At 62.9% G+C, this 130,828-nt stretch overlaps 12 protein-coding genes across 21 annotated transcripts in view; 8 read left to right on the top strand and 4 right to left on the bottom strand.

Annotated features, from left to right (window-relative positions):
- The window catches only part of THRA (thyroid hormone receptor alpha), a 15,749-nt gene extending 11,541 nt beyond the window's left edge, over positions 1-4,208 (top strand). For both annotated transcript variants that reach the window (XM_053965551.1, XM_053965550.1), the window contains exons 9-10: positions 1-252; positions 1,250-4,208. The exon at positions 1-252 is cut by the window's left edge and continues 7 nt beyond it. In XM_053965551.1, the coding sequence (XP_053821526.1) occupies positions 1-252; positions 1,250-1,500 (503 nt within the window). In that variant the 3' untranslated portion in view covers positions 1,501-4,208. The remainder of the gene's footprint in view (positions 253-1,249) is intronic.
- A 77-nt stretch (positions 4,209-4,285) lies between these two features.
- NR1D1 (nuclear receptor subfamily 1 group D member 1) lies at positions 4,286-10,946 on the bottom strand. The gene is made up of 8 exons (XM_053965549.1): positions 10,841-10,946; positions 7,935-8,276; positions 7,750-7,838; positions 7,521-7,665; positions 6,458-6,921; positions 6,097-6,282; positions 5,062-5,272; positions 4,286-4,820 (listed from the first exon to the last, which is right to left on the bottom strand). Exons 1-8 carry the CDS (start codon positions 10,866-10,868, stop codon positions 4,621-4,623), a joined length of 1,665 nt encoding a protein of 554 aa, XP_053821524.1. The 5' UTR covers positions 10,869-10,946; the 3' UTR covers positions 4,286-4,620.
- Positions 10,947-17,938: 6,992 nt separating this feature from the next.
- On the top strand, positions 17,939-24,999 carry MSL1 (MSL complex subunit 1). 3 transcript variants are annotated; one of them, XM_053965552.1, is made up of 8 exons: positions 17,939-18,137; positions 21,002-21,225; positions 21,559-21,935; positions 22,588-22,652; positions 22,829-22,896; positions 23,117-23,241; positions 23,321-23,393; positions 23,528-24,999. In XM_053965552.1, the coding sequence occupies exons 1-8, from the start codon at positions 17,994-17,996 to the stop codon at positions 23,616-23,618; spliced, it is 1,167 nt and encodes a 388-aa protein (XP_053821527.1). In that variant the 5' UTR covers positions 17,939-17,993; the 3' UTR covers positions 23,619-24,999. The 3 variants fall into 3 exon arrangements, with proteins under 3 accessions (XP_053821527.1, XP_053821529.1, XP_053821528.1); XM_053965554.1 differs by lacking the exon at positions 17,939-18,137 and adding an exon at positions 19,595-19,653; XM_053965553.1 differs by lacking the exon at positions 17,939-18,137 and adding an exon at positions 19,601-19,691.
- A 154-nt stretch (positions 25,000-25,153) lies between these two features.
- Positions 25,154-36,562, top strand: CASC3 (CASC3 exon junction complex subunit). 6 transcript variants are annotated; one of them, XM_053965546.1, is made up of 14 exons: positions 25,154-25,453; positions 27,215-27,242; positions 27,537-27,574; positions 28,981-29,139; positions 29,216-29,367; positions 29,760-29,936; positions 30,139-30,824; positions 32,302-32,366; positions 32,567-32,681; positions 33,233-33,331; positions 33,967-34,121; positions 35,210-35,332; positions 35,498-35,561; positions 36,133-36,562. In XM_053965546.1, the coding sequence occupies exons 1-13, from the start codon at positions 25,181-25,183 to the stop codon at positions 35,540-35,542; spliced, it is 2,115 nt and encodes a 704-aa protein (XP_053821521.1). In that variant the 5' UTR covers positions 25,154-25,180; the 3' UTR covers positions 35,543-35,561; positions 36,133-36,562. The 6 variants fall into 6 exon arrangements, with proteins under 6 accessions (XP_053821521.1, XP_053821517.1, XP_053821520.1 ...); XM_053965542.1 differs by having other exon boundaries at positions 33,907-34,121; XM_053965545.1 differs by having other exon boundaries at positions 33,907-34,121; positions 35,485-35,500.
- A 4,112-nt stretch (positions 36,563-40,674) lies between these two features.
- Positions 40,675-48,956, top strand: RAPGEFL1 (Rap guanine nucleotide exchange factor like 1). The gene is made up of 15 exons (XM_053965080.1): positions 40,675-41,203; positions 43,082-43,160; positions 43,615-43,765; positions 43,837-43,934; positions 44,492-44,604; positions 44,786-44,953; positions 45,044-45,141; positions 45,285-45,407; positions 45,497-45,675; positions 45,766-45,856; positions 46,520-46,570; positions 46,815-46,902; positions 46,993-47,057; positions 47,338-47,392; positions 47,934-48,956. Exons 1-15 carry the CDS (start codon positions 40,774-40,776, stop codon positions 48,056-48,058), a joined length of 1,914 nt encoding a protein of 637 aa, XP_053821055.1. The 5' UTR covers positions 40,675-40,773; the 3' UTR covers positions 48,059-48,956.
- Positions 48,957-49,001: 45 nt separating this feature from the next.
- WIPF2 (WAS/WASL interacting protein family member 2) lies at positions 49,002-60,323 on the top strand. Of its 2 annotated transcripts, XM_053965081.1 has the most exons (9): positions 49,035-49,069; positions 54,450-54,519; positions 55,174-55,286; positions 55,473-55,605; positions 55,740-55,865; positions 56,286-56,936; positions 58,011-58,220; positions 58,328-58,429; positions 59,120-60,323. In XM_053965081.1, exons 3-9 carry the CDS (start codon positions 55,224-55,226, stop codon positions 59,158-59,160), a joined length of 1,326 nt encoding a protein of 441 aa, XP_053821056.1. In that variant the 5' UTR covers positions 49,035-49,069; positions 54,450-54,519; positions 55,174-55,223; the 3' UTR covers positions 59,161-60,323. The 2 variants fall into 2 exon arrangements, with proteins under 2 accessions (XP_053821057.1, XP_053821056.1); XM_053965082.1 differs by lacking the exon at positions 54,450-54,519 and having other exon boundaries at positions 49,002-49,069.
- Positions 60,324-60,920: 597 nt separating this feature from the next.
- On the top strand, positions 60,921-64,906 carry CDC6 (cell division cycle 6). The gene is made up of 12 exons (XM_053965160.1): positions 60,921-60,949; positions 61,152-61,445; positions 61,667-61,876; positions 62,206-62,405; positions 62,493-62,656; positions 62,792-62,898; positions 63,038-63,177; positions 63,263-63,363; positions 63,512-63,576; positions 63,722-63,921; positions 64,035-64,175; positions 64,289-64,906. Exons 2-12 carry the CDS (start codon positions 61,160-61,162, stop codon positions 64,376-64,378), a joined length of 1,704 nt encoding a protein of 567 aa, XP_053821135.1. The 5' UTR covers positions 60,921-60,949; positions 61,152-61,159; the 3' UTR covers positions 64,379-64,906.
- Positions 64,907-68,469: 3,563 nt separating this feature from the next.
- Positions 68,470-90,096, top strand: RARA (retinoic acid receptor alpha). The gene is given in 10 exon segments (XM_053965481.1): positions 68,470-68,588; positions 75,238-75,533; positions 86,590-86,738; positions 86,843-86,984; positions 87,871-88,031; positions 88,117-88,293; positions 88,370-88,574; positions 88,754-88,912; positions 89,544-89,690; positions 89,693-90,096. Coding segments are annotated over 9 exon segments (1,701 nt in total). The 5' UTR covers positions 68,470-68,588; positions 75,238-75,355; the 3' UTR covers positions 90,076-90,096.
- Positions 90,097-91,043: 947 nt separating this feature from the next.
- On the bottom strand, positions 91,044-91,754 carry GJD3 (gap junction protein delta 3). The gene has a single exon (XM_053965447.1). It carries the CDS (start codon positions 91,752-91,754, stop codon positions 91,044-91,046), a length of 711 nt encoding a protein of 236 aa, XP_053821422.1.
- Positions 91,755-93,475: 1,721 nt separating this feature from the next.
- TOP2A (DNA topoisomerase II alpha) lies at positions 93,476-111,571 on the bottom strand. The gene is made up of 35 exons (XM_053965316.1): positions 111,465-111,571; positions 110,985-111,128; positions 110,710-110,800; positions 110,238-110,301; positions 109,654-109,799; positions 108,953-109,050; positions 108,453-108,665; positions 108,072-108,245; positions 107,778-107,879; positions 107,210-107,347; positions 106,960-107,098; positions 106,522-106,679; positions 105,999-106,124; positions 105,451-105,561; positions 105,254-105,359; positions 104,763-104,872; positions 103,938-104,030; positions 103,356-103,470; positions 102,931-103,052; positions 102,211-102,359; positions 101,670-101,901; positions 101,407-101,541; positions 101,109-101,309; positions 100,358-100,553; positions 99,003-99,094; positions 98,677-98,820; positions 98,485-98,568; positions 98,186-98,383; positions 97,163-97,268; positions 96,734-96,874; positions 96,152-96,296; positions 95,958-96,019; positions 95,715-95,840; positions 94,537-94,736; positions 93,476-94,121 (listed from the first exon to the last, which is right to left on the bottom strand). The coding sequence occupies exons 1-35, from the start codon at positions 111,495-111,497 to the stop codon at positions 93,984-93,986; spliced, it is 4,632 nt and encodes a 1,543-aa protein (XP_053821291.1). The 5' UTR covers positions 111,498-111,571; the 3' UTR covers positions 93,476-93,983.
- Positions 111,572-112,801: 1,230 nt separating this feature from the next.
- Positions 112,802-121,536, bottom strand: LOC128800006 (collagen alpha-1(XVIII) chain-like). Its single transcript, XM_053964892.1, has 24 exons — positions 121,194-121,536; positions 119,142-119,513; positions 118,783-118,922; positions 118,373-118,441; positions 118,137-118,199; positions 117,985-118,050; positions 117,542-117,757; positions 116,986-117,348; positions 116,672-116,791; positions 116,542-116,595; positions 116,319-116,345; positions 115,947-116,048; positions 115,731-115,775; positions 115,479-115,559; positions 115,334-115,375; positions 115,192-115,219; positions 114,926-114,975; positions 114,707-114,841; positions 114,515-114,577; positions 114,320-114,388; positions 114,073-114,141; positions 113,718-113,912; positions 113,408-113,520; positions 112,802-113,256 (listed from the first exon to the last, which is right to left on the bottom strand). The coding sequence occupies exons 1-24, from the start codon at positions 121,534-121,536 to the stop codon at positions 113,046-113,048; spliced, it is 3,036 nt and encodes a 1,011-aa protein (XP_053820867.1). The 3' UTR covers positions 112,802-113,045.
- Positions 121,537-121,613: 77 nt separating this feature from the next.
- Positions 121,614-130,441, top strand: IGFBP4 (insulin like growth factor binding protein 4). Its single transcript, XM_053965474.1, has 4 exons — positions 121,614-121,989; positions 127,796-127,950; positions 128,066-128,200; positions 128,489-130,441. The coding sequence occupies exons 1-4, from the start codon at positions 121,617-121,619 to the stop codon at positions 128,615-128,617; spliced, it is 792 nt and encodes a 263-aa protein (XP_053821449.1). The 5' UTR covers positions 121,614-121,616; the 3' UTR covers positions 128,618-130,441.
- Positions 130,442-130,828: the final 387 nt, after the last annotated feature.

The following is a 130,828-nucleotide window of genomic DNA, read 5'->3' as shown; positions in this document are numbered from 1 at the left end:
GCGAGGACCAGATCATCCTGCTGAAGGGGTGCTGCATGGAGATCATGTCGCTGCGGGCGGCCGTGCGCTACGACCCCGAGAGCGAGACGCTGACGCTGAGCGGGGAGATGGCAGTGAAACGTGAGCAGCTCAAGAACGGCGGCCTCGGCGTCGTCTCCGATGCCATCTTCGACCTGGGCAAGTCCCTCTCTGCCTTCAACCTGGATGACACCGAGGTGGCCCTGCTCCAGGCTGTGCTGCTCATGTCCTCAGGTAACGGGCGATGGGCGGAATGGGGTGGGCAGCCCAGTGCCCGGGGAATCAGAGGGTATGTTGTGTGGGCACCCCAATGCTCAGAGTTCTCACTGTCCTGGGGAGGTGGTGGGCGGGCACCCTGATGGCAGAGATCCCCAGCAGCTTCAGGGGGAATTGGGTGGGCACCCCCATGCCCAGAGGCTGTGCATGGGGATTGTTGTGTTGGCACCCCCTTGCCCACAAGCCCCAGCATTGGGAGATGCTGGGCACCCCAGTGCCCAAAGTCCTCACTGTCCTGGGGGTGTGTTGGGTGGGCAGCCCAATGCCAGAGCCCCCAGCATTTGGGGATGCATCAGGTGGGCACCCACCCCGATGGCCAAAGTCCTCACTATCCAGGGGGGTGCTGGGTGGGCACTCTGATGCCAGAGCCCCCCAGCATCTTCGGGGTGTGTTGGGTGGGAAATCATGTCGCTCTGGACTTTGGGTGGATTTGGGGTGGGCAATCCCAATTCCCAGAGCTTCAGGCAGCTGTGCCAGGCTGGGAGGGGTCCCAGGAGCATGAGGTGGGCGCCCCAGTCCCTGGTACCCAGGAGCACAGGCTGAGCCTCTCGGTCCCCTGGGGACCCCTGCCAGGCTGACGTGGGTCTGTGGGGTGGACACCCCAACAGCCAGGGGGGTGCGTGGGACACTCAGCCCTGTGGGAGGGAGAATCCCTGCAGATGCTGGACTGGGAGAGGGCCTCTTCCATGGGCAGAGAAAGCCCGGACAACAAGGAGGGGTTTAAACTAAAAAGGGGAGATCGTGATGGGGTATTGGGAAAAAAATTCCTCTCTGTGAGGGTGGTGAGGCCCTGGCACAGGGAAGCGTCCAAGGCCAGGCTGGATGGGGTTTGCAGCACCCTGGGACAGAGGAAGGTGTCTCTGCCACGGCAGGGACTGGATGAGCTTTAACATCCCTTCCGGCACAAAGCATTCTGTGATTCCACGACCCCCTGACGGTTCCCTGGTTCCCGCAGACCGGACGGGGCTGATCTGCGTGGAGAAGATCGAGAAGTGCCAGGAGACGTATCTGCTGGCCTTTGAACACTACATCAACTACCGCAAACACAACATTCCCCACTTCTGGCCCAAGCTGCTGATGAAGGTGACGGATCTGCGGATGATCGGCGCCTGCCACGCCAGCCGCTTCCTGCACATGAAGGTGGAGTGTCCCACCGAGCTCTTCCCCCCCCTCTTCCTCGAGGTCTTCGAGGACCAGGAGGTGTAGGGCCGACACCCCCCCACCCTGTGCCCCCCCCCCCCAACCCCACTCTGGCCCCCGCCCCAAATCTTTCTCGTCCCCCTGTAAGGACAAGGGGATGCTGCGCCCAGGGTGGGGGTCCTGCTGTGCCCCCCAACAGCCACCCCCCCCCGCCCCAGGACTTGACGAATTTTGTTTGTTTGCACAGGGAAGGGCCCCGACAGTCGAGCGTTCCCTTTATTGTCCTTCTCTTCGTAGATTATTATTTTTTAAGCATTTATTTCCCTCCCTGAGAGGCTAAAATATTAAACTAACTGCACTTTGGAAGGAGGAGGAGGAGGAGGAGGAGGAAGAGCAGGGAGGAGAGGAGGGGGCTCTGGGCTGCACAGGGAGAGGCTGCCCCGGCTGGGGGGCCGTGGCCATATGCACTTTTGGCCGGGCAGCAATTTGGGGGGCTGGGGTGGGGGCCAGGACTCCCCTCCATAGCAGGGCAGGGGCTGGGACCCCCATCCCCCATAGAGGGGTGAGGGCCAGGACCCCCCCATAGCAAGGTGGGGGCCAGGACGCCCCCCCCCCACACAGCAGGGCGGGGGGCATGGGGGGGGCACAGCGGTGGGGACGGGGACCCCAGCCCGTCGGGGTGCAGGGCTGGTGGGCCCCCCCCAGCCCACTGGGTCTGCCCCGGCTGGGGTGACCCCCCTGTGTCCCCCCCTTATCCCCACATTTGGGGCCAGAATTGGGGTTTTGGGGGTTCTCTTGTCTTTTTTGGGCTGAGATGAGACAATTTTGTGCCAAGCGCCGCGGATGGTGGGCGCTGCAGGACACTGGGGGGGGCCACTCACCCCCAAACCCCCCCAACTTTTCCGTTGTCCTTTTTTTGTTGTTTTTTCCCCTTGTCCTCGTCGGTTTTGTCGTGTCCGTCAGGAGTTGCAAAGGCCCCGGAGGTGCTGGCGGGGGGGCCGTGGGTGCCCCCCCAGGACCCCCCACTGCACTACTGCCCCAGCCCCCCGGCAGCAGCACTTTGGGGGGGCTGCACCCCCCAACCGCCCCCCCAATGCTCCCGGGGGGACCGGGCTGAGGCGGGGGCTGGCAGGGGGAATCCCACAGGGGGCTTGAGGGGGGGGGGGGGGGCACAGCTGCAAGGGGGCACCCGGGAATGGTTTTATCACCTTTTTACCCCCGCCCCAAATTTAGGTTTGTGAATTTTTTCTTACCTCAGGCGGAGGCCGAGGGGGGGTGCGGGCCGGGGGGGGGCCGGCAAGGCAGGCCGGGCCCACCTAAGCTAATATATATATATATATATATATATAAATATATATAAAATATATAATTTTTGTAATTAAAAAAAAAATCTTTTTACGGGTCGTTTAAAAGCAGAAAATCCCAACACCAGACACGTCCCCCCACAGGCACAGGGGGCCGGGCTGGGCTCCCCCCACACCCCAGACTCCCCTCAGCCATGGGGGTCGTGTCGGGGGGCCCCGCCAGACCCCTTGCAGCTGGGTTGGGGGGGCACAGCGGGGCTGTGGCACCCCGGGGTGCCCTGGGTGGGGGCGCCTGCCCCCAGCCCCAAGTACCAGCGCCGGATTTGACCTTGGTGCAAAATGTCTTAAACCCCCACCCGGGGGCCCGGCTCGGGGGTCCCCGGTTCGGGGGTCCCCGGTTTGGGGGTCCCAGCAGCACTGGCTGCGGGCGGTGCAATAGGAGCTGAACACTAACGCCCGCACGGGGGGGGGGGGCACAGGCTTGGGGGGTTCGCCCCCCACCCCCGGCAGCACCGGTCCCAACACGTGCCTTGGGGCCACGGGCGGGGCCGCGGCACCCCGGTGATGCCCCCCACGCCCGGTGGTGCCGTGGCCGTGCCGTGTTGCTGCCGCGGCCACGCGCGCCGGTATTGCCGCCAGCGCCGTGGCCGCGCCACGTCGGTGCCGGAGCAAGGCACGTTGGCGCAATGCCGGTGCCACGGCCACGCGTGTCGGTGCCGTGGCCGTGCCGTGTCAGTGCCAGGGCAACTCCTGTTGCGTGCCGGTGCCGTGGCCGTGTCCCCGCGCTGCCCGTGTGTTCCCACGCGCGCTCCTGTCGCGACACGGCAGCGCCGTCGCGGGACGTGTCTTAATCAGCCCCCGTGACCCCCCCCCCCCCCCCCCGAGCGGCCACACGGGGCCCTGGGGCAGCTGGTCCCGGGGTGGGGGGCTCAGCCCGGCCCCCCCCCCACCCGCTGCCCCCCGCACGCCCCCCACCCTGTACTTCCCCCCACACCCCCCCCCCCCCCCGGGCCGTCCCCGCGTCTCCGTCTCGCGTCGCCATCGCACGTCCAGCATCCAGCGTCGGTCCCGGGGGGCCACACCGGTGCCCCCCACCCCCTGCGCCACCTCCCCCGGGCCACCCCCGCCCCGCGTCCCCCCGTCCCCGCGCCCCCCGTCCCCCCCCCCCCCCCCCCCCAAGCACATACCTCATGGCTCCCGGAGCTGCCCCTGCCCGCGGGCATCGAGCCCGGCCAGTGCCTGGCCCAGCACAGCCCCGGCACGGCCCGGCTCGGCTCGGCGCGCCCCACGCGGGGTCCCCCACTATGCAGGGTGCCGGGGGGGGGGGGCGGCCGCGGCCGGCGTCGCTGAATGTAGGGGCGCGGGCCGGGGGGGCCGTGGAGCCCCCGTGACAATCACAGTCTGTGACGTGCGATTTTAAACCCTTTTGTGTTTTGGTCAGGATTTTAAAGAAAGATATTTTTATGGTAATTGTTGCTGGTCTATTTTACTATATATTTATGTAATAAATATATGATGAAAAAAAAACCAACCAACCAAACCCCCCCCCCCCCCCCCCCCCCCCCACAAGACCCACCGCCCCAGCACGGCTGGATCCGGCCTCTGCGTCCCACCCCCGGCCGCCAGAACGGGGGTGTCGGGGCGAGGGGACCCCCCGGCGCTGCCAGCGGTGCCGTGGGGGCGGTGCCCGATTTGGGGTGGGGGGGGGGGGGGTCCCAGCATCCTGGCGCCCACCTTGGGGTGAATCCCTGCGAGTCCGACGGGCGCCACGGGGTCGGTGCTGCCCCGGGGGAGGGGGAAGTCTGTGTGTCCCCCCGCTGTGGTGTATGTACAGGGGTGCGCGGGGCGGTGGGGGGGGGTCCCCGGGGGGGTCCTGGGGGCACTACTGGGCGTCGATGCGGAAGGAGAGCAGCTTCTCGGAGTGGAGGTTGTTGAGGGTGCGCAAGTCCGGCAGCTTCAGCAGCAGCTTGGTGAAGCGCGAGGTCTCGGCCGGGCGCGTCTTCAGCACGAGGGCGCGCAGGGCCCGCAGCAGCGTCTCCTGCAGCTGCTCCACTGATGCCGTGTCCTCCATGCCCGAGCGGTCTGTGGAGGACAGGGGGTCAGAGGCAGGGGAGGAGACACCCCAGCTCAACCCCCAAAACCCCCTAATCCCACCCCAGTGTCACCCCGATCCCAGCGCTGAACCCCCTGATACTCCCCTGGTATTACCTCAATGCCACCCCGATCCCATCCCTGAAAGCCCCGAATACCCCACTAACCCCCTGATCCCAGCCCCAAACTCCTCAATCTCCCCCCAGAACTCCCCAAATCCTCCCACGCCCACCTGCCGAGACGAGGACGACGGCGGTGAAGAGCCCCAGCTCCTCATCACTGAGCTCAAGGGCGCTGAGCTTCTCGCTGAAGTCGAACATGGCCCCGAGCAGGTCTCCCATGCCCATGGCCCAGAGCTCCTCCAGCCCGTACCGCGTGCGGCTCATGAACGTCACCGTCTGCTCCTTCACGTCGAACAGCGACGCGAAGCGAACCATCAGCACCTGCGGGCAGGGGGCAGGATATGGGACGGGGCACCAGGCAGAGCCAAGGGCACCACGCTTCATGCCAGGGGCACTGCGCCGTGCCATGGGCTCCGTGACCCATATTGTGACCACCAAATGTGGGGTACCGGGGCACTGTGCCGTGCCATGGGCTCCGTGATCCGTATTTTGACTACCAAATGTGGGGTACCAGGGCACTGTGCCGTGCCATGGGCTCTGTGATCCATATTGTGACCACCAAATGTGGGGTACTATGCCGTGGGTGCTGTGCGATGCCAGGGGCACTGTGTTTCATGCTACAGCTCCCAAATGTGGGGCTTTACAATGCCATGGGGCACGGGGCTTCATGTTAGTCCATGGGGCTTCGTGTTAATCCGTGGCCCCCAGTTGTGGGGTATCATGCCATGCCTGGGGCGTCGTGCTCCATGCCACAGCTCCCAGAAGTGTGGCACTGCAGTGCCATGGGGCACTGTATAATGCCAAGAGCACTGTGCTGCATGCCACAACTCCTGTTTGTGAAGCACTGCAGTGCTGCAGGGCTCCGTGCCAGTCCACAGGGCACTGTGCCATGACAGGGACACCGTGCTCTGTGCCACACATCCCAAATGTGGGGCACTGCAGTGCTGCGAGGCAGCAGGCAATGCCATGGGCGCCCACGGCTCTCAAATGTGGGGCACTGCAATGCCACGGGGTTCCTGCTGTCTTCTGGTCCACAGTTCCCATGCTTTGGGGCTCCCTGCCAGTCCATGGAGCACCGTGCAATGCCATGGGGCACCCTGCCAGTCTATGGGGCACCATCGAGCCCTCCCCATTCCGGGACGTACCTCAAAGGTGCCAGCCTTGAGCAGGGTGACCTGGTCATGCTGGGAGAGCGCCTGGAAGCCGGGAATGTGCTTGGCGAACTCAACGACCTCGCGGACGGCGGGGGTGAAGCTGAGGGAGAAATCCTCCCAGATCTCCTGCACGGAGCGCCCGCTGCGGCCGGGCACGTGGCTGTTCATGGGGCACGCCTGCGGGTGACCGGGGGTCAGCGGGCACCGGGGGCTCCCCCGGGCTCTGCGGGGCTCCCCTGGCCCTGCCGCCACGGGAGGGAGGGGGCACCGACAAGGGGATTAATGCGATTAGCGGCTAAAAATAGCCGGGGCGGGGGGGGGGGGGGGGGAGCGGGAGCCCCCGGGCGCTCACCGGCAGCACGTCCTTGGGGCCGCGGGGCCAGGGGCACCCCCGCGGGGCCGGGGGCTCGGGGTAGGCGGCGGGGCACAGCCGGGGCTCGGGGGGGCCGGGGGCCCAGGCGGGGGGCGCGTCCCAGCGCAGAAGCCCGCTGTCGCAGGCGGGAGGGGGTCCCAGCTTGTCGTGCGCGTAGATGAAGATCTCCTTGTGGGCCTTGGCCACCTGCGCGATGACGTCCTCGGTGGCCCCCCCGGGGCTGGGCGAGCGGGGCGGCGTCAGCTGCTGGGGGAACTGGGAGAAGCAGGCCGGGGGGGCGAGCGGCGGGGGTCCGGGGGGTGGTGCGTGGCCCCCGCCCGCGGCGGGACCCTCGCCGGGCCCCGGCATCGGCGGCGGGGCGCTGGCCATGCCGCCCATGGCGCTCTGCATCTCCGCCAGCATCCGCTGCTTCTCCCGCTTGGGGATGCGCCCGAAGCGCACGGCTGAGGGGGGACACCGGTGTTAGGGGGACATCAGCGGCGGGCGGTGACCCCCCCCCGCCTGCCCTCCCCGACCCGCACCACGAGGGGCTGATGGGAGCAGGGCTGCATCCCTCCCCCGGGCTTGGAGGGGACACGCAGCCTTAAAAATGGGCAGAGCCGGTCCTGGAGGGGACATAGAGCCCTGAACATAGGGGAACCCATCTTGGGAGGGGATGTAGAGACCTGAGCATGAGGAGGATGCATCCAAGGAAGGGACATAAAGCCTCGATGTTGGGGGACCCTGTGTGGGAGGGGAAACACAGCGCTGGCCATGAGGGACCCATCCCGGGAGGGGATATGCAGCTCTGGGCACGGGGCAGCCGTGGAGGGGAGTCTTGGAGGGGACACGCAGCCCCACATATGGCGGGGGGTCCCAGGAAGGGGGGGACACATCCCGTGGGACAGGCACAGCACCCAGCACAGGCAGGAGGGGCCGGCTCCAGAGGGGAGGTACAGCCCTGGATACATCCCGGGAAGGGACCAGCCGCCTGGGCACGGGGAATCCCACCCCCAGAGGGAATCCCCGGCTCGGGACGTCACGAGGGTCCCTCCGAGCTCACCATCACGGGACATGCCGACCAGCAGGCACTTCTTGAAGCGGCATTGCTGGCAGCGGTTGCGGTTGATGCGGACGATAGAGCAGTTCTCGTTCTTGAGGCACTTCTTGTACTGGATGTTCTGCTGGATGCTGCGGCGGAAGAAGCCCTGCGGGGCGAGCGGGGACAATCACTGGGGGTCCCCGCAGTGTGACAGGGGCTCCGTGCCCCATCCCCGGCCCCATCCCAGTACCTTGCAGCCCTCGCAGGCGTGGACGCCGTAGTGGAAGCCGGAGGCGACGTCCCCGCAGACCTTGCAGAGCAGCACCATCCCGTTGAGCTCTGCGGGAGGACGGGGGGTCAGCGGGGTCCAGGGGTGCGTGCCGCTGGGTGGGGAGACCCCCCGCCACCCCCCCCTCCCCCGCGAGCCCCACTCACTCGTGACGGTGCTGCCGCCTTTGCTCGGCGAGCTGCGGCGCCGCTCGTCTGCGGGGACCGGCTGCACCCCGGGGAAATTCACCGAGGAGCTGTACGAGGAAGAGGAGGTGGAGGAGGAGGATGACGAGGAGGAGGAAGGGGAGCCGTCTTCATGGGGGGCCAGCGTGGCTCCGCCATAGGCGCGGGAATCCTGGAGGGAGCCGGTGGGCGACGGTGGGAAGTACGTGGGGAAGGGCTGCGAGCCCGACTGGGAGCTGCCGTTGGAGCTGTCGCTGCAGAGGGACACGGGGCTGGTGCGGGTGGGAGAGGCGCCGCTGGAGCCCACGTAGCTGATCACCCCACCTGCAGAGAGAAGGAGCCACTCATGCACCGAGCTGTGCCGGGCTCAGCCTCCCCCGACTCATGGAAGGTGGGAACCTCCGGAGGTGGGTGGGATGCCCAGGGAAGCACCCCGAATCCATCGGCAATCAGGATCCGTGGGCATCCCGCGGAGCCACACATGCACCGAGCTGTGCCAGGCTCAGCCTCTCCCAGCTGGGGAGGGGGAAACCCCTCGGAGGGGGATTGCAGCCCCAGGTGGGGTGGGATCCATAGGGAAGCATCCCAGATCCGTGGGCATCCCGATGGGTCACTTATGTACTGAGCTACACCAGGCTCAGCCTCCCCCCCCCGGCGGTGGGGGGGCGGCGGGGCGGGGGAAGCCCCCCAGAGGAGAATCGCAGCCCCACGCGGGGTGGGGTCTCCAGGGAAGCACCCCGGATGCATCGCGGATCCATGGATATCCCGCTGCGCCGCACGTGTGCCGCCCACCCTGAGTCAGGCACCGCACCCACCGGCTGCCACGGGCGACGGCGCCACGTGGGACGGGGACAGCCGGGTTTATCCGGGTACGTGCCGGCTGGGGACACGGGCAGGGCACCCCGGAATTGCCTGAAGGAGGAATGTGGGCTGGGAACCCTCTGGAGAGGTGAAATCAGGAGGTCACAGGAGTTACTGCTGCCGTTCCTGGCTCTGTGCCCGCAGCACAGCCGGGCTCCCGCCCCACACCTCCCGGGACAGTCCCACGGCGCAGCCACCCATGACGGAGCCCCCCACGGCACTGGGGTGCCCCCAGCGCAGCCCCCCCCCCACGGCACCGGGATGCTCCCAGCGCAGCCCCCCCCCCCACCAACTGGGGGGGGTAAGTCCCCACTGCAGGACTGAGGAGTTGTGTGAAGACCCCCGAAAGTGGGGAGCAGTATGGGGGGGGGGACACACGCGTGGCCCCTGGCTGAAGTCACAGTCGTTGTCACCCCACTCACGGGGCAGGGACAGCAGCACCGGGACACGGCTCCGGGCTGGGACACGTGGATGGTGATGTCGGGGACACACGGGATCACCAGGGCCATGTGTCTCCTGCCGCACACGGTGCTGCTGGCACAGATGCCACGCGCCAGAGCCAGCTTGTCACCATCCCCCCTCAGTGAACCACCTCCAAAGGGGGTCACCGAATTGGGGACAGTGGGTCCCACTTCCAGGGCAGCTGATCCTGGGGACCCCCCCGCTGCTAAGACGCCAAAATAATTGGGGGATCCCCGCACCCCAAAGCCTCGGGACACCCATTGTAGGGTTTGGGGTGCGGGGATTCCCCATCAAGGCTTGTCCCAGAGAGAGGGAAACTCTCTTGACCCCAAAACAGAGGGAACCCCCCCCCCCAAACAGCCTCCCCGCAGCCCCCCCCAAGCTCAGGCGGCCTCACGCCGCCGCCCCACGTGCTCCAGCCGCACGTGGCCCCCCCGAAACCCCGCCCCTTCACGCTTTACCACGCCCATCTGCCTTTCATTGGCCAAGCTCCGCCCCGCCCCTTCTCGTTGCCCCGGAGACAGGGCTGCCCCCCCCAATGAACGGCGGCGTCCCCAGTTCCGTGTGTGACGTCATCGCTGATGTCATGTGCCGACCAATGGGAGGGGGCGGGGCGGGGCTGAGGGGAAAACAAACTCCGCACGTGGCAGCGGCGGGGAGGGGGACACGTGCGGGGGGGAGCACGGGGGCACCGCCTCCGGTCCCCCCTCCGTCCCTCCCGGTGCGCAGGGAGCCCCGACACGCGCGGCGCCGCCTCGGCCGTCCACGGGCTGCCCGGTCCCCGTGGCCGCTGATAGAGACACCCCCCCCCCGTCCCGCCGCGGTCCCCTCCGGTCACCCTGATCGGTCCCGCCGCCCGGTACAGACGGACTCCTGTGCGCTGCGCTGCGGTCCCGGTTCCTGGGACACCCCGGTGCCGCTGCCCCGGACCCACTTCACTCCCCTCCGGTTCCGCTGCCCAGGAGACAACAATCCCTGCTCTCACCCTTCCTACCCCTGCGTTCAGCCCTCTCCGGCGTTCGGGATTCCTCGGTCCCGGTCTCCGGGACACCCGGGTCCCGCCGCGCTCCCCTGCGGTCCCGCTGCCCGGGACGCCCCGGAGCACAGATCCCTGTTCTCAGCCTTCCTAACCCCGCGTCCAGCACGCTCCGGCGTTTGGGACACCCCAGTCCGGTTTCCATTCCTTCTGCCCCAATCACCGGAGCACGCCGGTGCCGGTGTTCACATCGCCCCGGTGTGCAAGACGCCCGGTACCGGCGCGCAGCCCTCCCTTACCCTCCTCCCGGGGACACCCCGGCCCCGCTGTCCGAGCCTTACCCCGTTCTGCAGGACCCCCCGGTCCCGGTAGGACGGAGCCCCGTTCCGGGACGCGGTCCCGGTGCGCGTCCTGCCCGGTCGGGCGTGCGGGACCCCTCGGTCCCGGTGTCCGGACCCCTCCAACTCTCGTCTCAGCGCGCAGCCCCTCGCCGCGGTCCCGGGGCGCTGCCCCCCGATCCGCTCCGGTGCTGGGGACCGGTGCCCGCACGGTGGTCCCGGGGGTGGGGGGGCTCCGGCGGGGCACTGACCTGTGCTGCCGGCCTCGGGGGCCGCCATCCTGTCCCGGCCCCGTGAGCCTCCCGGAGCGGAGCCGCGCCGAGCCGTGCCGCGCCGCCGCCCGGTGCGGGCTGTTGTGCGCCCGCCGCCCGCCCCGCCGCCCCCCGCACCGGCCGCGGCTGCGCACTGGGCCGCACGCGGCGCCGCCGCCTCCCCCATGTGATTCCCGGGGACAGCCTCGTGCCCCAGTGACACACTTTCCGCCGGCGGCCCCGGCCCCGCGCCGCCGCTGGGGAGCCCGGGCTCGGCGGGGACCCCCGCACCGGGGCCGCCTGACGGACCGCGGGGACCGGTGCCTGCACCGGGGACACGGGGTGCCCCGTCAGGCGGCACAGCACGGTCCCTGCACCGGGAGCCCCCGGGCGCAGCAGTGTCCCCTGCACTGCGGACACTTGGGTGCAGCACTTGACACATCTGTCACCCGGCAGGACGCTATCCCCCGCACTGGGGACCCCCAGTCACGGCACTTGGCAGCTCTGTCACCTTGCACAGCGCTGTCACCTGCACTGGGGACACCTGACCGTGGCACTGGCTGTCCCCTGCAGCGGGGATATCCAGGCACAGCACTGTCACTCTGCGTGGCACCTTCCCCTGGGGATACCTGGGCACCGATGCCACCCCGCACAACACTGGGGACACCCAGGTACTTCTGTCACCCCTTAAAGCACTGCCCATTGTCCTAGGGACACCCAGGTACCCCTGTAACCCCGCGTGGCACTGTCCCCTGCACTGGGGGATACCAGTCACCCTGTCACCCCACACGGCACCGTCTGCTGTGCCCACCTGTTCGGCTCCAGCACCGCAGCCTCCCCGCTCCAGGGGCGCCTGTGCCCCCGGCACAGCTGCCCCCCTGCCCGCTGCCCCCTCCCGATGTTGCCCTGCCCAGCCCCTGCTGTCCCCACGGGTGCCCGCTGTGGCACGTGCCTGGCATCCACGTCCCAGCCTGGCCCCACTCCTGGCTGCCGCGGAGGCTGCGGCAACCAGCGGTGCCAGGGCAGAGTGGGTGGCAGATCTGGGTCGCGGCGCCGGCCGGGGCTGGCCCGGCCCGGTGGCACCGGGGGCTTCGTGGGTGCTCCTGCTCGCCCCGCGGGGAAGGTTTTGGGGGTGCCAGCACCCTCTCCCGTGTGCCGGGCGCTGCCCTGGCCCCCAGCCAGGAGGAGAAGGAGCAGAGCACGGATGTGCCAGCGCCGGGAAATCCTCCGAGCTAATCCCACAGGAGGGGAGGCCCCCGGTGCCCCGGCTGTGCGGAGTACCCGGGGAGGGGCACCAGAGCTCTGCACCCCAAAGACCCCCTGGAACCCCGTGGGCGATGAGGCCACCCTCAGCTGGGGGTGTCCGGGGCTTGCTGGGGGTGGTCCGGGATTTCGGGGCTCCTCAAGGCACTGGGGCACTGGGAACACCCCGACACCCCACAGGACGTGCCCTTGCCCTGAGTCACGGGGCGGTTGCGCGGTGCCGTGGCACCTCCGGCCGGGAGAACCGCGGCAGCTCCCGGAAGGATGTGTGGGGCCGGGCTGGCACGGGAACGGGGGACCCGGGGGGGGGACACCAGTCCTTGGGTGAAGGGACCCGCCTGCCCGCAGGGCCGTGCCCGGACCGTGCAGGTGCCCACGGCCCCCGCAGCTCCTCGTTCCACTCCCGGCACGTTCCCGGTGATTATCCGTGACTCAGCTGCACGTCTGGACTGGGAAAACATCCCCGCGCACGGCGCTGCGGCACACGGCGCTGTGATGCTCGCCTGAAATCCTGATCCCTCAGGAATCCCCGGGACCGGAGTGGGGCTGGGAGGGACGGGACAAATCTCTTGGAGTCTCTCTGTGGGGTCCCGCCGTGAGGCTGGGAACCCGGCACGGGGGGGTCCTGGTGAAGGTGCTGTGAGCAGGGACCCCAGGCTGGGCACAGCTGGGATATGACTGCGATATCCCGACTCTGGGACCACCCATGGGGAGCAGAGTGAGGGAGAGGGGCCACCAAAGCCACCGGGACAGGGGGGTACTGCAGCTGACGTGAGCCGGGAACGCCCCCAGAGGCCGGGTCTGTGCCTCGGGGGGCTCTCCGTGCACCCCGTCACGGCACTGCCCGTGCCAAACAAGTCCATGGCACGGAGGGGGCATCTGAACGCCCCTCAAGGTTGTCACATGCCACCAGATTCACCCCAAACCCTGCACCCCCTGTATCCTGCACCTCCCAGGGTCTCTACCTCTCAATCCAGATCTGCCCCATCCCGTCGTGCGTGGACCCCCGTGGGGTACCCCCACCGGCCGTGGGGTGCCCGGAGTGTCGGGGGGACACACACGTCACCCCGTCCGTGCCATCGGCTGTGCCCCTGCCCTTCCCATGCCGTATCCCCCCAGATGCACCCCCTGCACCCCCCCCCCCCACTTCAACAGCCGCACGGGGGATGCAGTCTGCATTTCCCTCCCCTGCTCCCGGGGGCAGGAGGCAGCGGAGGGCCGGTGGGGCCGGTGCCGGTGCCGGTGCCGGTGCCGGTGCCGGTGCCCGGTGCCGGTGTCGGTGCCGTGGCCGTGCCGCGTGACGCTCGCCCCGCTTCCCGCCCGGCGCCTGCGTGCCGAGGGTTTATTTTTACTCGGGGCTGGAGCCTTGTTTACCTTGTTGAACCTTTTCCAGGAAAAGGGGGGGGGGCGCGTCTCCGCCGGGAGCGGGGGGGTCGTTCTTGCATGTCACCCCCGCTGCCCCCAGGCTGGACACCGGGGGCTGCCACGGGACAGGGCCCCCAACCCTGCACCCCCAGCCCCACTTGAGCACCCCCAGACCCACCGTGGGGCTGCAGCTGTCCTGTGGGTTTGGGGACACTGGGTCCAGCTGTGTCCCCGTGTCACCCTACACACATCGAACCTCAGTTTCTCCACCCGTAACTGTACTTCGGGGGGCAACCAGAGGTACTGGGTGCCACCCAGTTTGGGGGTCCTGCACCCCTGACCCCCCTTTCATCCATCCCCAATGACGGCACTGTGGGGGAAGGGTGGGGCAGCCCCCCCCCAGTGCTGCTGTGGGGGCCAGGAGAGTGCTTGGAGGGTTGGGGTTTTGGGTGGTTTGGGGGTGTTTTCCTGCAGGGAGCAGCCCTGGCTCGGCCCCTGGCTCTTGGCTGGAGCAGCAGCTCTCGCTGCCAGAATCGTCCTCCCTCCCCGGGAACGGGAAAAATCGGGTAAACAAGGCATTCCTGGCCCCGGGCGGGGCACCCCACGGCAGGTGGGGGCACCCCAAGACAGGCGGGGACACCCCATGGTGTCCTGGCGCTGCGGAACGGGGCAGACCGGTGTTGGGGTGCAGAGAGACCCCGGGAAGTGCAGGGTCTGGGGGTGCAGGGTGCAGGACTGCAGGAGTGCAGGGGATACAGGGACCACCCCCCCCAGGAGGGTGCAGGAGTGCAGGTCTGCAGGGAGCACGAGTGCACAGATTCGTGGACGTGCGGGATTTAGGGATGAATGCACCCCGGGAGGTTGCAGGGACCCCCAAAAAGGAACGCAGGGTCAGGGGGTGTAGGAACCCCACGAGGATTCAGGGGTGCAGGGCCACAGGAGAGGTGCACTGAGATAGGGGTCGGGAGTGTCAGGACCCCAAGAAGATTCAGGGGCCCAGAAATTGGGGTGATACTGTGACATGGGGGTGCAAAATGGGTGCAGGACCCCTGGGGGAGGCAGGACCCCCGTGTATTCATCATGTAGGGTGGTCTGGGGAGGACCCCCAAGGGGAGTAGCCATGGCAGGTGGGGATCCCTCTCACCTGCCCCCATCCCCCAAGATCTCACCTGCGGATGTTTGTGTTCCCTCTGCAGCCTTGGGACCCCACGGGGGGGGCGAAGGGGGGTAGGGGGCGGGACAGCACCGGGAACTCCTTCGGCCTCCAGATCCCCCACCTCAGACCCACCGCCTGGGACCCCTCCTCCCCTTTCCCGCTCCGCTGTAACCCCATGTTTGACCTTCCCAAAAGTCAAACGTGTGAGGAAGTGGGGAGGGGGCGACCCCATTAGCCTCCCCCCCCCCTCAACCCACAGGTCACAGAGAGGCCACGGCGTCGTGCCCCGCGGCCGGGTTGGCATCTGTGCCAACCCATGTGAGCGGGCTCCCTCCTCCTCCTCCTCCTCTTCCTCCTCCTCCTCCTCCTCTCGCGGGGAGCCCTCTCCATGCGCGTCACGTGGCGCTGGCATGTGCGCCCTGCTCCATTTTTAGCCCCAGCAGCCTCCCTGCTGCAGAGCCATGTGCGGGCGGGCGCCGGCCGGCACGTGGGCCTGCCGCAGCGGGGCTGGCACCGGCCCCGGCACCGGCACCGGCACCGGCACCGGCACCGGCACCGGCACCGGCACCGGCACCGGCACCGGCCCGGGCAGGACGGGCACGGCGGGGACACGGCACCCCTGTGCGCGGAGACGGACGTGTGTGTGTGTGTGAGCATGGCCAGGCGTGCGTGTGAACACGGCTCTGTGTGTGTGTGTGTGTGTGTGTGTGTGTGTGTATGTGTGTGTGTGTGAGCATGGCTCTGTGTGTGTGTGAGCATGGCTCTGTGTGTGTGTGAACATGGATCTGTGTGTGTGTGAGCATGGCTCTGTGTGTGTGTGAGCATGGATCTGTGTGTTTGAGCACTGTCGTGTGTGAACATGGCTCTGTGTGTGTAACATGGCTCACGCGTGTGTGTGAACATGGATCTGTCAGCGTGGTCACACGTGTGTGAACATGGCTCTGTGTATCAACACAGCCGCATACGTGTGTGAGCACAGCCACACGTGTACAACCACAGCCGTGTACGTGTGTGAGCACAGCCACACGCGTGTGTACAACCACAGCCGTGTACGTGTGTGAGCACAGCCACACGTGTACAACCACAGCCGTGTATGTGTTAGCACAGCCACACGCGTGTGTACAACCACAGCCGTGTACGTGTGTGAGCACAGCCACACGTGTACAACCACAGCCGTGTATGTGTTAGCACAGCCACACGCGTGTGTACAACCACAGCCGTGTATGTGTGTGAGCACAGCCACACGTGTACAACCACAGCCGTGTATGTGTGAGCACAGCCACACGTGTACAACCACAGCCGTGTATGTGTGAGCACAGCCACACGCGTGTGCAGCCACCGTTATGGACATAAGAACAGCTGTGCATGCGTGTGCACGTGACCACGCGTGTGTACAGCCACGGCTCTGTGCGTGTGTGAGAATGGCTACACACGCGTGTAAACACAGCTGTGTGCGTGTGAGCACAGCCGTGCAGGGGGACGGGCACTGCCACCCCTGGAGGTGACCACAGCCACATGTGTGGATGTGCACAATCCCACGGGGGGGACAACCACAGCCCCCCCCCCCCCCCCCCCGCGTGTCTGAACAACACCCGTCCATGTGCACACGCTGCTGGGGACAGCTGCCGGCAGGGCTTGACGTGACCCGTGGCACGGCAGGAACCTCGGAGGGGCTTCCCCAGTGCCACACCGAGGGGGTGGCACCGCCGGTGTGACCCGGGCACCAGCACCAGGGTGCCCCGATGCTCGCAGGGGGCTGGGTGAAGGGGAATCTCCCCCACCCCGCGTGTGTTTGTGCGTCCCTGAACGCCAGCTCTGCGGAGAGGCACGTCCCCCACGTGTCCCCTGTGCGTCCCCAGCACGTGCCACGCGTGTCCCCTGTGTGTCCCCGGTGACACGGCCCCGTGTGCTGCGGGGGAAGGGGGGGGCGGAGTTTCAGCCGGGAGAGGGGGAAATGATCCTCCGTGTGTGTGTGTGTGTGTGTGTGTGTGTACGTGTACATACATGTCCGTGCGCGCCCGTACGCGTCCATGCGTGTGCCGTGAGGCTGCGGTCCGGGCTGTGCGTGTGCACACGCGTGTGCATGGGCGTGCACACCTGTGCTCTGGCGCTGCAGTCGGGGGTGCAGGGGCTGCAGCACCTGCGGGCTGCGGCGGTGCTGCAGCGGGGGGCTGCAGCCGCTCCCCGCAGGGGGACACGCGTGTGCGTGTGCGTGTACGCACGAGTGTGCTGGGGCTGCAGCCTCTGCAGAGGGGGTGCTGCGGACTTGTGCGTGCGTGTGTGTGCGTGTGTGCACGTTCTTGCACGCGTCCGAGAGCTCTGTGTGTGCGGGGAGGGGGGGGTTCAGTCCCCGTGGGGGGGTTCAGCCCCCGTGGTGGGGTGGGTGTGCGGCCGTGGTGAGTTGCGGACCCCCCAGAATCACAGCACAGCCGCCCGCTCTCGGCCCTCCCCGCGTGGGGGGGGGCTCGTAGCGGAGGGTCCCTTTGTGTCGTGTCCCATCCCCCCAGTCCGGAGGTCTCCCAGCCCCGCCGTGTCCCCTCCCGCCGCGGGACCGGCCCGTGACCCGAGACCCCCCCGCCGCCGCCGCCGCGGGGCGGGCGCGGAGAGCCGGTACCGCCACTCTCGGGGGGCCCCCGAGCGGCCGCCCCCGGTACTGCGGCGCGGGACCCCCGCCTCACGCGTGTCCGCGTGTCGCGACCACCCCCCCCGTCCCCCCGTCCCCCTCCCCGGCCCGGGGGAAGCGGCGCGGGTGGGCACCGCCCCGGGGGTCCCCGGGCGGGGACCGGCCCCGCTCCTCACCCCCGGGGATCCCACCGCCCCCACCGCCGCCGGCGCATGCGCGCCGAGCCCCGTCCGCCGGTACCCGGGGTCCCGTGCCCGGTACCGACCCCCGCCCCGCCGCCCCCCCGCGCGGCTCATCCCCGCGCGGGTCATCCCCGGGGCAGGGGCCGCTCCGCGCCGATGCCCCCGGCGGCCCCCGCGCCGCCGCCCCGCGGTGCCGGCGGGCGGTAACGGGGCCCGGCCATGCGGTCCACGGCGTTCCGGGGGGGCGGGCGGCGGCGGCCCGAGGGGGCGGGCGGGGAGGAGGAGGAGGAGGAGGGGGAGGAGGGGGAGGAAGGCCCCGCTCCGCCGGCCCGGCGGCCCCGGGCCCCGCCGCCGCTGGGGGCACACACGGGCCGCGGCTGCGGGGTGGCGGAGCGGGAGCGGAGCGGGGCCGCGGCGGGGCCGGCGGCCGGCGGGGGCAGGGCCGCGGCGGGGGATGCGGGCGGGCTGCCCGGGGAGGCGGCGGCGGCGGGGCCGGGAGCGGGGCCGGGGCCGGGAGCGGGGCCCGCGGAGCCGGGGAAGCGGCGGCCCGCGGCCCGCGCAGCGATGGGCGCCGGCGGAGGGTCGCCCGGGCAGGCCGCCTGCCTGCGGCAGATCCTGCTGCTCCAGCTGGACCTGATCGAGCAGCAGCAGCAGCAGCTGCAGGCCAAGGAGCGGCAGATCGAGGAGCTCCGGGCCGAGCGCGACACGGTACGGCGGGGGAATGGGGGGGGGTGGGGGGGGTACCGGCGGGACCGGGGAGGTGGGCGGGAATGCGGCGTGGAAGGGGTTAACTCCCGCCAAGGTTAACTCCTCCTTGGGTTTAACACCCCCCCCCCCCCATCCCCCAGATTTAACCCACTCCCCTCTGGGGTGACCACCCCCCCCTCAGGGTTAACTTCCCCCTTAGGTTTAACTTCCCTCATGTTTAACCCACCCCATCCCCCCCCCATACGGGGTGACCCCCACCCTAGGGTTAACCCCCTCTAGGTTTGACACCCTGCTAAGGGGTGACCCCCCCCCCCCCAATGGGGTGATCCCCACTAAATTTAACCACCCCTAGCTTTAACACCCCTCCCCTAGAGTGATGCCCCCCTCCCCTTAGGGTTAATGGCTCCCCAACACCACCCAGGGGTCCCTGGGATTTGTGGTGGGATTCTGCCCGCCAGCAGGAAAGTTCTCACTCCCCGTGACACCCACGGGGTTAATGCTCCCCCCCTTTTGGGGTGGGGGGGTTAATGCCCTTCTCTTTGAGGGTTGATTTCATTTCTCTTTGGGGGTTAATTCCATCCCCTCAATGCTTAATTTACCCCCCCCCTTCCTGGGGTAATACCTCTCTATTTGGGGGTTGTTTTCAGCTCTTTTTGGGGGGGTTAATTCAGTGCCCTGCTTGGGTGTTAATGTGCCCCCTTCTTTGGGGGTTAATTTCACCACCTCCTTGGGGGTTAATTCTGCACCCCATGGGACTTAATGCCCCCCCCACCTTTGAGGGTTAATTCTGTGCCCGCCTTTGGGGTTAATGCCCCCCCCCCCCACTTTGGGGGTTAATGTCCACTTCTCTTTGGGGGGTTAATTCTGCACCCCATGGGGGTTAATGCCCCCCTCTTTGAGGGTTAATTCTGCACCCCATGGGGGTTAATGCCCCCCTCTTTGAGGGTTAATTCTGCACCCCATGGGGGTTAATGCCCCCCTCTTTGAGGGTTAATTCTGCACCCCATGGGGGTTAATGCCCCCCTCTTTGAGGGTTAATTCTGCACCCCATGGGGGTTAATGCCCCCCTCTTTGAGGGTTAATTCTGCACCCCATGGGGGTTAATGCCCCCCTCTTTGAGGGTTAATTCTGCTCCCCTCGAGGGTTAATGCCCCCCTTTTTGGGGGGGTTTATGTCCCCCCCCCATAGGGGTTAACGTCCGTGTCACCCTAGGCCTTAGTGCACCCCCTGGGGGGGTTAATGTGCCCCTCCTGGCAGTTCACCTGCTGCCCCCGTGGCACCGCAGGGGTTAATCCGTCCCCTTGGCTGTTAATGCCCCACAGCGGGCCTGACGGTTCTCCCCTCGTGGTGGAGGCCCCTTGGGGGTTAACGGGGGCCCCTTGGGGGTTCACGTGCCTCCCTTTGGGGGTTCACGACCGCCGCTGGCACCGCAGGGGTTAATACCCCCCCTCCCCTTGGGTGTTGCTGTTCTCCCCCCGTGGCACTCCAGGAGTTAACACCCCCCCCTCTTTGAGAAGTAATTCCCTCAGTGGGGGCACCTGCCCCCTCCCCGAGGTACCCGGGGGGTACGGAACCCTCCGGGGGTGGGGGGGTGGGGGTGTTAATGCCCCCCCCTCCCCAAAGGGTTAAACACCCGCCGGGGGCAATTCTGCCCCCCCCCCCAGCCCCACCCCGGAGGTCTCTGCCAAGCGCAGGGCCGGGCTCCCCCCTCGGGGGTCGCGGGTGCCCCCGGGGGTCGCAGCCCCCCCCCCAGACAAAGCGGCGGGGGCACAAAGGGCGGGGGCGGGGCGGGGGTTAACGGGCCGCCGCCCGTCACCGTGGCGACGGTTCGGGGGGGGGGGGGGGCGGGCGGCTTAAAGGGGCCGCGCCACCGCGGGCAACCGGGCGGGACCACGGGGCCACCGGCGAGGTCGCCCTGCTGCTCGCCGCGGAGGGGCCGCGCCCCCCCACCTCGGGGATTTGGGGGCGCTCACAGCCGCGAGAGGCTGGCAGCTTTTTTTGGGGGGGGGGGACGCTGTGGGGTCCCCACGGCTGAGCTGTGCTGGTCCCCCCGCCCCCGACACGTGTGTCCTGTCTGTGTCACCCCAGAGATGCCATGTGTGACCCCACCATAGGTTGCCTACTTGTACGCCCCCCCCCCCCATTGCCCTACCTGCGTTGTCCCCCCCCATGGGTTTTGTGTCACCCCACAGCCGTGGGTCGCCCCCTTGCCAGCCCCACGGCCCCGTGGCCCAGTGCCATCCGCGGCGCTGGCCGTGCCCAGCTGCAGTGGCGGTGCCAGCCGTGGTGGCCCCGCTGGTGGCAGGAAGGACGGGGACACCCCACGTGATGTCACCGCAGGCAACGCCGCGTCCCCCAACATGGAGGAGCCACCGCGGCAAGGCTGTGGTGGCACTTCAGGGACTGCCCTGGGCACAGCCTCCCCGGGTGACACTGCTGGGGACATGGGACCGCCACACCCTGCGTGCACTGGGCTCTGCTCCCCAAAGCTGGGTCCCCCCCAAAGCCACTCCTTTTGGGGGTGCTGGGACCCCCCCTCTGCAATCCAAAGCAACCCTTCTAAACGGTGCACGCCCTGGCTGGGGGCAGGTGACTGTGGGCAGGGGCCACCATTGCAATCCCCCCTCACCATCCTGCATCCTTGGGGAGGATACACAGAGGGTGGGACCCCCAAATTCTCTGGTTGGTGCTGCATTCCGGGCCAGGTTGGACAGGATTTGGAGCAGCCTGGGATTCTCCTGCAGCAGGGGAAGCAGCCGGAGAGTGGCCATTTTGTGCCACTGGACACCCAGTGGCAGCTGCCCCCGGGGTGCCCACGGGGGTGACCCCACCCCGAGGTGAGCCCTCCCTCACCTGCCTTGCAGCTCCTGGCGCGGATCGAGCGCATGGAAAGGCGGGTGCAGCTGGTGAAGAAGGACAGCGAGCGGGAGAAGCACCGCATCTTCCAGGGCTTTGAGGTGGATGAGAAGCCGGAGGCAGAGGCATGTGAGAAGCTGCCTCTGGAGTGTCCCCAGGACCTGCTGGAGCCTCCCCCGACCCTGCAGCCCAAGCACTTCCCCTACGGCAGGAACGGGAAGGGGCATAAAAGGTACAGAGTGCACGGGGGGCTGTGTGGGGAGAAGGGGGGACACTCCCTATGGCTTCACCCTCTGTTTGTGGGGGCTGGCACTGCCCAGCGGCCTTTGAGGTGTTTGGAGAGGCCACCCAGCACCAGGAACACATCCCTGTGTCAAGGAGAACCTCAAGAAAGCCTGTGTGGGGAGTGCAGGGTCCCAAAATGGCTGGGGAGGCCCCTCTGTGGGCTGCTTAAGTCTGGCCCTGGTGCAGCAGCCCTGGTTTGGGGGTGCCAGGAGCCCCCCACAGCGTCCCTGGTGCAGGGCGAGGATCCGTGTGCCTGGCTCAGCTCTTCTTCCTCCTGCAGGAAGCCAGCGTTTGGGAGCACGGAGAGGAAGACGCCTGTTAAAAAACTAGTGTCAGAGTTCTCCAAAGTGAAGAGTAAAACTCCAAAACACTCCCCGGGGAAGGAGGAATCGGGCGGCTCCTTGGCTGAAACTGTTTGTAAACGAGAACTGCGGAGCCAAGAGACTCCGGAAAAACCCCGGTCGCTCCTGGAGACCCCACTCAGAGCATCAGCCCCGCCGAAGGGCCCCGGCACCCTCCCCAAGGAGAAAGGCTTTGCCAGCGAGGCCGACGACCTGCCCTATCTGTCCACCACAGAAATGTACTTGTGCCGCTGGCACCAGCCGCCCCCATCGCCGCTGCGGGAACCTTCTCCCAAAAAGGAGGAGACTGTAGCAAGTAAGGATGGAGAGAATGGTGGAGAAGCTGCTGGGGCTGAGCCAGCCTGGGAACAGGGCTCGGCACCCTCATTCTGAGTCTGGGAAAGGGCTCCCAGATTCCCATAGGGAGTGCCCGGGGCGCTGGGAAAGGTGCCGTGCTGCTGGCTCCTTCCAGTGCGGTGGGTGCCGGCTCTGGGCCCTCCCAGATCTCATCTCAGGCTCACCCTGCTCTGGGCAGGGCTCCTGGCTGGTGTCTGTTGCAGCAAGCGGTGAAGCAACTTCCTCTGGGTGGGTGGGAGACGCGTCTCTGGCTCGTGCCGTGGCGACACAGCACCGGGGTCACCTGCTGTCCCCAAATCCGCTGCTTGTCCTGCCTTGAGCCCAGCGAGGCTGGTGCCGGCGATGGGAGCTGGGCTGTGCCAGGTGGCCCAGCACGGACAGAGCCTGGCACGTCCCTGGGGTTGTGGCTCAGGTTTGCTCGTGTGCCAGGCCGAGGGACTGGAGATGAGCTCTGCTGTCCCGTGGCAGCTCCCACTGCTGGCTCAGGATGGGGGTTTGGGGCATGCCGTGCTCCGAGGGGAAGGACGGGCAGGAAGGGAGTGGGGAGGGGGTGGGATGGAGCAGGGGCTGTGGGGATTCTGGTGTGGGGTGACACCCTTCTTGCCCTGCAGTTCCGTCTTGGAGGGACCATGTCGTGGAGCCCCTGAGAGACCCCAACCCCTCGGACCTCCTGGAGGTACGTGAGCCATCGGAGCCTGTGGTGCCACAGGGGCTTTCCAGGCTGTCCCACACTCCCAGAGCTGGTGGCGTTTCGTCCCCTCGTCCAGCATAAACCCCATCTGTGGTAGGGAGGCTGAGGTGGGGGGTCTGGCCCCGGGATGATGCACTGATCCCTGCCCGGTGTCGTTGCAGAACCTGGATGACAGCGTCTTTTCCAAACGGCACGCAAAGCTGGAGCTGGATGAGAAACGAAGGAAAAGGTTGGAGCAAAGGGAGCAATGGGGGTCTGGAGTGCCAGTGTCAAGGGGGAGGGTCCCGGGGTGTCACCCAGAGCAGGGGGCAGCTGCGGTGGGCACCAGCAATGCTGCAAGAGGAGGGATGCTCTCACATCACTGGCAGCCAGCGCAGCCCCTGTGATCACCTTCGGGGAGTCTGGCACTGCCCGTGGCTCCTCACTTTCCCAGCCATCCTGTTTTCCAGGTGGGACATCCAGCGGATCAGGGAACAGAGAATCCTACAGCGGCTGCAGCTCCGAATGTACAAAAGGAAAGGGATTCAGGAGTCGGAACCTGAAGTTACCTCATTTTTCCCTGAGCCAGATGATGGTGAGGCTTGGGAAGGGGGCGTGGGGGGAGGGCGGGGGTGCAGATGAGGGGTCTCACACACTCTGGTGTCTCTCCACAGTGGAAAGTTTGCTCATCACCCCTTACCTGCCCGTTGTCGCCTTTGGCCGGCCCTTGCCCAAACTGGCCCCACAGTGAGTACCGGGGCCGGGAGGGGATGGGGCCGGGCCGGTGTCACTCCTGGCAAGGCCCCCTGCCCCATTTTGGGTGTGGATGGTGCCATTTTGGGACCGGGGCGGCGCTGCAGTGACACCAGCTGTGCCCGCAGGAACTTCGAGCTGCCGTGGCTGGACGAGCGCAGCCGCTGCCGGCTGGAGGTGCAGAAGAAGCAGACGCCACACCGGACCTGTCGGAAATGAGGGAGATGCTGGGAGCTCCAGACTCCTCCGGGAGCTCCAGACACCTCCAGGAGATCCAGACTCCTCCGGGAGCTCCAGACACCTCCAGGAGATCCAGACACCTCCGGGAGCTCCAGACACCTCCGGGAGCTCCAGACACCTCCAGGAGCTCCAGACACCTCCGGGAGCTCCAGACACCTCCGGGAGGCTCCGTATGTCCTCGGGGGCTCTGAGCACCCCTATGGCACCAGAAGCTCTGCCATGGCCGGGTCGCGGCCGGCTGCCGCCTGCTCCGTGCTGACGGGTGGTTTCGTTCTGCTGCGATCCCCGTTCCGTTCGTTTGGGTTTTGGAACGTTTCCCGGACTCGTCCCCCCCGTGCTGGCACCGGCTTCCCGGTGCCACCGGCCCAGCAGCTGCACCTCCACAGCCCGTGGCCTTGGGATCACCAGCACCGGATCCCGTGTCTGGGGATGCCTCACCCCCCGGGACTCGCCCGCTGCTGCCTTCACGTTGTGTTTAGGCAGAAAGCAGGATAAAGGGCGGATTGCGTCGGAGCCGGCTGGGAGCTGGGAAGCACCTGGGATTCTCTTTTGGGAGGTTTCCCCCCCCTCTTTCGTGGTTTTCCTCTCTGGAGCGGGGTTGGCAGGGGCAGAGGGGAAGAGTTAAAAAGCAAAAAAAAAATTTTTTTTTTTTTTCTTTTTTTTTTTTGTGAAATAGAAACCCTGTGCGCACAATTTGGGGGGTTTTAATGTTTTTTTTTAAAATGTAATTTAAATGTTTTGAGGCGGGCGAGGGGTTTGCTGTGAGGGGGGGCCATTATTGCCTGTCCGAGCCCCTGGGTGCTGCTGGACCCTCTTGGTGCTGGATGGGTGGGGAGGGGCTCCATGTGTCCCCCTTTTTCCTCTGTTTTATCCTCCCCATCTCCCTGTTTCTCCCTATCTCCCTATCTCTCCCGTTTTTCCACATTTTTTCCTCCTTTTTTCCCCCCCCTGCACTGAGCCTGTGCCCCCCCCAGTGTTATCCCCCCCTGCCCCCCTCTCTATAATTAACCCCGAGCTTATTGAACGCCGGAAAACTCGTTTACAAAAAAAAAAAAAAAAAAAAACCACAAAAAAAACACAAAACAAAAAAAACTTATAAAAAAAAACTTTAAGAAAAACAAACTTTAAAAAAAATTAAAAAACCCGGAAATTGTTAAAAAATCGATAAAGTTCTAAAACCACCGAGTTCTAAACAAACGTTGCGGGAGGGGGTGGGGTCACTCGCGGACACGCCCGCTCGCTGGTTTTATTTTATTATTTTTTACTGCTTTTCGTTGTTGTTGGTTGTTGTTTTTTTTTTTTTCCCCTTTGGTTTTTGTTTTTGGTTTGTTTTTTTTTTACAATAAACAAGGAAAAGGCCGCTGGCTGCTGGTGTTTCCCCTCCCCCCCCTCCCCATTTTACCCGCCCTGGGGCGCGGTGACGTCATTTCCGCGGAGCGCTGACGTCACCGGCGCGCGCGGGGCGCGCGCCCCCTGGCGGGCGGCGGCGGCGGTACCGGCGGGGGCCGCGCGCGCCGCTCCCGTGGTGCCCCGCGGCCAAGATGGCGGACCGGCGGCGGCAGCGCGCCTCGCAGGACAGCGAGGACAGCGAGGGCTCGGCGGCCTCGGACAGCGCCGCGTCCGCGCCCGGCTCGCCCCGCTCCGCCCGCTCCCGCTCGGGCTCCGGATCCCGCTCCCGCTCCCGCTCCGGCTCGCCCCGCCCGTCGCACCGCCCGCCGCGCGGCGCCGCGGGGGCCCTCGGCGCTGGGCCGCGGGGCCGCGGGGCCGAGAGCGCCGCTGGGGCCGGGGGGAAGAGCGCGGCCGAGTCGGAGTGTGTGAGTGAGGGGCTGGGCGCGGCGCGGGGACGGGGGGCTCTGGTGTCTGAAGGCGGGGGGGACCCTGAGGACCCAGGGCCGGGAGGGGGCTGAGGGGAGGCTGCTGCTGTCTGGGGGAATCAGGGCGAGGCTGCGGACCCTGGGGACACGAGGGAGGGGCTGAGGGATGTTCTGGTGTCCGGGGGCCCCGAGGGGAAGGCGGGGGGGACCCTGAGGACCCAGGGCGGGGAGGGGGCTGAGGGGAGCGTGCTGGTCTCTAAGGAGGGCCTTGGGGCGGAGTGCGAGGCCTGGGGGGCTCTGGTGTCGGGGGGCACTGGTATTAGGACCTGCGGGGCGCGGGGACACTGGGGACAAAGTGGGGGGCAGGGAGGTGAGGGAATACCAGTCTGGGGAACTGGGGGAATTGGGCTGAGCCCCCCCATAATGTGTGCGGGAGAGCTGGGCTGGGGCAGCCTCAGGTGGGGTGGGCACTGCAGCCCCCCAGGAGCAGGCGAGAGGCTTTGCTCTGGCTCCGTGTGTGCCCTGTGGCTGGATCTCCCCAGCCTGAGATCCTGTCCCTGCTCCTGGGGTCCCTGCAGCAAGGGCAGCTTGGGCTGGGTGCTGCTGTCTCCCTCCCCCCGTGCAGTTCTGCTCCTGCAGTTCAAATCCAGGTGCAGTTCCCTCCTGGTTTGGGTTCTAATGGTGGTTATTTCCAGCTCTTTCCTGTTTTAGGTTCCAGGGCTGGTTATTTCCAGCTCCCTCTGACTCTCTGGGTGTTTTGTTTTTTTTTTTTCCTGGGTTTATCTTGTCACCTTGGTCAGGTTGCTTGTGCTCTGGGGTTGTTTTTTCTGTACAGTTGGGCTGATCTTTGTCTTTATGCTGGAATCATGGAATGGTTTGGTTTGAAAGGAGCCTTAAAGCTCATCCAGTTCCACCTTCTACCGTGGGCAGGGACGCTTTCCACTATCCCAGTTTAATCCAAGCCCTGTCCAACCTGCCCTTGGACACTTCCAAGGACGGGGCAGCCACAGCTTCTCTGGGCAGCAGTTTTGCTGAGCACTTTTCCTGCTCTGAGCTGTTTGCTTCTTCCAGCCCCTTCCCTGAGCTGGGTCCTGCTCGGCCTCTCTTTGTTATTCCCTGTTCTTGCCCTTTCCCTGGCTCTTGTTTGGCAAGGGGGGGATCCTGGCTGTCCTGCCACTGTCACTTTGTTCCCTAGAGGCCCCCAGCACTGACAGGCCGTGCTTTGCTCTCCATATTGCCCCGCTGTAGCTGCTCTAGAAGGTTCTTGGAACCTTAGAAAGGCTCTGGGAGCCTGGAATGTGTTTCTTCTTGGTCACTGGAGCTGAACTCCCAAGGGTGGATGCAATAGGGTCAGGGCCAGATGTTGCTGTTATTGTGTGTGGGATCATGGGATGCTCTTTATTAGGACAAAAAAGCAGCTGTTAGGAAAAGGTGTTAGGGTTGTAGATACTAAGAAAGTATGTTCTGAGGGAATTTTTTTTTTCATGGAAGGGGTGGCCAGGCACTGGCCCAGGCTGCCCACAGAGTGGTGGAATCCCAATTCCCTGAAGTGTACAAAAAGTGTGGATGTGGCTTTTGGGGACATGGTTTACTGGTGACGTGGGGTTGGTGCTCGTTGAAGGTTGGACTTGATCTTAAAGATCTTTTCCAATCTAAACAATTGCATTATTCTGTGGTTTTATGAATCCATGATTCCATGTCGCTAGGACCTGGCTGCTGCCCTCCCCTCCTCTAACACCCCTCACTTTTCTCTCTCTGCAGGAAAGTGAGGATGGCATCGAAGGAGATGGTGAGTGATGGCTCTTGGGCAGGGTTGTTTGTGTGCAAAAAAAGTAAAAACCAGACAAAACAGCTTTTCCAACAATCCCGTGGTTGTTGCCACACCAAATGTTCACTTGTAGCAGCAGGCAAATGTGGGCTACAGGGATGGTGTCCCAAACTCTTCCCTGCTCCTCCTGAGCAGGCTGTGGCATTGATCCAGGGTGGTGCTGGTGTCCAGATTCCCTCTGGGAGGGGTTTGGTCCCATGGCAGAGGAGCCGTGTCCAGCCCTGCCCTGACCCCACCTCCTTTCCCTCCCCACAGCTGTGCTCTCTGACTATGAAAGCGCCGAGGACTCGGAGGTAAGGCTGCTCTCTGTCCTGCTGAGCCCCTGGTTCACGTGGAATTTCAGCACAAACCCAGTTTGTGTCCTTGGATCTCTTCCCCTGACCCTCTGTCTCCTGAGGAAGTGTCCTCCCCCAACTCCCAGCCCCTGGCACTGGGACCAGTGTCACTGTGCTGCTGGGGAGGGTGCAGGGCCAGGATGTGCAAGGGAAAACCCTCCTGGCTCCTCACACTGGGAACTGGATTTGCCGTGGCCAAGAAGGGCGTGGGAGGAATGTGGGATGCTTGTTGGGTTTTAATTAGTTGGAATTCAAAAGCAAAGTGGTGGTTGGGAGCATCCCAGGGGCTTCCCTCTGTTCTGAGGGAGCAGCTGGAGGGGGGATGCACTTTGGGAATTAGGAGGTGTTGAAGGAATCCCATCCCACCCCTGCCTGGGGGCTGCAGGTTCCCCTGGATTTTTAGTTCAGAGCTCTAAAGTTTGAGATTTACAAGGAGTTCAGGGAAGTTCTGGTGTCTAAGAATTATAGTGAAGGCTTTCTAAGGAAAATCCATCTGCGTTTTGGGAATCCTGAGGGAAACAGTGGCTAGAGAACATCCAAACCACCAGGCAGAGGAAATCCAAGCTGTTTATTTGGGAATTAATCTCAGTTTGGGAATTAATCCATGGTATTAACAAGGAAGGAGCACTGCAGGCTGCAGAGGTGTTGGGGCAGCTCCCAGAGCTCTTCCAGCCCGGAATCCCTCTTGGAGGCTCCCAGTGGCAGCGGGGTTGTTGCATCACTGCCGTGCCAGGATGACTCTGTTCCTGTACCTAAAAATAATGCCCAGCCTGGGCTTCCCCGGCGTAAACACCGGGAGCAGCCGATGTGCAAAGGCTGTGTTGAAAGAGGAAAATGGAGCAGGGTTTGGTTAATCACCCCGAGCTATTTTTAGTTCGGCTCCAGCCTCCGGAGGCTCCTGGGGGTGAAACCAGGTCATGCTCCTGAGCAGAGTGAGTCAGCTGAGGAACTCCAGGGAATTTGGAAACGTGGCCCTGGCTGGATCTGGGCCCTCAGTGTGGAAGGAAGGGCCTGAGATCACCAGTCTTCCCAGTCTGCAGGAGCCTTTTTGGAGTGGTGGGATGTCACATCTTTGTGGGGCAGCTGATCCCAGCTCTATTCCAGAAAGCCTGTTGGATCCTCCCGCTCTTGAGAGAGCTTGGGTTTAACTTTTGCTTTTCCTGTAAAAATACGGGGATAGGAAGAATTTTAGGAGCTAATCATCTGCTTTAGAAGAGTCATGTCTAACAGCTGGGACAGGGATCTAACTCCAGAACTGAGGGAATTTCTGGGCAATCTGTTTCTGGATCTGACTCCAGATTTGGGGAGATTTCTGGCAGATCTGTTGGTAACGGAGCACGTTTGAGTCATTGGGTGTCTCCCAGGCAGAGGAAGAGGATTACAGCGAGGAAGAAAGCTCCAAGGTGGAGCTGAAGCAGGACAGCAACGATTCCTGCGAGTCGGCGGCCAGAGGGGAGAAGGGGAATGAGAAGGTGGATGCCAAGGGAGCGGTGACGGGCGAGCGGCAGAGCGGGGACGGGCAGGTGGGTGTCCCACGGCTCCGGGCTGGGGGCTGGCAGCAGGACTGCTGCAGTGGTGAGAGCTCCCTGCTTCTGACAGGAGAGCACGGAGCCTGTGGAGAAGAAAGTTGGGAAGAAGGCTCCCAAGCACCTGGATGACGATGAGGATCGGAAGAACCCGGCGTACATTCCACGCAAGGGGCTCTTCTTTGAGCACGACCTCCGAGGGCAGACGCAGGAGGAGGAGGTCAGGTATGTGAGTGTCCCCCTGGGGCTCTGGGAGGGACAGGCCAGCTTCCAGGCCAGCAGGACTCCTTGCTTCAGTGGGATGCACTGGGAAGGTCTGCGCTTCCGTTACCTGCTCTGTGTCCTGCCAGGACACTTCAGCTCTTTGTTTTGAAGGAGAGATGCAAAAAAACCATAAAAAAAGCCTCGTGCCAGGCAGCAGTGACTCTTCCAGCTGCTTTTCCCAAATAGCAGTGGGTCACCAGCAGCTGCTGGGCAGGAGGAGTGGGAGGAAGGAGGGATGCTGCCTCCTGTGCATTCCCTGCCCCAGGAAAGCTCAGGCTCTGTCTGTGGAACTGCTCGAAACTGCCACATCTTGACCTGACAGCCCCTTGCTCCTCCCTGTGTCCCTTTCCCAGGCCAAAGGGTCGTCAGCGGAAGCTGTGGAAGGACGAGGGGCGCTGGGAACACGACAAGTTCCGTGAGGATGAGCAGGCCCCCAAGACCAGGCAGGAGCTGATCGCGCTCTACGGATACGACATCCGCTCAGCCCACAACCCCGACGACATCAAACCCCGCAGGATGCGCAAGCCACGGTGAGCCCCCGAGCCACACCAGGGCCTGGAGTGTCCTGGGGAGAAGGACCAGGTCTGGAGCTCCAAAGAGTGAAAGCTCTGTCACGTGGGACCATATGCCTGGGGTTTCTAGATGTGCATGCTGGGAAGCTGTTCCCTGACAAAGTGATTCTTCCCACCCAGGGGTTTCTTTCTAATGAACTGTTCTATTTTTCTCCCTCAGGTTTGGCAGTCCCCCTCAGCGAGACCCCAACTGGTCCAACGAGAGGCCCCCCAAGCCCCCGAGGCACCAGGGCGCCAAGAGCCCCTCGGCTCCCCCACGGTCATTCAACAGCCGCAGCTCTGCCAGCACTGGCAGGATGCCCCCTGCCAGGAACTACCCCAGGGTGGGGGGCTACAAGGAGACCCGTCCAGGCTACCGGGCTTCGGAGGCAACTGTCCTGCACCGGAATGGGGAACAAGCCAAGCAGGAGGGCGGCTACCGCGGGAAGCACGCAGAGCAGAGTCCATCAAGGGACACGTCCCCTGAGCTGGAGGTGGGACATGTCCACGGCAGCCCTGGGAAGGAGGAGGGGGCTCTGGAAAACCAAGCCACAGGTGCTGATGCTGTGCAGCCACCACCAGACAGACCAGTCGAGAAGAAATCTTATTCCCGGGCAAGAAGGACCAGAGTCAAGGCTGGGGAGGCAGGGAAGCCGGCTGAGGAAGTGCCTGCTTCTGAGGGGCTGGCTCCCGTGATTCCAAAACCCACGCCAGCCGAGACCTCCCCCCCACCAGCCAAGAGCAACTGGGAGTCACCCGTGGAATCCAGCGTGGATGGACTTGAGCAGGAGATGACCCAGATGAACCTGACAGAGCAGAACTGGAGCCCGGGGCAGTCCCAGTTCATCCCGCCCCGGGAGCTGAGGGGTAAGTTGGGAGCAGCCTCCTGGTTTTCCAGCAGCCCAGTGCCTCCTGATCTGTGCAGTTGGTCAGAGCTGAGCTGTCTTTGTCTGAGCCTTGTCCCAGGGTGGGTGCAGAGTGGTGGTTCTTGCTGAGAAAGTGCTGCAGCAGAGAAAAAGGGAAATTAAACATTTTTGTGTAGGTGAATGGAATTGGGGCTGGGAAGGACAGAAGGGATCCTTTCCCTGTGATGTGAATCACAGCACGACTGACCCCTGCTGCAGGAGAGCACGAGATAAGGATCAATAATTGGGCTCTGTGGTGTCCTGCTCAGGGCAGAAAGGAACTTCTTCCTGTTTATCAGCTCATTTCCTGTCACTGGGATTTGGTTGCCAATAGCCAAGGCCTGGCTAGGATTGGCAAATCCTTTTGTGCCTGGGAGGAGGGAGGGACATGGGACAGAGTTACTCTGGTGCCAGCTGAGGACAGCTCCAGTGCGCATCCACAGAGAGGTCATCCAGGTATAATTATCCCTTTGCAGAATTAAAGTCTGTTCTGGGAAGTGTTAGAATCTTTCCCGAGGGGAGTAAAACTGGAGCAAGGAGAAGGAACCGACTTGCTGCTTTCATAAGCGTCTGAGGTTGAGGTCGTGGAACCAGAAGTCATTTGGTACTGATGGGACTGTGAAGTCTGTGAGAACAGACCCCTGGACAGGCTGGAAACGTCACAGGGGGATGAGAGTTCAAAAGTGCTTAGATTGCCTGGTTTACGGTTTTTTTTAATGCACAAAAATGAAGCATCTTCCCAAATTTCCCACAGGCCAGCTCCTGGCTGCAGGTACACAATCATGTTCTGCTGTGAGAAGGCTGATGACTCTGCTGTCCTTTTTGTGTCCCTAGCAGAGGAGGGGAGGAGTTATTCTGGGAAGCATTTGGCTCCCATCTGTCCATTCTGCATCCCTCTGCCTGTATTTGCACTGTCAGTGATCCATGAGCACTTCCAGTGTTTGTTTTATCCATTTTCACTCCCCTGGAATCACCGTTGATCACCTTGGCACTGTGGTTTTTAGCCAAGGCTTAAAATTCACTTTGCTGTGAATTGACATGAATTCAGTTTGCGGTTAGAATCCAAAGGAGCCTGTGATAAAAGTGTTTACACCCTGCAGAGGGTTTAAACTGCAGCTTCAGATCCCACATGGATCCTTGATCCACCTGGAAGAGATCTGTGTCCCGGCAGACTCAGAGCTCAGAGCAGGACCTGAGTTTCAAGCTGGGGCTTTAGTTTTGAAGCAGGATTTAGGCGTTGCTGAGCACCTTGAATGAATGTGCAGCAACAAAACAGCCTCTAATTTGTCCCAAAATATTTAAAATCACTGGGGCGATGAAGTCCAAAGGTTCCATGTCATGGGAGCGAGAGCTGAGCCGCAGCCACGCCCCCGGGCGAGGCGGCTCCGGCCTGGGAACCAGCACAAACCACAGTAATAACCAGTCTGTTCCTTCCTCAGGTCTTCCCAACCATATGCACGTGGGAACTGGGCCACCACCGCAGTTCAACCGGATGGAGGAGATGGTAACGCGTGATCCCGGAGCGTGACTCGGGCTCCGCGGCGCGCGGGACACGGGCTCTAATTGTCTTGGGGTTGTGGTGATTTACAGGCTGCCTCAGCCTTTCCCTTTGTGGGGGTGTTTGGGGGTGACCCAGGGGAGGTTTGGTGGCTGGGGGTGTCGGGTGGGTGCCTCACAGCCCCCCTGATCCCTGGACTCTCGCAGGCGGTGCCGGGGGGCCGGGTGAAGCGCTACTCATCGCAGCGGCAGAGACCCCCCGTGCCGGAGCCCGCGCCCCCCATGCACATCAGCATCGTGGAAGGGCACTACTACGACCCACGTGAGTGTTTCCTTCCTGCTCCTGTGGCTCCGTGTGTGCTTGGAGCTGAGCAACTGGAGCAGGGATCCCCCCCCACTCCTCTTGGGGTTGGGACTTTGTCTTCTCTTTCGTTTGTTGTAGTGGCACTGTGTCCTCTCATACAGTGTCTAAAAGGCAGCTGGGAGCCTGCCTGGTTTGTGTTTAAACCCATGGAATTACCCTCAGTGTTATCCCCTCTCGATGCCAGGGCTCTTAGGACACCCCAATTCTTCCTGAGAACTGGGATTTAAATTGAACTTTAAATCAGGTCTTTGACATTTGAGCATGGGGAGAGCAGGACTGGGGATGGATTAGGAATTCCCTCCAGCATTTAAAGCGTTAGAGAAGAAATTCCCTGAGTATTTTCTAAAGGGAGTAGGAGGCTTTTCTTTAGGGAGCATGTCACATCTGTAAGCCCGGGAGCCTCTGTGTGCCGTGGGAGCCCTCGGGGCCTGCTGAGCTGTGTGTGCCCGGCTGCCAGGGAATGAAATTCCATGGAGCTTTTCCTCACAGCCTGTCATGTGTTGTTGCAGTACAATTCCAGGGACCAATCTACGCCCACGGTGAGAACCCAGCCCCGCTGCCGCCCCAAGGGATGATTGTGCAGCCGGAGATGCACCTCCCTCATCCAGGTGAGGAGCCAGTGGGACACCCCTGGACCTGGGAAACAGAGAACTTTGTTCTCCCACAGCCTCTGTCACAGGGGGAATCCATTTTCCTTAATTTCTATAACATGGAAGAGACCTGCTCCTTCCTGCAGTGAGGCTGAACCAGTATTAGTTTTAAGGAAAGAAAAAATAGGTGTTTCTGGAGCTTCCAGCCTGTGCAGGACAAGGGGAACTGAGCCTTTGGCAGCTCCCAGCTGGATGTTTGCAGGTCCCTGTGGGGCCTCAGCAGCTGGGCCGCTCCCTTCCGTGGGCACTGGGCTGGTTCCTCACTCCCTGGCCCTGTAGCTCAGGAAAAAGCAGAACTGGGAGCTGTCGAACACGTTCTCTGCTTGCCCACACAAATTGTTTCCTGCAGTGGAGTTGCCATGCCTGGTTCCGGTGAAGCCGGAACTGGGGAGGGGGCTGTGCTCTGCTGCTCTGTGTCCCTCCCCAGCGTGGGGCTGCAGGGAACCCTTGGAGCAGAGCGTGCTCCTTCCTGCTGCTACCCAGGGACGCTCTGGCTTTTTGGGTGACACCCGTGTGCTTCCCATCACCTCCAGGTTTACACCCCCACCAGACGCCCCCTGCCATGGCAAACCCCGGCCTCTACCCCCCACCAGTGTCCATGCCCCCGGGCCAGCCCCCGCCGCAGCAGCTGCTCACTCCGACTTACTTCTCCGCCCCTGGAGTGATGAATTTCGGGAATCCTGGCTACCCCTACCCCCCTGGAGCTCTGCCCCCTCCGCCCCCTCCTCATCTCTATTCCAACACGCAGGTAAGCCGGACGCGCCGCGGCTCCTTCCCAGGCAGGAGCAGGTGGGATGTTGTGGAGCGTGGGGTGTGTTCTGCGAGGTGTTCCTGGGAGAGGATGTGGAGCAGCACAGCTGCTCCATGGGGAAAGGCTGCTGTCATCCCAGAAAGGATGGCTCCTGGGCAGCTCCCTAAGCGTGGCAGGCAGTGGGTGAAATCCTGTCCAGGGGGGTATGGAATTGAGGTGTTCCCTTATGGAGCAGGGAAACAGCCTCTCCAGGGCTGAGCCAAGGATACCTTGGGAATGGCTTTGGAAGTCAGTTCTGTTTGAGATAGAGACTGGGAACTGGCTGGTGTGAGCAGCAGGGGGATGGGTTTTCGTGCTTCATGGCCCAACTTGGTATCTAAGGTTGCTGCTGGGCAGCGAGGAGGCAGCTTGGATTGGGTCCCTGAGGAGGCAGATCAGACCAAACCCTGTAGGGACATGGGTCAGATTCCTGTGAGGAGGCAGATTGGATTGGATCTCTCTGAGGATGAGACCAGATCTTATCCCTGTGAGGGGGCAGATAGACCTAATCCCTGAGGAGACAGATCAGACCTGATCCTTGAAAAGGCAGATGAGACCAGAGCAGACCAGATCCTGGTGCCGTGGCTGGAGCAGGGCTGACACGCTGTGACTGGAGCAGGGCTGACACGCCGTGGAAGGCTGGAGGAGCTGCATGTTCCCTGAGCTCCCAACCTTCCCTGCCCTTCCCACTGCTCCAGCTGATCCTGGCAGGACCTCACCCTGCTTTGAGGGCAGTTTCCCCCGAGGCTGCAGGGCTGGGTGTGCAGGGGAGCTGTGTCCAGGCAGAAAAGCTGCTGTTGAGAAGTTCAGGCATTCCATGGACTGCAGGGTGAGGGAATCCCATCTGCACAGGCTGTGTCCTGTCCTTGCCGGAGTGGGGGCACGTTGGTGAGGGGTGGAGACTCACAAGGGGCCTCGGGAGCTGATCTCTGGGGGGGCACAGCCCCTCTTGGCTCTGGCTGGGGGCAGCTGTCCAGCCCCAGTGGGTGCCAGGAGGGGCTCACAGGGCCCCCCAGCCCGGAGCTCTGATCCTGCTGCTCCTGCAGGCGCAGTCCCAGGTGTATGGGGGGGTCACCTACTACAACACTGTCCAGCAGCAGGTGCAGCCCAAGCCCTCCCCGCCCCGCCGGACGTCCCAGCCTGTGACCATCAAGCCGCCCCCTCCAGAGGTATCATCCCCTCCCCGCTGCTCCTTGTGTGTGTGTGATGTCACTGGTGTGTGTGAGGCTGCAGTTCCCCCTCCCATCCCAAAAAAATAACGTTGTTCTTTTGTAAGGGGAAATCTTAAACTGTCTCATCTCTGACCTGTCCCAACCCTCAGCTTCTCGTTGCAGGTGGTAAGCAGGGCTCCAGTTAATTTGAGTTACTTAAATCTTTAAAACTAAAACCACGTAAAAAGTAAGTCTGAAGTTGACTTTTTTTTTATTTTATTTGCTCAGGGTAGAAAACAGGACGATTTTGAGAGGGAAAAATCCAGCCCTGGCTGGAGGAGCTAGGAGGCAGGGAGTTCTCTGGAAGGATAAACGTTGAGAACTCAGCAGATAATTCAGGCAGTAGAGTTAAAGGTTTTTCAGGATGCGAGTGCATCCTGAAATGGTCTTCTTGCTCCAGTGCTGTGAGCTGTGCATGTGTGAGCGTGCTGGAATGCCATGTGTGTTTTTGGTTTCCCTTTCCATACCTTCTTCACGTATGGGAGCCAAGCAAGCCCAGGCCCGGGCAGGCATGTGCCGGTGGGTTCCTGTACATGGGGAGGGCTGAGAAGTAAATTGTCTCATGGAGGGGCTCTGGAAAGGCCTCGTGGTGGAAAAATCTGGAACCATGAGGAGAGGTTGGCACAGGGGGCTGGTTGTGCCCAGAGAGGCGGGTGGGGGCGTTGCCAACCAGGGTGGCTTCTTGCTGGCAAGACCCAGCCATAGCACTGTTCCGGGGCCCTAAACCTCTGCTGCTCTTCCCTCTTCCCCCCTCTCAGGACAGCAAAGGTGAAAAATCAAAGGAGAGGAGCAACACGTAGGGACACGGCCACAGGAATCCCAGCACCAGACTCGGCCCCTCGGCGAGGAGGAAGCTGCTCCTTGGAATGGCTCCTTCCCTGCGCGGAGGTGAGGCAGCGGGATGAGCCACCTGCACTGTGCTCAGGACCAGGCACTTCCCCCGTGGCCCGAGCGGTGCCTTCCCAAAATCCACCTCGCTGCTGCCCACCCCCCTTCTCCCTCGTGCTGGGGCCGCCAAAGAACCAACCCCCGAGTCGGTCCTTGGCCACACGTTCTCCCAACTTCTCCCCGTTACGAAATGTTCCCCGCTCCCTCCTGAGATGTCAAACTCCGCTGGCTTGATCGTGGTCTCTGTTTTTATTTAAGGAATGAAGCAGCTCCTTCAGTAAAGCTGATTTGTTTCTTTTGGGTGTTTCGTTTTATTTGTTTGGGTAAGCAGCAGTGACATCCCCTCCACCCCAGTTCATTCTTCATTTCAATTCTCTTTTTCAATTAGCAAGTTGATTTCTGCCACTTCTGGTGCAGGGGAAGGGCAATGGAGCCGTGGGAAGCTGTCAGGAATGCACTGCCTGGGCAGGAACCACTTAACTTAGGAGCTCCTCCTGATTTTTTTCTCAACAAACTGTTGGTAACTGTTGCGTGTGAGCTCTCAGAGGGGAATCCACAGGGTAACCCCCATCCCTGCCACCCCCGGCAGCGCAAGGGGATGTTTCCACCCTCCCTCTGCCAAATCCACAGAGAGAGAGGGGGGGAGGTTTGTGGGCACCCAGCACCCCGACGCTGCCTGAGCAGCCCAGCCAGCACCCAAACCAGCTCGGCAGGGCCAGGTTTGCTCCCAGCACTTGGGTGTTGCTGCTGGGGCTGTGGAGGATGTTGGAGCCCGCCCCAACGCACCGGGCTGGGCTCCGGCCCCACAAGGAAGCACCTCAGCCCTACACCAGCTCCTGCCTCAGTTCCCCACGGCAGCCTTGTGTCCCCTTTGGGATTCTTGACCCCGTGGGGTGACTTGTCACCTCAGCAGTGCCACGCTGGTCCTGGCTGGCTCTCGTGTGCCGCAGTGCTGCTGCTCTGCGTCCCACATCCCACCAGCCCCGCTCCGGCTCCGGCTTGGCCAAGTCCTCGCAGCCGTTTGCAAATTGCATTAGGAAACTTGGCAGGGCCGGCTGCTGATTCCTGCCCATTCCTGCCGGTTCCTGCTGCTCTCCTGAGCACGTGCCGGGACGCCGTGGGGACGCGCCGGCTGCCGGCGCAGGCGCTGGGTGAGGGGGACGTCACCGAGCGAGAGGTGGCTCGGCCACCCCGTCCCCATCTGTGGCCAGGACGGGGGACTGGCACCCACCTGCTCATTCTCTGTGTGGACCCTTCATCCATGCCTGGCTCTCCAGCAGGGATTCCTTCTTTCTTTGGTGTTTGTGACTCCGTGACCTTCTGTGTCTTGTTTCAGCCACCAAAGCCACGTAACCAAAGCAGAATGCCCTCATGTTTTAGATGTCACCGTGTGTCATTGATGCATCGGTCACATGACTGAAATCCTGGACCTTACACCCCCATGCTGGGGTTTTGGTGTCATTTGGATTCCTTTCCTGTGGGATGCACGTCCCTAACAGCTTTGTAGGAAGCAGACAGCTCTTGTGTGTCATTCCTGGGGCTGAGACCCACAGGGACAGTGTCCATCTGAGCTTCCCTAGCAGGACCAGTGCCACCTCTGCTGTCTCCCAGGAACTGCTCCCTCCCCAGGAGCCGTTCTCCCTTCCCAGGAGCCACTCTGCTCTTCCTAGGTACAGCTCTGCCCTTCTCAGGAGCTCACAGTGGGACTGAAATTACACCTCTGCTGTGCCTGGCGCCAGGCTGCCCTCACCCCCGCATCCCTGAAAGCAGCTGCCAGCCATCCCCAGCCCAGCTCTGCCCCAGCAGTGGGGCTGGAGGGAGCCCCTTGTCTCTCTGGGGGCTGATGTGAGCCCCCTCCTCTCCCCCAGCCTCACTGGCTCATGGGGAAGGACCAACTGTTGTGTTGGTGGTGCAGGAGCTGCCACCTGCACGTTTGTACCACGTAGGCAGCCGCAGCCTCCTGCCAGCCCCCCGCCCACCTGCCCCCGCCGAATGGAGGTGGGAGGCACGTACCCTGCTCCTGTTACACCCTGATCCTGTGGATGGAGCACCACGGTGAGCTCTGCCCTCCTGCAGCCACGTTTGGCAGGGACAGGATGCTGGTGGCCCTGCCAGTGCCAGGGTGGAAGGGTGGCTTTGAGGGGCAGGGGGGACCCCAACTTCCCACTTTGCATCCCACTCCCTTTTTCCCCTTCCCTTCAGGTCTCCCCAGTTTCTGCCCTCACTTCTGGCAGTAGGGTGCGGGTCCCAGAGCAGTTCCAACAGCAGCAGCAGCAGGAGGCATCACCTTCCTGCCCACCTTGCTGTACTACCCCATTCCTCCACAGTGCCACTGCCTCAGTTGCCCTCCTTGGCCGCAGGATCAGGTCTGCACATGGTCCAGGGCTTGCCTCAGCCCTTCACGGGCACCTTGTGGAGGAGCTGCCCCAGTCTCATGGTGGTTCTCCCCTTCCCCAAATGCCTGACTCCCTTCTCCCAGCGCTGCAGCTGGGAAGTGGGTTAAGGCGCTGGCTTGGGGAGGGATTTTTCCCGGGGTGTAATTTTTCCCTCCTACACACGGTCTGTTTTGAGCAGTGCCTGGAGGCTTCGCACCCCCGGCTCACTGCCGGGGCGGGGGAACGCGCTGGCTGCCAAGCGAGGGAAGCGCCCGCTCCAGATCCCAGCTCGTTAGGAGAAATAACAGCCGATTAATTAAGCCAATAGTTCACTCTACACCAGCCCCCATCCCTGCCGACGTGGGGAGAGGGAATGGGACAGGCCAGATCTGGAGCACCTTTCCCAGGGGGAGCATTGCCCTCAGCATGGCACAGTGCTCCAGGTCCCTCCTGCTCGGGTGGCCCAGTGCATCCCCATTCCCACCAGTTAGTGGGGTCTTAGGGGGGTGTCTCTCTGTGCCTCAGTTTCCCCTCCTGCTGTCAGGAGAAGCCCTTCTCTGCGTGGCTGAACCTGGCCAGCAGCACCATTTGCACCCGCATCCGAGAACCCTTGTCCAGATGCTGTGGGGAAAGGGGATGGAGGAGCTCGGCAGAGTGGGATTTTCTGGGGGTGCTGGATGAGGTGTGGGGGGTCTGAACGCTGGAGGCTGGAGGAACAGAGGAGGGACGTGCCGGGCCATGCCGTGCTGTGCCATCCCGACAGGACCTCATGCAGCCGGGGATGGGGATGTGGGGACGTGTTTTGCTGCTCTCCGGCAGCCGCATGGATGGAGTTGCCAGGCAACGGCCGGGTGGAGGCGAAGCGGGAACAAAGCGGGAACTGCCGGGACCCTCGTTCCTCCATCTCCACCCGAACCCCCTGGGCAGTGAGGCCCGGCAAAGGCCATGGGGTCACTTGCTGCGTCCCTCTGGCCGCTGTCACCATCCCACCCCGCAGTTGCCGCAGGGCCGTGGTTTTGCAGGGGGATGGACCCGGGAGAAGGGGACTGGCACCTGCTGGCCTGCCCAGAGGGTGCAAGGCGGGGCTGGGGGCAGCGGGCATGGGCAGGATGGGTGCTCAGCACCCCGCGGGAGCGGGGCAGGAGGATCAGCCCCAGGCAAGCGCCACATCTGGCACTGCCCTGCCCCAGAACCTGCCCCGGAACCTGCCCCGGCACCTGCCCCGGCACGCCGGGGCCCGTTCCAGCCTGGCAGGCGGCGGAAGTGGGGGGGTCTGGCAGCCACCCCGACCTGCCCACCCTGCCCGCGGGGGAACCCAGCACCCCAGGGGTGCCAGGGTGGGGGATCTCGCACCCACCCCCGGCCTTTTCCCACGCTGCGGCGGGTGCAGAGAGCCGGGCTGGGGGTCCGGGGGTGGCTCACCCCACAGCTGGGGGTGTGCCCCCCGTGCAGGGGACACTGGGGGAGGGCAGCATTAGTGGAGGGGCAGTGCCCCGTGCCCCTGGGCTGGCATGGGGGAGCTGCGTGGGTGTGCGGGGGGGAACCGGGAACGGGGGTGTGCCGGGGGTGTGCCGGGGCTGTGAGGCAGCACATGGCAAGGGGCTGTGGGGCTGTGCCCCCTGGTCGCGGTGTGTGACGGGGGGGGTGACAGGCTCTGGGCTGTGCCCCCCAGGCTGTACGGGGTGTGTGGTGGAGGGGCGCGTGGTGGTACCCCGGGGATGCGACCGGGGAATGCGGGGAGATGGGTGCGGGGGTGCGTCATGCATCACCTGCGCGGGGCTGCGGGGAAGCGGGGGGGGACCGTGTCCTGGTGCGAGCCGGTGTCACCGCAGCCCCGGGGCGGGTTCGGTACCGAGTGCGGTGGTGCGGGGAGGGGGCGGGCAGGTGCCGTTGGCGGGCCCGGGGGCGGCGGCGATGCGGGGAAAGGGGCGGGCAGGTGCCGGGGTCGGCGGCGGCGGGGCCGTAACGGGGCGGGGCGGCGCTGGCGGCGGGGCCGGTGTGGGGCGGGCGCGACGCGCAGCCGGTGCGGGGCGGGCGGGGAGCGGTGCCGCGGCCCGAGCCCGAGCGGAGCCGAACGGAGCCGCCACCGCCGCCGATGGGCCCCTGAGCCGCCGCCGCCGCCGCGCCCGGGCGGCCATGAAGCCGCTGGAGAAGTTGCTGAAGAAGCCGGGCTCGCACCTGCCCGTCCGCCCCGCCGCCCCCCCGGGGCAGGTACCGGGGCCGGGGTCGGTGCCGGCGCCGCGGCGGCAGAGCCTGTCGCGCCCGCCCGCCTCCCCCGAGGAGCCGGCGGGGCCCGCGGGGCCGGTACCGGGGAGCGAGGGCCGCTGGCTGGAGCTACGGCCGCCGGAGGCGCCGCTCCGCTCCCCCGAGGACCCGTCACCGGGCTGCGACCGCGATCGGGATCGGGACCGGGACCGGGAGCCACCGAGCCCGGAGCCGCCGCCCGCCGCCCGGTGCTGCTGCGGCTGCGGCTGCGCCCCCGCCGCGCCCGCGCCCCCCGAGCGGCTCCTGGCCGCGCTCCTCGACCGGCTGCCGGCGGCTGCACACGGGAGGGGCTGCGGGGCAGGTACGGGGCCGCGGGACCGCCGGGACGGGCTGCGGGGGTGCCCGGCGTGGGGAGCGCGTGGATCGCGGGCGATGCGGCGGAGCGGGGAGAGACCGGGGGCGGCCGCTGCTTGCGGGGGGGGATGCGCTGGTGGATGCTGGGGTGGGAGACAGCGGGGTGGGGGGACCCTCGTACCCGGTGAGGCGGGTGGCCCTGCACAGGGCACAGCGGCGCCCGGTTGGGGCGACGAGGTCACGGCTGGGTCCCGGCCGGGGCAGGGCGTCGGTGGCAGCGGGGTGGGCAGGGATCTGTGGGGTGGGCAGGGGGTCCCCGGGCAAGACAGCACGGCAGAGGGGCTGGCAAGGAGATTTGGGCTCAATGGCAGCGCCAGCTCGGTGGGGGCCGGGGTTGGCCGGGCACCGGCAGTCACTGCAGCATCCACCTCCCGGTTGGATGGTCCTTAACATCCTCCTGGTGCTAAAATTAGCCCGGACGGGAGCTGCAGTGGAGGGGGGGCCGGTTGGATGCCCCTTTCCTCTGGCACAGGCCTCCCGGTGCTGTCCCACCGTGGCTGCCCGTGCCCAGGTGTCGGGGTGGTTTCGGTGCCAGAGCTGGGCGGGAGCCAGGCTGGGTGCAGGCGGGTGGGAGCCTTCCCACACCAAGGGGATCCCTGTCCCGGACAATCCCACTCGGCTGCCGGGAACAGAGGCTGTTGGGGACCCCAGGCCACTGCCAGCCCCCTGCTCCAGTGATGCCAGGGCCGGGATTGGGTGCAACCACCAAGAGGAGCCCTCGGGTAGGGGCGAGCTGGGACTGGCAGTGCCAGGTCCTGCCTGCACAAGCACGCTGCCAGGCCTGGTGGTGCCCGAGCTGGCAGGGAGCAGGGGGGCAGGAGCCAGCATGGGGGTCCCGACACGGGGAAACATCCCTGTGAGTCTGGGGTACAGCGTGACTGCTGCAGAGGGATGGGGAAACTGAGGCAGGGCTGGAGGGGGCTGCAGCCTGAAGGGATGGGGGGAGTGTTCAACTCCTGGCCCACAGGCAGAACCTGGGAGGGGGCTGCGCTCAGAGCAGGGGGCCGGGAGAGCTGGGGGCTGTGTACCTGTGCTGCTGGTGCCCCTGCCTGTCCCTGTGCCCCAGACTGCGTGTCCTGCTTTCGGCAGCAGCTGATGCCCCGGGGGTGCTGTGCCCGGCGCGGGAGCGTCAGGGGATCCTCTGCCCTGCCTTGGCACTGGTCCGTGACCGGGTTAACGGTCTGGGGGTGTCTGGGGAGTGGCTGGGTGGCTGCTCTGCGTGGCCCCTCCGTGGGTCAGGTCCTTGGGCCTTGGAAGGGCTCCGGGGTCCCCCCACAGGATCCCCGGGGCACGGGGGCACGAGGGTTGTGCTGGTGCCGGGCGAGGGAGCAGCGCCTCGTCCGAAGGTCGCAGCGGTGACTGATGCCGGCTCTGATGGGCACAGACGCCGGGACCGGGCCCTCGGCTCACCTGGCCTCGCCAAAACACCTTCACAGGGCGGTGCCACCCGTGCTGCCCTAGAGAGCTCGGCTGCGGCACCCGCCCGGCGTGCCACAAGCTGCCTGCCTCAGTTTCCCTTTGCCGCGTCCTGCTGTGCCCGCTGCCGGGCTCTCACGGGGCTCCCGGGTGTGCCGGGGCGTCGCGGCCCCGGTCCCGCCCTGCCGGCGCCTCTGCCCCCACACCGGCTCGGCCGGGCCCGGCTGCCCCGGGGCTGGGAGCGGGCCCTGAGTCAGCGCCGGCGCGGGGGGGTTCGCGTGGGGCTCGGCCTCTCCCGGTGTCACCCTGCAAATTAACATCGCTCCCCTCACCCCTCCGCCCCGCCGGGCATGGGGGGTGTCGGGGGGCTCTAGGGGGGTGCCCACGCCTGTCCCCCTGTCCCCCCCAGAGTCGCTGCTGGATGACATCGTGCTCACCCACTCGCTGTTCCTGCCCACCGAGCGCTTCCTGCAGCAGCTGCACCAGCAATATCCTGGGGGGCCACGGGGGGCCACGGGGGTGGGCACCAGGCTGGGTGAGGAGGGGCCCGGGGCTGGGCGTGAGGAGGGCATTGGGGTGCAGTGAGGGCGGGCATAACAGGGCCGTGAAGGGGACATGGTGGTGGCACAAGAGCTGGCACCAGGGTGCCGTGAAGCTGGCACAAGGGTGGCCACGAGGGTGACAAAACGGTGGGCGTAGGGGTTGCAAGGAGGAGGGGGACATGGGGAGGGCAGCGGGGGTGCTATGGGGGGGCTCACAGGAGCAGCAAGAAGGGGATTGGGGTGCCACGAGGCCGGGCTGTGGGTTTGGGTGCAAGGTGGGCAGCGTGGTGCTACCAGGGAGGGCACAACGACCCTCAGCGAGGTCCCTCGGTGCAGCGGGTGCTGGGGGGTGGCCGAGGGTCGGTCCCTCCTTGCCGTGGCACCTCCTTGACAGTGCCACCTTCGTGCTGGCGGCGGGCAGCCCCCCGGCGCGCTGGGAGGAGGGGTCGGGGCTGCGGCGCAAGCGGGCGGTGCTGGCCGTGCTGCTGCACTTCCTCGAGACCTACAAGGGGCTGCTGCAGGAGGAGGAGAGCGCCGGGAAGGTCATCAAGGTGGGTGTCCCCTTCCCGTGTCCCCCCCTCAGCCTCCTGCCGTCCCGGCCCTGACCCCTCTCGCCCCGCAGGAGCTTTACCTGCTCATCATGAAGGACACGTCCCTCTACCACGAGCTGGAGGACGAGATCATCAAGCTGCACCAGCTCGTGGAGACTGTGGAGCTCAAGTGAGAAGAGGGTCAGGGGGTCCTGGGGGTGCCTGGGGTCAGGGGTCCCCGGGGGGACCGGGGGTCACCCACCCAGGGGTTCCCAGGGAGGGCAGGGAGTCCTATAGGGTCCGGGGTCACTGTGGGACAAAGGATCCCCAGGGAGGGCAGGGGGTCCTGAGGTTCCCTCTGAGTCAGGAGGTCCCTGGGGAGGGCAGAGGGTCCTGGGGGTCCCTGTGGGTCAGGGAGCCCCCAAGAAGGACACGGAGTTGTGGCCCTTGGGGGTGCCCAGGGGCTGGAGGGGTCAGTGGCAGCCCACCCTGGTGCCCTCCTGGTTGCACCTTCACATCCAACTTCGTGCCCCCCACCCTTCGTGCCCTCGCCATGTGCAGCCTCGGACCCCTCCCCACTGCACCCTCGTGCCCACCCTCGGTGTGCCTCAGTGCCCTCCCTGTGCCCTGCCTGCCGTCAGCAAGGCCCTGGGCGGGGGCTGCCGGGGGCACCCCGCGGGTCTCGGGGTGCAGCCCCGGGGTCCGGGGCCCTGTCTGAGCCCTGTCCTGTGCCCCCCCCCCCCCCAGGGTGGCCGACGAGACCCCCCCCCCGAACAAGCAGGTGAAGCCGCTCTTCCGGCATTTCCGACGCATCGACTCCTGCCTGCAGACCCGGGTGGCATTTCGGGGTTCTGACGAGAGTGAGTGACTGTGGGGGGAGCTGAGGGGGACTGGGGTCCCCTCCGTGACCCACCAGCCGCTCTACGGCGCCGTGCCCTCTCCGGGTCAGCTCAGGGCCCTCTCCGTGCCTCAGTTTCCCCGGTGGGCAGTGCCCGGGGTGGTGTGGGGGTGCCCGGCGCTGACCCCCCGCCCTCTCCCCAGTTTTCTGCCGCGTGTACATGCCCGACCACTCGTACGTCACCATCCGCAGCCGCCTCTCGGCCTCGGTGCAGGACATCCTGGCCTCGGTCACCGAGAAGCTCCAGTACTCGGAGGAGCAGAGCGCCCGCGGGGACGCCCTCATCCTCGTCACCATGGCCTCGTCCGGAGGTGCCCGGGGGGCCGGGGAGGGGGGCGGGGGGCTGCGTGCGGGGCCGGGGGGTCCGCCCGGCGCTGACCCCACCCTGTGCCCCGCGGCAGAGAAAGCGGTGCTGCAGCCCAGCGAGGAGTGCGTGTTCACCACCCTGGGCATCAACAGCCACCTCTTCGCCTGCACCAGGGACACTTTCGACTCCCTGGTGAGCCCCCGCGGTGGGGACACCCCGGCAGGGACCCCCCCAGCCCCCGGCCGGCCCTGGCACCGCCGTCGCTCCCTGCGCAGAGCGGGGGAGCCGGGGGGACCCTCCCGGCCCTGAGTGCCCCGGCCGGTGTCCCCTCGCAGGTGCCGCTGCCCGAGGAGATCCAGGTGGTGCCGGGAGACACCGAGATCCACCGCGCCGAGCCCGAGGACGTCGCCAACCACCTCACAGCCTTCCACTGGGAGCTCTTCCGCTGCATCCACGAGGTTCGGGGGTCCCGGGGGAGCTGCCGCGCTGCGGAGGTGTGCGGGGGTGGGCTCTGACGGAATCTGTGCGTCCCGTCCCCCCTCCCCAGCTGGAATTCGTGGATTACGTGTTCCACGGGGAGCGGGGCCGGCGGGAGACGGCGAACCTGGAGCTGCTGCTGCAGCGCTGCAGCGAAGTGCAGCACTGGGTGGGCACGGAGCTGCTGCTCTGCGAGGGGCTGGGCAAGCGCGCCCACCTGCTCAAGAAGCTCATCAAGATCGCTGCCATGTGAGTGTGGGGGGAGGGCACGGGGGGCGGGGGGGGCCGCCAGGGGGTCCCTGCGGCGCCCAGCCCGCCCCTCCCGCTGTCCCCCACCAGCTGCAAGCAGAACCAGGACATGCTCTCCTTCTACGCCATCGTCATCGGCCTCAACAACGCCGCCGTCAGCCGCCTGCGCCTCACCTGGGAGGTGAGGGCTGGAGGGCCCCTGCCCCCCCCCGCCCTGCCCCACATCTTCCCGTGCCTCTCTGAGCACCCCCAGGTGCTCCCTGACCCTTTCCTGCGTGATCCCAGACCAGCCCTGGGTGCTGCCTGACACCACCTGGGTCCTTGGGGTGCCCGTGCCCACACCTGGCTGCTCCTAGACCCCCCCCCCGGGCACTTCCAGACCCTCCTTGTGCATTCTTGGAAGCCCCCAGGAGCTCCCTTCCCCCTCAGTACTCCCAGAACTGCTCTGGGTGCTCCTGGACTGCCCCTGGATGCTCCCACCCTGCTCTCCAGGGTTCCCAGGATTCTCTGGATGCTCCCAGACCACCCCTGGGTGCTCCCAGGACCCTTGGCATGCTGATGCTCACACCTGGCTGCTCCCTGACCTTTCCTGGGTTCTTCCAGACCCCACTTTGAGTGCTCTTGGAACCCTCCAGGACCTCTCACCCCCACCTCAGTGCTCCAGGACTCCTCTGGGTGCTCCCAGACCACCCCTGGATGCTTCCAGGCCTTTCTGGACACCCTCAGATGCTCCCTGAGCCTCTCCTGGGCTCTCCCAGAACCTCCTGGGTGCTCCTGCCCTCCCCTTTGGTGCTCCCTGGTCCTGCTGGATGCTGCCTACCCTCTCCCCGGTTTTGTCTTCCAGAAGCTCCCAGGGAAATTCAAGAATCTGTTTCGGAAGTTCGAGAACCTGACGGTGGGTGAGAGGTGTGGGGGCTGTTGTGGGTGTTGGGGGGGGGACCCCAGACCTCCCCTGGGGGTGTTTGGGGTGCTGCTGAGCAGGGGACATCCCCAAGGCGTCCAGGATGTCCTGGGGTGTCCTTGCCCTTCTCCCCCAGGCCACCAGCCCCAGCCCCACGGCCACCAGCATGGGGGAGAATCCGGGGCACCCCTGGGGAGCCCCCCTAAAGCCTGACACCCCCCCCCCCATTTCCCCCCAGGACCCCTGCAGGAACCACAAGACCTACCGGGAGGTGCTGGCCAAGATGAAGCCCCCGCTCATCCCCTTCGTGCCGCTCATCCTCAAAGGTGAGGGGGGGTCTCAGGGGCTTCCCCCCGGTGGTTTTGGGTCCCTCTGACCCCCCACGGGACCCTCCCATCACCCCCTCTCTCCCCCAGATCTGACCTTCCTGCATGAAGGCAGCAAAACCCTCCTGGACGGGCTGGTCAACGTGGAGAAACTGGTGGGCTCTCGGGGGGAATGGGGCAGGTGGACCCCCAGGATGGGGGCAGGGGGGAGGGGACTCCCCTGAGGGGCTGGAGGACCCCAGGGGGAGGGTTTGGGGCTCCCCTCTCCGGGGTGTGGGTGGGTTCAGGCTCTCCTGGGAGCAGAACAGGACCCAGGGGGGGCGCCCAGGGTGGGGGGGGGGGTGAGCAGGGGGCTCCTGGGGGGGGTCTCCCCGGGGAGGTGGGGTGGGGTCTCGGGGGGCTGGGGCTGACTCTGGGGTCTCTCTGTGCCCCCAGCACTGCATCGCCGAGAAAGTGAGAACCGTGCGGAAGTACCGGAGCCGCCCCCTCTGTGAGTGGGGGCACGGGGAGGGGGCACTGCAGGGGAGGGGGGCACTGCTGGGGGTGAGGGGCACTGCCAGGGCAAGGGGGGCACTGCCAGGGGAGTCCCACATGGCCCTGAACCTGCAGTGCTGGCCCCGAGGGATGGGAATGTGGCCAGAGCATCCTCACGCCTCTTTGTCCACGTCCCTGCATCCCTAAATCCCTAAATCCCTGCATCCCTCACCCACGCCTCCACCTCTCATCCCTTCACCCTTGCATCCCTGCATCCCTTCACCCCTGTCCCCACATCCCCATTCCCGCGTGGCCAATCCATCCCCATCCCCATCCCTTCACCTGCATCCCCTGCATCTTTTCCGTCCTTCAATCCCCACTTTCATGTTGCCATCCCCATTTCCTTCCTCCATCCCCTCCATTCCCCTCCATCCCCACATCCCCTCCATCCCCTCCATCCCCTCCATCCCTTCCATCCCCTCATCCCCTCCATCCCCACATCCCCTTTCCCACCCCCATCCCCACATCCCTGCTCCCCGCTGCGGGGCCGTTCCCAGGCCTGGAGCTGGAGGCGTCCCCGGCCCAGCTGCAGACCAAGGCCTACGTGCGGCAGCTGCGCGTCATCGACAACCAGAACCTGCTCTTCGAGCTCTCCTACAAGCTGGAGCCTGGCAGCCAGTGAGGGGGGGCCCAGTCCGGGACCCCCAAACCCCGGCACCCCCCCGGGGGGCCCGGAGCCCCCCAGCACTGACGCACTTTGCCCAGCCCCGGCCCTTGGGTGCTGCCCCCACCCTTGGGGGGGGGAGGGGGTTGGTTTGGGGACCCCCCCCGGCGCATCCCCCTCTCCCCCTGCCCCCTCCCCTGGCTGGGGCACAGGGGCCCCTGGGGCGGCCATGTCCCCCCCCATCCCCTCTATTTTTGTATGTGTGGCCCGCCGCCCACCCCTCCCCCCCAGACGTGTATATTTTGTACCGCCGCTGTCCGGAATTGTACATTTATTTTTTAAGAAAAAGGAGGAAAAAAAAAAAAAAAAAAAAAAAAAAAAAAAAAAAATCAAGCTGGGGGTGGGGCGGGGAGCCCCAATAAAAGTCTGTCCCGGCACTTGTCTCTGATGTCATGCTAGGGATGGAGGTCATGGGGAGTGACGTCACAGCATCGCTGTCGGTGACGTCACAGCCGCGCTGACGGTGACGTCAACACGCAAGGACTGACAGGGTGGCGCTGACCTTCCCAAGATGGCGGCAGCGCGGAGCCGAACACTGACCTTCCAAACATGGCGGCCGCAAAAAGGTTTCCGCCAGCCCTCCCAATATGGCGGCTGCTGGCGGTCAGCTGACCTCCTCAATATGGCGGAAGGGGTGGGGGAGACAGGCGGCGTAGCCGCGCTCTGTCGCAGCACCACGGGCATTCACCAGCGTTTCGGCACACAGCGGGGAATTTCTTCCCGGTGGTGCCGCTCTGCCTTCGGTCACCGGGACACCGCGGCACCGGCTGCTCACGGAGCCGGCCTGACCTTCCCAAGAGGGCGATGACGGGCGCTTCCCTCACGGCCACCCGACCTCCTCATCATGGCGCCGCCGCCCCGCCGTGCCCCGCCCGCATCCGGTGCGGCCGCGCAGGCGCAAGGGGCCCGGGCCGCCATTTCGTTCGGCGGGGCTGGGGCCGGGGCCGGGAGCGGCGGGAGGAGCCGCGGGTGAGCGGGGGAGGGCCGGGGGGGATCGGCGGGCCGGGCCGGGGAGAGCGGGGCTCGGGGGGCCGGGACTGCGGCCGCGGGACGCCTGTGTGGGGTGCGGTGGCCTGGGGTGCGTGCGTGCGGCCTGTGCCGCGCCTGGGACCGTCGGGGCGGGGGGTGCGCTGAGGCCTGCGCGGGTCTTGGGGGTGCCCGGGGCCGGCTGAGGGTCCTCGGAGCCACCTGAGGGGTCCGCGGGGCCGGCTGTGGAGTGACAGGAGCCGGCGAGGCCCGGGGACCCCCTGGACCCTCCCACCCTGACCCCTGGGCCGCCCGTGAGATCTCCCACCTCCCTGACTCCTGGGTCACGTCAGGGACCCTTCCCCAAAACTACCCTGGACCACCACCAGGGCAGCCCAGAACCTGCATGTCTTGGGGCTTGTGACCCCACCACCATGGCGACCCTCACCCTGACCTGTCGGTCTCCTCGGGGAGCCGTCCCCGGGACCTCCATGGACCTCCACTGAGACCCCCGTACCGTCCTTGACCCCTCCACCCTGACCCTGGAGTTACGTGTGGGATCGCTCCCCAGGACCCTCCTTGTACCCCCACCCTGGCTGTGCCTGGAACTGGCAGGACCAGTGGCCTGGGACCCCCTGGGATCCCCACGCTGACCTCCTGGGCTTGTCTACCCCTCCTTGGGCTCCTGAATTTGGGTTGGCTGGAGCCAGCGGGGCCAGGGGTCTGGGACCTCCACCCTGACCCCTCTGGGACTGCCCTGAGATCCCTGCACTGACCCCTGGACCCCTTCACCCTGACCCCTGGGTCACTTCAGGGACCCCTCCCCAGGACTCCCAACCTGAGGGTCTCCAGAGCTGGGGGGCTGGGACCCCCACTGTGACTCCTGGCACCCCTCTGAGACCTCCGTATTGATGCCCTGGACCCTTCCACCCCTGCCCAGCACCCCCCTGGACCCCCAGCCTGGGGGTGCCCTGAAACAATGGGGCTGGGTGCCTGGGGTCCCACCATAGGGACCCCCGGCATGGAGACTCTGACCCCAGACTGTCCCCTGGGGCTCCCCCTATGGCCTCTGAGATCCCCACCGTGACCCCATTGACCCCTCTCCCCTGACTCCTGGGTCACCTCAGGGTCCACTCCCCAAGACCCCCCTTGGGGTCATCCAGAACCGGCAGGACCAGGGGCCAGGGACCCCCAGTGTGACCCCTGTGTCTACCCAGGACCCCTCCACCCTTCCCAGGACCCCCTGGACCCCCTCTCTGACCCCTGGGACCCTCACACTGACTCCCAGGACCCCTCTGGACCCCCACACTGACCCCCTGGACTCCTCCACCCTTCCCAGGACCCCCCTGGACCCCCGCCCTGTGAACCAGTAAGGGCTGGGGGTGCACTGGGGCCTGTCAGGACAGGGGGGACCCTATTTGGGGTACAGAAGGAGAGGGGCGGACCTTTGGGAGCCTGTGGTGGCTTAGGGATGACCATGGACACGGAGTTCCGTGGAATCCTGGAATGACTTGAGTTGCAAACGACCTTAAATCCCATCTTGCACTGGAAGGGGTTGTTCCAAGCCCCGTCCAAGCTGGAACACTTCCAGGGATGGGGCAGCCACGGCTTTCTGGGGCAACGCCGGGGCTGAGCTGTCCCTCCCGCCCCGGGGAAGCACATCCAGGACTCCCTGCTCCCGGTCCAACGGCCTTCCCGAGCCCCGTGCCGCAGGCAGCACGGGTGGGAAGGCCGGTGCACCGGGAGCACGCGCCCGCTGCAGGACCCCGCTGTCAGGAGCGCTGTCGGGATCGCTGCCCGCACCCGGAGTTCCCAGCTCCGGCTCGAAGGAACCGGGAAGTCCCCGCGCCTCCTGCCGCTTCCTCCCGCTGGAACAATCCCGCGCTTCCTGCCCAGCCCCTCGGTTCCTGCCCGGCCCCTCGTGTGCCACCTCTCCCTTCCCGGCTTCCTTTTGCCTCCTGGGCCGAGGGGGAGCGGCAGGGGAGGCTGCGGGCCTGGCAGGACGGGCTTTTCCTGCTTTTCCCTTTGCTGCAGCGGAATTTCGGGACAGGGTGCCTTGCTCCTGATTAAAGGTTTCCTCTGCTGAGTGACCTGAGATGAGATGGGAGCGAGGGACAGACTGAGCTGAGGGTTCCGTGGTCGGGCATGGGAAACTGAGGCTGTGGAAGCTGGGAAACTGAGTCCAAGGAAACTGTGGGGAGGAAAACGGAGGATGTGGAAGCTGAGGATGGATAGGGAAACTGAGGTTGTAGAAGCTGTGGGTGGGTGGGGAAACTGAGGCTGTGGAGCCCATCCCTGAGGAATTAGAAACGCTGGAGTTCGGGGTTTTTGTTAAAAATGCCTCGTCAGAGCCCGCGGGTCGTTAATAATTCACAGGGAGCGTCTGGATCCCGCGGGGCCGGAGCGTGTCTGTCTGTCTGCACGCGGGGATGCGCCGGCTCCGCGGGATGCTCCAAATGGAGCTGGCAGCTCGGCTCGGGAAGCATGCTGATAGGATTTTAAAAGCCTGAATGACCTTAAATCCTGCGATGGCTGTCGCTCAGGATAAATTATTTATGTAGCATCCTCAGCTCCTCGGGAGCGGGCAGGAATGTCAGGCTGCGGAGGGAGGACAGGGCTGGAATTTGGGAGGGGGTAACGAGGAGCTGCGGGTTGGGATGGGAAGAGAGGGAAGATAAAGGCGCGGGGGCGGGTGTTGGAGAGGTCCAGCCTTGGAAGTCGTTCCCAAACCGGTGCGGCCGCATTTCTGCACCGACATCAGAGGGTGGAAATTCCTCTTGATCTGCAGTTCAAAGCCTCCCTGAGGATGAGGCGCTGCAGCTCGGGCTTGCAAATGTGAAATACAAATCCGCCCGGAGCCCAAATCCCCCTGAAAAGCGAGGAAATAGGCGGCTGAAGGTCACTGCTGCTGCCTGTCCTGCTCCAGCAGCAATCCCCCCGGGATGGGGGCTGCTGCTGGGGAGGGCGTTTCAATTCCCTCCACGGCAAACAGGGACTTGAAAAATGCCTGGAAAACATGGCGTGTCTCCCAGGCTGGGCCGGATCTGCCCAATCCTGCTGCTTTTAGGGGACAAGGGGCAGCTGAATGTCAAGTTCTTGGGATTTAGTCATGTTTTGATCCCAGGGCTGACAGGGAAGTGCTGATCCAAATCACTGCTGAGGCGTCTGTGGCCGTGGTGGGCTCTAGCGTGTGGAACAGCAGCTCTGAAGCAGCTTTGCACAGGGTGACCTCGATCTCCTGATCTCTCCCTCCTCTCAAGGGACAGCTCTTCACACCTTGTTTCCCTCCTGCTTTGCTCAGAGCTTTCCTGAGGTTTGGTTTGGATTGGAAAAGCAAAGGCACTGTGTAAACCTGCCCCTCCTGCTCAGCCCAGCTTTTTTCCATTGGTGTCTCTGGATTCAGCTCTTCCCAGCCACTTTCCCTGCGAGCACAGGGAGCTGCCACCACGGCACTTGGAGCCCTCAGAGGCTCTGATGTGTCTTGGTGGAGGGTCCTGGTAGGGAAGAACAAAGGAGAAGGAGCACAGAGAAGTTGCAGTGTTGTTCCAGGCATGAAGGAGTGCTGGGAGGAGAACTCCCCCCTTTTTTCTTTTCCTGGAGGATTTAGCTCCTGTCTCCCTAATCTGTATCAGCTGGGTCTGTCTTCTTGCACATGAAAGATCCAGGCTGTATTTCAAAGGCACCATTCCCACCCAGAGCTCTCAGCTTTTCCCAGCCATGTGCTGAGTTCGGGGCCTCTCGATTTTGGTTTTTCAATGTGACCTTTGCTGTTAATCCCCAGCCCAAACGGGGCCGTGCACCGAAATGGAATGACCTGTTTCTTGGGAATTCAGCTCCAGTTTATCCTCAGCTGCTTTAGCTTAAACTCTTCTCTCCTTTCCTCTCGCTCTTCTAGGTCAGAGCCTGGATCCGAGCGCAGGTTTTGCTGTAAGGGCACCTTAGAGGGGAGATAGTGACTCGTGATCTGGTTGTAGAAATAACCCCCTTGTCCTACAGATCCCTGTGGATTGTCCCTGTGGATTGTCTGGAGCCTGTCGCAGGGTGTCAGCAGGTCACACTGAGAGACCCCAGCAGTGCTGGCCTGGCACGGGTGGCACTGGATGGTTTGTGCCAGCTGACAAATCCCTATTTGTCTGTCTGTGAGATGCGTCGCTGTCACAGGGGCCACCGAGGGAAGTGTCACCCTGGGAGTCACCAGCTGGCACAGGAGCAGAGCGGGGACACAATGTGTGACGTTCCCGTGGGTCGGAAAGTGGTGGCCCTGGCATCACTCCTGTGCTGGCTCAGGGCTGTGACACACGAGCCCCAGTCAGGAGTCTCATTACCTGACGTGTTCCTCAGCTGGATCCCTGCTAATTCCCTCCGGCAGCTGATCCAGCATGGCTGCGGCTCTGCCCGGAGCCACTCGTGCCACCCTGGCCCTGTGATCCCACTGCGGGTGGGAAGGAGCACAGGGAAAGGTGTTCCTGTTCCAACACGTCCCAGACGAGCACGTTCAGAGCAGTCTGTGATCCTGCTCCAGTGGGAAAGGCAAAGGCCGGATGGGTTTGCTGGGAGCTGTTCCTGGCTGGAGTGTCCGGAGGGATCGATGGACGTGGGCTCCTGGGTGGGAGGCCTCAGGCTGGGGCAGAGGAGCACCACGTTTGTCACTGGGGAGCTGGGAGTCTCGGGTGACTTGGAAAATGCCATAAGATAGAGGGAGGAATGTCTTCCTGATGAAGCTGTAGCTGAGGACTTCTCACAGGGTAGAAGAGCTGATTTTAATTAAAAGGCAGTTTACGTATTTATTTATTTCCCTGAACCCCAGAGCCAGTGGTTTGCCTCAGGGCAGGGGAGCCGCTGCTGTGGCAGCCATGCTGTTGCTCCCTGCTTCCCGTTCTCACACCATGGGAATGTCTGACAGAGGATGGACCTGTGTCCTGTGGGATTAGGAAGCTGTAGTTTATCTAGCAGGAGATGAGTGTGAGAAGGGATCTGGCTCTTAATACCTGGTACAAACCTGAGTCATAAAGGAACTTTCCCTGCGGTGGGGGCTGTTCCCGTGCCCTGTGTCACCTGCCCTGGAGGTCAGGGCTCGGAAATCGGATGTTTCAGGTGTGAAACTGCCCTGTTCTTTCCTCCTGTTTGTGGTGTGGTTCCCGTTAGTGACTGTGGAATAGGTTTTCCTGTGGGAAGGACATCTGTGGCCCAGAGAGGGACATTTGTCCCCTGCCTCAGGGTCTGCTCTGAGCTCCTGGGACTCTCCATGTGGTGAGCAAGGCCTCCAGTCATCACATTCCTATTCCCTGAGCCGGTGCTATGGGAGGCCCTACCTGAGCGCTGCTGTCAGTGGCACGAGGGCCTATGACCTGCCAGTGATTCAGGCTCCTCTTCCTGTCCCCAGTCCCTGTGTGTTCCATCTCCAGTGCCGACCGGAGCTACCGGGCCCCGCGGAGCCCCGGGAGCTGTTCCAGGTGAGCTGTGGTGCCAGAAAGGTTCATTCTGGGCTTCTGATGAGTTGGGGCGTTGCCAGATCTGTCCTGGGAAAGCCGGTTTCTCTGATTGTTTGGACAGCTTTGAGGGGGCTTTGGAGTTGTGGGGCACAGAGAGCCTTCAGTGCTGGGGGGTTATTGATGTAGGAGACAAGAGGTCGGGAAATTCAGGGATGGGAGCCCTGTGCTGCTTCGTGCTGCTCTGGCTGCTGTGGAGCCGGAGCCAACTGGCTGATTTGCCCTGGCCATGGATGGAGAGGCCATGGGGCCACGTGCCAGTGCTGGCGGGCTACTGTCACACTCCCAAGTGAGCGGCCTCTGGGTGCAGCTGGAGGAGCTGGATGGATGGTGCAGGATCAGCTTGGCCGGGTTTTGTCTGCTGGGCGAGGTGGTTGTGTGAGACACGTCCTGGGTTTTGACTGCAGGCGCTGTGGGAGCCCTGGGGATTTGGGCTGGGGATGTGCTGGCTCCCACCTCTGGGACCTGCTGCTCCAAGGTGTTGGTACAGCCTGGCAGAGCAGCTCCAGCTGCTGCTCTGCACAGCTCCGGGCACAGGGCACCAGCACAATTCCCTGGGGCTGCGTTTCACCGCCGGCTTTCCCCCGTGTTCCCTGACCGCTTCCTCCCTTCCCGCAGGCATGAGTGCCCAGGCCTGCCCCCAGCGCTGAGACCCCGGAGCCGCCAGGATGCCGATCCCTCCTCCCCCGCCGCCGCCCCCCGGCCCCCCGCCACCCCCCACCCTCAGTCAGGTAGGGGTCACCTCGCTGGGCTGGGAGGTGGCCTGTCCCCACAGGGGGCCGCTTGCCAGAGGAATTTCCCCTGGAGAATGCTGGCTGTGGCAGGGGTGGGCTGCTCTGGGAGGTGGGAATGCAGAGCTGGGCCGTTCCTGTGCCGGGGGGGTCCTGGGGAGGTGCTGAGCTGCTGCTGCTCTCCAGGCGAACACGGAACCGCCGAAGCTGAGCCGAGAGGAGCAGCGGGGCCGCGGGGCCCTCCTGCAGGACATCTGTAAAGGGACCAAGCTCAGGAAAGTGACCCAAATCAATGACCGGAGTGCACCCATCCTGGAAAGTGAGTTCCCGGGAGGCTCCTGGCCCCACGCTGGGCGCCGCCGTACCCTTCTGCTTGCCCATCTGGTTCCCAGCAGCTCCTCATTGGAGGAGCGGATAATTCCAGGCTTAACCTCTTTGCCTCCTTCCTTTCAGAGCCCAAGGGCAGCGGCGGCAGCAGCTACGGCTCCAGCTCCGGCTCAGCTGCCATCCAGCCCAAGGGCGGCCTCTTCCAAGGCGGCGTTCCCAAGCTCAGACCTGTGGGAGCCAAGGACAGCTCAGGTAATGGCCACGGGCCCATCGTCTGTGTGGGGGTCCCTGGGGAGGGCCCTGAGCAGGGAGGGGTTGAGGATCTCACTGTGCATCCCTGGGGATTTCAGCTGCTAAGAGGCAGGATCCCAAATCACATCCCATGCATGGCACAGGCCAGCTGTGCCCTCCCTGAGCCTCAGTTCCACACACGGACTTCTTGGAGGGTGCAGGAGTTTTCATGTATTGCTGAACTCTGTGTGTTCTCTGTGGTGGCCACAGAGTAGAGTGGTGAGAGAGGAGCCTTGTGTGGCTGTGCTTGGTGCCAGCTCCCTGCGTGTGCCAAACAGCCGTCCCTGTGGCCTGGCACTCCTTGGCCGTGGCTCTGTGCAGGGACAGGGCACTGCTCCTGTGCTGTCCCCCAACCCCTCACTGCGCTCTCCTTCCCCGCAGACAGCTCCACTAAACAAACACTGCAAGTCCCTGGCTCCCGAGCAGCTGCTCCCAGGCCCCCCGTGCCGGCCGGCAACAGCCGCCCTCAGGACGATGCCGACAGCAGCCGAGGGTCCCCGCCCGAACTGCCGCGCACGCAGAGGCCCTCCCTGCCTGACCTGTCCCGGCCCGGCACCGCCGGCGGCACCGGCATGAAGCACAGCTCCTCGGCCCCGCCGCCCCCGCCGCCGGGCCGCCGCGCCGCCGCCCCCCCGGCCCCCCCTCCAGCGCACGCCAAGGCCTCGCCCTACAACCGGGAGAAGCCGCTGCCGCCCACGCCGGGACAGCGCCTGCCCGGCAGCAGGGACGGACCCCCCGCCCCTCCGCCCATCAAACCCCCTCCTTCCCCAGTCAGTGTCCGGTCGGGCGCTCAGGGCCAGTCTCTCGCCCCCCCACCTCCCCCTTACCGGCAACCCCCCGGTGTCCCCAACGGCCCCTCCAGCCCCAGCAGCGAGTTGGCTCCGGAGCTGCCGCAGAGACACAACTCCTTGCACAGGAAGGCGCCGGGCCCACTGCGGGGTCTGGCACCGCCGCCGCCCACTGCTGCCTCCCCGTCCCTGCAGAGCAGCCGCCCCCCGCCGCCGGCCAGAGACCCCCCAAGCCGTGGAGCAGGTAAGAGCCACTCGATTCACAGTGCCCGGGGGCAACTGGGGTGATCAGGGTGGGAGGTGACCGGGGGCAACTGGGGTGATCAGGGTGGGAGGCAAGAGTTTGGCTTCGGGGCACAGCGAGGCTTCTGCATGTGGTGTAGGGACCGGGGCAGGAGTTGCGGTCCCATGTTTAACACATGTCCTTGGTCATGTACCATGATCATCCAGCTCCTTCCAAGCCTGGTGATGACGGTGGGTTGTGGCCCAGCAGCTCCTGCCCATGCTCTCCTGGGGTGGGAGATGAGAACGTGGGAGAGCATAGCTCCCCTGAGCTTCCTAAATGTCACTGGGAGGGTGCAAAAAGCCATGGCAGAGCAGGGAGAAGCCTTTCCCTGGGTGTGCAGCCCTCGGGAGTTTGTCCCCGTGGCTGGGACTGGTGTTGGCTGCGCCTCGGTGCCCCCCCGTGCACTCCTGGGCTCCCCGTCCAGACCGCAGCTCCTGCCTGGGCCCCTGCCAAGCCGCTCCGTCCTTCTGGCCCTGCCAGAATCCCTCCTCAGAGCTACAGCTGGGGATCTGCGCTGTCAGCCTGAGTGTAATTAGGCTAATGAGGAGCACGAACTGCCACGGAGCCTCTGCGGGAGGCTGGGCAGGAGTGAGAGGTGGGTCAGAGGGGCTGTGGATCCTGTCACTGCCTTGGTGACACTGCGGACGTGGCTTCCAGTCCTGGCAGGCAGCATCTTGGCTCCGTGTGGAGCTGCTGCCCTCGGATTCAGGGATGTGCTGGATCGTAGCTGCTCCTGGGATCCCCTCTGGTGCAGAGGGACCTGTGCTCACTGTGGGCTGGGAGCATGTGGGGCTGGAGCAGCCCCCGGGGTGGACGGCGAGCTGGGGGGCAGCGGGGCTGGCTGGTCCCTGCACTGCAGCTGGTGGAGGGATGAGGAATGCAGATGTCAGGAGCGAGCAGGAAATCTCCGGGCACGCGTAGGAGCATCCCCGGGCCGCGGTCTGGCACAGCAGCTGGCCTGGGACGCTCCGGGGGATGTCCCTGGGTTTGCCCCGGGAGCGCCGTGCCGCGCTGACCCCGCTGTCCCCGCAGCTCCGCCGCCCCCGCCGCCGATGCTGCGGAACGGAGGGCGCGACGCCCCCCCGCCCCCACCCCCCTACAGACTGCACGGCCCCGCCGAGCCCCCCGGCCGGGGGAAGCCCCCGCCGCCACCCACCCGGACCCCGGCCGGGCCCCCGCCGCCACCGCCGCCCGTGCGGAACGGGCACCGGGACTCCATCTCCACTGTCAGAGCATTCCTGGGTGAGTGACCCCCGCACGGATCCCCCTCGCAGCCGAGCCCTGTGGCTTCGGCCAGCCTCCCCCAGAGCCCCCCTCCCTCACCTGCCCCTTTTGCCATTTCTTCACAGATGACTTTGAATCCAAATACTCCTTTCATCCCGTGGAAGACTTCCCAGCCCCAGAGGAATATAAATACTTCCAGAGAATCTACCCCAGCAAAACAAACAGAGGTGAGGAGGAGGAGGGGATGTCCCAAATTCCCTCTCCTCTCCCGTGCCCTCACGGCTGGCACTGTCCTCTTTGTCCCTGCACAGGGTGGGTGGTGCAGTGGCCATGCCCTGGGCCCTGCCGGTGTTCTGGGGGTGCTGAGCCCCATTCCCGGGGGTCCCAAGCCCTGAAGGCAGCTCTCCGTGCTGCGCTGGGGCCAGAAATTAGGGCTGTGCGGATGCCCTATCCCACCTGCTCCTGGTTTGCCTGCTGGGAAATGCTGCAGGGCTCATTCCTGCCTTTGCTGAGCACCTTTGGCACCGGAGGGGATCTCGGAGGACGCCGGGGCTGGGCAGGGGCTGAGGGGATGCAGACCCTCCGTGTATCCCAGGATAAGCCCCGGCACTCGGTCCCGGCAGAGCTCAAAGTGCCCTTGGTGCCGCACGTCAGCGCTGCGGATCCCGGCGGAGACTCCGGGGAGAATGGGATGCTCGTTTATTTTTAGAGCCATGAATGTTTAATGCGGGTTTGAAAAGCCCCGAGCTCGGTGCGGCTGCAGCGGCTGCTGCCAGGCGCAAATCCCAGGCTCCAGATCTCCGCGGGGAGGTCGGGGGGGGCCGGCAGCTGGCGCGGGGGTGTGGAGGAGGGAAAGCAGACGTGCCGGATCCGGCTCTGCGGAGCTCCCGCTTCCAACAGGCTTCCTTGTCTTCCAGCGACGCGTGGGGCTCCCCCTCTGCCCCCCATCCCCAGGTGAAACCGGGCCGTGCAGGTGGATTGTTCCAGAGCAGAGACGTGGACCTCCTTCCCCTTCCTCAGCCGGATCCCCCCAGCTCCCAGCCCCCCGGATCCTGCATGACACGCTCCCAGCCTCTCCGGTTTTCCCAGGACAAGCGGATCCCCCCCCAGTCCAGCGTGCTCCGCCAGCCCCACCTCATCTATGCACCCCCCAGGACTCAGTGGCCTCGTGGCAAGCCTGGAGGGGTCCATCCCTCCTTCCTCCTCATGGATCCTGCGTCGGGATCTGCCTGGGAGCCGGGCACGGGACTTGAGGCCGAGCCGTGTGCCAGCTGTCGGGGCCGGGGGGGCTCGTGGAGGGGGGCTGGGCTCAGGCAGGGAATGGACACGCTGTGAGACCCCCGGAGCGAGGGGAAGCAGGGACAGGCCGGCAGAGCCTCGTTATCCTGGTGGAGCCTTGTTATCCCGGCACAGCCCGTTGCTTTTTTTGCACAGGAGCCAGTGGAGGCAGGGGGCAACATGAGTGGGACCATGCAGGGACACCCCCACAGCCTGTGGGGGACCCCCTTTCTCTGACCCCACAGGGGGGGCCACCCCCTCTGTGCCCCCCTCAAAACCACTGCTCCCCTGGCACTCCCCCCTGGGATTCCCCTGGCTCTCACTGCTGACTCCCCCCAAACTTGAGCATTTTAACAAGAAAACACTAATTACATTGGGGGGGTGGGGCGTTTGTGCTGGGTCTGGCGAGTCAGGGGGCACGTGCGGGGGGCCCTGGGGGCCGGAGATGTTTTGCCTTACACTCCCTGTCCGACGGGTGGTCCCGGCCCCGCGGCGGGGGTCACACTAACGTAGTCACTGATCCCTCTGTACCATAGCAGGAAGGGCACGGGGTGCAGGGGGGCCACCCCTGCAGGTTTGGGGCTCATTCAGGGGATTTTTTTTCTATGATGATGGACCTTCCCCTGTTGAGGCTGGAGTGAGGTGGGTGAGGGGTGAGTGGGGGGTTTCTCTGGAGAATGAGCCCCCCCCCCCCCCCCCCAGCGCTGCATTTTGGGTTAAATAAAGGTTCAACACAGTTCTGCCCCTCCCGGAGTGAGGGGCCCTTTTAAAAGGGAACAGAGGAATTTGGAGGAGCTGGAAATTACATTTAAATAAAAGTAATAAAGTGATTAATGATGTCAAGGACAGTGTAAGTGGGAGGTTCCCAGGGAATCCCTTTTCTTTCTTGGAGGTGATGCCCCAAAAGTCCTGGGAGCGGGGCGCTTTGCCACACAGGGTGGAGGGTACTGGGAGCAGAGAGAGGCAGTGGGAAGGCAGGATCGGGGTTACTAGTGGCACTGGGAGCACTGGGAAGGAGGCCTGTGGGTACTGGGAGCAGGGGGAGGGGGAACTGGCGCGTGTGGGCACTGGGAGCGTGGGGGAAGCGCGGTGGGGAATACTGGGAGAAAGCGTGGGGAGTACTGGGAGCGCGGAGAGACAAGACTGGGCGGCAGCGTAGGAGGAACTGGTGGCACTGGGAGTGCGGGCAGGGCTGGGTTGGGGGGCGCGGGCCGTGGGAGCACTGGGGGTACCGGGAGGGCTGAGCGCCCGCAGGCAGACTACAACTCCCAGCAGGCCACGCGCGCCGCGCCCGGCGCCTTCCGCCCTGCCTCGGGTGCGCTCGCTGATTGGCCGCTCTGTTGCGGCCCTTCCTCCGGCCGCGGCGATTGGCGGCGGCGGCGGCGGCGCAGCCAATGGGGCGAAGGGGGCGGGGCCAGCTCGGCCTGGTGGCGGGAAGTGCGGAGCCGGGGCTGATTTGGCGCGAGAAGGTCGGTGGCGGCAGCGGGGGCGACCCGGGGGGACATGGGGGGACATGGGGGGGCTTGGGGGGACATGGGGGGCCAGACACGGGGCCAGCGCGGTGGGGATCGGCACTAGGGGGGCAGGAGGTGGCCGGGACCCGCGGGGTTGGCGGTCTTCCTTACCTGACCGGCGTCCCGCCCTCTGACCGCTGTCCTCCTCCGCCCGCAGCCCCCGCCATGGCCAGCAGCAGCCCGCAGAGCCAGCCCACCATCGGCTTCCCCCGCACGAGGAGCGCCCGACGCCTCGCTGCCCCCTCGGCCAAGAGCGACCCCGAAGCCCCTGCTCTGCGCCCCTCGCCGCGTTCCAAGGCCTCGGGCCCCGCCGACCCCGGCCAGGCCACCCCGGACAAACGCCCAAGCCGGGCCACAGCGCAGCCCCTGAGCCCCACAGCGCAGCCCCTGAGCCCCACAGCGCAGCCCCTGAGCCCCACAGTGCAGCCCCTGAGCCCCCGCAAACGCCTGGGTGAGTCCCGCCACCGAGACCCTCCGGGAATGGTGGGCGGCGCATCCCCCTTCTCATCCCGGGGGCTGGGGCAGACAGAAGGGTCTGGTCCAGCTGCGTTTGTGGCTTCGCCCCTTTTTCGGGAGGAAGAGCTGCTCCCGCGGGGTTTTTGGGGGGCGCTGAAGCATAAAGTCCCCCAGGGAGAGCGGCCCCGTGTCACCACCAGCCTGTTGTCCCCGCAGGTGATGACAACCTGTGCAACGTCCCCCATGCCTTACCTTGCTCCCCGGCCAAACGCAGCAAGGAGAACCGGGGCCGTCGCCTGCTCTTTGGGGACTCCCCCGAGCAGCCCAAGGGCCCGGGGCCGTCCCCGCGGAGTGGGGGGCCAGAGACCCCTCGGAGCTCAGGGCTCAGCGGGCAGCACCCACGCACCCGGCTCTTCAGGCAGGAAGGTGGGTATGGGGTTATGGGTGGGATGGGGATGTGGGCAGGGCTGGGTATGGGGTTATGGACGGGATGGGGATGCAGGGATGGGACAGGGATTGGGAATATGGATGGGGATGGTGATAGGGGTCCATAGGGATGCTGATGGAGATGGTCTCTGAGGGTGGAGCAAAGGACAGCGACGGGGATGAGGTGAGGGATGGAGGCAGGGTTAGGGATGGGTATATGGAGCTAGGGATAGATATGAAGGTAGGGATGGGGATGGGGATGATGCTCAGTTGGGATGGAGTCCCAGCAGTGCCACCTCCCTCCCTGAGTCCTCTTGCTCCCCGTGCAGGTACCTGTTACCAGCAGGCCAAGCAGGTGCTGCATGCGGCCGTGCCCGAGCGGCTCCAGGGCAGGGAGCGGGAGACGAGGATCCTGCGGCAGTTCCTGCAGGAACACGTCCTGGGGCGCCGTCCCGGCAGCCTCTACGTGTCCGGAGCCCCTGGGACTGGGAAAACAGCCTGTCTGAGCCGTGTTCTGCTCGACTGCAAGGTCTGTGCCATGGCCGCAGCCGTGGGGCTGCTGTGGGGGCTGGGGGGCAGTGGGATGGGGCCAGTGTAACATTCCCATTCCCGGCAGGACAAGCTGGCTGGGAGCAGGACTGTGGTGCTGAACTGCATGGCACTGGGCAGCCCCCAGAGCGTCTTCCCTGCCCTGGCACAGCAGCTGGGGCTGCCCGTGGCCACCGGCCGGGAGCGTATCCGGAGCCTGGAGAAGCATCTGACGGCCCAGGGGCCCATGGTGTGAGTTCCCTGTCTCTGGCGGGTGGAGTGGGATTCCCCTGGATGCCAGGAGAGGCAGGCTGGCAGCAGCTCTGCTCTCCCTGCTTGACGTGCTGTGAGGGGACAGAGCAGGGGCTGATCTGGGCTCTCCCACAGCCTCCTGGTGCTGGATGAGCTGGACCAGCTGGAGAGCAAAGGCCAGGACGTGCTCTACACCCTCTTTGAGTGGCCCCAGCTGCCCAGCTCCAGGCTCGTCCTCGTGGGTGAGTGTGCGGGGTGTAGCACTGCTGCCCTGGGTGCCCTCTCTCTTTGGTGGGGGGGGGGGGGGGTTGATGGGGACTTCCCTTTGCAGCCCCCTCCTTGGAGAACAGCCCTCATCCTCCTCTTCCTCTTGCCCTGCAGGGTTGGCCAATGCCCTGGACCTGACAGACCGGAGCCTGGCCAGGCTGGGAGCCCACCCGGGCGGCAGCCCCCGGCTGCTGCACTTCCCACCCTACACCAAGGAGCAGCTCACCCGCATCCTGCAGGAGCGGCTGGGGCAGGTGGGGACACGGGGAGGGCAGAGTGGGGGCACGTGGCTCCTCCGCTCACATGGGTGGCTGCACTGATGGCCCTGGTGCCTCACAGGTGGCAGGTGACCCCGTCCTGGACTCTGCCGCACTCCAGTTCTGTGCCCGCAAGGTCTCTGCAGTCTCCGGTGATGCTCGCAAGGCCCTGGATGTCTGTAGGTCAGTGTGTGCCCCAAAACCCGGTGGTGCCAGGGCCAGCTTGGTCCCTGTGAGCCTCCATGGCTTCCCTGCTCCAGGGTACTCGTGCCAGGGGTGCCCGTGCCAGGGGTGCCCGCTCTGCCTGGCGCTCAGGGCTGTCCCTCCGCAGGCGCGCCGTGGAGGTGGTGGAGCTGGAGGTGCGAGGCCAGACCCTGCTCAAGCCTCTGCCTGGGGGTGAGTCACTGCTGCCAGAGCCAAAACCCTGCGGGGGCTCCTCTGGGGTCACCTCAGTGGGAGTCTGGGCTCCCTTTGTGGGGCACCTCTCTCCACGACCACCCCCCTTTTCTCACCTCCCTGGGATCCTCTCTCTGTCCCACAGGTGACTCCCCGGCGTCCCCTGTCCCCAAGCGCGTGGGGCTCCTGCACATCTCCCGGGTGCTCTCGGAGGTGTTTGGGGACCGGCTGGCGGGGGGGTCCCGGGGGTCCCAGGACGCCTTCCCTCTGCAGCAGAAGGTGCTGCTCTGCTCCCTGCTCCTGCTTGCCCGGCACTCGCACGCCCGCGAGGTGACCCTGGGGAAGGTGAGTGGCGGTGGGACCCTCTCAGGGCTGACCTGGGCGGCGGGTGGGTGTCCCTGGGGTGTCTCTTGGGTGCTTTGCTGTGGTGTAACCCCCCCACCCCCCGCCCTCCCCAGCTCCACGACACCTACAGCCAGGTGTGCCGGCGGCAGCAGCTCCCCGCCGTCGACCAGGCCGAGTGTCTGTCCCTTGTCACCCTCCTGGAGTCCCGTGGTGTCCTCGAGCTCAAGAGGGCCAAGGAGGCCCGGCTGGCCAAGGTACCGTGGGGTGCTGGGGCAGGGTCTGGTGGCAGCGCTGGGACACGATCCAGTGGTGGCACTGGGGCAGGGTCTGGCAGCACGGTGCTGAGCGCCCCTGTTCTCCGTCCCAGGTTTCCCTGACGCTGGAGGAGGCAGCGCTGGAGCACAGGCTGCAGGACACAGCCCTGGTGGGCAGCATCCTGGCCCAGGGGCTGCGCTGACCCCCCCAGCAGCCCTCTCCCCATGGCCCCAAGGGGGATTTCACTGCTGTGGCAAGAGCAGACAAGTGGCTCCCAAGGTCTTGGGACGTTTGTCAAGTTGGGCCCTGGGGCTGTCAGTCTGGGGTCTTTTTTATTAATATTTTAATGTAATAATATTATTAATGTTATATTGTAATTTCTGCGTGTTGGGAGCTTAGGTAGGAGGCTGGGACACCCCCCAGCCCCTCTGTGCCCCCCCCCCAGTCCTTTTCAGGGAGTGGTGAGTGCTCCTGGTCCCCCTTGCCACCCTGATGTGTGATCCTGAGGTCTGGTGTTGCTCCTGCCCTGAATCCCAGACCATGTTTGCTCCCAACTCTTTCAGAGCCTTCTGGGGCTCTCTGGGACCTCTTGAGCACTCTGGCTGCAGGGAGAATCTTCCCTGCTCTGGGTCCCGGTGCTGGCAGTGGCACGGGGGGGCAGGGACCCCTGGGGGGGAGAAGACAAGGGATCCCTTTATCTCCTGCCGTGAAATAAAGTCATTTTGGTTCAGCTCTGGCTCCTGTCCTCCATGTTTCACCCCTGTTCCCCCAGTCCCTGCCTGCCCCACAGCTGTGGGGACCCAGCCCTGTCCTCCCCAACCCCTCTCCTGGGCTCCAGCCCCAGGCTCAGCTCCTGGCCCCAGCTCTGTTTCTGTTAAATAATGGATGCTTTGACCTAATTTTGCAGCTTCCTCATCGGGGGGGGGTGTTGGGGGCTCCAAATGGGGCTGAGGGGAGTGGGAGGGCACGAGGCTCTGCTTGTGCCCCACGTCCCTCCATCCCACCCTACCTCCACCATCCCACCCTGTCCCCCAGGACCCCTGGCTGCCCCTCAGCAGCTCCTGGCCAGGGATGGGGTGCTGGTGGTGGGGGGAGCATGTGGTACTGGCATCCCCAGCGTGCCTCAGTTTCCCTGTGGCTCCAAGGGGTGACCCTGCTATGTCCCAGCTCCTCCCCGGCTCTGCCCCTCAGCTCTGTGGCCTGTGGCATCCCTGCAGGTCACAGGACACGGGGACATTTGCACTGGCTGCCCGGGACAAGGACACAAGGGGTGGCCTGGTGAGAGCCCTGGGTGCCGCCACGAACGGGGTGCAGTGCCAGGGGACACCTTGGGGACACATCGGTCTCTGCTGGCCGTGGGGAGCGGCGGGGAAACCGAGGCAGGGGAGGGGCACGGGGGATTCTGGGAGCCCCGAGCAGGCTCAGCCTCGCTGCCGGCGCTATTTATAGCCATGTGTCGGACGTGTGCGGCGGCACGGGCGGGCGCCGGGGTCAGCCCGGGCTGTGCCCGCTCCGGGCCGTGTCCCGGTGCCCTCCCCACGTCAGGGGCCCTGCGGGACCCTGCCCCTCCCCACACCGTGGGGCCCGGCGGGCACCGTGACCCAGCCGCCTGTCACCAGGCTCTGGAGCTGAGCGGGGCAGCGTGGGCAGAGCCCGTGGGCAGAGCTGGGCCGAGCATGGGCTGCCTGGGGGTCCCCAGCTCCCCACGGACCAGGGCGGCCACGTCCTGCCCCGCGCCAGCCCCAGGGAGTGACGCGGCCCCCCGGCACACGGTGGCATGGCACAGGGTGACAGTGTCAGGAAGGAAGCGCCCGGCAGTGTGCGGGTCCGCGGTGACGCGGTGGTGGTGCAGGCAGGCATCCTTCTCCCTCATCCTTCTCCCCCATCCTTCTCCCCCATCCTTCTCCCTCACCCTTGTCCCCCATCCTTGTCCCCCATCCTTCTCCCCCATCCTTCTCCCCCATCCTTCTCCCCCATCCTTCTCCCTCACCCTTGTCCCCCATCCTTGTCCCCCATCCTTCTCCCCCATCCTTCTCCCCCATCCTTCTCCCCAATCCTTCTCTCTCACCCTTCTCCCTCACCCTTCTCCCTCTGTGGCCCCAGCTGCTCCATCCCCAGCCCCCCCGTGTCCCCCCGTGGGGACGGCTGAGGTGATGGTGGCACAGGGCAGGGCACAGGGACGCTCCCACGTCTGGGCCAGCCCGGCCGTGGTGGGCACCCTTTGGCAAGGCCGGGGGGTTGCCAGTCCTGGCGTGTCCTGGCTGTGTGCGTGGGGATGGGGACAGCGGCGCAGCAGTGTAGGGGGACAGGCCCCCCCCGGCCGTGCCGGTGCCAGCCCCAGCTCCGCTCTGCCGCAGTGGATGAAAAATCGATGGCGCAGCTGGATCCGGGCGCGTGGGTGCCGGAGCTCCCGCCGGAGCCGTTCGTCACCGCGGGCTGCGGGAGCAGCGCGGCGAGGGCACAGCCGGGGACACCCAGCAGCCCCGGTCCCCCGACTCCCGCACACGAATGCCCGCGGCCCCCGTCCCCGCACACGCGTGCCGTGCCCACGGGGCCGGGCGGTGCCCGGCTGTGCCCCGGGCAGCCCCCCGAGTGCGCGGCGGGGGCTCGGCGCCCCCTCGGCGGTGTCCCCGGTGCCCCGGCTGCCTCGCTGTCCTCCCTTGCACTCTCCTTACATAAGCGGCCACGTGGCGGGCACGGCCGCCTCCCGCCGCGCCGTCACCGCCGGCACCCAGATTCCATCTGACAGCCCCGTTCCGCCCCGCTGCTCCCGCCCGGCACCGGGGCCGGGGCTGCGGGGCAGGACCCCGCGCGACCCCGCCGGCCGAGGTCTGCGGGGCCCCGGTGGGACGGGGACGCGGCCACCCGGTGCCGGTGGCACCTCCCGCCGCGCCCTGGCACCCGCTGCCCGCCCCGCTGCCGGGCCTCGGTGCCGCGACGCCGCGGGACGGACGGGGCCGGGCGCCGTGGCCGGGCGGGATCCGGCCGGTGACGGGCTCGGTGCCGCGGGGCTGTTCTCGCGGGTCCCCGGTGCCCGGCGGCTGCCCCGGTGGGAGCGGAGGGGGGGTCGGGCTGGCCGCCGTGCACATCTGGGAGTGATTTGGCACATTCCACTGGGCTGAGCACATGCCGGCGCCTCGCCGCCGCGGCCCCGGTGTGCGGGGAGGGGGCCAGCGGCTGCTCCGGGCTGGGGGTGCCCCGGCCAGGGTGTCCAACCTCGTTCTGGTGAGCACACGGGGGAAACTGAGGCACGGGAATGTGCTGAGTGGCCTGGTGGGCCACCACCCTCCTGTGTGGGCACCGTGGGATCCTGACAGGTACCCAAGGGTCCTGGGCAGCGCTGGGGGGGGCTAGTGTGACTCCCCCCGGGGCATGCGGTGAAGCTGCCTACACTCCTCACCTGTGCCTTCCCAGGGGAGCTCCTGCCCCACTGCCCTCTCAGCGTCTGGGCCGTGCTGATGGGTGCAGGGCCTTGGGTGCCCTTTCTGGGCTCCTAGAATGTGGCTGGGTAACCTGTGTCCACGTCCGTGCCTCCATCGCCATCCCCCTCCTAGAATCAGCATCTCTCCGGGGACAGACAGAGCAGGGAATCCCTCCGGGTACAGGCACCGCTCTACACCCCCGGGGTGCCACAGGCGCCCCCAGCCCTTCCCCTCCGAGCCTGGGGGGGGCAGCCCCCTCTCCGCTCTTCCCTCCAGTGTGTTCCCGTCTCTTCCCTACACCCCTGGAGCACCCACACCCCCTGTGTTTTCCCTGGTGTGGGTGCCCCAATCCCCCACCGGGAGGGTGTCTATCCAGAGGCAGAGAAGAGGGAAGCGGGTTGGGGTGTGTGGGGGGGGGGGCGTTGGAGCACTTTCTCCCGTGAGTTGGGGGGGGGTGGGGGGGTGGGGAAGAAGGGTAAGAGGGGCGTCCAATTTGCGGTGCGCGGCCCCTTTAAGGCCCCCCCCCCCCCGGCGGCGCGGCGCGCGCACCCACTTTCTCCCCTTCCGCTTTCCGGAGACTTCAAAGAGTTACGGAGCGGCGCCGGCCCCGCCCCCGCCACGCCCCCGCCCGCGCCCCATTGGCCGGCGGGGCGGGGCGGGGGCGTGGTCACAGCGAGGGGGGCGTGTCCTCCTCCCGCTGCCCCCCCCGCCCTCCGCCGCCGCCGCCGCCGCCGCCGCCGCCGCCCCGCCCGGCCCAGCCCCGGGTAAAGTTTCCCCGCGAGCACATGACTCGCAATGGCCGCGGCCGCCGCTCGGTGAACCCCCCCGGGAACCCCCACCCCACCCCTCCCTCACCCCTCTAAGCCGGGGCGAACCCCCCCCCCCCCCCCCCCCGCTTCCCCCCGCTCCTTTCCCGGTGCCGCCGCCATGCAGCCTCCACCGGGAACTCCCCGGGTTTAAGGATTTCGGTGTTGGAGTCTCCGCGAGCAGGTAATGAGGGGGCTGTGGATCTGCCCGTGGGAGCGGGGTTGGGAAGGAGGGTCTTGGTGCGGCTCCGGTTCCGCCTCTGGGGATCCCCCTCCGGTAACGGGTGATCCCGGGGTTCCCGCAGCGGGGGAGGGACTCCGCCGGGCTGCGGCTGCCGGGAGCACCGGAGCCGCAGCGGCTTCGGGATCGCGGCTTTGGCCTCTGCTTCCTGCACTGGGCTTGGGGGTGCCGGAGTTCCCTCTCCCGGTACCGACTGCCTGCCTGGCCGCTCCCGGGCGGCAGCGCCGCCCCCCCCCGCCAAACCGGGGCGGGCTCCGGGGAGGCTCCGCTAGCCTCTGCACCCCACCGGGGACCGGACGACCGCCCCAGAGCGCGGTGCTGGGGAGACCCCCCGGGGATTACCGGGCTCCCCCGGGCCGCCGGTGCGCGCACCCCCCCCACCTTCCCGCGGCGGGGGGGGCGGGGGGGGCCGGGGCCGCTTCCCCTTTTCGGGGTGCGGCGGGGCCGGGGCCCGGCGGGGGAGCGGGGCCGGGAGCGCGGGGGGCGCCGGGGGCCGGGGGGCGGGAGCGGCGTCTGCGCCGTTTCCTGGCCGGCGGGCGGAGGAAGCCATCGCTCTGCGCGGCTGACAGGGCGGCGGCGGGCGGGGGGGCCCGGGGGAGCCGGGCGGGGGGCGGCGGGGCCGGGGAAGGGACCGTCGGCCGCCGCCTCCCTCCCGCGGCAGCTGCCCGGGGCCGGGCCGGGGGCGGCGGAGCCCCCGCGGGCTCTGGGCGGGGTGGGGGCTTGGGGGGGGTGCAGTCCCCCGGGTATCAACCCCGACAGAGGGGGGGACCCCCCCTCGGGGGCGGGGAGCAGCGCCCCAGGCTGGGGCAGGCCGGTGCGGAGACGAATCTGTGCCGCTGTCCCCCAAATCTGTGCCTCTGACCTTTGACCTCGTTGGTGGCAGGGGCCGCCCCGCAGCGCGGCGGGTGCTGGGGGGGACGCGGGGGTTGCCCAGGCCGGTCCCCCCCGCTCCGGGGAGCCGGGCAGGCACCGGCTGGCGGCTCCGGGTGCAGCACCCGCCGCGTCCTCGCGCCGGGATTAGCGGGTGACGGCTCGGTGGCTTAGCGGCCCCGCGGCCGCTGCTCCCGGGCCATATGTCACCCGTGGGCCCCCACCCTGCCCTTGGGGGTGACCTTGCTGCGGCTCGAGGATGCCCCAGGGATGCCCGTGGGTGTCCTGATGGGCGTCTGGCCCCTTTGCCCATTGCTGGCAGCCCCCGCAGGGGACACGGTGACAGGGCCACCGACAGCGGGATGACAGGAGCAGGGCAGTGCCCTGCGCCTCGTCCGGAGCTGCCTGGTGCCTGCGGCTGCTCCATCCCACGGGGACACCTGGCTTCACCCAGCTGTCCTCATACATCCTCCGCGTCCCCGCACTCGGTCGCTGTGGCAGGAGCAGCGTCGCTGTGCCACAGAGCCTGGGGACGGCTGTGCCACCGCCGCCGCCTGCCCTGCGGCGCTGGGATTCACCATCCCGCCGCTCCGGGTCTATTTATATCCAGGAGGTTCTGGTGTGACAACGTGCCACATTTGGCCGCGCGTGCCCTGAGCCGCCGTGCCCTGAGCCACTGTCCTGGCAGCGTCCAGCGCCGATGCCGGTGCTGCCATGCAGAGGGTGGCTGGCCTCTGGGGTCCCCCGGCCCTTTTTGGGGCGCCGCTGCAGCACGCCGGGGCTGGAGGAGCTGCGAGTCCCCTGCAGTGCGTGCCTGGGGAGCCTCAAGGTGCCCCGCGCCGTGGGGCGCCCCTGTGCCGCAGGGCCCCCTGGCAGCGCCGGCCCCGGGGGGGGCGCAGCGAGTGCGGGGGGTGCGATCATATCTGCGGTGACACATGTGCTGATTACGGAAAATGGGTTAATCTCCCTGCGGCTGGAGGCAGCTTAGCGGGGGGTGGCTCGTGGCAGGGCCCGGCGAGGGGCCGCGTGCGCCCGCCGTGGCCTCCGCTGTCCCCGCTGAGCCCCGGCTGCCCGGCCGTGACAAGGGACATGGCAAGGGGACGTGGCAGCGGCGCACGGCCGCCCGCCCGCCCGCGGCCGGCCCGGGTGGGTCGCGGTGGCCGCGGCGTGGAGCGGTTTGGGCCCCCCCCAGGTACATCAGGTCTCTGCTCCCGGGAGCCCGCCCAAGCTGGGGGCACGGTGCCACCGAATCCCGGTGTGCGGGGGTGCCGCACGGCCGCCTGCCCGCCGGGTCCCCCCCGCGCTGTGTCCCGAGCGGCCCCGTGCCAGCTGCACTTGTCTGCCGGCTGTCGCCGAGCCAGCGAGGGCTGTCTGGGGCCGCGCTGTTCCCGGCACGCCATTCCCAGGGCGCCGGCTGCCGCCGCAGCCTCGGCTAAAAACAACCGGGAGTGCCGCGAGTGGCTGCTGGGGCACCATCCCCCAGCTTCCCCTGGGGAGCCGGCACGGAGCACTTCGGGACCCCTGGGACGGGGCACTCCAGGACCGCGAGCCCCGGGCGTGCTTTCATCCTGAGGGCTGGGATACGGGCTGGGGATTGGGCTGTACCTGGGGATGTCACCTCCACGGGCAGGCCGTGCTGGCTGTGGCTGTGTGTCCCCAGGGTGCTGTGGGGGCAGCACCTGTGTCCCCAGGGGCTGGTGGGCCGTGCTGGCTGGGATACCACTGGACCTTTGGGACTGGCCCGCTCCTGTCGGGGCACCCACGGTGCAGCCAGGCCGGAGTGGTGCCGGTGGTGGTGATGGCACAGCTGTGGCCACCCCAGGGGCCGTGGCGGGGGCTGGGGCACCTGTTCCCGCAAAAGAATGGCGCGTCTGGTGGCGGGTGCGGGAGGTGTAACCGGAGCGGCACGTCCCCGGCGTAACCGGAGTCGGCCCGGCTGCAACAGGTGGAATTTCAGTTTGTGGCTCCTGGCAGCGGCGAGATGTGGGGTGCTGGGGTGAGGACCCTCACTACAGGGCCAGTGGCGACTCCCTAGGGTGCCCATGTGGCTCCATGGGTCGGGGAGGCCAGCATGGACGCCATCCCTGCCGGCACGGACAGCGTCCCCGTGGGCCAGTGTGGTGTCCCTGGCCCCGTGTCTGCGCTGGGGCAGCGGTGGTGGCTCGGTGTATCTTGCAGTTGGTGTTGGGATGCTGGAACACCGGCACTGCCCAGGGACCTGCAGTGGGGCTGTGCAAGCCCTTGGGCCAGCTGCTGGCCCCGGGGAGGAGGATGTAGGTCCTGGGGTCTGCACTGGTCTCAGCATCCTCAGATTCCCGTTCCCAGCAGCCTCAACTCCGGCACACGCTGGCCGAGTGTGTGCCGCTGGCTCCGGCCGTGCCGCAGGCTGGGCATGATTCACGCCTGCCCGGGGACGTGAGAAACGTGACGGTGACTCACCGTGGAGAGCTCTGGGGATACGGGAGAGGGTCTCTCTCAGCAGCCCTGCCAGGGGGGCACCTCGCCACCTCTGCACGACGCTGGCTTGCCCGGGGGGGCCTGGAAGGGCCGGTGGTGGCGGGGGGCAACGGGGGCAGCCAGGCCCTTGGCCTCGCGTGCGAGGCCACCCCGGGCTGGCTCTGCTGCCAGCGAGGAAACCGCAGGCTGCAACCGCAGCGGCTCCGCAGGCGCTTCCTGCCCTGCCCGGAGGCTGCCGTCCTGTGCCCCCGAACCTCAGCACGGCAACCCCGCTCTGCACACACGCCACGGGGACAGCCTGTCACAGGGAGGGTCCCCATTGCCTCTTCTGGTGAGGGTGGGGGACACGCACGGCAGCCGCTGCCGCATTTGGGGAGTGCAGGATGCTGCGGTGGTGAACTCCGCGATGGCAGCAGGGACAAGGGCCTGGGGTGGCGGGTCAGCGGGGTCATTAGTCAGCGGGGTGGCACGTCAATGGGGTGACAGACTCTAGGGTGGAAGGGGAGCAGGGTGAAAGAGTCTGGGGTGACGACGGGCTGTGACGACTGGGCCCGGGCTGAACTGAAACTTGTCCTCCTGGGAATCGAGAGTGGCAAGGGGAAGCTGCGGCCTGGAGCGTGGTGCCCGCAGGCATGACAGGAAGGGCTGGGTCGCTGCCCGCTGCCCTGCCAGGCACCCCCAAGCACCCCTGGGCCCGCTGGCTCCCCACTGCCAGGGGTGCCAGGGCGGTGCCCCCGCTCCCCGGCGTGTCACATCCGGGCGCTGGTGCTGCCATCACCGTGTGCCCCGACAGGAAGCACAGCTGGGTTTGGGGGTGTCACATGCGCCGGGGCTTTTGGGGGGCGTCAGGGTGGGCTGGAGGTGTAGCTGGCTGGAGTGGCCACTGGGGAGGGGGTGTTGCCATTCTGGTGGGATCCTGGTGGCTCTGTGGTTGATGCTGGCTGTGCTGGATGTGGCTGTGGACGCTGAACCCAGCCTGGGGGGGGTCACGGTGGAGGGCTGCCTTTTTGGAGGGGGTCTCTTGGGGGACTGTGCCAGTGCTGCCCGGCCTGTCCGGGTGTGCACACGTTTTTTGCAGAGGGCTTTGTGCTCTCTTTGTGGTCACGGTGGGATGGTGGCTTGGGCAGCCGTGTCCCACCCCAGCTGTGTCCCCCCACCCACAGCCATGGCCCCCCAAATTATGTCCCCCACCAGCCCCACTGCTGCTGGCCGTGGCAGTGCTCTGCTCTGCCTGTCCGTGCGTCTGTCCATCCGCTCCCGGGGGCCACCCCCGGCCTGGGTGGGAGGTTCCTCGTGGCTGCATTTGGCCCGGGCCCTGCAGCAACGTTTTCCACGGGGCTGGAACGAGGCGCTGGATTCCAGGAAGCTCCGGGCCTCGTCCAGCTCCTGCGGGGACTGGAGGAAAAGGCGTTGGGGCGGGTGAGCGTGGGCCCTGCCGAGGGGGCTGCACGGCCCCTGGCCCCACACTGCTGACCCGGGGGGGGGGCTCTGGAAATGCAGCTTGGTCAGAACACCCAGGGCCCCCATTTGGGACACCCAGGGCCCCCATTTGGGACACCCAGGACCCCCATTTGGGATGCCCACAACCCCCCAGTTGAGTGTGCTGGGGGCTGTGGCAGCGCATGGTCCCAGGGGAGCTCCTCTGGGCAGCAGCTCCTCCTGCCCACCAGGAGCCACGGGAGCAAGACCAGCCATGATCCCCGGACCCTCCTGGCCACTGCTGGTCATGCGGAGCGCTGGGAAGGGGGGGTCACTGGGGTGCACGGTGACCAGGCCAGCAGCGCTGGCCTCACTGGGTCCCTGGCCGGCGGCGTGTGGGGGGGCCTGAGCGGGTTGAGTAATTGGGCCCCGGCACGGCTGGCACGGTGCCCGGCAAGCACTTGGCACCGGCAAACATAAACAGTTCTTCCCGCGCCTCCCTCCCCTGGCTCCCCCCCGGCCGGCACAACTCGGGGGCCACGGCCTGGCCTGGGGGGGCCATGGGCAGTCCCCACACCGTGGGCCAGGGTCCCTGCGGTGCCATGCGTGGGCCCCACGCACGGGCTGTCCCCAGTGCCATGCTGAGCTGGCGTCCGGCACCGTGCCCTGGCAATGCCTGTGGGAATCCCACACTCGCTGGGGCGCCCGGTGCTGGGGGGGGATGTGACCCTCACCCAGCCACTGATGGGTGCCCACCCCAGGGCTGACAGGGCCGTAGGTCACCCCATGGGTGCTTCCCACTGGGTCAGTGGGTGCTGGCGTGAGTTGGGAGAACGGGGGTCCTGCCTCCAGTGGGTGCAACCAGCTGGGTTCTGGGGGGGCGGGCAGGGCCATGCCCATCCCGGCCCCTCCCCAGCGCCTTGCCGGGCGGCCCAGCCTTGTTCCTCTGGATCCTTTTCCGCCTCCGCGGGGCCGGGAGCCAGCACTCTCGGCAAATAAACAGCCCCCGCCGGGCCCCGCGCCAGCATTTAAATAAACAGCCAGCCCGGGATTGTGAAAGCCCCGCGCCCCCCTTCCCACCGCCCCCCGACCGGCCGGGGCCGAGGGGTCCGTGCCCGCCGGCCTGGCGTGGGAGCTGCCGGCACACGGCGTGGCCTGGCATGCGGCACATGGCATGTGGCACATGGCATGCGGCACACGGCGCATGGCACGGGGCGGGGGCTGCGTCCCGACGGGCACGGCCCAGCCCTGCGGCTGGCAGAGCCCCCCCGGTGCTGGTCCCGGGGGGCTGAGCCCCCTCGGGATGGGGGGAGCGCATAGTGGCCGTGACGGCAGAGCCGGCCTCAGCGGAGCCGCTGTCCTCAGGGGACCCCAGGGTGCCCGTGTCCCCCCCCCTCCCCGTCCCCAGCTGCCCCGCCATCCCCCAGGCTGGGGCAGGGGCTGCTGCCCCCAGGCCCTGCTGCGTGCCCCATGCCTAGCCTGGCGGAGCCGGTTTGGGATCATCATGGTGTGGCCTTTGGCTGGAGGGGGTGCCCTGTGGGGCCACAGTGTCCCCAGGCCGTCCCCACACCGTCCCCCCCGTCCCCCCCCCCCCCCCCCACCCAGCTAAGCCGGGATTAGCGAGCCGCGCCTGCCGGTGCCGCCGTCCCGGTGTCGTTAATCGGGGGGGATCGGCGTTAATCCCACACGGAGCCCCAGGCCCGGCCGGCTGCGCCCTCCTGGGGCCGGGACGGGATGTGGCCCCGGGGGGTGGGGAAACTGAGGCACGGCTGGTGGGTGACCCCCACGGGGTGGGGGCCAGTGGTCCCGGCCCCTCTGCTAACGCCCCTCTCTGCTTCCCCCGCAGCGCCGCAGGACCAGCGCCAGCTGTGAGGACAGCCCGGCAGCAGGGCGCCCGCGGGCCCCATGCTCTGCTCGCCCCCGGGACCCCGCACCTGAGAGCCCCCCACACCGGAGAGCCCACCATGGCCAGCAACAGCAGCTCCTGCCCCACGCCGGGTGGGGGGCACCTCAATGGCTACCCTGTGCCCCCCTACGCCTTCTTCTTCCCACACATGCTGGGGGGGCTCTCTCCGCCCAGCACCTTGGCCGGCATCCAGCACCAGCTTCCCGTCAGCGGATACAGCACCCCGTCACCTGCCAGTGAGTACCAGAGCCCTGCGGGGGCTGGTGGCACCCCCAGGGCTGGGGGGGTATGCGAGGCCCCCTCTGGGCCGGGCTCTGTCCCCAGTATGGGGTGTGGGTGCCAATCCCAGGCTGGTCCATAGCGTGTCCCTGGGGCAGTGGCACTGCTGAGGGAGGGTCTCCCTGCTCCCAGCCACACCTGTAGGGAGCTGATTTTGAGGGCTCCGTGATGTGAGCGCCAGGTGCTTTTCCCCGTGTGTCCCCGTGAGTGCTGCTGCTGGGGAAACTGAGGCAGGGAGTGGTCCGTGGCCCCAGTGGGGTTGTGTCACTAATTGCGGCCACCTTCATTAGTGGCTGGTTGTTAATGGCCTGCAGGCCCTGACCAGGGTGCTCCTGTCCCTCACTGTGAGCAGTCTGGCTTGCTGGGTGCTGTGTCCCCGTGGTGGCTCTTTGTTCGCCGGTGCCGGGGCCGCCGTGGGGGAGGCGATGAAGGCGATGAAGACAATCATCATCGTGGCTGCTCCCGATTCCACTTCCCCATGACAGGGTCGTCCATCATGGCCCCAGTAATCGCTGCCTGCCATGACAGCAGCTGGAGGACGGCTCCCACCCGGGATCCCCCCCCAAACCAGCACCCCTCAGAGTGCCTCAGTTTCCCTGGATGCCGTCTTGGATGCCGTGGGGTGGCTGCTGGACCTCTTCTCACCCCGGCCCCACGGTGGTGGGTGCCCGTGCCTGTTCCCTGCAACACGAGTGCCCTGCGGCGCCCGCTGCCGGGGAGAACCCCGTGGGTCGGGGTGTGGCGGGGCCCCCCCGGCCCGTCCCTGGCCCCGGGGGCCGGTGCAGGTCCGGGCAGGGCCGGCCCTGGGTGCTGTCCCCCGCCGGAGCCGCCCCGGCGGCGGTGGGACCCAGTGGGACCAGTTCAGCGACTGGGTGTCGGCGGGTGGGGCCACTCCCCCGCGCTGGCTCTGGGGCCATTCCGGGCGTGTGGGAACAGGCGGGGGGGGGGGGGGGGGGGGGGCCGCCTGTGTCCCCCCCCCTTCCCTGACACTGAGGACAGGGCCGCAGGCACGGCTGGAGGGTGTCTTGGGGCGGGTGGTGAACCGTGCCTCAGTTTCCCCTTGGCCTTCCCTGCTGCGTGCCCGCGGGATGCAGAGCGTGGGGGCACCATGTCTTGCCGCCCCCCCCCCCCCCCCCCCCCCCGTAGCATCCACACAGCCTGGTGGGCGCCCCGTTCGGGTAGGTCCTGCAATATTGGGGTGTCCTGTGGTGCGCAGGGAGGTGCCCGTGTCTGTGTCCCGCCTGCGGGGGGCCGGTGCCGCCCCCCCCTCCTCACCACGTGTCCCGCCCTCCCCAGATGTGCTGCAGCTGCGCGGCCCCGGGGCCGATGTGGCTGGGCCCTACCGGGGCTGCAGCTGCCCTTGCCGGGATTCGGGACTGACCTGGGCAGCCCCGCGGCTCCGTGGGTGCAGGGATGGGGACCCGGTGGGGTGGGAGCTGCACGTGGGCACGCGTGTGCTCCCACCATGGATGGACACGCGTGTGCCCTCTGCGTGGAGCTGCGTGTCCGTGGCACCGTGCGCTGCTGGCGGTGCCGGTGCTGTGTGTGCACACCTGGGTGTGGACACGTGTGTCACGCGTGTGTGCCAGTGCCTTCTGTGCCTTCTGTGCACGCACACGTGTGTCACATGTGTGTGCCAGTGCCCTCTGTGCCTGTGTGTGTCACATGTGTGTGTGTGCCAGTGCCCTCTGTGCCTGTGTGTGTCACGTGTGTGTGTGTGTCAGTGCCCTCTGTGCCTGTGTGTGTCACGTGTGTGTGTGTGTCAGTGCCCTCTGTGCCTGTGTGCGCACGCACACGTGTGTCACATGTGTGTGCCAGTGCCCTCTGTGCCTGTGTGTGCACGCACACGTGTGTCACACGTGTGCCAGTGCCCTCTGTGCTTGTGTGTGTCACATGTGTATGTGTGCCAGTGCTCTCTGTGCCTGTGTGTGCACGCACACATGTGTCACATGCGTGTGTGTCAATGCCCTCTGTGCCTGTGTGTGTCACATGTGTGTGTCAGTGCCCTCTATGCCTGTGTGTGTCAGTGCCCTCTGTGCCTGTGTGTGCACGCACACGTGTGTCACATGTGTGTGTGTGCCAGTGCCCTCTGTGCCTGTGTGTGTCACGTGTGTGTGTGTCAGTGCCCTCTGTGCCTGTGTGTGTCACGTGTGTGTGTGTGTGTGTGTGTGTGTGTCAGTGCCCGCTGTGCATGTTGGTGACACATGCAGAGCAGGGCGGCCGGTGTCCCTGTGCCAGGCGTGTACACGTGTGTTGGCGCGTGTGGCACCGCCGCGTTGTGCCTGTGCCCTCATCCCCAGCCCTGGGGGCTCTGTGGCGCCTGGCTGTCCCTGGAGGTCCCCTCCCCTTGCCCAGTGCTGGCCCGTGGCGTGTCTCGGGGGTCTCTGAGGGGCTCCCTGTGCAGCTGCCCCCCCCCCCAGACCCTCCCTCGCCCTGATTCCCAGGCCCGGCTGCGGGAAGCGGGACCCCAGCCCAGCCCCCGCTGCAGCCGCGCCCCCCCGGCCCCGCTCGGGGCTGCCGGGACAGGGGGCCCCGCGCCCGGGCTGGCCTGTCACCCTACCCGCTGGCTCCGGTTTCCTCGCGCCGCAGCCGCTCCCCCGCAGCGCCCCGTAATTAATTAATTTTTAAAAAATTAATGAGCAAAACGTGCTCCCTGCAGGCCGGGGGGTGGGGGGGGAGGCCGGGGGGCCCCGCTCAGGGCAGCGGCCGGGGAGCCCCGCGGGGTGCGGTGCTGGGGACCCCCCGGCCCCCCCATCCCTGCCCGGGGAAGATTGATGAGGCGCTGGGCCCCCAGCCTGGGAAAGCCCATTAGGCGGAGGTTCTCTATCACTGTCAGGGGCCGGGGGGAGCCGCCTGCTCCAGCCGGGAATTCGCCGGGCTCAAAAGCGGCTGAAGGGGATAAATGGGGTCTTTTGAAGTGGGCGGGCGAGAGGGGGGCTGCGGGGCCCGGGGGGGGGGGGCTGCGGGGCCCCGAGGTGCCGGCACGGCGGTGGGGGAGGGGCTGCGGCCAGCACCCCGGGCTGGGCTGGGGGGGGGTGGGTTTGTGGGGGCCCCGGGCATCCCTGTCCGCGGGGACTGTGACCCTGTGATCCCAAAGCCATCCTCTCCCGGCACAGGGGCGTCCTCCATGGGGTCCCCATGGGCTGTAGGGTTGGGTTCTCATCAGCCTTTCATCATCTCTGTCCCCCCGGAGCGCTCCGGGAGCGGGGCCGGGAGGATGCGGGGCTGGGGATGTTGATGGAAGGGCCCCGTTTTCGTGTCCCCAGGCCGCTGGTGGGATGTGGCTCAGGGCGGGGTATGCCTGTCCCCCTCACGCTGCGGGATTACGTGCGGGGTGTCCCCTCGCCCAGTTCCTCTTGGCTCTGGAATTAAGGCTTTGTTGGTTTTTTTTGTGATTTTTTTTTTTTTTTAATCTCTGTTTCTTCCTGTTGCCGCCGACGCGGGACGGGAGGGGATGCGGGACGGGAAGGGATGTGGGAAGCGGTGCAGGAAGCGATGCGGGATGGGAAGCGCTGCCCGTCGGGGCGGGCTCCGGCATGGCCCGGCCGCGCGGTGCCACCGCCCGCGTCCCCTGCGCCGTCCCCTCCGTCCCCTCCATCGCAGCCACATTCTTTCCAGCGCTGGTAAATGAGTCAGAGCAGACATTTGTCATGTTCGCTGCAGGAAGTTGGAGCAGCGCTGGGCTTTTGTTCGAAACCTGCTGGCTAAGCAAAGCCCCGACTTGCCATTATTATTTAAACAGGCGCTGCCAGCGCTGCGCAGCCCCGCACGAACACACGGACACGCACACGCGTGCACAGCCACACACACGGGGACAGCCACACACACAGGGACAGCCACACATGTACAGCCACACATGTGCACAGCCACACACACAGGGACAGCCACACACACAGGGACAGCCACACACACGGGGACAGCCACACAGGGACAGCCACACACACAGGGACAGCTATACACGTACAGCCACACATGTGCACAGCAACACATGGACACGCACACGCGTGCACAGCCACACACACGGGGACAGCCACACACACGGGGACAGCCACACAGGGACAGCCACACATGTGCACAGCAACACAGGGACACGCACACGCGTGCACAGCCACACACACGGGGACAGCCACACACACGGTCACAGCCACACACACGGGGACAGCCACACACGTACAGCCACACATGTACAGCCACACATGTGCACAGCAACACATGGACACGCACACACGTGCACAGCCACACACACAGGGACAGCCACACACACAGAGACAGCCACACATGTACAGCCACACACACAGGGACAGCCACACATGTGCACAGCCACACACACAGGGACAGCCACACATGTGCACAGCCACACACACAGGGACAGCCACATATGTACAGCCACACATGTACAGCCACACACGGACACACACACGCACAGCCACACATGTGCACAGGACAGTCACACGCACGCACACACACAGTCACAGAGCCACACGCGTTCACGCAGCCGCACACACACACGGACACGCACACACAGACACGCAGATGTGTGCGGCAGCACCCGCATCCTCCCATCCGTGTCCAGCCGTGCACATGCCTGTGCTCCTCGTGCCCACGGCAAGGCCCAGCTGGGGGCTCAGTGGGGCTCCCCTGTGTCCAAGAGCACCCCAGGGCTCGGCAGCTGGGCCCGGGGCAGCGCAGATGCCGTGGCGTGCCCGCCGTGCAGCAGGGCGAGCGCTGCCGCGGAGGGAAGTGGCACCCCCGGGGCCTGTCCTTGGCGTGTGACCGTCCCCGCTCTGTGCTGGCAGCTCTGTCACCACTCGGGGTCCCCGGGTTTGTGGTGTCAAACCACCACTTCAGCTTGTGTGAAGGGGTGGTGTGGTGGGGAGTGGTGGCACATGGTTCTGTGCCCTGTGCGGGCGGCAGGCCAGCACACACGTGTGCGTGCACACACAGATACAGTGGGCTGTGCACACACTCGTGTGTTTGCATACTGGGCTGCTCCCGTGCTTGGTGGGACACAGTGTCACACACACATGTGCGTGCGTGCAGGATGAATGCACACATGTCTGTGCACACAGGCTGCCCTGCTCAGGCACACGCACCTCCCCGTGTGTCTGTGTAGCGGGAGCACACGAGGCTGCGCTGCAGCAGGGATGCAGACACGCGCCATGCACTGGGAACATGCATGAACACGCGTGCACATGCATGTACACAGAGCCACCCGCCCCCCCCGGGGGGGGGGGCCGAGGGTCAGGCCGAGGTGAGCCCTTCCCGCGGGTTCACCCGCAGTTCACCCGCATCCCATTAGGCAAATGAGCTGCGGCCGCCGGGCAGCCCCCGGGACCCCCCCCGGGACCCCCAGGACCCCCAGGACCCCCATCATCTCCGCCGGGCACCCCCGGGCCCCCAGCCCCGCCTCGAGCCCCTCCCCATTTCACTCCCGCGTGGCACTGCCCCCGCGTGTCCGCGTCCCTCTGCATGTCCGTGTTCCCCTGCGTGTCCCTTCGCCCCCCGCGTGTCCGTGCTCTCTCTGTGTGTCCATTTCTCCACCGGGTGTCCGTGTCCTCCTGCGTGTCCGTGTCACCTCATGTGTCCGTGCCCCACCATGTATGTTACCCCCTGCACGTCTGTGTCCCTCTCGGGGTCCGTGATCCCCCTCCCGCATGTGCTTCTCCATGTCCTGTGTCCGTGACCCCTCCCCTGGCGTGTCCGTGCGCCCCCCGCGTGTCCGTGTCCCCTCGCCTGCGGCTGCCGTGGCGGTCCCGCGGCGCGGAGCGGGTTAAGCACGGGGAGGCGGCGGGTGCCGGGAGGGACCGGGGCTGGCGAAGCCGCAGAGCCGGCGGGGCTGCGCCTTCCTCCCCTCCCCCCGCCTCCTCCTCCTCCTCCTCCTCCTCCTTCTCCTCCTCCTCCTCCTCCTCCTCCTCTTCCTCCTCCTCCTTCTCCTCCTCCTCCCGCCGCTCGGGCGCGGAGCGAGCGGCGGGGCCGCTCCGCGGGGCGATGGCAGCGCGGCGCGGGGCGCCCCGGGGGCGCGGGGGGGGGCACTGACCGCCCGGGGCCGCCCCGGCCGGGGGAGCCGCCCCCGCCGCCCCGGGGCCATGTACGAGGGCGCGGCGGTGGCGGGGCTGCCCCCCGGCCCCTTCCTCCGCATGGATTTCTACGGGCCGGGCCCCCGGGGCTGCCCCCCCCGCCGCCCCCCGCCGTGGAGCAGCTCCGGCCGCTGTAGGTACCGGCGCACCGGGGGCGGGCGGGCCCCCCCGTCCGTCGCATGGGGCCGGGGAGAGCGGCCCCGAAACCCGGGCGGGTGTGGGGCGGGGGGGGCTGCGGGGATGGCTGCGGGGTGCGGTGCTGGGTGCGGGGGCCTTGGCCGTGGGCGGGGGGGCTGAGCTGAGTGCTGGTCCTGGAAGAGTGGGGGGCTCAGCCCCCTCAGCCTCCTCCCCAACCCGCTCCATGCGCAGAAGCCACCGGCTCTTTAAACACCCCCCGCCCTATTTCGGGGGCAGTCGGGACCTCGGGGCCGAGCTCGGTGAAGGGGGACGGGGGGGATCGCCTCTCGCCCCCCCCCTTCCCGCAGCGGGGTCCGGGCAGCGCCGGCTCCGCCGGGAATTTCGCTCTCTCCTGATAAAGGCTCCGGGAAAATCCAATTAACTACAGACGGAGCCGCCGCTGCTGCCCAGGCGCGGGGGAGCCCCAGCCTGGGCCCCCACCCTGCCGCGGATCGGGGGGGCTCCTGGGCCGGCGGGTCCCGGGTGTGGATGTGGGGTCGGGCCGGTCCTGTTCCCACTGGCGGGACCCTGCCCTGTGTCCCTGGAGGGGTCACGGCCCGGTGCGCCGTGCGAGGGGGGGGCACGGAGGCCGTGAGGACACCGCCGTACCGGGATGGGCAGCGGGGGGGCACGGGCAGCGCACTCTTAAGTGCCGGCCAGCCTGGGAGCTGTTCGCCCACCGGGATGTGGTGCCCTGCTGCGGTTTGTGCCCACGGTGTGGGGGGCGAGTGAGGTTTGGGGGGGTGCTGGAGGCGTCCCGTGTCCCGGCCGTGGGCAGCCGGAGCCCTGGCACCCAGGGACCATCACAACGGCCCAGGGAAAGTCCTGCCGGGTTCCGTGGGACTTTCACCCCGGTAAGGGCGGGGATCCATGGCGGAGGCCCGTGGCGGGGTGCCCGTGGCCGGCGCTGTGCAAAGGCTGTGTGGCCGTGGACCCCCGGGCTCGCTCCCCTCATTGTCTCGGGGCCGCTCGACCTTTGCGCTGGCACCGAGCGCGGCCGAGGGGCCTTTGTGTGCGCTGGGGACGTGCGGGGGGTCCCGCTGCCTCTGCGAGGGGTGGGGGCTGCCCCCGAGGCCTCGCCCGGGCAGGGTGGGCAGGGGGGTCCCGAGCTCCGGTGCCACCCCTTAGCGCTGGGACCCCCGACTCTGACTGTCCTGAGCAGGGTATAGCTGGGGGCCATTGTCCCCTCTCTGTGCTCCTCAGAGCCCCTCTCCCCGTGGGCTGCAGCGCTGCTGGACGTGGGTCCCCTGCCCTGGCTGGGCCACCTCGGGGCTTTGGCCACGGTGACCATGACCTGGCGAGCGCGTGGGCGGCGGGCACTGGCGGGACTCCCTGGCTCTGTGCCCTGCTCCCGACGTCACACGAGGTGCCGTGTCTCCCCAGCCCGGGGGTGCCAGCCCGGGCAGGGCTTAGTGGTGTCGGGCAGCCGTGCTGTGCCTCAGTTTCCTCAGAGCCAGCTGCGGCTGTGCCCGCTGGCCCCGTGGTGCTGGCTGCTGGCCCAGCGTGGCACTGCCCTGCCCGGCGGGGTGTGTTGTGCTGGCATAGGAGGCAGAGCTGCTCGGGGGGCACGGGGAGCCCACCCACACGCCCAGAGAGGACTGGGGCTGCCACCATGGGGAAGTAGAGGCACGAGGCAGCTCCTGAGGGTAGTGGAAAATCTTGTAGGAGCCCACCGAGACAGTGGGAACCCCCAGACCCTGTGGAGCCATGTACTGTTGGGGGTTTTTGGAGTGCTGTGGGGGTGTGAGAGGGGTACGTGGGATTGGATTTGTGCGTGGCAAACCCCCGCTGGGCACAGGGTGGCCTCACATGGCCTTGCAAGAACTGTGGGTCATAGATGGGTGTGTCAGGGTTTTGGGGACGCCAGCCCCTGGTGCTGGCAGCGGGCAGACACCGGTCCCGTGGGGACCAGGCGGTGCCCGGTGGGCTGAGCCCGGTGGCCGTGAGCAGGACCGGGCACCCCACGGCTCTGGGTTCCCGGCACCCTCTTCCCTCCATCCCCCTTCTCCTGCAGAGGCGCAGGAATTCGGGGCACGTGGGATTCTCATCCGCAGGGAGGCCCTGGGTGGGCCTCCACCCTCCTGTGGGGGGCTGTGACCCCTGGCACGGCACTGCCACCGCACCGGGCTGCGGGGACCCCCGGTGACCCCCGCTGCGACCCTCGCGTGGGCTTCCCCCCTCTAGTCCCCCCATGCTCGTCCTCTCTGCTCCTCGGGCCGGGTCTGTCCCGGAGGCACGGCGGGGTGGTGGCGGCGCGGAGGCCGGTGTGTCCCCCCCCGGGCAGTGGCACACGGGGTGTCCCCGCAGGCGCTTTCCCACGCCAGGGCGGGGGTGCGGGTGTCGGGGTGCCCCGGGGTCCCCCGGCGCGGGCAGGAAGCAGCCGGCGGGGCCGCGGGCGGGGGCGGCGCGTTCAGCGCTCACCCGGGATCTGGCGGAGCCGCAGCATCTGGTCTGCAGCTGGAGCCGGGCTGCGCTGCCTCGGCCGGGGGCGGGGGGGGGGGGGGGACAGCGGGGTCCCCACTGCTGCGGGGGGGGGGGTGGGGGGCGGGCTGAGCCTGGGCATTGGGGTCCACCGTGTCCCCAGCTGCACCCCGTCACCCAGCCGTGTTCCAGCGGGGGAGGTTGGCACCCGTCCTGCCCTGCTCAGCGCCTTTGGGCGCTGCTCTGTGCCCTCCCCGTGCCCCCCAGGGGCGCGAGGGGCACCCAGGTCTGATGACAACATGAGGGGGGCTCCTGGGGGGGGCTGGCCAGGCTGGCGGCTGTGCCTGTGTCCGTGTCCCCTCCGCGGTGGCACTGGCTGGTGACGGGGGTGGCAGGGGATTCCCGGGGTGCTGGCGCGGCTCTGCCAGCTCAGGGACGGGGAGGGAGCCGGATCCCCTCCCCCCTCCGCATCCAGCACATCAGAATCTTGTCAAATCCGCGTTTTGTGAGTGCGGCTCTCCACGAGGAAGTTCTTAAATTATATAAAAGAGGCGATAAATTATAGACGACGTTCTCTCAGTCACTTTAATGGCTCCGCTCCCTCGAGTGGCAGCGGTGATTTATTCAGCCCGGGAGCTCTGCCCGGCGCTCGCCCCCGCGCCCGTGTCCCACCCTGCACGCCCACATCCCCCCTCGCAGCCTTGTATCCCACCTTGCACGCTCCCATCCCCCCCGCACCCTCCCAGCCCCCCGCACACGCTCGTATCCCACCTTGCACGCTCATATCCTACCTTGCACACTGCCCCGGTGCTCCACACTCTCACATCCCACGCAATCACCTCCGTGCCCTCATATCCCTCCTCACACATTCCCCTCGTGCCCCACACACTCGTATCACACCCCAAACGCCCCATCCCATCCCATCCCATCCCATCCATCCCATCCCATCCCATCCCATCCCATCCCAGGTACTCCTGTCACACCCCGCACGTTCCCCGTCCCCGCTGGCGCCTGGGGACAAGCGTCGGGGCTGGCTTTGTCTTGTTGTCCCTCCCTGGCCCCATCCCGTGGCCTTTGGCGAGGGCCCCGTGGCACTGCCGGGCTGGGGACCCCCACCCCTCACTCCCCAAAACCCCCCACTCCATTGGGGCCCCTTCTCCGGGCTGGGGGTCCCCGGCCGGGGCTCCCCGCGGCTCCCCGGCCCCAGGGGGGCTCTGGCGGCTGTGGGGCCCTTTTTGGGGTGCAGGGGCCGGCGGGGCGGGGGGGGGGGCAGGCTCCCCCGCCGGGCCTGGCCTTTAATATCCTGTTTGACTGGTTCGCTTGGCTCTGCTGCAGAAAAACATTCGCAAACATCCCGGAGCAGCCGGGGAGCGCTTAACCCCTGCCTGGCTGTGCCCCACGCCGGGGCTGCACCCCAACTGTGCTGAGCCCCTCCCCAGCTCCAGGGGTGCACCCTGACCGTGCTGAACCCCCCTGCCCTGCATGCCAGGGGTGCACCAAACCGTGCTGAGCCCTCCCCGTGTCAGGGGTGCACACCCAACTGTTCTGAGTCCCCCCAGCTCCAGGCGTGCACCCCAACTGCACTGAAGCCCTGCCCGGGCTGTGCTGGGGCAGGGCCGTGGCTCGACCTGGGGGACTTGGGCACCTCCCGCAGGCCCCTGGGGGATGGGGGTGCTTCTGGGGTGCAAGAGGCACATACCTCCAGGTTTTGGGGTGCAGGGGTACTGGCTGTGTCCCCTGTGCTGTCAGGGCCAGGGTCTGCTTGTTATGGGAACAAAGGCAGCGCTGCCTTTGGGGATGTCCTGCACGGGGGCACCTTGGGGTGCCAGCTGGGTGCCGCTGTGGCTGTGCCCTCCTGGGGGCCCATGCTTTGGCTGGGGGTGGGGGGTGACCCTCGGGCTGTGGGGGTCACCCTGTATGTACAGGTGTCACACTGCACATGTGCCCACACATGTGAGTGGGTGTGTGGCACTGGCCCCCCAGGCTGGCCTTGCACCCTCCATCCCCTCACCCACTTGCTGCCCTGGGCTGGGGACTCCTGGGATCCCGCGGCGCTTTTATTTTTTTTTTTTCTTTTTTTTTTTTTTTTTTTTTTTTTTTTTTTGTCTGCCTGAATTCCACATCGTCTCTGTGACCTGGAAATGTCACGTTGCATCTTCCCAGCACGCGTCCTCTCCCCGCTGGCCCCACTCGACCTGGCGCCAGGGCCGGGGTGGGCAGCGCGGGGCTGGGGCTGCCGGGACCCCTGGAGCTGGGGAGCAGCCGTGGGGTGCGGGTTGGGGGGGGGGGGTCCCTGCCCGGGGGGCTCCGTGCCCTGAGCACCTCCCGTTCCCCACAGCCGTCGAGACGCAGAGCACCAGCTCGGAGGAGATCGTGCCCAGCCCCCCCTCGCCCCCACCCCTGCCCCGCATCTACAAGCCCTGCTTCGTGTGCCAGGACAAGTCCTCGGGGTACCACTATGGGGTCAGCGCCTGCGAGGGCTGCAAGGTGAGCGCTGCCGCCGGCCCCGAGTGCCGCCACGGCTCCCCGGGCTGCTCGGGCTGCTCGGGGTCCCCGTGCCGGGCGCTGACCGGGCCGCGCGGGGTCCCCAGGGCTTCTTCCGCCGCAGCATCCAGAAGAACATGGTGTACACGTGCCACCGGGACAAGAACTGCATCATCAACAAGGTGACACGCAACCGGTGCCAGTACTGCCGGCTCCAGAAGTGCTTCGAAGTTGGAATGTCCAAGGAGTGTGAGTGGGGACGGGAATGGGGACAGGGATGGGGATGGGGATGGGGATGGGGATGGGGATGGGGATGAAGACCAGGGATGGGATGGGAGCACCTTGCTGCTGTCCTGGGCAGGGGGCTCTGGGTGTGATGGGCCATCCCAGCAGCCCCCACCGTGTGCCCAGCAAGGCCCAGGGGGGATGGGGACCCCCTGGGATTGTGTCACAGCCTGGCAGTTTCCCGGGCAACACGTGATTGATAATGTCAGAGATAAATGACGCTGAGGAGGCCTCCTGGCTCCGCTGGCAGTTGTCATGGTGCCTGGCTGTGCCCCCGCCGTGGGTGCCCAGGGGGATAGGGCTGCTGAGGTGCAGCTGCCTCCCTGAGTCCTGCCCCATCTGCCAACCCCTGGGGGACTGGGACCCCTGGGAGGAGCTGGCAGAGCCTGGGGGGGCCAGGAACTGCCAGAGGGGGTTCAGCATCCCAGGGGCTTACCCTGCACCTAAGAGGGGTCCTGGGCCTCTCAGCAGGGCTGGGGCTCCTCCCAGCTGTTCCCCCCTTCCCAGCTGCCACCCCCAGGGTCCCTCCTGTGCCCCTCACCCAGCACAGTGGCTCAGCTGCCATTCTCTGTCCCCAGGGTCCCTCTCTGATGTGTTGGCTTTGCAGAGCACTGTCCCCTTGGCCAGGGGTGTGGGTCCCCCAAGGGTGCAGGGTCGAACTGCATCCCTAATGCCTTGGGGGGGTTGTTTAAAGGAATCTCTGGGGCTGATGGCTCTGCTGGGAGCTCGTGACTACAGCTGAGCCCATTGCTGGTGGCGGGTCCCCATCCTGCCCTGAGGGGCAGAGTGGTGTGGGGCAGGGGCTGGGTGGCACCGGGGTCAGGTGACACTGACCCTGCCATGCCCGCAGCCGTCCGCAATGACCGGAACAAGAAGAAGAAGGACGTGCCCAAGCCGGAGTGCTCGGAGAGCTACATCATCACACCCGAGGTGGAGGAGCTGATCGAGAAGGTGCGCAAAGCCCACCAGGACACCTTCCCCGCGCTCTGCCAGCTCGGCAAATACACTACGGTGAGTGTCACTGGCTCCCGGGGGTCCTGGGCGGCTGGGGATTGTGGCACCCCCCCGTGCCCTCATCCCCCACCTCCCGCCACAGAACAACAGCTCAGAGCAGCGCGTGTCCCTGGACATCGACCTGTGGGACAAGTTCAGCGAGTTGTCCACCAAGTGCATCATCAAGACGGTGGAGTTCGCCAAGCAGCTCCCCGGCTTCACCACGCTCACCATCGCCGACCAGATCACCCTCCTCAAAGCCGCCTGCCTCGACATCCTGGTGAGCACGGGGACAGGGACGGGGACGGGGACGGGCAGGGGACACCAGGCTGAGCTCCCCGCCCTCTCCCCCCCAGATCCTGCGGATCTGCACGCGCTACACGCCGGAGCAGGACACCATGACCTTCTCGGACGGGCTGACGCTGAACCGCACGCAGATGCACAACGCGGGGTTCGGGCCCCTCACCGACCTGGTCTTCGCCTTCGCCAACCAGCTGCTGCCGCTGGAGATGGACGACGCCGAGACGGGGCTGCTCAGCGCCATCTGCCTCATCTGCGGAGGTGGGTGCAGGGACGGGCACCTGCCCAGTGCCCGCGGGCCCCCGCTGCAGCCCGGCCATCCTCCCCCGATGGCCGAGCAGGAAGAACCCAAATGAAGCCCAAGCGGTGGGAGCTGGGAACCCACAGGATGGCAAGGGGGATGTGCTGTTCCCCCCAACCACTGTATGTCCCCTCCCCAGACCGCCAGGACCTGGAGCAGGCTGACAGGGTGGACAAGTTGCAGGAGCCACTGCTGGAGGCACTGAAGATCTATGTGAGGAAGAGGAGGCCCAACAAGCCCCACATGTTCCCCAAGATGCTCATGAAGATCACAGACCTGCGCAGCATCAGCGCCAAGGGTGAGGCTCCTGCGGCTTTGGGTGCTCAGGGAGCATCCAGGGGACACTGAGGGGTCTGGGTCACTCAGCATGCTCCAGAGGGGATGAAGAACCCAGCACTGCATCTTCCAGGGATGCTGGGGATGTGACCACGTCCCTTGTCCTCAGTGCCCAGGGAGAAGCAAAGCTGGGGGTGTCAGTTTGAGGGTGATGCTTTCAGGGCGCTGTTTCGGCAGTGTCACTTTTTGGATGCCATTTTGGGGGTACTGGTTTTGGCGTGCTACTTTCAGGGTGCTGTTTTGGGCGTGCCATTTTTTGGGTGCCAGTTTTTGGGCACCCATTTGGGGAGGTGCCAGTTTTAGTGTGCCATTTTGGTGATGCCATTTTTTGGTTTTTTTTGGGATGCCTTTTGGGAGGCGCCATTTTGGATTTTTTCGGGTGCCATTTGGGGGTGCCAGTTTTAGCGTGCCGTTTTCACGGCGCCATTTTGGATTTTTTTTGGGTACCATTTGGGGGTGCCAGTTTTAGCGTGCCGTTTTCGTGGCGCCATTTTGGATTTTTCTTGGGTGCCATTTGGGGGTGCCGCTTTCAGGCTGCCATTTTGGGAGTGCCAGTTTGTGGCAGCACCCTGCTGACCCTGACCCTCCCACAGGCGCCGAGCGGGTGATCACGCTGAAGATGGAGATCCCGGGCTCGATGCCGCCGCTCATCCAGGAGATGCTGGAGAACTCGGAGGGCATGGACACGCTGGGGGGGCAGGCGGGCGGCCCCCGCGGGGGCAGCCTGGGGCCCCCCCCGGGCAGCTGCAGCCCCAGCCTTTCGCCCAGCTCCAACCGCAGCAGCCCGGCCACGCACTCGCCGTGACCCGCGCCCGGCGCGCACCAGGACAGAGCCCGGCACGGGGCCCGGCCCGGCTGCAGCCCCCCGGGGCGGACCCCTCCGGCCCCGGGCCCAGCGCGTTGGTTGAGTCACATTTCAGGGGCGCGGGGACCTCGGCCGCGGCCCCGGGGACGCCCCGGCCCCACCAGCACCAGCACCCACGGGATCGCGACCACCGAGCCACCCCCACCCCCCCCCCCCCCGCCCCGCCCCGGCCGTCCGCGGGGGGGGGGCCCGGCCAGCCCCGCACGCCGAGGAAGCAGAGTCATTTAAAAGAGAAAAGAAAGCAAAGTATATATATATAAATATCTATAAATATCTATAAATACGTTTTAAAACCTTTGTAAAAGTTTGGAGGGGTTTTTAGGCCTGTGCAGGTGGAGGGGGCACGGCGGGTGCTGCCGGGGAGGGGGGGGGGCACACGGTTTATTATTATTAAATTCCTTTTTTTTTTGTTGTTGTTGTTGAGATTTTAGTGGATTTAGAGTCGGGGGGCACCGGGCGGGCCCTGCCCCGGCCCCCCAGGCGGGGAGGGGACTGTGGGGGGCACAGGGTGGTGCCAGTCCCGGCCTCGCAGGGATGGGGGGCCCGGCCCTGCCGGCACGGGGAGGACGGGGAGGGGGGACGGGGGGGGGGCTGGCTCCAGAATAAAGTTTATTTATTCTAGTGCCTGGCTCGTTATTCTTGTGGGGGTACCAGGGGAGGAGAGGGAGCAGGGGTGGGGAGAAGATGGTCAGGGTGTGGCACCCCAAGCCCTCTTTGAGGGGGGATGTTCTTTGTGGCAGGAGCGCAGCCCAGGGACTCCCATATTGCTCTCCCTGTCTGGTCATCCCCAAAGACTGGGACAGAACCCTTTGGGGTCCCCCCAGTACCCTAAAGCTCGGACCTTCCCACCCCTGAGGCCACAGTCACGTCCCTCTATGCCAGGGGCCAGCCCTGATGCATTTGGGACACTCCCAGCGCAGGGTTTGGGGGCAGCCCTGCCCCCCCCGTGCCGGGCTGGGGGGGTCAGGGGTGTTCCTGCCACTGTGCAGGGATGGGACCTGTTTATTTTCTTTTTGTCCGTATTTTTTTTTCCAGCAGCTGGCGGGTGAGGCCTGTCCGCCGCCCACAACAGGAACCGGGGGCAGCCGGGGCAGCGGGGCACGGCCCGGCCCGGCGCGGATCCCCTGGCACGGCGGGGGCCGAGACCCCTCCGGGGCAGCGAGATCCGCAGTCGCCGCCGGGCTGAAACCGGCCACAGCTCGTCCCCGCAGCGGCAGCCGGGGCCCGGTCACACGGTGAGGTCGCCCCGCGGGTGGGGTCCCCCCGCAGCCCCCGCCGGCTGCCCGGGCGCCGCGCCCCGCTCCTGCGGCCGGTGGCAGCAGCCGGGCCGGGCCGGGGGCCCCTTGCGCAGGAGGTGGGCGAGCTCGGCCAGGCTGAGCAGCGCCGAGACCAGCCCCACCACGAAGTAGAAGTGGATGAAGACGGTTTTCTCGGTGGGGCGGGAGACGAAGCAGTCGACGCGGTGCGGGCAGGGCCGGCGGCGGCACACGAAGAGCGGCTGCACCCTGAAGCCGTAGAGCAGCGCCTGGCCCAGCAGGAAGGCCAGCTCGGCGGCGATCCGGGCCACCACGCTGCCCACGTAGAAGGGCTGGAGGCGGCGGGCGCGCTGGCCGGGAGCCCCCCCGCGCCCCGGCTTGGCCGCCTGGTGCACGGCGAAGATGACGAAGAGCGCGGCGGGCGCCGAGAGCACAACGATGTGGAAGACGAGGAAGCGGTAGTGGGAGATGGGGAAGGCGGCGTCGTAGCACACGGGTTTGCAGCCCGGCTGCTGCGTGTTACACACGAACTCCTCCTGCTCGTCCTCGAAGACGTCGCTGCCCACGGTGGCCAGGACCAGGATGCGGAAGAGGAGCATCACCACCAGCCAGAAGCGGCCCACCATGGGCGAGTGCTCCTGCACGGCGTCCAGCAGCGAGCTCAGGAAGCCCCACTCGCCCATGGCCGCGCTGCGGGAGCGGGGTCAGCGCTGGGGGGCACGCAGCGCCCACCAGGTCGGACCCCGGCGGCAGCACGGCCCCTCCAGCTCTCCATCCTCCCGGCATTGCCAAACGCACCGCGGCGTGCCCGCTCACGGGAGGGTGCCCGGGCACTGCCAGCCCAGCTCAGCCCTGTCAGCAGTGTCCCCAGGCACCCGCTGTGCCCAGGACTCGCTCCCCCGGGGATGGCTCCAAGGACACCAACAGGGGCAGGACCGGCAGATTCCCCATGCCCAGTCCCCCTGCACAGCTCGGCCTGGCTGAGCTGTGCCCCCCCCCACAGCAGCCCCGTACCTGCGTGGGCTCTGGTCCAGGGTGTGCCAGCGCTGCTGCCGCCGGCTGTCCAGGGCCGTCCAGGACTGTCCAGTCTCTTTGTCCAGCTGGGATGGGATAATGGTCCTACAGCCACGCCTGGAGTCCTTTTAAAGGGACAGCACCCGCAGGGGCGCCGGGAGGCAGGGAAGGGCTCAGCACTGCCCGTGGGGCTCAAGGACAAAAGCTGCCCTGCCCAGGGCCAGCAGCTCCCAGGCTGGGAGAGGGGTGGTGGCCCCCTCAGTTCAGAAATGCCCCCAAACTTTGTCCTTCCCAAACCCACAGCGCCTCAGGGTCCTCAGGGCACGGCTCCCGGTCCCCAAAAGACCGCCCCCCCTTCCCCCCGCTGGCATCACCCCCCTGACACATCAGAGCCTGGGTACACCCAGCCCTGCTGCCACGGCTCCAGCCCTGCAGTGCCTGCGGGATGCTCACGGCTGGCACCAGCCCTCTCTGCCCCAGAACACTGCCGGGGCTGTTGGGAGTCCCATGGATCTTCCCAGGTTGTCCCCAGCTCTGGCACATGTAGACTAATCCCGACAAAATCCTGTGTGGCAGCCCCTGCCCAGTGCTGACAGCATTTGGTGAGCCCTCAAATCCCCTTGCCAGTAATGGGAGCAGAGCCCTGGACAACACAGGTCACCCTCAGACCCCCCTCACCCCCTGGGGATGTGCAATGTCCAGGGTGGGTAAATGCCTGGTGCCCCAGAGCTCCCACCCAACATCCCCAGCACCCCTTCCAAGGTTTTGGCATGGGAAACTCCTGGTACAGACTCCGTGGTCCACTCTGTGTTCCCAGAGCTCTACATCCACATCAGGGTGATGCCAGAGTTCAGAGAGCAGCCCCACAACCCACCCGTGGCTGTCCTGGGTCGTGTTCTGCAGCAAGAGGAGCCGTAAATAGCCCGGCCCGCGGAGGGGACGCGCCAGAGACGCTCTCCAGAGCCAGTGGAAAATCTGACAGTGCTTTCCACACTTGACTGGGTTCCAGCAAAGCACCGATAGCACAGGGGGCCCTGGGGTTTCATGGATGGTTTGGATGGGAAGAGAGCTTAGGGCTCATCCAGTCCCATCCCCTTCCATAGGCGGGACACCTTCCACCAGACCAGGTTGTTCCAGCCTGGCCTTGGACACTTCCAGGGATGGGACAACCACAGCTGCTCTGGGCAAGCAGCTTATCCCGTGCTGGGGACCACAGGGGTGTTCACAAGAATTCAGCTGTGGAGCCACGGTGGCCACAGCCAGTAGGGAAGTAGCCAACCAGCCCAGCACCCCCAGAGCTTGTGCCAAGCCCTCTGCTCTGACAGAGGGAGGGCTTAGCACAAGCTCTGCAGTTGTTATTTCCCTAAAAACCCACGGTGAAGTGAAGAAAATAAGTAAAAACACTTTTATTAGACAAATACTTAAACAAACAAACTCAGGACAACAAGAACAAACACAGAAATATTTACATAGTGAAGGAATAGTGCTGGAAAAATGACTCCAGCTCACCTGTGTTGGGTGGTAGAATTAAAAATTCCTGTATTTTAGTACTCTAAGATATTTCAAGAGGGATATATAAATTTTAAAGGATTTGGCATGTTCTAAAGTCAACTTTAACACTAAAATGACCACAAAGTGTCAAATAAGGAAGAGGGAAGTGCGGCAGCACTTGCTGGGCACGTGGCTCCAGTGTTCACCAAAAAGGGGATGTTCCTATTTGAACAAATCCAACTAATTTAAAACCAAGAAAAAAACGAGCTGTGTTCACCGGTAACGAACATTTTTGGAGTGGCTCACATTTGGTGAATATTTCCTAGGCTGAGATGGTCTTTGGTGGGAGCTCTGGAGCGCTGCTGAAGGCTTCTTGTGGATCTGGAGTTTAAAATTTTCCCAGGAACTCAAAACATATCGTCCTCAGAGGACTCCTCCAGGTACTGGACAGGTTTTTTGGTGCGGCCAGGCCTGGCACGGGGCTGAGGTACAGGGCTTTCATCACCAGACTCAATGGTGAAGGTGTCTTCCTGGACCTTGGATTTCTGGAGGGAAAGCAGGAAAGGAATCATGGATCTGAGCACCCACAGGGGACACAATGTGCACACACGCCTGCTGTGCCATGGGGATGGTGGGTGTTTGGGGTGGTGGGAGCAGACCAAGGATCTGGGGTGTCTGACCCTTATGGGGGGAAAGATTCTTATCCCAGAGGGTGCTCAGGCTCCCCAGGGAGTGGTCACAGCCCCAAGGCTGACAGAGCTCCAGGAGCATTTGGACAACACTCTCAGGCACAGGGTGGGATTGCTAGGGTGTCCAGCTCAGAATATTCCATGATTCTATGACCCTCCTCTTCCCCATTCCCCACACCCAGGTAGAGGTTTGACCTCCACCAGCTTTTCTTGCTGGAAGAACCCACCCCACGCTCTGCAGTTCCCTCGGCGCTGATGGCATTGCACAAACCTTTGATGCAACAGATTTGGCAGGCTTCGAGCCAAAATCTGAATTGGAATCTGAATCCAAAGAGCTTGGCTGCCTCTTCACAGCCTTCCTCCCCCTGGCGTTGTCACCCTCGCCGTGCAGGGGACCCTCCTTGGCCGCTGGCTTGGGTTTGGGTGCAGCCTTTTTCTTGGCCAGGACATCCATGATGGAGGGCTGGTTGTCTGGAACAGAACACGGCGTTAAACCCCTGTTTCGCTCCTCTCTCGTTCCCAGTTTGGGAATTACTTCCAAGAGAAACAGGCTCTGCGCTGCCGCGGGGTCAGCGCACAGGTCGTCTCCGTTTGAAGCTGGGTTTTCTAGAAAGATCCCTCTTCCACAGATGGTGAGGAATGAGGTTGTTTATGTGCTCAGTTCCACTACATTTAGAGGATCAAATTAAAGCGTCCCCAAAGCAATTTACAGACTATTTCAGATTGAAAAGTCCTGATCTCACAAGGCTCCATAACCCATCTCAGACCTTCAAAATCCTGCACAGCAAGGAAGGAATTTCCCAAACACTCACTCATTCCTTCTTACCTATATTTTCACTTTTTAAAAGAGCATCTTGAAGCACAACTTCCAGTTCAGCTCATTTCAGGCCATTTCTGAGTGATAACATGCTTTCTCAATTTAGGAGTGGAAGTAACACTATTTTCCTGCTGGGATCAACACCGAGTTGATCCCATTTGGAATATACAAAGCAGTGTCAAAGTCTGGGGTTTAAAATCCCTGAGTCAAATGCTGGAGATGGATGAGATGGATCCAGAACCGAATAGCTCAAACTACCCCCAAAAGCTTGCCTGCTCCAAAGCAGCTTTCTTCCCAAAAAGACACGAAGTAGGACATTGACTGCAAGACACAAATTCCACTCGGATTATCCCTGCCAAGTATTACATAGCACTGTAGGAAGCATTCACTTTTCCTGTTCCCAAACTAAAATTCCCTCCCTCCAAGCATGTCCAACATGAACTAGAACACGATATGTTTGGAAAGAGGCCTCAAACATGACAACCAGAGAACCTCTGCCACAAACCTCAGATCTTTGCTGAAATGCAAACTCCAGTTGCCCAGGCCCTGGAACGCCAAGCGCAATCACTCGGACTGTTTCCCACAGGAATTAAAATTGTTCTCTAGAACTGATGTTGCTGAGCTGCCCTTACCCTTGGTGGCTCCAGCCTTCTTGGCTGCAGCAGTTTTTTTGGGCACGGCCTTGGTGCTCGGCACTGGGACGGACGGAGCTGCGGGAGCCTGGCTCACCTTGTCCTCAGGGACATCTTGGACTGGAACTGGATAAGGAAAGCAGAAAGTCAGCCTGAAACAGCCAAGTTACCCCCTCTGCTCTTCCCTGTGCACTGCTGAGAGATTATAGAGCAATCCACGTAGTTTAGAGGTCTCACACTCACCAGGAACAGCACTTGGCACTGCCTTTTGTTTGGGAGCTTTTGCTGCTTTTTCAGTGGTTTCCCTGGAAAACAAAACCCCAGGTTTTTAATTCAGTTTATGAAGCACTAAATAGGGGAATTAAAAAAAATTGCTTTTAACTTCTGTGCAGCATTAAAGCACAACTAATTTCCAGTTATTATGGAAAAATACTCGCTTGGGAGCAGGTTTGGGCTTGGGAGGAGCCTTTTTCTTAGAGTTTGTGTCCGATTCAGAGTTGCCTTCACTGTCACCCTGGAATTCAGAGTCCTCATCTGAGTCGGAGTGATCTGAGTCCAAAATGACCATGGGCTTGACTTTGGCTGATGGAAGAACACAGATGTGTTATTTTACACATTTGGCAATATGCAGCTCTGTTTATTTTTCAATATTTTAGCTACAGTTATTAAAAAATAAAGATCTGAATAAAAACAAGCAGATGCTGAGACTGCCAGGGAGAAGACTCCAAATGACAAGTGTGTTCTGTCATTTGGAGTCTTCCAACCTCACCCACAACACGTTTAATGTGCCAAGACAGTTGTGTAATTAAACCAAATAGCCATATTTCTCTAGTTGCCCATTTCTGCTTTTCCTTGCAAATGTGCATAAATGGTAGAAATATTTAATAGTTTCAGACAGCAAAATAAAGAAGCCTTTTAAAGATTATTTCTAAATGTGATCTGAGGCTCTGGGAGGTCCCTGTATAGTCTGTTCCACTCCTCCACAAGCATCCTTCTCCTGCATCCATGTCCTCACTCACCTGCTGCCTGGCGAACCACTCGCTCTCTTTGAGGAGGTGCTTCAAAGTCAGACTCTGAATCAGACCCTGAGTCAGACCAAGGGTTTCGTTTCTTGGTTTTCTTTAATGGCTTGAAAGGCAGAGTGGCCTGTCTCTTGGTTCCTGAAAAATATTGGGAAGCAGGATGAACCAGCAAACTTCCATGTATATAGTTCAGGCTCAGTAGGTCAAGCTCAGCTTAGAAATACACTGAATTCAGAGGATTCTGGCTTAAACAAAGAGAAATAGGAATCTATCCTGCTTGACTGTTATCCAGGATCACTTTCTCACCTAGTTTTTCCAAAAATACTGATCCTAGGTGTTGCTCACCACCTTCAGGAAGAGGTCAGATAACCAAATTGGCAACCCTTTCCCTCTTTTCCTTGGAGGGAATAACATCAAAGCATATACCTTGCTCAGTCTTCAGCTTCTGTGCTAATCTCTTCTTCAGGCCTGCAGATTCCTTCTCTCCGGATGTGTTTTCATCCTGATTCTCATCAAATTCAGTTTTTTCACTCTGCAGATGCAAGCAGATACCAAACAGTGAGTCAGCTCACAGAGAAGAGGCACACAGGGTAATGGAGGAAGGAGCTGCTTATTTTAGCCATGTAGAAGTAGTGGTACAAGAAACCTAAGTCTGTGAAATAAACTGTGTGTAGAATTGATTACAGACAGGATCTGTAAATTGGATGGGATCTGCCCCCAAATCAGGTGACTTAAAAGGCAAAATCCAACATGAACAAAAACAGGAACTCTGGCCCCACTCCTGAGCCTCTGGTCCTGCTGCTCTGTGCTGCCTCTGGGGGGGATGGGGATACAGGACTGGACAGGGTGGGACAAAAACAAAAGTGAGAGTTATTTGGAAAAAGTGTTGGTGGAATCATGTGGAGGAAAAGAGTGACCTGTGTGGCTTCCAGGGTCAAACAGGTGAAGGGATGGGTTATATCTCTCTGATGGAAATGGCTGAATGACACAATATCAACTAGTCCTATAAAAAGAGTTCAATCATTTTATCTCCTTAATACAGAGAACAATGATGGCATTAAGTGGGTGAAAGCATTGCTGGATATGTAAAGGCTGTTCTGGAGAAGGGAATGTACTGGCTGTGCTTCCTGCCTGCTAGAGGGTTTATCAAATTCCCAAGACACCTGGAACAACCTTACTTGCATCTGCCCCCCTTTCTGAGCTACCAGCCCATCCCTGGCAGTGCAATGTGCCAAAAATTTCCCTCTAAGCCACCTCCTGATATGTAAGTCTGTTCTCCTTCAGACTGAGATACCCCTATTCCCAGTGTTTCCCAAATCCTGAGGTCCTGTCCCTCTCCCTGAACAACTGCTTCAACAGGACAAGTCCAGCAAAAAAGGACTCACATTTTTAGGACTGTATTGAAGACGACGTAAAGGAAGATGGAACATTTGGAATGTTAATTTTTACCTTTACTTTCTTTTTAGTTTTCTTCTCTGCCTCTGCCTTCATCTCAGCAGTGATCCGAGGAACAACCCTGATGCCATGAGGGGATGGCATTACTTCTGCCAGCTGAGCCTTCTTCACCTTTGCTTTCCCTCCTTTCACCTTCAAAGGTTTGCCAACAATCCCTGCACTCTCATCCTCTGCTTGCTTGGCCTCCACTACCTGCAGAGGGGAGCATAAAATAACACAAAAAATACAAAAGTCAGTAAAGGGCTGGTGGATAAGATGAGGGAGTTGATTTTCTGCACTGAGCATTGACATACATCGAGTTCTTCAATGAAGGCAGCAAGGTCTTCCTTCCACAGGTCAGAGGGACTCTTGCGCTTAAGATTTTCCAGCTCCTTTTCCTAAAGAGAATCACAGATAAACATTTCAATCCCCCAGCCAAAAATAAATTGTATAACACATGATATATTAGAAATATACTGGTTTTATAAGGAAAGGAACGCACATACTTTGTTATCCCTCTGCTTGCAGAGCTCATCTTTCTTCTCCTTGGTCAGATACCACAGGGGCATGTTTAGCAGGTAGTTGAAGTCTGGGCCAGAGGCTGCAGCTGATTCTTTGTCACTCTCTTCCTCCTCCCCCTCCTCTTCATCCTAAATGTGGATTTAAAACAAACATAGTCAACAAAAACCCTGACACACATGGGTAGGGCTACTGATCAAACACAGAAGCTCTTGAATCCTGCTAATTGAAAAGCAACTTGGGCCTCTATGGATTACGAAGCCTCAGAGCTTGGGCCAGTTTGGGCATATTCAGAGGATGACTGAGGCATTACCTTGTTTTGAGCCTCCTTCCAAGCCTTCACCGGATCAGACTCATACCCTCTCTGGATAAGAACTTGAATCAGCTCTTTCTTGGGCTTGTTCTCTGCAAACAGACATTTCAGGATTGTCACTCAGTGCCCACTACAGTCATTGTTAGGAGCAATGGATGAGCTTTACAGTTTGGATCCTGTGGTTGTAGCTGCTCAGCATTCTACAGAGCTCCAAACCAGCCTTTCCACATCACAGCTGGGACATGTGGAAGAGCCTGAACAACACCTGAAAAACTCCTATTTAGCAGGAGATTTGTCAGGGAAGCATTGCTCCTGTACCACACAAAACAATGTTAATATTTTTCTTTGTTTCCATACATGCATTTCCCCTGTTTTAAGTAGTTTTTGAACTTGGGGAAAAAAGGTATGGTGGTATAAAACAGGTTTTATCATGACAGGCAGGTGGAGAAAGAAACCCTTGATAGCTTGGTATAGCTTGCACCTCATTAGACATCACCCGGGAAATTTATGCTCTAAGTGCTCAACCACTGGAAATGCTTCAGCTGGAATTTGCTCCTTTTTAAGGTATCAGAAGCCATCAACCATGAGGCACAAATACAAATGAAACCAGCTCTGGCAGCCTTGGAACTACTTATTACAAAAACCCAAGAAAATGCATTTCAGGGGAATTATTTCTCTTCCTGAGTTCAGTCAGACAGACTCGAGCTGCTGGGATTACTGGGCTGCCTTCAGACACAAACCACAAAGCATCTTATGACACGTTGTCTGGCCGCATCCTCCGTGAAGGCAGCGGAACACAGCCCGGCTTTTACACCGAGGGGGAAAAGTTGATTGAAAAATGTGAATGTTAGGAACAAAGATCTGCTTCTTTTCCTAGCTCATGATTCTCAGATGCTGCTGCTTGAGTATCATATAAGTTTGAAACCCCAGTCCACGGAGAACGTGATTTGGAATATTTTTGCAGAGGTTCACAAAGATAGTGGAGAGAGATACAGATCCTTAAGAATGCATTTAACAGCAAACACTACCCCTTTCTAAACCCACAAATAATTAACTCTTAGTCCTACCAAGTCAGAAATAAATGGGAATTATTGCTAAACTATTAAAAAAAATTCTCTCAAAAATTCTCAAACACAGAGCAGGAAAGCTGCATAAGTATGCCATTGTCATTATTATGTGTATAATACACAGACCAAGGATACTCCATGAAGCATTCTCCTCTTAGATGTCACAAGAACAGAGATAAGCACTGGTGTGGTTTGTAAAAACCAGCCTGGGGCTGAGGGGGTGCTGACAGAGCTCAAGAGATCACCCAGTTCTCCCAGTGACAATCCCAGTCACCAAGAACAACATACCAATCACAATTTTGCCATCTATTTTCTCCAGGATGAAGCGAGCCTGGTTGCTCAGCTTTGCAGACTCAGCACCCAGCATCCCAATAAGCCATTCCTTCCTCAAATTGTAATATCGGAGCCGGAGTTCAAAGAACTCCTTAAGAATATCCTGGGGAGAGTCGTATTTCTTGAGAAAGCCAACATGGTCAAAAAGAACCTGGAGGAAAATGAAAGAACATGAGTGTTATGATGACAAAACTGATTCCAGACCTACTGAAAGTTACCTGTAACACAGGTGTGATGGTACCACCGAATTATTAACCAACAAATTATGAAATCTCAGTGTTGTTCTAGAAACTCCTTCAGTTTGTGAGCACAGCAGCAGAGACAATTTTAGAATTTCAGTGTTCTGGAATACGCACAGTAGAGTTAAGGTTACTTGAATCTTCGAGCTCTGTGCAGGACAAACATCTTGCATCAAAGCTTCACACATTGTCAGGAACCAGACGTTCAGTGCCCCTGCTGCTGGCTCAAAGAGCTCTGCAAACTGTGATTTCAGAGCGTTTTGCCTCCTTCAGGCAAACCATCCACTCTGAACCCACTCCTAAGCCAGGCTCTTGACCTTTGAAAGCTGATTTAAAACCAGTAACAGCAGAAAAATCAAAGTGAATAGGTTACTGCCAAAGAGGATTTTTGTTTCACGCAACGACTGCAGCTGTCCACAGAGTCTGAGTTAAACCAAGAAATTCCTTCAGCAAAATCTGTCACGTACCATGGAGTTGCATGTTAAACTTGTTTGGAGTTTGAAGACCTTATGCAGCCCCACAGCTTCGGCTTCTGCTAGTTTATCTTCAGCCATCTTCACCACAAACCTCACCGTGGTGTCTGTGTGATATTCTTTGTAGTCTGTGATTAGAGGGGGGGTCTTCTCAGTCCCATTCAACATCGGCTCCAGAACCTGCTCTTTATATGTCTGAGGAAAGAAACAAAGTCAGATCCAAAACCCACTACTGACTTTTTGCTTTAAAGAGCAAACTGTACATTCCCACAGCAGATTCCCTGTTTGTTACCTGTGTCCATGTTCTGACAGGCAGCTCAGTGATCTCGATGGTTGTAGAATCAAGGATGGACACTTCACCACTTATCACGTACTGATTAGGCCCCAGCTCATCTATGGTGCCTTTGAAATTCTTGTAACTGGGAAGCTGAGGAGAAAAAACGCTGGATTCAGCTTTGTGTGGATGCCTCTTTTTTTAAGCATGCCCATAAAATGCTCAATATGAGCTCAATAAGCTAACAAGCAAGACATTTGTTTTTTAATTCTATTATTTACCATTGGCAGTGGCTCTTCTCCATCCATCAGCCGACGGATATTGTTAACAACTTCCCTGATATCGAAGTTGGGGATTTTACAGGCCCAGCCAGTACCAATCCCTTCAGCCCCATTGACCAGCACCATTGGAATGATGGGCATGTACCACTCTGGCTCCACTCGCTGGTTGTCATCGTAGAGGAACCTCAGGACGTTGTCATCCATTGGTGGGAACACCAGGCGTGCCAGGGGACTGGAACAGAGAAGGGAATTTAAGTCCAAATTTTTGTTACAGAACATGACCTCCATGCAAAAAGAAACCTCCTTAATTTTTATTATCCCACCCAAATGTCTCCCTTTGGTTCTGCTTCCATTTCCATATTCTCTGTGCTGATAGCCACGTTTCCATAATGGAATCTAGCACTGAACCTCACTTCAGTTGTTGCTGCTCTGAGTATGCAAGTATAGCCCAAAGTTTTAAAGGGAAAAATCGAGTTTGTTTTTCATTCTAATTGCTGTAAAATTGAGTCCTTTAAGGCAGTAAGAACTTTAGAATGCTGACCTGAGCATGGTGAAGATGTATCGAGGGCTGGCAGAGTCTTTCCCTCCATGCAGCCTTGTGCCAAACTGACCGATGGGCTGGAGCAAGTTGAGGTTGTTGCTACCCACAAAGTTCTGAGCCAAGTTAATGATGGTCATCATCAGTGCGGCCTGCAATAAAGGAGGTGCAAAGCTGAACATGCAGAATGGTTCAGGGGATGGACAAAGTAAGGCAACATTCACACCAAGGACTTAACTGATTCAGAGGATAAACTCAACTGATGAAAAACTGGAGGAAATTCAAGGAAAATGCATCCCAAGACCACCTGAAATGTTCTAATGACCCATGTCTCTATCTATTGCTGTCTACCTGCTCTGAAACCTCCAGTGAAAGATTCTGTCAGTCTCCACAGAGAACCTTGTGGTAGTGCTTAACTTTTCCTGACCCAGACAGAAAGGCTATTAACATCTACCTAAGTTCATCACAAATTAAGAAGTGTTTTCTTGTTCCACTTTTTGAATGAACTATGCTCCCATGAAGTCCAGACAGGATAGGCAGAGTGACCAAAGTCAGATTAAATAAATACTGAAGAATTAATTGTGGAAACAGCTAAACAGCAACTTCCCTTTGGTGTACACACTGAAACATCTAATTCTGCTTTAGATGCATCGTAACTCATGCCAACAGAAGGGCTTTTTGCCTTCCCTTTAAAGTGTTTTGCACACCCAGGCAGGTTCTTACCTCACCGTGGTGGTATGAGGACATCTCAGCGACAGAACCAGCCAGCTGAGCAACCTTCACCTCCCGCTTATCGTTTCGTTTGAAACAGGTGAACAAAACCTTCCTCTGACCTGGCTTCAAACCTGTATGAAAAAGGAAAAGACATCGTGGTTAGAACATCTGATGTGATGCACTTGGCTTCTGCTCTCTAGAGATGCAAGAACAACTTAAAGATTCTGTACCAGCTGGGTAAGGTACTGGCAATAATATACTACAAAATGGACAAGACATTTCATCAAAAGATGAAAAAATCTTAGCAGAAAACAGACTTCAGGATACTGACCCTGAAACCTCAGCAGGTTCCCTGGCTCTGATGTGACATCAAACACCCATTTCCTCAGTTCTGGGGATACACCATGCAGAACTATGACTTAGAAATCACTTACCATCAACCAGTGATGGGATTGATCTCTCATTATCTGAGTTTGAGAACAGCACTAACTCCTTGTTGATGAAGTCATTGTATGTCAGGTAATCAGTGTTTTTCCCATACAGGTATTCCTAAGAAAAACAGAGAGAAGATTGCTTTAATTTTAACTGGGCCTAATCAGTTTCTTGGCTAGTTTCACTGAAATGTGAACTCCTTGTAAGACCAGCTAAATACAGTTCAAATGATGACACCCTTTGCATGGCAAAGGGAAACACTTCCAAGGATGCATTATTGCCCCCATTTTGGGGGAAATAAAGACTTCATTTGCCTCTGCTTGAGTTATCATTTTCCTATTGATACAGTAACTTGAAAGGTGAGAGTTAAAAATGAAGTTGACAGTTGGATAATTGACAATGAGGCTATACTGATAAGATGAGAGAAGAAGCTGCTCTGCAAAATCCTGACACATTTTCAACGTTCTATAATCCAGACCTGACTCACTGACTGAGCTGTGTGCAGCTCTGGCGTGCTGGGATGAAGCTGAGAACAGCCCCAGGCAGACTGGAAACCAGTTTCCTTATAAACATAAACCTTTTACCTCTGGTAGACCGTGCAGCTTCCGTTGTCTTCTATCCTCCATGAAATTAGTCAGCCACTCCTTTCGCTCTTCTATCTTCTTCTTGCTAAAGGCCTGGATGTTACAAAATGAAAAGTAACTCAATTCCAGAACATTCTGTGGTTGTGCACTATTGGATCACTTGAGAAAAAGGAAGAGCTTACCCAGGAGAACAACATGCTAAACAAGCTGATTTAAGAGCCCAAGAAATGCAATAAAAGGGTTCTGTAGCTAAACATATTAAGAGCATAATTTCCACCACTCTGCAGAAGACAGAGTAGTTAGTATATTAAAAATCTATACATTTAAACCTAACACAAGACTAAAGCAGATTTGAGGGGAAATTAATATTTTGGGGAAAAACTTGATTTTTTAACATTGCCTAACAATTCTGAATATTTAAGAATCAAAGACCAGTTACGGTGAAGTTCACAGAAACAAGAACTATTTTAATCCACTGCTTTGCACTGGAGGAGGAAGGGGAGATCTAACTTGGAGAAGACTGCAGCAGAATACACAGAAAAATGTTGAAGGAATATTTACTATTGTGTCTGAAAATGTCAATTGGTTTGTAGTGATTAGTTTGTTCTGAGCTATATTTAAAGCCCATCACTAAAAGGGTACTCTTGCCCTGAGGTCGAGGGGCAGATTCGATGCTCCTGGTTCAACTAAAGCTGTAGCCTTGGTAACACAGAGATTGTCTCCATCCCAAAGGCCTCCAAGAGCCTTTTAAGAGAAAATACAGAGCACTCTGCAAGGTGAAATACCAAAGGTAGTAAGTCAGCAATTAAATCAAATGTTAGTTACCAGGGTGATGGCAGCATCATCTTCAGGCCCAGAATATTTGAAGCCAATTCGGTGTTTTGCCATATCTGCAAAGTATTCTTTGGCCTCCTTTGACGTGCTGGTACCCAAACCTGCAGGGACAGGAGAGATAATCCTAATTACTTTTGCCTAAATTAAGTTCCAATTCCAAGAAATATTTTGCTATGCCCAGTTTTTGTGATGCATCATATGAACATACAGTGTGAAGATGACTTCCTGAAAACTTAAGTTACTTCAAAATGAGATGTATCACAAAAGAAATAAAAATTACAATTAAGTGAGCAGTGGCATGTAGTAGTTTTGGATTTTGTCTGTAATTCCTGTAGATATCTGAAATCTAATTGGAATATCATAGGAGGGAAGAGACTTGGAGGACACCCAGTCCAAATCCTTTCTGCAAAGCAGGATTGACCTGCATCAAATCATCAGTGCTCTCACTTGGATCAGTTTCACCATATTAAGTTTTTACAAACCTTTGTAGTACTTGATTTTCCATGAGTTGTAGTTCTGTGTACTGGCTTTCCATTCTTCAAACTCAGGAATGCTGTAGAATGCAATTTCTTCTTTGTTTTTAGAGGCCTACAATGGACAAACATTTTAACTGTGAAATGAAAGGCATTTCTGGGCAATGGATCCTCAGTCATTCACCTCATCCTCCCCTAGCCCTCACCTTTATGATGGGAGTAATGAATTCCTCCAAAAAATTGTGTCTTAGAAGAGATGGCCAATTGTGATGGATGAAGTTAATCAGCAAACCTTTGATGTGTGATCCATCCTGATCCTGAATTATAAAAGAAAAAAACAACCCATATTTTATCATGGAATGATGGAAATGACAATTTTTGGCTTAATAGTAAATGACTCTGTAATTCCAGCTAACTGACCCTATTAACTTTCACCTCTGAAAAGGTGGCCATGTGTTAATTGCTGAAAATTAAGAGAGACAGAAAAGGTAGATTCTCGGTGAAAAAAGGTGTCAAGGACTGGTCAAGGATTTTGAATCAGCAGAATGGAGAAACAGTGCTTAGCTGTAACTCACCATTTTACTTTTTTTGTGGCTGAAAAGACATTATGACCCACAAAAATGTAAAATGGGAAAAAGAAACACAGAGAATTGGGTACAACGATAGCAGCAGTTATAGAAATGTTTTTTTCCTATCTCTTTATTTAAGTGCTAATTGTTATCCTCTCCCAACTTTCAATTTTAATGAACCTAACCTGATCTGTCATGATCATAATCTTTCCATAGCGAAGACTTTTTAAAGATTCTTGATCTTCATAGTTCTTTTTATATTGCAAACCCACAATCTTGATGATGTTGTTGATTTCAGCATTTTCCATAATCTGAAAGAGATCACACAGAATAAAAAACTCGTCTTTCAGACTCAAAATGTAGGTCAAGAAAGTATAAAGTTATCCGTAAGTGAATCTGTCCTGCTGGTTTTTTTTTTTTTTTTTTTTTGCTGTTTAGAAACTTGTAATTTCTAATGGTTAAATTACTCTGGATAATTCCAAGCATTTTCCAACCACAACACGAACATTATCCCCTCAGGCAAATCACTGAACAGGACTTAATCAATATTCCTACTTAACCAGTGAGGCAGGCTCAAGGTGAGGGAAGACTCAGGTGTTTAAGGCACTGCTCCTTGGAGTTCCAGTGCTCCAGGTGCAGCTGCACCGACTCATTGCACAAATCACACCACACCTTCCAACACGTAACTGTAACCATTTTCCAACCAACCTGCTTATGAGAAGCTTCCCTGACATTGAGGATTTTCCCACGAAGAGGAAATACTCCATATTTGTCTCTACCAACCACTCCCAGACCAGAGACAGCCAGAGTTTTGGCTGAGTCTCCCTCAGTCAGAATCAGTGTACAATCTAAAGAATTCTTGCTGCCTAAAAAAGAAGAAAATCGAGTCAGTTTTCTACTTAAGGAATTAAATCCAAGGCTGCACATTCACGACTGAACAAGTATAAATAATCTTTTAACACAGTTTTTTTGGCACGGCACACAGTAAATGGGGATAATCAAAGTAAATGGGACTGCAAAATGGGAGTAAAACTATAATGACAGGTTTTCTCTTCTCACTTTTCCTTAGGAGACAAATCTTTTGTTTAACGAACAAGTTTTAACTGTTTTTCAATGAACTGGTTACAAAGGATGTCAAACACTTACCAGCATCGTTGGCATCATCCAGTTTAGGAACACCCTTAATCTTGGAGTGTTTCACAGCTGAACATTTCTTATTCAGCTGGTTCTGAGCTTTAAATTTTACCCAATTTAGGATACTTTCAACAATGCCACAGCCAACTGCCTGCAATACAGAACCCAATCCAAAGTTGTGGGAAAAGCCTCAACAATGACAGAAACTTTTGTTACGTATTTTTTACAGACATCTTGACTGTCCATGTACATCAGGACTTACACCCTTAATGAATTTTTCACTCAGTTTACAGGTAGAGCCGAAGTTCTTTGCCTGCAGAGTCATGTTCTCCTTAGTCTGAGAGTCAAAGGTTGGATTTTCAATCAAGGCATTCACAAAAATCCACATGTGGTTCTTCACCTGTAGTTAAATACAACAAGGGTCACACACTGTACAGGCTCAGCTCACCTGTCAATCACACAGGGAGGGTTTGGAATATTCGTAGGTATTTTGTTAATTTTGAACAGCTAATGAACACTCATGAACAGTGTTAGATGACGGGATGTCAAGGAATTGGCATCTCTCCACCTCAAGAGGTGTTATCTAACAGATACTGAGGTTTAGTGCATCTACACTGACTCACAGGGACTGCAAAACACATTGCTCAAGCAAAGGGAAGTTAATTGGCTTAAACTGGACAATATGAGACTTGTGTAATTAGTAATCTTATACAGATTGTCTGCACAATGAAAATGTGTTATTAATTAATGCACCTATGCATTAAGCTGAAGTTACAATTTGCAGTAATGCTCAAGTTGTGCTTCCCACCTGGAAAATTCTGACATTGTACCTGGAAAGGCTTCACTACAACTCCATTTTTATTCTTCTTTTTCACAACATCAATGAGTTTGGTCACGAGCTGGTCAGCCACATAATCGACGTGTCTGCCACCCTGAGGAGAATGGGACAAGGACCTGGGACTGAGGCCACTAAAACCCACAGAACTATGAATACCTATTTAAAACTTTAAGCACATTCTTTGCAACGTTAAAGCATTTTTCACTAACATAAGTACACTTACAAATAGCCAAGAATATTAATGTTGAAGATGGCACTAGCTTGACTAAACACACTAAGGAGTTACCTTTGTGGTGGCAATGCTGTTAACAAAGCTGACTTGCTGGAAGCCTTTTTCACTCAAAGTCAAGCACACTTCCCATCGGGAATTGACTTCCTCATGGATAACTTTAAGTGCATTCCCAGTTTCATCGACCTTATCCTTCAGATAGAGGTCCACATAGCTGCGGAATCCTTTCACCTGCACGCAGATGAGAGCAGACAACTGGTTGATAATAGCTCCTATAAATACTTAATTCACATCTTCCTGAAAAAAATCACTCTTGCATGTGTTCCTTTGCTCTATATGATGACAGGAATGGCCTCAACAGAATCTCACTGGTTAAATGTCCCAAAAAAAACCCCAAACAAACCCAGATATTTGTGTTTCTTTTCAATGCTCACTTACAGGAAGCCTCTGTCCATTCAGGAAAACTTTGACATCCTTCGTGGATCCAGCAATATCATAGGCTCTTCGAGACATCAGTGCTACAATGTCCTTATCCAGAACGGTCATTTTGAATTTGGACAGATCAGGTTGGAAAGTGACACAGGTGTAATCATCTCCATCAAAGTATTTCAGCTTCATTTCTCCAGCCTTTCCCATGTTGTCTGTCCATGTCTGAGGAAAGGAGCTTTGGTGACTTCCAAGTCAAACACACAGACATAACTACCTTAGTTTTTAAAAGCAGTAAGATGGTTTATGTGTTTTAGATATCTTTGAATTAAACAAAAACTCTGGTTAAAAACCAGATTCTGATGCTGTCTGCTAATTTCATTATTCCTTTGAATTACATTTTGTGGGTCAGATTTACTCAAATCACACTGAACTAGAGTTTTGAAACAAAACCTTAGGATCTCATTTGAAAACCTCAGTTATAAACTCCCTGGAAAGAAAAGTGCTCCTACCTGCTTAAACAACTTTTTGTATTCACGACATCCAGTTTCCACAGTAAATTTTGTGCTGAATATGTTGCACAGTTTGGCTCCATAACCATTTCTCCCCCCTGGAGTTAGAAGGAACACAGACTTGTGTTAGTCTCTTTGTCCAAAACCATCTAAAAGAATCCAAGACTAACTGGAATTTGTAAACGTCTGCCCAATCCAAAGACAACTGTCAACAAGAAACAATATTCTACAAGCTAAGTATGCAACTACAGACTATGATTTAATTAGGGTTTAATATTCAAAGATCATTTTCCCTGTTCCCATGTTTGCACTGTTGTTACATTAAACAGAGACTTCTCTGATAAGATTCAGAACGTCATTTTCATAGAATCACAGAATAATTTGGTTTGGAAGGGACCTTAAAGCCCATCCAGTCCCACTATCTGCTGTAGGCAGGGCACCTTCCACTAGCCCAGGTTGCTTCAAGCCCTGTCCAGCCTGGCCTTGGACAGTTCCAGGGATGGGGCAGCCACAGCTTCTCTGGGCAACCTGTGCCAGGGCCTCACCACCCTCATAGAGAGGAATTTCTTCCGTATATCTCACCTAAATTTCCCCTCTTTGAGTTTTCACACTGCATCAAGGACCCCCTTCCTGCCCTTTCCAGTTCAGGTCACACACTTAGAGCTCTCAGTGATATTAGTGCATGTCTGAGCCTTCCTCACCTGTGACTTTCTTCTCATTGTCATCGTAGTTGCTGGATGTCAGCAGCTGTCCAAAGATCAGAGCAGGCACATAGACCTTCTCCACTTTGTGTTCAACAACTGGGATGCCTTTCCCGTTGTTCCACACACTGATTGTGTTATTCTCTCTGGGGAAGGAAAGAAAAGTCTGTTTTTAAGGCTGTGAAAGAAGTCACCAAAAGGCTCTGGGGGAAAGGCACCGTTTCACCAGGAACAAATCTGTGCTCAGCAAGTGCAGCAGCTGCCAGCAGAGGGGGGACAGGCAACACAGAAATGCCCAGATCTGCACATGTCAGCTCTGAAATGGACCCACACACAAAACCCCCCTGTCTGTGCTCAGTCAGGATGAAAAGGGAGAGGAAGAGGTGGAAAACCTCAGCAACGAAAGAGCAGCCATTTCCCCAGTCAGCCCTCTGTAAGAGACCAGGGGACTGAGCAGAGAGAAAGGCTTTCCACAACTGGTGAATTAAATTTGGGCTATCTCGGATCAGCCCCACAGCCCTGCAGTGCCACCTCAGCTTTGCAGAGCAGCTGAAGGCAACCAACAACAATGAAACCAAACTTACACATCAATTGTGACTTTAATGCATGACATGTTTTTATCCCTCTGCTTGTTGTCTGCAGCATTCACTAGGAAGGAAAGAGAATACTGGTTTTTTATTACATTCTCAATCAAGGGAAAACGATGAAGTGTTCCAGTAGAATGAACACAAAAACTCACTACAGTGTTACTAATAACCATCTCAGCATGAAAATATTTTGCAATTTACAAAGAGGAGTACAAGTTATCATGGAATTATGAAGGTTGGAAATGACCTCTGAATTCCTCCAGTGCAACCATTGACATAAAAAGGAGAATTTTAGGCAGAATGAAATCAGGTTTGTAATTGGATTTTTTAAATTTTTCTTTGTTTCCCAAGAATGGCTTGCTATTAAGCAGTGCTAATAAGTTCTTGATAATTTATGTTTAGTTCCAGTTTCTTCCATTCAACCCCGTTAATAACCTGTCACTCACTGACTCAATGGATGTCAGCTTACCCAGAATCTCATCAAAGATTTTGTACAAGCCAGGCACAAAGGTCACATCTCTGCAGTTGAGGCCAACGCCTTCATCAAAAACCCACATTTGCTGGAAAAAAAAAGAAGGAATTTGTAAGTGCCCAGGTACAACCCCTCTTGTGTGCCCGTCAGTTTGTAAAGCAGTTGTTTTGTGATCGATAAGCAGATGTTTTGTGCTTTGCAAACAGCTGCTAAAGACTCCCCGCCGGCCACGAGGCGCCCGGGGGGCTCAGCCCCGCTCCCCCTGCTCCCACCTGGGTGACGAGCTCCACGGAGCCGATGTAGGTGTCTGGCCGGAGCAGGATGTGCTCCAGCTGCGTCTTCTTCTGGTAGATGTGCTCCACCGTGAGCTTCTTGGGGCCATCAGCCTTGCCGGCGAGGATGTTCTCGTTCGCGGGCTGTTGGGGGAGAGGCGGCGGCCGTGAGGGGCTGCACAAGGGGAACGCGACGGGGCCAGGCCGGGGAGCGGGAGAGCGCCGGGGCTGGGGGCGCCAAGAGAACAGGAATCGCAGAGGAGCGGGGGATCCGAGGAGAGGGAGATCTGGGGAAAGGGCCGAGAAAGAGGCCCGGGGAGACCCTGAAGGGGGGGCTGCGAAGGACCCGGGGAAACGCTGAGGGGGGCCGGGGAGAACTTGCGGGTGCTCGGCGGGGCTGAGGGGCGCCCGAGGGGACGGTGTGGGGGGCGGGGGATCACGAAGCTCCGCAGGGTCGGGGGCAGCGGTGGCAGCACGCACCCGGAGGGGCGACGAGGGCTGCGAGAGCTCCATGGCGGTGGCAGCGGCGGTGGCGGCAGCGGCTGAGGCGGCAGCGGCGGTGATGGCGGCGCCAACGTCCCCTTCAAACCTCCGCTCGTCCCGCCGAAAGGCGCAGCCAATCCCCGCTCGCGGCTCCCCGCGCTCTGCCAATCGAAGTGCCGGGGCGGGCACACGGCCAGAAGGCTGCCCGCCCTCTGACCAATCAGAGGCCGCACCCCTCGTTCAAACCGCCCAGTCAGGAGGGAGAGCGATGAGATGGACAGCAGGATTGACCAATAGAGAAGCGAGAAGGAGGGCGCCGAGGCTGCCCGTTTGCCGTTGGTGGTGGGACGTACTGGGATGTACTGGGATGTACTGGGACACAGTGGGATGTAGTGGGATGTACTGGGATGTACTGGGACACAGTGGGATGTAGTGGGATGTACTGGGATGTACTGGGACACAGTGGGATGTACTGGGATGTACTGGGATGTACTGGGATGTACTGGGACACAGTGGGATGTACTGGGATGTACTGGGATGTACTGGGACACAGTGGGACGTACTGGGACACACTGGGACACACTGGGATGTACTGGGATGTACTGGGACACAGTGGGATGTAGTGGGATGTACTGGGATGTACTGGGACACAGTGGGATGTACTGGGACACACTGGGACACACTGGGACGTACTGGGACACACTGGGACACACTGGGACATACTGGGATGTACTGGGACACACTGGGACACACTGGGACGTATTAGGACACAGTGGGACGTACTGGGACACACTGGGGCATACTGGGACACACTGGGACACAGTGGGATGTACTGGGACACACTGGGACATACTGGGAAGCCCCGGACACACACTGGAATACACCGGACAGACCCTGTGGACCCACTGGGGTACTGCTACACACTGGGCAAACGCCGGGGATTCACTGGGACCCATTGGACTGGGACACTGGACAGGCCCTGGACATGCACTGGGATACATTGGGAATCACTGGGGTACACTGGACAGACCTTGGACACCCACTGGGATACACTGGGAAGGCCTCGGGAACCCGCAGGAATACACTGAGCAAGACCTGGCAACCCACTGGGATGTGCTGGAACACGCTGTGCTCCGGGACCAAAACACAGACCTCGCTGACACGGAGACCTGTGCCAGGGTGTCCCCCCCAGTCACTGCCCATCCCTGGGGACTGGAGCCCGCCCCAGCCCCTCCAGTCCCCGTTCCCATTCCCAGCTGTGTCCCCTCGGCCCCTTGCTGCCATGTCCCCCCAGAACAAAGCATGGTGTCATAAAAACCAACAGTTCTGTATCTTTATTTCTGGGTGGCGACCGTGTTGGCTCCAGTGGGGCTAGGAGGCTGCAGGCACAGCCTAGCATTGCCCCGTGGCACAGGCATCTGTGGGATGGCACAGCTGGGGCTGGGCATGGCACAGCCCGGCTGCACACCCGGGGTCCCCTCGGTGCTCCGGCACAGCTCCGACACCACTCATGGTGCTCCCAGGGACATTCCCCAGCCACACGGGCCTGGAGGAATGCCCGTGGCTCCTGCTGCCGTGTCACCACATGTGCCGGTAAGGAAAAGCCACCTCGATGCAGAGCACGGCCAGCGGTGCGGAGCAGTTGTGCCGGTGGCCGGCCAGCAGCCGGCCCTCGCCCAGGGCAGCGGCCATGCCCTCGGCTGTGCCAGAGCTGCGCCAGCCCTGGCAATCCCACCGGCGGGCATGGCCACCCCGCGGCGTGGAGCCGTGCCAGGCTAGCCGGTGGGGCCTGTGGGTGGGCACGGGGTGAGAGGGGCTGGGGGCACCCTGGGGCGCCCCTGTTCTTTTCTCCTGCGCTTCTGCAGGGAGGGAGCCAGCACAGACCACCCCCCCTCCAGCTCCCACACAGGGACATCCATTCGGGCCCTGTCCACACTCACCAGAGGGGATCTGCCAGGACGTCGCGCCCGTTGAAGGAGTGGATGGGACCCCGCAGGGCAGCACCAGACTGACCCCCAAAGAGGGAGCTCCAGGACTTGGCCAGCAGCTGCCCCTGTGGGCACGAGCCACGCTGCTGAGCCAGGGGCCAGGGGAATGCCCTTGTCCCCAGCACGTGTGGGCGATAACGTCCTCTCGGTTCTGCCAGCTCCCCAAATCCCTGAGCGTGCCCCAGGTGCAGCGGGACCGGGTGCAGCTCACGGGGGCTGTGAGGCTTTGCCACCCCCAGCCCCCTGGGGAGGGGGTACCTGCCTTCAGGTTGACGATGGGGAGGGTCCTGTCTGTCCGCTTGACGATGGACGCCAGGTGCTGGGTGGGGGCTGACAGGAAGGCCCGGAAGGTGCCGTAGAGCCCGGCCTCCTGTGACTGCCGGTAGCACTGCAGGTCAGCGCCCCGGATCCCGCTCATGTCACCCCACAGGGGCACGTTGAGGGCAGCCAGGCGGAGCTGGGGGTGGCAGGGAGGAGTTGAGGTCTCTGCTCCCCTCTTCCCAGAGGGCGTGAGCCTCTGGCACTGCTGGCCAGGACTGGGGGTCCCCTGGGCACCTCTCCCCCCTCTCCCATGACTGGCTGCTCATCCCCACCCCGTGGGGCCAGGCATTCCTTACAGATGGGATCCGTGGGGCCGTGGTGGTTGGCAGAATCTGGGGCAGCCCTTGTTCCTCCTCCTTCTGGATCTGCAAAAACACAGCTCAGGTCAGTCTGGGGGCACCCATCCATGTGCCACGAGTGGGGGGCACCCTCCCCAGACCAACACAACCCCAGGCTCTGCTCATGCTGAGCTGGCACTGCCCTGCTGACATCCAGCCCATGCTATGGCACATCCCTTCCCAGCAGACCCTCAGCAGGGCTCACCAGTGAGTCTGTTGGAGACTGCATGAGTGACGGCGTGTTGGGACCTCTTGGCTGCACCCTCTTCACCTCCTGGATGGAGAGGTGGGAGAAGAAGGAGAGAACAGTCCTGTGAGGTCTGTCCACTCCATCGTGCAGAGGAGGGCTCTGTCCCCTTACAGGGACATGAGTGGAGCCGGCAGCTCCTGCAGCCCTCACCTGGTACTGTGGGGTGGAGGCAGAAGGGTCATCACTAGCCAAGAATGACTTTGGGTCCTCCAGCTGCTCAATGACACATGCAGAGGGACAAGTTAGGGGGAATCCTCCCCTTCCTGGGTATCTGCTGCCCTAGTGCCAAACCCAGCCCTGGATCCTGCCCCCCCCAGCCCTGCCAGGGGCCCCACACGGTACCAGGAGGCGGCTCCAGCCAGCGGGGGTCCGGAGGAAGGCGTTGCTCCCTTCCCGCACATAGACCAGGCTCCCCTCGGGCACAGCACTGCTCGCCTTCACCATCAGCTCCTTGGACTTGAAAACCCACGTCTGGCGCTGGGGGAAGGCAGAGGCTGAGGGTCCTGCTGTGGGGAACGGGGCAGCTGGGGGGCTTTGCCCGGGGCCGCAGCCTGGACGCACCCGGAGATCAGCGCGGGAGTCCGATGGCTCTGTCTGAGGGACACCAGCATCTGGAGAGCCCAGAGATGGTGGGGGGTCACAAGGCGTCCCAGCATAGGGCCTGGATGCTCCCATGGCCCCACAGGGATGCGGTGGGAGTGGGTGGGAGAGCCAGCAGTGGTGCCAGGGACCCGTGCTGTCACAGTCCCGGCACCCAAGGCAGGGAGGCAACACTTCAGGAAAGGTGTCTCCAGGGAGGCTGGAAAACACCTGGGAAACGCCCTCACCTGATGGCCAGCTGCGGTCTGCAGGTGCCTGTGAGGGCAAACAGAGCCTGTGTCTGCTGCTGGGCACAGGGAGAGGGACACCCCTCCTGATGCACGGGGAGGGGACGGGGACACTCTTGGGGACAGCGAGGCCATGGCTTACCGGCTGCTTGCAGGGCGGCTGGGCATGCACGGGGTGCATCCTCTGCAACCAAAGACAGGCAGGTTTGGGGGGGCCCTGGTGCTGTGCACGCTCACACGTGCGTGTGCTCTGGCACGGGCATGTGCACACCAGTGCTGGGCCTTACGTTGAGGTAGAGGAGACCTGGTGGGCCAGGGGGGCCGGGGGGCCCGGGGGGACCGGGGTTCCCGGGGGGACCTCGAAGACCCTGTGGTAGAGCAGTGTGGAGATTGGACTTGGCTGTTTTGGTGCTGCCTTTTAGGAGGGCAGCTCTGTGACACCCAGTTGATGTCCCCCATGCTTCCCACTCCTGTCCCCTCCCAGGGCTGAATGTCCCTGGCTGGGGCAGCGCAGACCCCGGCCAGGCAGGGACTCTCACATGGGGGATGATCGCTCCATAAATCTCTGGTTCCTCTTTCCCATCCTGCAAAGGAAGAGGGAGAAGACTGAGACTGATCTCCATCCTCCCTCTCTCCATTTTCCATTCTCCCCCTCTCCTTCCTCCACCCCATCTGGGACTATGGGTCCTGTGGGGTGACCCATGTCCCCAAGGCTGGGCTGGGGTCCCCGGGCACCCCTTCCCCTGGCCACTCACCGTCTGGTACCTGTTGATGGACCCCCATGAGCCGGGCTGGCTGCCAGTGCTGGGGAAGGGGAGGTGCCCTGGTTTGCACCCGTGCTCCCCATAGCAGCACCCCTGGGTGAGCCGCAGAGAGAGGCAGGATTAGAGCCTGTGCTGAGGCTGGGGGTGGGTCTGGGGTGCGCTGGGGATGTTTATGGGGGGTGGCACAGGTGTGCACACGTGTGCCTCTGCGTGTGCCGTGGTGTGTCTCCTCCCCCACCCTGTGCCCCGTGCCCCAGGGGGAGGTGAAGGGTGCTGGGGGAGCAAAGGCAGCACAAAGGGCTGGGGGGTGCACGCTCAGGTGTGGGGATGGAACCCCCCCACGCTGCTGCTGGGGCTACAAACCGGCTCTCCAGGGTCGCCCTTTTCTCCCTGGAAGGGAAGTGAGAGATCCTGTCAGTGCCCAGCTCTGGGGGTCCCCAGGCGTCCCAAACCCTGCCAGGCAGTGCTGTGCCTCACAGCCAGGGTACCACCCGCCATGGGGCTGTTTGGTCAGGGTGCCATGGCCGGTGCTGTGCCCATGCCCCCTCTCCAGGACTCCTGCCCACGGTGCCACTGCCTGGCTCACCTTGGCGCCTGGCAGCCCGGCCAGTCCATGGTGTCCAGCGTGGCGTGAGTCACACTGAAAAGAGAGGATGTGTGGGGTGACACTGGGATTCCCCCCACCCAGGACCCGCAGCCCGGGACCCCCTACTCACCCTGTAGTCCCCTGGTGGTCCTGGTGGCCCCATGGGACCGGGCATGCCCGGGGACCCCGGCTCTCCGGTCCGGCCAGGGCTCCCTGGCATGCCTGGCAGCCCATACTCGCCCTTCTCACCCTGAGGGCAGATGGCACAGGGTGGTGAGTGTAGAGTTGACCCCCTGTGTTCCCCGGGCCCCTCAGTGGCAGGATTGGGGCAGTGCCGGGGCAGCCCTGGAGCACTCTGAGGGCTTGGTAATGGGGCTGCTCCCCCAGGGCAGGGCGAGGGGCTGGCCCCAAGGCCATGGACAGGCTGGGCTGGGACCCCCTTACCTTTGGTCCTGGGAATCCTGGCTCCCCTCGGAGCCCTGGTTTGCCAGGGAGTGATGCAGATCCTGGGGGACCAGGGGGTCCTTCATGCCCAGGCACGCCGGGGGGACCCTGAGGCCCTGGGAGTCCGGGTGCCCCAGGGGGTCCATCTGGTCCAGTTGAGCCTGGAGACCCTGGAAGTCCTTCAACCCCAGGGAAACCAGGTGGCCCCACGACTCCTGGAGGGCCTGGGGGTCCTGGCTTTCCCTCCCGCCCAGGAGCCCCCTGGGGGCCATCGTGGCCGGGGTAGCCGGGGGGTCCGGGCATGCCGGGCAGCCCGGGGGGACCTGGGGGTCCTGGGTTTCCTGCAGGGCTGGAGACTCCCAGCTGCTTGTCGGGTTGCAGGGAGAGAGGAGAGGGAGCAGAGTCAATGAGCTGCCATGTCACATCCCCTGGTCCCCCTGCCCACCCGAACAGCCACATGTCCCAGTCCTCCCCCCAGTCCCCACCAGTCCCGCCGGGGACGGACCCTGCGGCCAGCACCGGCATCACCTGCCTTTGTTCCTGCTCCGGTGCTCACCTCGTTCTCTGATCTCTCGGGAAGTGCAGCAGGCACGGGTGGGCCCCGGGCTCCCCAGGCGCCCGGGGGTCCCGGGGGCCCCGGTGGTCCCGGAGGACCCGGAGGGCCCCGAGGACCCTGGTGACCTGGCTGTCCTGGGCTCCCGGACTTCCCTCTCTCTCCTAAGAATCCGGGCTGGCCTCTCTCTCCAGGGAACCCTCGGTCACCTTTCTCTCCCTGTCGGGGAAATTCAGAGCCTGGCTCCACCTTCTGGCACTTTCCTCCACTGGAGCCCACCACGGGCACCTGCTCACTCCCTCCCTGGGGCCGCCTGAGTCACTTCTCAACCCAGACCCCAAAATTAGAGTCCAAATCCTGAGCAAAAAAGGGTTTTGCACAGACAAAAGACCATCAGGATTTCGCACGGTGTGTCCCTCTGTGTCCCTGCGGGAGGACCACCGCACCTTTGGGCCGGGAGGGCCGGGCGGGCCGGGGCGCACGGGGCAGACACAGCCGGAGATGTTGTGCACCTGGAGAGGGAGAGAGCAGCCGTGAGCCGCGGGGCCGGAGCCCCGACTGACGGGCCCGACACGGGCGCCCCGCGCCCACCTCTCACCTGGAGGGCAGGGTCCGTCTCCGGGGCCGACGGGACCCGCCGGGGCAGCCCCTTCGCCGTCGTCTGTTCGCGGAGGAGAGGAGGGGCTGAGCGCGAGATCCCTGAGCACCATCCCCATTCCCCACTCCCACCGTCCCCATATCCCATCCCGCCCTGATAGCCCGTGACTTCCAGAGCCCTTTGTCCGTCCCAGGCTGTCCCTGACACCTCCCCGGGGACCAGGACCCCTCCAGCACCTGGATCTGCAGGAGCTCCTCTTCTACTGCGCTCCCCTCAAAGCTCTCCGGGGCGGCCGTGGGTCGGTGCTGCTCGGGACAGACAGGGACTACTCAGTGCAGATCCTGGGGGGCAGGTAGGACCCTCCCCCGGTCGGGGCTGCCCTCAGCCCGGCATGGGGACCCAGCCCCAGCGCAGCTGTGGGTCTGCCCCATGTGAGGGGAGACTGGGGGCTGCCGTGATTTCTTTCCAAGGGGGCAGAGGGAGCTGAGAGTTGAGCTGGGGGTTTGAGCAGGGCTCAGTGCCCAGGCTGGTGTGTGCAAGCAGGGCATGGATAAGGGGAAGGACATTGCAAGGAGCGTGGCAGCAGCTGGGGAGTTTCGGGGGGGCTGGAGGAGCTGGAGGGGACCGCTGCCCAGGGAAAAAGCACCTGGCCTCCTGTGCGCAGCGGGGCACGGCCTGAGCCCTTTGCTGCCCCTCTGGAGTGTTGGTCCCGGCGTTTAGGGGCTGTTGCCAGAGGAGGTTTGCTCAGCAGCACCTTCCCCACGGGCTCCACGCTGGCGTCTGTGTCTGCAGGAGCAAAGGAGCGCTGGGATGGGAGGTGGCAGGGCTGGAGGGGGACCAGGGTTCCAGCACTCCCAGTTCCCAGCGCCTGCCATGGCCACAGCTGTGCCACCAGCAGCTCTAGACCCTGGCACCCCACACATCACCCTCCACGTGCCCCCTCCATGCTGAGGTGCAGGAATTTGGGGCGCTGAGAAAGCCATATCCCCATCCCACCGTGCCTACCTTCCTCCCTATCCAGGCTGGGGGGCATGGGGCTGGTGCCTGGGTCCGGGGTGGTGTCCTCTGAGCCCAGGGAAAACCACTGGGCCGTGGCAGGGTGCAGGCACGTGGCCAGCACCGAGACGATGCAGAGGGTGCGGAGGAGTCGCAGCAGGCTGCTGGACCCCATTCCGCTGCCTCGGGGCCCGGCTGCCCAGGATGGGGGTCCTTGGCTCGTCCCACTCGCCTGCGCCGTCTGGTCCCGCGGCCCCGGCACGGCGCCCGCTGTTATCGGCGGCCCCCGACACGCCCCCTGCCCGCCCCGCACCCGCACCCGCACCCACGGACCGCATCCGGCGGGGGCTGAGCACCCACGCAGCCCGGCCACCGTCTGTCCTGCCAGCCCAGGGAGAGGGGGAACCACAGGAAGGGAGCCAGGGTGAGGAGGAGATGCCAGAATGGATGCGAGGGAGGGCTGGGGAGGAGAAGCTGCCTGGAAATGGGGAGTAAATCCAGTGGAGGAGGGGGGCTGGCTGAGAACAGAAGGCATTGGCTGCAGATCTTCCCTGAGGTCTGTCCTGCTGCTGGTGTCTGGAGGCAGGAGGTATTGGAGTCCTGCAGCATCTGTGCAGGCACCGTGTCCCAAAGTACGTTCAAAGGGCCTGGGGTCTCACTGGTTTCATCAGAGCCACCCTCAGATGGGGGCTACAGCCCTCTCTGACCCCAGCCCCCTCCTGCAATGTCTCCCCAGGGCTGTGGCAGCTCCAGACCCTGCTGGGGTGTGTGGCTGAGGAGCAGCAGCCAGTTTGGACCCCCACAGCCTCAGGAATCCCAAAGAGCTCCCCATCAAGGACTGGGGGCATCAGGCTGTCCCAGGCAAGGACCTGGGCTACACTGAGCACCAAACACCAGCACGGAGCCCCTGCATGGCCTCAGAGCTGTGGTTGGGGTGGGGGCAGCACAGCTGTGGGGAGCACCGGCCCAGCCCCACTCTGTTGTACAGGATGGTGCTGGGACAGGGACCTGGAGGAGCAGTGCCTGGGCAGAGGTGAGGGAACAGTGTCCTCCCCCGCGTGCCCCACGGGCGTTGCCTCTGCCCGCAGACACAACAGTCTCCCTGGCAGGCACTCAGTGCTGCCAAGGCCTGATAAGGTGCCACGGCCTGAGCGGGACTGGGCACCTGTTTGGGTTTGGTCTCTGCTGGGACACTGAGTCAAGGCTGGTGCCTCTGCCCTGAGTCACGGCCGCTGTGCAGCAGTGCCAGGCAGGGCAGGGGCTCAGAGTGTGATGATTCCTTGTGGGGCCTGGGGCTGGGGGGTGTGGGGGACATAGACCCTGTTTGCCCCTGCCTTGCCTGCACTTGCTGATGCCCAACTCACCTGCACGGGAGAGAGAAGATGGTCTTGGGAGCCCTGGTGGCAATGCCACCAGTGCTGTCACTCAAGCCTCGAAATGCCAGTTTGAGCACTAGATGTACTCACCTATGAGATGAATTCAGGGTTCCCAGCCCAGGCCCTGCATGACAGGCAGCTCTGCTCCTCTTGTCCCACCCACTGCACTGACCCCCGCACCAGAGCCCCCCTGCCCTATCCAGGACACCCGTGCTGTGCCCAAGACCCCGCTGCAGTGCCCACGACCCCCTCACCATATCCAGACAGGTCCCTCCAGCTGCCCCAAAGCTGATGCTGACTGCGATGCCCCAGGGCGGAGCTCGGGGGTCACTAATCCCGGGTGATGCTCGGGGACTGTCCCGCGGGCACAGGGGTTGCTCCCCGCCGTCTCCGGGCTCCCGCCCTCTCCCGGTGCTGCGGGGACTGACGGGGCCGGGGTCCCAGGAGGCAGCCGGGGCTTCCGCCCGCTCCCGCTTTTCCCGAGTAGCCACTAGGTGCCGGCAGCCTTCAACCTATCCCGGGCTGTGCGGGGCGGGGGGCGCGGGGGGCCGCGGCTGCGGAACCGGGGGCAGGTGGGCTCGGGGAGCCGGCGGGGCCGCCCTGGGCCGTCCCGGACACACCGGGGCCGAGCCGTTCGGGATGCTCCCATGTCAGCAGCACTTTTCTGCCCGCCGGGGTCCCCCACTCCCGGAGCCCACCCCAGGGGTCTTGGCCGCATTCCCCGCGCTGCAGCCCCGCACGGTGCGACCCCCGCTCATCCCGGTTGCTCTCGGTACTGAGCAGGGGTGGAAGAAGCGGGTGATTCGGGCGGGTGGCGCGGGGCCGTGGGCTCCGGGCCGCTTCTCCGCGCTGCCCGGCGCCGGGGCTGCCCCGCCGGTGGCCTCGCTGCTGAAGCCACCGGCGGTGCCGGTGCCGGTGTGGCCGCCGCCGGGGGGAGCGTCGCCGCCCGGTGGGCTCCCGGTGGCGACGGGGGCGGCCCCGCCGGTGGCCCCGGTGGCGGCGGCGGGAGGTGTGGCCAGGGGCCGCATAAAGCCGCATAAAGCCGCCGCCGCCGCCCCGCGCCCGCCGCCAGCCGAGCGCCGCGGAGCGGGGCCGGAGCGGGGCCGCCATGCGCCCGGGGCCGGGGCTGCCGGGGCTGCCGGTGCTGCCGGTGGTGCTGGCGCTGCTGGCGGCGGCGGCGCGGCCGGGCAGCGGCGAGGAGGCGATCCAGTGCCCGCCGTGCTCGGAGGAGCGGCTGGCGCGGTGCAAGGCTCCGCAGGGCTGCGCGGAGCTGGTGCGGGAGCCGGGCTGCGGGTGCTGCGCGACCTGCGCGCTGCCCCGCGGCACCGCCTGCGGCGTCTACACCGCGCGCTGCGGTGCGGGGCTGCGCTGCTACCCCCCCCGCGGCGAGCCCCGGCCCCTCCGCACCCTCATGCACGGCCAGGGCATCTGCACAGACCTGGCCGACGTCGAGGCCATCCAGGAGAGCCTCCAGCCCCCAGGTGAGGCGGCGGAGGGGCGGCAGAGGGTGGGTGCCCAGGGTGGGTACCCTGGGTGGGTGCCTGGGGGTCCTTGTCCCTCACAGGGGCAGTGGCATAAACCCCTGTTGGCACCAACCCACTCCCTGCTTCCTCGGCAAGAGCTGTGGCCACAGGATTGGACTCATCAGGGACCTTCCCATACTTAGAGGGAGCTGATAAAAATGATGAATAGTGACTTCTACACGGATAGATTGTGACAGGGCAAGGGGAAAGATTTTAAACTAAAAAGGGAAGATTTAGATTAGCTGTTAGGAGGAGATTCCTCCCTGTGAGAGTGGTGAGGCTCTGGCACAGGTTGCCCAGAATATTTCTGGATGCCCCATCCCTGGAAGTGTTCAAGGCCAGGTGGGATGAGGTTTGGAGCAACCTTGTCTGGTGGAATGTGTCCCTGCCCATGGCAGGAGGGTGGAACTGGGTGGTCTTTAAGGTCCCTTCCAGCCCAAACAATTCCATGACTCTAAGAGGCAGGATGGGATGGGACAGCACAGGATGGGAATGCAGGGAGCATGTTCCAGGGAGGGAGCAGAGATAGGCTGCAGGAGACCTGGTACAAGTGGTTCACATTTGTGCCATCCTTACCCACTTTGGGCACAGCAGTGTCGCAGCCACTGGCACCGCATGTGCTGGAGAGGTGAACCTTCACCTGCTGTGCCCTGGCTGCAACGTGGCCTGCGAGCACCTGCAGCCCTTGGGGACACATCCCAGCTGCCAGGGAAGCTCCCATTGCACAGTGACCCCTGGGATGCTGCCGGCAGATCTGGCTGCACTGCCAGGGGGAAACGGGAAAGAGGCCACGGGGCACCTGCTTCCCTCCAGGCAGGTCCCACTGTGTGGGAGCTGTGTCTGTCCGTGCCAGGCAGGGCAGCGGGGTGCAGGCAGGGCCAGGCTGGAGGAGCTGCACCCGGGCTGCTCTGTCTGCCTTGCAGGTGGTGATGGTGGCCCTCTGCCACACCCCTGGTGCTCGGGCAGGATCTGGGGTCTGAGACTGGAGCCGGCAGTGGGAGCCCACCCCAGAGCTGTGCAGGTCACACCATGGCAATGAGGCTGCTCCCCGGGAATGAGTGTGGGGATCACTCTATTCATGGTCTCCCTTTCCCATCCTGCAGCCTGTGAACCAGGACCATGTCCCCTGAAGCTGGGGAGTATCATCCCAAAACAATCTACAGGCTGGTCTGGCCTGACCCTGGGTCCCCACAAAGGGTCACTTGGAGCTCCCTGAGGGGCAGAAGGGACTGGAGCAATGTTTATCCCTGCCCACCTGGGGGGCTGGATCCCAGTTCCACTCCCTCCTTGCATGTCCGATCCATGGCAGCTCCTCTGGCGTCCCCGCTGTGATGAGTGCCGTTGGTGGATAGGCCCCTTTAGCCACCCCCCTGCTGGGACAGGAGCTGGCTGGGAGTGCTTGGAGCCCCCCTGTCCTGCCTGTCTGTCCTCATCCCACATCCTGCAGGAGCTGTCTGGGCTCCCTGGCCCGGGGCTGCGCCGTGCTGCCAAGCCCTGTTGGTTTTGGCCGTGCCCTGTGTAATGCAACATTTTTTCCCAGAGCCTTTAGGAAACAGACTTGCATTTTTTCCCTTCCTTCCCGCGGTGTTTTGGCTTGGCTGGGGATGGGTGGGTGGCTATGGGAGCCGGGTCGCCCGCCGGGCACTGTGCTAGCCAGCAGCGTCACAGGCAGCAGGGCGGGCGAGAGGGCACTAGGAGCCCCAGTGTCCTGGACAGCCCGTCAGGATATGGGCAGGACACCCGCAGCAAATTGCTCGGTGCAGTCCCAGTGGTACATCCCCCCGTGGGTCCCTGACCTGTTCTGCACCCCGGGGACAGTGGGAGTGTGGGGCTGGGGGCTGCAGGCTCCCCCGCTGCCACACAGCCCTGCCTGGCACAGCGAGGGCACCCTGGCGTGGCCGGTGCCTCTGATGTGTCCCCTTAGGATCAGCAGGAGGGAATTAAATGCCCGTTCAGGGGCAGGGGCGTACAGAGCAGGTGCCCCCGGCTGTGCCCGTGGCCCCGGGGCCGAGCGGGTGCCGGCGGCTGGGAAGCGGTTAACGCGCAGCTCGTACAGTAAACATTTTGTCTGGGGGCTCTGCCCGGGGGGCTCCGCATTCCAGGGAAGAGGCTGGGATCAGGGGGCTGGGCTGAGGCTGAGCTTTCTGAACGGTTAGGCATGGCTCCCGGCTCCACAGGCAGCAAGAGGCTCTCAGCTCACCCGGGACCTGTGGCACCCACAGGACGTGACTCTTGGGAGGTGAGGGAGCAGTGGCTGCTTGTCTGATTCGAGACTGTCTTCCGTGGCAGCGGGTCTGGGCACCTTGTGCTGGACCCTGTCCCTGCCACCCACTCCTGGCCCTGCCAGCTCACGGCTGGCTTTGGGATCCCACTCCTCGGCCAGAGCCCTGCGCAGGGGCCGGCTCCAGAAGGTCCCAGCCCTGGCTTTCCGTCACAGCTGGTGGGTGGTGGTGGCTGAGCCCGTGTGTGGCAGCCAGGAGGAGGTGAGGACATACTCCCCTGCACACATGATGAGTGATTTAGTGTTGGGTAAATGATTATGTCTGGGAAAACCTGACCTATGGGAGCTGTGTTCATCCCGTGTGGTCTCTGTAAGCTGGGACAGATCCTGCTTCCTTTCCGTGTGCAGTGACTGGGAGGAATGGTGGTGGCTGAGCCATGGCTGGACAGTGCACAGGCAGGGAGGACAGGCTGGGTTCTGCCAGTCAAGGCTCAGCCATGTCCTGTCTGTCCCCTGGGGTGCGGGCTCATCCACGCTTGGGTTCCTCCAGGCTGGGTGCTGCTCCTGGCAAGGTTCTGGTCCCTCTGGGGAATCACCTGCATCTGCACTCCTTACTCCCTCTGCTGCATCCTGACCTCCCCTCCCTCGGTCCCACACTGGGCACTGAGGTGGGAGGTGCTCAGCCGTGTTTGAGCACGGCACTGTGTCCCGGCATGGGGACACATGGCCCAGGCTCCCAGCTGCCATCCCAGGCCAAGGGGCAGTAGGTGCCTGGGCCTGCACCCCTGCCACCCCCATCCCTGCCTCCCCACGTTCTGCCAGAGCCAGCACTTGGCAAAAGGAGCACGGCCCTCCCAGTGCTGGCTCCTGCCAAGTCCAGAGCCCAGGAAGCCAAGAGCCAGCACTGCCACAGTCCTGCCAGGACCACCCACAGGTGACACTGGGGACGCTGGACAGGGACACGGAGGGTGCTGGGGCTCACTGTGGCTTGTGCCATGTTGGCCACAGACACGTGGATGTCCCTTCTGCCTTTTGAGGTGTATGAGATCCTTGGTACCGGGGCTGGTGGCACAAGGGGGAGCAGGGCTAGAGCTCACAGTGACACTTGTCTGTCCCCATGGGCACACACAAGAGGTCCCAGGGCTTTGCTGGCTGCCCCAGGCTCGGCTCCCACGGGATCCGCGGGGTGGAGCCGGAGCCCTTCACCGCTCCCTCGGGCTCAGCGCTGTGAATCACAAATTCGGCACGTGACCAACCTCATTTGCAGCTCCCGTTAATTGAAGGCGATGCTGAATGACTCGTTTGTGTCCCCTGTCCACAGGCCGGCAGGAATCCTCCTCCTCCCGGCACAGCCACTGTGTCCAGCGAGGTCAGCCCCCCCTCCCATCCCCTTGGCACCCACTTCCTTTCCAAAGTGAGCAGAGAGGCTTTCCTTGGCCAAATCGGGACCCCCGTACCCTCCATCCCTCCAGGGTGGTGGTGCCCATGCATAAGTGGCAGATTGGGTGGCATCGGGGCAGTGTGGGGTGTGGCAGCTCCGGGCTCCACACGCGTTGCTTTTCCCAAATCTTTGTGCTGAGGGTGAGTTTTCTGGTCCAGTCGGATTTCCAGGGAGACGAGAGCTTCCCTGAGCTGCTGTGTGTCACTTAGCAGGGGGACAGTAACCCCGAGGGCAGCAGCGATCCGCGTGGCAGGGAGGGATGCTGGAGCTGCCGTGAACGCCGGGAGCCGCGGGTCCCGAGCGCTGTCAGGAGCCGCCTCGCTGCCCGGAGGCACCGGCGTTTCATGTGACCTTATGAAAATGTTATTGGCATCTGGTTTTATTTAAGCCGGGAGATTTGATGCTCTGAAGGCAGCTGGCGGGGGAAGGAGGGGGGTTTGGCCGTGCCGGCGATCGGTGAGGGCTTCCCCTGCAGGGGCAGCGCCGGTGCCTCCCGGTCCTGCCTTTGCATGGCGTGGGAGCAGCGCATGGAGGTGCAGGAATTTTGGCATGGTGCTCCCCACCGGTGCCAAATCTGCCCAGCTCTTCCTGTGTGTCTCCCCAGAGGGACACAGGGGAGGGAAGGAGCATCCTTGCCAGAAGCCCCGAGCACCCGGCGGGGCTCTGCCGCCAGCGCCCCCATTGCGCCACAGCCTCATGGTTGGTGCCGCCGGGGCTGGCGCTGGCACTGCTCTGTGCAGGGTCCTGGAGACTTTGGGTTCGTGTTTCAAATTTCAAGGGCATGAGCTATTTCCTGGAAAAAAATGGACAGATTAAGCAAAAAGCAAATAACACCCACGAGGGAGGGGGTTTTGACTGGGGCTTCGCTCTGGACTTTACCCGGGCCCCCAGGAGCTGGGCCAGGAGCCCTGCACTGCAGGGACCGTGGCAAGAGGTGCCGGCGGGAGATCAGGACCGGGATGCCGTGGGGATACAGTGGGCAGGAAGCTGCGGCTCCCACCCCTCTGCCTACCTGTGGGAAGGGCCGGTGCCAGGCGTCACCCTGCAGCCCCTGTCCTTGCACTCTGAGCCCCTGGGTGTGACCCTCGACAGTGACCACCCCCTGCCTGGGTCGGGAAGGTTTTCCCTGCTGCCAGCTGCAATATTGATTCGTTTAAGCCCAACCCCACGATAACCTCAGCCATTTCCCTGCACAGCCCAGGTGGACTGGGGGGCAAAACACTGCTTGGGCTGTGCCTGACGCAGCTGTGAGCACAGGAGGAACCCTGGCTCCTGGGGTGTCCCCCCTCCACAGAGTCTTCGCGGGCCCCAAACCAGAGGAACCGGCAGCTCTTTAAAAACTAAAGTCATGCTGAGCTCTCGTCTCATGACGCTCTGTCCAGCTGCCAACATCTGGGCCGGCAGCTTGGCTGCTCTCCTGGTGCAGGCGGGGATGCCAAGTGCTGCCTTTTGGGATCGGCCCCGTGGGAGATTAACTTTCTTATTCCAGGAATTTCTTCTTTCATGTCTTGGCGAGGGCCGTTCCCCGCAGCAGAGCACGGCTCCACTCCCGGCCGTGGCGCCCGGTGCCGCCCCGGGCCTGGCGGGTGCTCAGCACCGCCCCGGTGCCTCCACTGCCACTGCAGCTCCTAAAGGCAGATTTTGGGGGGCACCAGGGGCGTCCTGGAGCTCGTTATCCCAGAGTCAGCTTCCAGTGCTGTGGGTGAGCACCTCGTGCCTGGTGACACGTGGCTGGCAAGGGCACAGCCAGACCCAGCACACTGGAGCCACTGCCCAGCACTCACAGCAGGCATTTGTGACCCTACAGTAACAGACACACGGCAACAAATTGTTAGTTGTGGCTAATGAGTAGGAAAAACTCCCAGGAGTCTTTCCCAGTGCTGCAGGGAGCTCAGCCCAGTGCAGTGGCAGGGGTAGGATGGACCCAGGGCTGTGAGTGACACCTGTGGAGACCAGAGATGGTGATGTGGAGCCTGCCAGAAACCACTACATGTTGTTCCTCGGGGTGCAAGTGGCACTGTGAAGACTGGGGCACCGTGGGGGCTCTGCCACCTTCAGGGCTGCCCTGTGGCACTGAGCCCCCTTGGTCTGTGTCTCTGCAGAGAAGGAGGAGATCGACCACCCCAACAACAGCTTCAGCCCCTGCAGCATCCACGACCGCAAGTGCCTGCAGAAGCAGCAGGCGAAGAGGGTCAACAACGGCAACAAGATGCGCAGCAGCGGGAGCCCTCACCACCGTGAGGACACGCGGGTCATGGTGAGCACCAGGAGGATGGGGAGGGCAGGGTGGGTGCTCCAGGGTCGGTGTTCTGGGGCCCCGGGCCAGGAGCACGTGCCAGCCCTGCGACCAGCTCAGCCCCCACTTTCCCCAGGCACAGGGCTCGTGCCAGAGCGAGCTGCACCGGGCGCTGGAGAGGCTGGCGGCCTCGCAGACCCGGACGCACGAGGACCTCTATGTCATCCCCATCCCCAACTGCGACCGCAACGGCAACTTCCACCCCAAGCAGGTAGGATGGGCTCTGACCTATCACGGGGGACTGGGGGGGGCTTTCTGTAGAGCCAGGGTGAGACTGGGAGGGGGACATGGATGGAGGGGACAGTGACAAGGCATGGCAGAGCCTGCCTGGCTCCTGGCTTTGGTAGGAATCACCCTTTGGGTGCTGGGGGCCCTTTACAAAAGCCCCAGGTGGGATGGGGGTGGTAAAGCACCAAAGAGAGCTCCTGGTTGCCAGGCAGCCCATGGGAATGGCCATGGGGTCCAGGCTGGGTGTCCTTGACCGAAGCCATCCCCACAGTGTCACCCGGCGCTGGACGGGCAGCGGGGCAAGTGCTGGTGTGTGGACCGCAAGACGGGGGTGAAGCTGCCGGGCTTCCTGGAGCTGAAGGGGGACTTGGACTGTCACCAGCTGGCCGACAGCATGTGAGCGTGACCGCGGTGGCCCCGCGCCGTGCAGGGCCAGGGCCCCCGCCGGGGCTGCCCAGGAGAGAAGGAGAGGGGACGTGACTGCTGAGCAGCGCCCTGGTGCCAGGGGATCGCACCGCGCTCCGTGCCGCGGGCTGCCCGCGGCACCGCCATGACCACTATCAGCCACCGCCGGGGATCGCGGCGTGCTGGATCCATCCCACACGGACACAGCTCGGACGATGCTGCCCTGGGACCGGGGTCAGGCTGCCTGGGTGGAGAGGGTGGGGGGCACCCTTGATGCTGCTGCTGCTGCTGCCTCGTGGTAGCCCCGGTTTTCAGCCTGGCCTCGCAGGCAGCCTCGGACACCTGGCACCTCGGGGGGGGCGGTGGCAGCATCACATTTGCAGCTCAGTGCCCTCCGTGCCAGACCTCTGCATGGGCAGCAGCAGAAGTGCCTCATCCTGCCCTCCCTGGTGGCAAGAGGCTGCCCAGGCAAGGACTGGGGGCCCCGGAGAGACCCCCCCCCCCCCCCCCCCCGCCTGCATCCCACCCTGAGCGTGTGTGTGTGAAGGGCAGTGTGGCCACTCAGAGCAATAAGAGACCTTCCCCCTCCCTGCTGCAGCCCTCCAGCCCCGCAGCCCGGGACCTCCTCCCCACAGCCCAGCCCCATCCCACTCCCTGTGCAGGGACAAAGCCTCCCATCCATCCTGTCTCCCCTTCCTCCATCCTGGGGTGAGGGGGTCAGGATCCCCAACCAAGCATCACTGAGGGGAAGGTGGAGGGGTGAGGAATGCCCAGGAAACACATCCCAGGGGGAAGAGCTTCTTTTGGTTTGAGTTTTTTCTTTCTTCCCCAAATATTTTAGTATTTAGAAAATGTTGTTGGTGAGATTGAATAAGTGACTGTGTGGCCTCGAGGCTGGAATTCTCCATCCCCAGGGACCAGGGCACTGTGGTGATGGCTCCTGGTCTTATTTTCTTGGCCAATGTGACAAAACTGGGATGGATTCGGGAATGTCTCCATGATGGGATCTGCAGATTTCACCAGTACAACGTTCTCAGCTGAGAAATTATCACTGTTTTTGTACCTGGTTTTTCTTCAAGCTGGGATGGAAATTTTTCACATAGAAATGTCATGGGGAAGTGTGCCAAAGGCAGAGGGGACTTCCCCAATCCCCTCCTGACCCACCCTCTGGCTCCATGGCCTTAGTGGTAGGTTTTGGTTTTCCACGTGGATTTGTCCTGTCCAAGGCCCCCCGATGGGAACGAAGCGTTTCAGTTTTAGTGAAACACCCTCTGCCCTCCTGACCCCCTGCCTGCCCTGGCTGCCCGTGGCCCTGCTCACACACAACCTCTAAACTGAATCAATTTACCGGGACGGTCCTCGGTGGGGAGGGGGGTCCCTGTCCCTGCCACCCCTCAGAGCCACCGCCCCAAGGAAGGGATTCCCGGGGCCAGTCCCAGTGCCAGTCACCTGCGGCAGCACCACAGCAGGACACGGCGCAGTGGCAGCGCCAGCCCGCTGGCCTCGGCCACTCCCGAGTACACCAGGGCGGGTCCAGCAGGGCCTTTCCTGGTTTGGGGGTTCCTGGCACATTCTGTGTCCCGCCCCGAGGGCTCCAGCGTCTCGTAGCGTCTCTCCTGTAGTTTAGGGCTGTATTTACACACGACCATGTACCAGTGTCCCCCACCCGCAGCGCGTCCCCTGGAGCCCAAGGGGTCCCTGTCCGTCCCTCCCGGGCCAAGCCCGTCCCATCAGATTCCTGTGTAGCACCGACCTTTTGCAGTACACTTGAACCTTTGTATCCTCAAAAAAGGTAATTACTGTATTTAATTTCCCGTTATTTGATGTGTTTCTATCGAGTGTGTTTTATCTTTTATGGCTTTAAATTACGGGAGAGGAGGGAGGCAGAGCAGGAAAGAGTGGGGCTGTGGATTCCACTGGCGTGGGGACAGGCTCTGGTCACCACCTCTGGCCAAGGACCTGGTCTCCTGGTCCTGTGTTGGGTTTGGGGTTCAGCAGCCCTGGAAATGCAGGAGCCCACAAGCCTCTGGAAGAACTTCACTGCGCAGGGATGGGGAACAAATAATTTCTTGCTTCCTCATGGCTCCCGGCTCAGCGTCTCCACCGGTGGCACCGGGAGGATTGTCACCGTCAGCCCTACACAGCGCCACGGAGCAGCGGCGGGGCCGGAGACGGCGCCAGGCTGGGGAGGGGACCCTGGACCGGC

This window comes from Vidua chalybeata, chromosome 26, assembly GCF_026979565.1.
Source record: "Vidua chalybeata isolate OUT-0048 chromosome 26, bVidCha1 merged haplotype, whole genome shotgun sequence".
Lineage (NCBI taxonomy): Eukaryota > Metazoa > Chordata > Aves > Passeriformes > Viduidae > Vidua > Vidua chalybeata.
This window is presented reverse-complemented; position numbering and strand designations above follow the sequence as displayed.

What these genes read in the sequence shown, in the direction of transcription:
- MSL1 (XM_053965552.1), top strand. Translation starts at nt 17,994, where the DNA reads ATGGGCGCCGGCGGAGGGTCGCCCGGGCAGGCCGCCTGCCTGCGGCAG. An exon ending in TCCGGGCCGAGCGCGACACG is followed by an intron (nt 18,138 to 21,001) that starts GTACGGCGGGGG and finishes CCTGCCTTGCAG; the next exon opens with CTCCTGGCGCGGATCGAGCG. An exon ending in TTTCCCTGAGCCAGATGATG is followed by an intron (nt 23,242 to 23,320) that starts GTGAGGCTTGGG and finishes GTCTCTCCACAG; the next exon opens with TGGAAAGTTTGCTCATCACC.
- NR1D1 (XM_053965549.1), bottom strand. Translation starts at nt 10,868, where the DNA reads ATGGCGGCCCCCGAGGCCGGCAGCACAG. An exon ending in AGGCGGCAGCACCGTCACGA is followed by an intron (nt 7,839 to 7,934) that starts GTGAGTGGGGCT and finishes GTCCTCCCGCAG; the next exon opens with AGCTCAACGGGATGGTGCTG. An exon ending in TCAAGGCTGGCACCTTTGAG is followed by an intron (nt 5,273 to 6,096) that starts GTACGTCCCGGA and finishes CCCTGCCCGCAG; the next exon opens with GTGCTGATGGTTCGCTTCGC.
- CDC6 (XM_053965160.1), top strand. Translation starts at nt 61,160, where the DNA reads ATGGCCAGCAGCAGCCCGCAGAGCCAGCCCACCATCGGCTTCCCCCGC. An exon ending in TGCAGGAGCGGCTGGGGCAG is followed by an intron (nt 63,178 to 63,262) that starts GTGGGGACACGG and finishes GGTGCCTCACAG; the next exon opens with GTGGCAGGTGACCCCGTCCT. An exon ending in GCGAGGTGACCCTGGGGAAG is followed by an intron (nt 63,922 to 64,034) that starts GTGAGTGGCGGT and finishes CGCCCTCCCCAG; the next exon opens with CTCCACGACACCTACAGCCA.
- TOP2A (XM_053965316.1), bottom strand. Translation starts at nt 111,497, where the DNA reads ATGGAGCTCTCGCAGCCCTCGTCGCCCCTCCGG. An exon ending in GAGAAGAGCCACTGCCAATG is followed by an intron (nt 101,542 to 101,669) that starts GTAAATAATAGA and finishes TTTTCTCCTCAG; the next exon opens with CTTCCCAGTTACAAGAATTT. An exon ending in GAAGGCTGGAGCCACCAAGG is followed by an intron (nt 94,737 to 95,714) that starts GTAAGGGCAGCT and finishes GTTCTGTTCCAG; the next exon opens with ACAACCAGCCCTCCATCATG.
- GJD3 (XM_053965447.1), bottom strand. Translation starts at nt 91,754, where the DNA reads ATGGGCGAGTGGGGCTTCCTGAGCTCGCTGCTGGACGCCGTGCAGGAG.
- CASC3 (XM_053965542.1), top strand. Translation starts at nt 25,181, where the DNA reads ATGGCGGACCGGCGGCGGCAGCGCGCCTCGCAGGACAGCGAGGACAGC. An exon ending in CGCAGGATGCGCAAGCCACG is followed by an intron (nt 29,937 to 30,138) that starts GTGAGCCCCCGA and finishes TTTCTCCCTCAG; the next exon opens with GTTTGGCAGTCCCCCTCAGC. An exon ending in AGGGCACTACTACGACCCAC is followed by an intron (nt 32,682 to 33,232) that starts GTGAGTGTTTCC and finishes GTGTTGTTGCAG; the next exon opens with TACAATTCCAGGGACCAATC.
- RAPGEFL1 (XM_053965080.1), top strand. Translation starts at nt 40,774, where the DNA reads ATGAAGCCGCTGGAGAAGTTGCTGAAGAAGCCGGGCTCGCACCTGCCC. An exon ending in GCGCCGGGAAGGTCATCAAG is followed by an intron (nt 43,766 to 43,836) that starts GTGGGTGTCCCC and finishes CTCGCCCCGCAG; the next exon opens with GAGCTTTACCTGCTCATCAT. An exon ending in CACCATGGCCTCGTCCGGAG is followed by an intron (nt 44,954 to 45,043) that starts GTGCCCGGGGGG and finishes GCCCCGCGGCAG; the next exon opens with AGAAAGCGGTGCTGCAGCCC.
- WIPF2 (XM_053965082.1), top strand. Translation starts at nt 55,224, where the DNA reads ATGCCGATCCCTCCTCCCCCGCCGCCGCCCCCCGGCCCCCCGCCACCC. An exon ending in GAGTGCACCCATCCTGGAAA is followed by an intron (nt 55,606 to 55,739) that starts GTGAGTTCCCGG and finishes CCTTCCTTTCAG; the next exon opens with AGCCCAAGGGCAGCGGCGGC. An exon ending in CCCCCCAAGCCGTGGAGCAG is followed by an intron (nt 56,937 to 58,010) that starts GTAAGAGCCACT and finishes CTGTCCCCGCAG; the next exon opens with CTCCGCCGCCCCCGCCGCCG.
- LOC128800006 (XM_053964892.1), bottom strand. Translation starts at nt 121,536, where the DNA reads ATGCGGCCCCTGGCCACACCTCCCGCCGCCGCCACCGGGGCCACCGGC. An exon ending in CAGGATTCCCAGGACCAAAG is followed by an intron (nt 116,792 to 116,985) that starts GTAAGGGGGTCC and finishes ATCTGCCCTCAG; the next exon opens with GGTGAGAAGGGCGAGTATGG. An exon ending in ACTCCCGCGCTGATCTCCGG is followed by an intron (nt 114,842 to 114,925) that starts GTGCGTCCAGGC and finishes GCCTTCCCCCAG; the next exon opens with CGCCAGACGTGGGTTTTCAA.
- IGFBP4 (XM_053965474.1), top strand. Translation starts at nt 121,617, where the DNA reads ATGCGCCCGGGGCCGGGGCTGCCGGGGCTGCCGGTGCTGCCGGTGGTG. An exon ending in GTGAGGACACGCGGGTCATG is followed by an intron (nt 127,951 to 128,065) that starts GTGAGCACCAGG and finishes CACTTTCCCCAG; the next exon opens with GCACAGGGCTCGTGCCAGAG. An exon ending in GCAACTTCCACCCCAAGCAG is followed by an intron (nt 128,201 to 128,488) that starts GTAGGATGGGCT and finishes CCATCCCCACAG; the next exon opens with TGTCACCCGGCGCTGGACGG.